Below are 144,179 nucleotides of genomic sequence, written 5' to 3'. Positions count from 1 at the left end.
ATCATAGAAGCATAATATGGCTAATAATATGAGTTAGATTGATAATAAGAAGAGTAATATGTATAGTAATTGTCGTTCTATCGATCATATCTGCATAATATGGTTAATAATATGAGTTGGATTGATAATAATAAGAGTAATTGGTATAGTAATTGTCGTTCTACCGATCATATAAGCATAATATGGCCAACAATATGAGTTAGATTGATAATAATAAGAGTAATAAGTATGGTCATTGTCGATCTATCGATCATAGAAGCATAATATGGCTAATAATATGAGTTAGATTGATAATAGTGTGAGTAATAAGTATAGTAATTGTCGTTCTATCGATCATATAAGCATAATATGGCTAATAATATGAGTTCGATTGATAATAATAAGAGAAATAAGTATAGTAATTGTCTTTCTATCGATCATATCTGCATAATATGGTTATAATATGAGTTAGATTAATAATAGTGAGTGTAATAAGTATAGTAATTGCCGTTATATCGATCATAGAAGCATAATATGGTTAATAATATGAGTTGGATTCATAATAATAAGAGTAATATGCATAGTAATTGTCGTTCTATCGATCATATCTGCATAAGATGGTTAATAATATGAGTTGGATTGATAATAATAAATGTAATAAGTCTAGTAATTGTCGTTCTATCGACCATGGACGCATAATATAGCTAATAATATAACGTAGGTTGATAATAATAATAGTAATAAGTATAGTAATTGTCGTTCTACCGATCATATAAGCATAATATGGCCAATAAAATAAGTTAGATTGATAATAATAAGAGTAATAAGTATAGTAATTGTCGTTCTATCGATCATAGATGCATAATATGGCTAATAATATGAGATAGATCGACAGTAATAAGAGTAATAGGTATAGTGATTGTCGTTCTACCGATCATATAAGCATAATATGGCCAACAATATAAGTTAGATTGATAATAATAAGAGTAATAAGTAGAGTCATTGTCGTTCTATCGATCACAGAAGCATAATATGGCTAATAATATGAGTTGGATTGAGAAATATAAGAGTAATTAGTATAGTAATTGTCGTTCTACCGATCATATAAGCATAATATGGCCAACAATATGAGTTAGATTGATAATAATAAGAGTAATAAGTATAGTAATTGTCGTTCTATCGACCATGGAAGCATAATATAGCTAATAATATAAGTTAGATTGATAATAATAAGAGTAATAAGTATAGTAATTTTAGGTCCATCTATCATATAAGTATAATATGGCAAATAATATGAGTTAGATTGATAATAATAATAGTGATAAGTATAGTAATTGTCGTTCTACCGATCATATAAGCATAATATGGCCAACAATATAAGTTGGATTGATAATAATAAGAGTCATGAGTCTAGTAATTGTCGTTCTGTCGATCATATAAGCATAATATGGCTAATAATATGAGTTAGATTAATAATAATAAGAGTAATAGGTATAGTAATTATCGTTCTACCGATCATATAAGCATAATACGGCTAATAATATGAGTTAGATTGATAATAATAAGAGTAATAAGTATAGTAATTTTCGTCCTATCGATCATATGAGCATAATATGGCTAACAATATGAGTTAGATTGATAATAGTGAGAGTAATAAGTATAGTAATTGTCGTTCTATCGGTCATATAAGCATAATATGGCTAATAATATGAGTTAGATTGATAATAATAAGAGAAATGAGTATAGTAATTGTCTTTCTATCGATCATATCTGCATAATATGGTTAATAATATGAGTTAGATTAATAATAGTGAGTGTAATAAGTATAGTGATTGCCGTTCGATCGATCATAGAAGCATAATATGGTTAATAATATGAGTTGGATTCATAATAATAAGAGTAATATGCATAGTAATTGTCGTTCTATCGATCATATCTGCATAAGATGGTTAATAATATGAGTTGGATTGATAATAATAATTGTAATAAGTCTAGTAATTGTCGTTCTATCGACCATGGACGCATAATATAGCTAATAATATAACGTAGGTTGATAATAATAATAGTAATAAGTATAGTAATTGTCGTTCTACCGATCATATAAGCATAATATGGCCAATAAAATAAGTTAGATTGATAATAATAAGAGTAATAAGTATAGTAATTGTCGTTCTATCGATCATAGATGCATAATATGGCTAATAATATGAGATAGATCGACAGTAATAAGAGTAATAGGTATAGTGATTGTCGTTCTACCGATCATATAAGCATAATATGGCCAACAATATAAGTTAGATTGATAATAATAAGAGTAATAAGTAGAGTCATTGTCGTTCTATCGATCACAGAAGCATAATATGGCTAATAATATGAGTTGGATTGAGAAAAATAAGAGTAATTAGTATAGTAATTGTCGTTCTACCGATCATATAAGCATAATATGGCCAACAATATGAGTTAGATTGATAATAATAAGAGTAATAAGTATAGTAATTGTCGTTCTATCGACCATGGAAGCATAATATAGCTAATAATATAAGTTAGATTGATAATAATAAGAGTAATAAGTATAGTAATTTTAGGGCCATCTATCATATAAGTATAATATGGCAAATAATATGAGTTAGATTGATAATAATAATAGTGATAAGTATAGTAATTGTCGTTCTACCGATCATATAAGCATAATATGGCCAACAATATAAGTTGGATTGATAATAATAAGAGTCATGAGTCTAGTAATTGTCGTTCTGTCGATCATAGATGCATAATATGGCTAATAATATGAGTTAGATCGATAGTAATAAGAGTAATAGGTATAGTGATTGTCGTTCTATCGATCATAGATGCATAATATGGCTAATAATATGAGTTAGATCGATAGTAATAAGAGTAATAGGTATAGTGATTGTCGTTCTATCGATCATAGAAGCATAATATGGCTAATAATATGAGTTCGATTGATAATAAGAAGAGTAATAAGTATAGTAATTGTCGTTCTATCGATCATATCTGCGTAATATGGTTAATAATATTAGTTGGATTGATACTAATAACAGTAATTAGTATAGTAATTGTCGTTCTACCGACCATGGAAGCATAATATGGCTGATAATATAAGTTAGATTGATAATAATAAGAGTAATAAGTGTAGTAATTTTAGGTCCATCTATCATATAAGTATTATATGACTAATAATATGAGTTAGATTGATAATAATAATAGTGATAAGTATAGTAATTGTCGTTCTACCGATCATATAAGCATAATATGGCCAACAATATAAGTTGGATTGATAATAATAAGAGTCATGAGTCTAGTAATTGTCGTTCTGTCGATCATATAAGCATAATATGGCTAATAATATGAGTTAGATTGATAATAATAAGAGTAATAGGTATAGTAATTATCGTTCTACCGATCATATAAGCATAATACGGCTAATAATATGAGTTAGATTGATAATAATAAGAGTAATAAGTATAGTAATTTTCGTCCTATCGATCATATGAGCATAATATGGCTAACAATATGAGTTAGATTGATGATAGTGAGAGTAATAAGTATAGTAATTGTCGTTCTATCGATCATATAAGCATAATATGGCTAATAATATGAGTTAGATTGATAATAATAAGAGAAATGAGTATAGTAATTGTCTTTCTATCGATCATATCTGCATAATATGGTTAATAATATGAGTTAGATTAATAATAGTGAGTGTAATAAGTATAGTAATTGCCGTTCGATCGATCATAGAAGCATAATATGGTTAATAATATGAGTTGGATTCATAATAATAAGAGTAATATGCATAGTAATTGTCGTTCTATCGATCATATCTGCATAAGAAGGTTAATAATATGAGTTGGATTGATAATAATAATTGTAATAAGTCTAGTAATTGTCGTTGTATCGACCATGGACGCATAATATAGCTAATAATATAACTTAGGTTGATAATAATAGTAGTAATAAGTATAGTAATTGTCGTTCTACCTATCATATAAGCATAATATGGCCAATAAAATAAGTTGGATTGATAATAATAGTAATAAGTATAGTCATTGTCGATCTATCGATCATAGAAGCATAATATGGCTAATAATATGAGTTAGATTGATAATAAGAAGAGTAATATGTATAGTAATTGTCGTTCTATCGATCATATCAGCATAATATGGTTAATAATATGAGTTGGATTGATAATAATAAGGACAATAAGTATAGTAATTGTCGTTCTATCGACCATGGAAGCATAATATAGCTAATAATATAACTTAGGTTGATAATAATAGTAGTAATAAGTATAGTAATTGTCGTTCTACCTATCATATAAGCATAATATGGCCAATAAAATAAGTTGGATTGATAATAATAGTAATAAGTATAGTCATTGTCGTTCTATCGATCATAGAAGCATAGTATGGTTAATAATATGAGTTGGATTGATAATAATAAAAGTATTACGTACTGTAATTGTCGTTCTATCGATCATATCTGCATAATATGGTTAATAATATGAGTTGGATTGATAATAATAATAGTAATAAGTATAGTAATTGTCGTTCTACCGATCATATAAGCATAATATGGTCAATAAAATAAGTTAGAATGATCATAATAAGAGTAATTAGTATAGTAGTTGTCGTTCTACCGATTATATAAGCATAATATGCCCAATAATATAAGTTAGATTGATAATAGTAAGAGTAATAAGTATAGTCATTGTCGATCTACCGATCATATAAGCATAATATGCCCAATAATATAAGTTAGATTGATAATAATAAGAGTAATAAGTATAGTCATTATCGTTCTATCGATCATAGAAGCATAATATGGCTAATAATATGAGTTAGATCGATAGTAATAAGAGTAATAGGTATAGTGATTGTCGTTCTATCGATCATAGAAGCATAATATGGCTAATAATATGAGTTCGATTGATAATAATAAGAGTAATAAGTATAGTAATTGTCGTTCTACCGATCATATAAGCATAATATGGTCAATAAAATAAGTTAGAATGATCATAATAAGAGTAATTAGTATAGTAGTTGTCGTTCTACCGATTATATAAGCATAATATGCCCAATAATATAAGTTAGATTGATAATAGTAAGAGTAATAAGTATAGTCATTGTCGATCTACCGATCATATAAGCATAATATGCCCAATAATATAAGTTAGATTGATAATAATAATAGTGATAAGTATAGTAATTGTCGTTCTACCGATCATATAAGCATAATATGGCCAACAATATAAGTTAGATTGGAAATAATAAGAGTAATAAGTATAGTCATTGTCGTTCTATCGACCATAGAAGCATAATATGGCTAATAATATGAGTTAGATTGATAATAATAAGAGCAATAAGTATAGTAATTGTCGTTCTATCGATCATATCTGCATAATATGGTTAATAATATGAGTTGGATTGATAATTATAAGAGTAATTGGTATAGTAATTGTCGTTCTACCGATCATATAAGCATAATATGGCCAACAATATGGGTTAGATTGATAATAATAAGAGCAATAAGTATGGTCATTGTCGATCTATCGATCATAGAAGCATAATATGGCTAATAATATGAGTTAGATTGACAATAAGAAGAGTAATTAGTATAGTAATTGTCGTTCTACAGATTATATAAGCATAATATGCCCAATAATATAAGTTAGATTGATAATAATAAGAGTAATAAGTATAGTAGTTGTCGTTCTACCGACCATGGAAGCATAATATGGCTGATAATATAAGTTAGATTGATAATAATAAGAGTAATAAGTATAGTAATTTTAGGTCCATCTATCATATAAGTATAATATGGCTAATAATATGAGTTAGATTGATAATAGTAATAGTGATAAGTATAGTAATTGTCGTTCTACCGATCATATAAGCATAATATGCCCACTAATATAAGTTAGAGTGATAATAATAAGAGTAATAAGTATAGTCATTGTCGTTCTATCGATCATAGAAGCATAGTATGGTTAATAATATGAGTTGGATTGATAATAATAAAAGTATTACGTACTGTAATTGTCGTTCTATCGATCATATCTGCATAATATGGTTAATAATATGAGTTGGATTGATAATAATAATAGTAATAAGTATAGTAATTGTCGTTCTACCGATCATATAAGCATAATATGGCCAATAAAATAAGTTAGATTGATAATAATAAGAGTAATAAGTATAGTAATTGTCGTTCTATCGATCATAGATGCATAATATGGCTAATAATATGAGTAAGATTGATAATAAGAAGAGTAATAAGTATAGTAATTGTGGTTCTATCGATCATATCTGCATAATATGGTTAATAATATGAGTTGGATTAATAATAATAAGAGTAATTAGTATAGTAATTGTCGTTCTACCGACCATGGAAGCATAATATGGCTAATAATATAAGTTAGATTGATAATAATAAGAGTAATAAGTGTAGTAATTTTAGGTCCATCTATCATATAAGTATTATATGACTAATAATATGAGTTAGATTGATAATAATAATAGCGATAAGTATAGTAATTGTCGTTCTACCGATTATATAAGCATAATATGCCCAATAATATAAGTTAGATTGATAATAATAAGAGTAATTAGTATAGTAATTGTCGTTCTACCGACCATGGAAGCATAATATGGCTGATAATATAAGTCAGATTGATAATAATAAGAGTAATAAGTGTAGTAATTTTAGGTCCATCTATCATATCAGTATTATATGACTAATAATATGAGTTAGATTGATAATAATAATAGTAATAAGTATAGTAATTGTCGTTCTACCGATCATATAAGCATAATATGGTCAATAAAATAAGTTAGAATGATCATAATAAGAGTAATTAGTATAGTAGTTGTCGTTCTACCGATTATATAAGCATAATATGCCCAATAATATAAGTTAGATTGATAATAGTAAGAGTAATAAGTATAGTCATTGTCGATCTACCGATCATATAAGCATAATATGCCCAATAATATAAGTTAGATTGATAATAATAAGAGTAATAAGTATAGTCATTATCGTTCTATCGATCATAGAAGCATAATATGGCTAATAATATGAGTTAGATCGATAGTAATAAGAGTAATAGGTATAGTGATTGTCGTTCTATCGATGAGAGAAGCATAATATGGCTAATAATATGAGTTCGATTGATAATAATAAGAGTAATAAGTATAGTAATTGTCGTTCTATCGATCATAGATGCATAATATGGCTAATAATATGAGTTAGATCGATAGTAATAAGAGTAATAGGTATAGTGATTGTCGTTCTATCGATCATAGATGCATAATATGGCTAATAATATGAGTTAGATCGATAGTAATAAGAGTAATAGGTATAGTGATTGTCGTTCTATCGATCATAGAAGCATAATATGGCTAATAATATGAGTTCGATTGATAATAAGAAGAGTAATAAGTATAGTAATTGTCGTTCTATCGATCATATCTGCGTAATATGGTTAATAATATTAGTTGGATTGATACTAATAACAGTAATTAGTATAGTAATTGTCGTTCTACCGACCATGGAAGCATAATATGGCTGATAATATAAGTTAGATTGATAATAATAAGAGTAATAAGTGTAGTAATTTTAGGTCCATCTATCATATAAGTATTATATGACTAATAATATGCGTTAGATTGATAATAATAATAGTGATAAGTATAGTAATTGTCGTTCTACCGATCATATAAGCATAATATGGCCAACAATATAAGTTAGATTGGAAATAATAAGAGTAATAAGTATAGTCATTGTCGTTCTATCGACCATAGAAGCATAATATGGCTAATAATATGAGTTCGATTGATAATAAGAAGAGTAATAAGTATAGTAATTGTCGTTCTATCGATCATATCTGCATAATATGGTTAATAATATGAGTTGGATTGATAATAATAAGAGTAATTGGTATAGTAATTGTCGTTCTACCGATCATATAAGCATAATATGGCCACCAATATGGGTTAGATTGATAATAATAAGAGCAATAAGTATGGTCATTGTCGATCTATCGATCATAGAAGCATAATATGGCTAATAATATGAGTTAGATTGACAATAAGAAGAGTAATTAGTATAGTAATTGTCGTTCTACAGATTATATAAGCATAATATGCCCAATAATATAAGTTAGATTGATAATAATAAGAGTAATAAGTATAGTAGTTGTCGTTCTACCGACCATGGAAGCATAATATGGCTGATAATATAAGTTAGATTGATAATAATAAGAGTAATAAGTATAGTAATTTTAGGTCCATCTATCATATAAGTATAATATGGCTAATAATATGAGTTAGATTGATAATAGTAATAGTGATAAGTATAGTAATTGTCATTCTACCGATCATATAAGCATAATATGCCCACTAATATAAGTTAGAGTGATAATAATAAGAGTAATAAGTATAGTCATTGTCGTTCTATCGATCATAGAAGCATAGTATGGTTAATAATATGAGTTGGATTGATAATAATAAAAGTATTACGTACTGTAATTGTCGTTCTATCGATCATATCTGCATAATATGGTTAATAATATGAGTTGGATTGATAATAATAATAGTAATAAGTATAGTAATTGTCGTTCTACCGATCATATAAGCATAATATGGCCAATAAAATAAGTTAGATTGATAATAATAAGAGTAATAAGTATAGTAATTGTCGTTCTATCGATCATAGATGCATAATATGGCTAATAATATGAGTAAGATTGATAATAAGAAGAGTAATAAGTATAGTAATTGTGGTTCTATCGATCATATCTGCATAATATGGTTAATAATATGAGTTGGATTAATAATAATAAGAGTAATTAGTATAGTAATTGTCGTTCTACCGACCATGGAAGCATAATATGGCTAATAATATAAGTTAGATTGATAATAATAAGAGTAATAAGTGTAGTAATTTTAGGTCCATCTATCATATAAGTATTATATGACTAATAATATGAGTTAGATTGATAATAATAATAGCGATAAGTATAGTAATTGTCGTTCTACCGATTATATAAGCATAATATGCCCAATAATATAAGTTAGATTGATAATAATAAGAGTAATTAGTATAGTAATTGTCGTTCTACCGACCATGGAAGCATAATATGGCTGATAATATAAGTCAGATTGATAATAATAAGAGTAATAAGTGTAGTAATTTTAGGTCCATCTATCATATCAGTATTATATGACTAATAATATGAGTTAGATTGATAATAATAATAGTAATAAGTATAGTAATTGTCGTTCTACCGATCATATAAGCATAATATGGTCAATAAAATAAGTTAGAATGATCATAATAAGAGTAATTAGTATAGTAGTTGTCGTTCTACCGATTATATAAGCATAATATGCCCAATAATATAAGTTAGATTGATAATAGTAAGAGTAATAAGTATAGTCATTGTCGATCTACCGATCATATAAGCATAATATGCCCAATAATATAAGTTAGATTGATAATAATAATAGTGATAAGTATAGTAATTGTCGTTCTACCGATCATATAAGCATAATATGGCCAACAATATAAGTTAGATTGGAAATAATAAGAGTAATAAGTATAGTCATTGTCGTTCTATCGACCATAGAAGCATAATATGGCTAATAATATGAGTTAGATTGATAATAATAAGAGCAATAAGTATAGTAATTGTCGTTCTATCGATCATATCTGCATAATATGGTTAATAATATGAGTTGGATTGATAATAATAAGAGTAATTGGTATAGTAATTGTCGTTCTACCGATCATATAAGCATAATATGGCCAACAATATGGGTTAGATTGATAATAATAAGAGCAATAAGTATGGTCATTGTCGATCTATCGATCATAGAAGCATAATATGGCTAATAATATGAGTTAGATTGACAATAAGAAGAGTAATTAGTATAGTAATTGTCGTTCTACAGATTATATAAGCATAATATGCCCAATAATATAAGTTAGATTGATAATAATAAGAGTAATAAGTATAGTAGTTGTCGTTCTACCGACCATGGAAGCATAATATGGCTGATAATATAAGTTAGATTGATAATAATAAGAGTAATAAGTATAGTAATTTTAGGTCCATCTATCATATAAGTATAATATGGCTAATAATATGAGTTAGATTGATAATAGTAATAGTGATAAGTATAGTAATTGTCGTTCTACCGATCATATAAGCATAATATGCCCACTAATATAAGTTAGAGTGATAATAATAAGAGTAATAAGTATAGTCATTGTCGTTCTATCGATCATAGAAGCATAGTATGGTTAATAATATGAGTTGGATTGATAATAATAAAAGTATTACGTACTGTAATTGTCGTTCTATCGATCATATCTGCATAATATGGTTAATAATATGAGTTGGATTGATAATAATAATAGTAATAAGTATAGTAATTGTCGTTCTACCGATCATATAAGCATAATATGGCCAATAAAATAAGTTAGATTGATAATAATAAGAGTAATAAGTATAGTAATTGTCGTTCTATCGATCATAGATGCATAATATGGCTAATAATATGAGTAAGATTGATAATAAGAAGAGTAATAAGTATAGTAATTGTGGTTCTATCGATCATATCTGCATAATATGGTTAATAATATGAGTTGGATTAATAATAATAAGAGTAATTAGTATAGTAATTGTCGTTCTACCGACCATGGAAGCATAATATGGCTAATAATATAAGTTAGATTGATAATAATAAGAGTAATAAGTGTAGTAATTTTAGGTCCATCTATCATATAAGTATTATATGACTAATAATATGAGTTAGATTGATAATAATAATAGCGATAAGTATAGTAATTGTCGTTCTACCGATTATATAAGCATAATATGCCCAATAATATAAGTTAGATTGATAATAATAAGAGTAATTAGTATAGTAATTGTCGTTCTACCGACCATGGAAGCATAATATGGCTGATAATATAAGTCAGATTGATAATAATAAGAGTAATAAGTGTAGTAATTTTAGGTCCATCTATCATATCAGTATTATATGACTAATAATATGAGTTAGATTGATAATAATAATAGTAATAAGTATAGTAATTGTCGTTCTACCGATCATATAAGCATAATATGGTCAATAAAATAAGTTAGAATGATCATAATAAGAGTAATTAGTATAGTAGTTGTCGTTCTACCGATTATATAAGCATAATATGCCCAATAATATAAGTTAGATTGATAATAGTAAGAGTAATAAGTATAGTCATTGTCGATCTACCGATCATATAAGCATAATATGCCCAATAATATAAGTTAGATTGATAATAATAATAGTGATAAGTATAGTAATTGTCGTTCTACCGATCATATAAGCATAATATGGCCAACAATATAAGTTAGATTGGAAATAATAAGAGTAATAAGTATAGTCATTGTCGTTCTATCGACCATAGAAGCATAATATGGCTAATAATATGAGTTAGATTGATAATAATAAGAGCAATAAGTATAGTAATTGTCGTTCTATCGATCATATCTGCATAATATGGTTAATAATATGAGTTGGATTGATAATAATAAGAGTAATTGGTATAGTAATTGTCGTTCTACCGATCATATAAGCATAATATGGCCAACAATATGGGTTAGATTGATAATAATAAGAGCAATAAGTATGGTCATTGTCGATCTATCGATCATAGAAGCATAATATGGCTAATAATATGAGTTAGATTGACAATAAGAAGAGTAATTAGTATAGTAATTGTCGTTCTACAGATTATATAAGCATAATATGCCCAATAATATAAGTTAGATTGATAATAATAAGAGTAATAAGTATAGTAGTTGTCGTTCTACCGACCATGGAAGCATAATATGGCTGATAATATAAGTTAGATTGATAATAATAAGAGTAATAAGTATAGTAATTTTAGGTCCATCTATCATATAAGTATAATATGGCTAATAATATGAGTTAGATTGATAATAGTAATAGTGATAAGTATAGTAATTGTCGTTCTACCGATCATATAAGCATAATATGCCCACTAATATAAGTTAGAGTGATAATAATAAGAGTAATAAGTATAGTCATTGTCGTTCTATCGATCATAGAAGCATAGTATGGTTAATAATATGAGTTGGATTGATAATAATAAAAGTATTACGTACTGTAATTGTCGTTCTATCGATCATATCTGCATAATATGGTTAATAATATGAGTTGGATTGATAATAATAATAGTAATAAGTATAGTAATTGTCGTTCTACCGATCATATAAGCATAATATGGCCAATAAAATAAGTTAGATTGATAATAATAAGAGTAATAAGTATAGTAATTGTCGTTCTATCGATCATAGATGCATAATATGGCTAATAATATGAGTAAGATTGATAATAAGAAGAGTAATAAGTATAGTAATTGTGGTTCTATCGATCATATCTGCATAATATGGTTAATAATATGAGTTGGATTAATAATAATAAGAGTAATTAGTATAGTAATTGTCGTTCTACCGACCATGGAAGCATAATATGGCTAATAATATAAGTTAGATTGATAATAATAAGAGTAATAAGTGTAGTAATTTTAGGTCCATCTATCATATAAGTATTATATGACTAATAATATGAGTTAGATTGATAATAATAATAGCGATAAGTATAGTAATTGTCGTTCTACCGATTATATAAGCATAATATGCCCAATAATATAAGTTAGATTGATAATAATAAGAGTAATTAGTATAGTAATTGTCGTTCTACCGACCATGGAAGCATAATATGGCTGATAATATAAGTCAGATTGATAATAATAAGAGTAATAAGTGTAGTAATTTTAGGTCCATCTATCATATCAGTATTATATGACTAATAATATGAGTTAGATTGATAATAATAATAGTAATAAGTATAGTAATTGTCGTTCTACCGATCATATAAGCATAATATGGTCAATAAAATAAGTTAGAATGATCATAATAAGAGTAATTAGTATAGTAGTTGTCGTTCTACCGATTATATAAGCATAATATGCCCAATAATATAAGTTAGATTGATAATAGTAAGAGTAATAAGTATAGTCATTGTCGATCTACCGATCATATAAGCATAATATGCCCAATAATATAAGTTAGATTGATAATAATAAGAGTAATAAGTATAGTCATTATCGTTCTATCGATCATAGAAGCATAATATGGCTAATAATATGAGTTAGATCGATAGTAATAAGAGTAATAGGTATAGTGATTGTCGTTCTATCGATGAGAGAAGCATAATATGGCTAATAATATGAGTTCGATTGATAATAATAAGAGTAATAAGTATAGTAATTGTCGTTCTATCGATCATAGATGCATAATATGGCTAATAATATGAGTTAGATCGATAGTAATAAGAGTAATAGGTATAGTGATTGTCGTTCTATCGTTCATAGATGCATAATATGGCTAATAATATGAGTTAGATCGATAGTAATAAGAGTAATAGGTATAGTGATTGTCGTTCTATCGATCATAGAAGCATAATATGGCTAATAATATGAGTTCGATTGATAATAAGAAGAGTAATAAGTATAGTAATTGTCGTTCTATCGATCATATCTGCGTAATATGGTTAATAATATTAGTTGGATTGATACTAATAACAGTAATTAGTATAGTAATTGTCGTTCTACCGACCATGGAAGCATAATATGGCTGATAATATAAGTTAGATTGATAATAATAAGAGTAATAAGAATGGTCATTGTCGATCTATCGATCATAGAAGCATAATATGGCTAATAATATGAGTTAGATTGACAATAAGAAGAGTAATTAGTATAGTAATTGTCGTTCTACAGATTATATAAGCATAATATGCCCAATAATATAAGTTAGATTGATAATAATAAGAGTAATAAGTATAGTAGTTGTCGTTCTACCGACCATGGAAGCATAATATGGCTGATAATATAAGTTAGATTGATAATAATAAGAGTAATAAGTATAGTAATTTTAGGTCCATCTATCATATAAGTATAATATGGCTAATAATATGAGTTAGATTGATAATAGTAATAGTGATAAGTATAGTAATTGTCGTTCTACCGATCATATAAGCATAATATGCCCACTAATATAAGTTAGAGTGATAATAATAAGAGTAATAAGTATAGTCATTGTCGTTCTATCGATCATAGAAGCATAGTATGGTTAATAATATGAGTTGGATTGATAATAATAAAAGTATTACGTACTGTAATTGTCGTTCTATCGATCATATCTGCATAATATGGTTAATAATATGAGTTGGATTGATAATAATAATAGTAATAAGTATAGTAATTGTCGTTCTACCGATCATATAAGCATAATATGGCCAATAAAATAAGTTAGATTGATAATAATAAGAGTAATAAGTATAGTAATTGTCGTTCTATCGATCATAGATGCATAATATGGCTAATAATATGAGTTAGATCGATAGTAATAAGAGCAATAGGTATAGTGATTGTCGTTCTATCGATCATATAAGCATAATATGGCTAATAATATGAGTAAGATTGATAATAAGAAGAGTAATATGTATAGTAATTGTGGTTCTATCGATCATATCTGCATAATATGGTTAATAATATGAGTTGGATTAATAATAATAAGAGTAATTAGTATAGTAATTGTCGTTCTACCGACCATGGAAGCATAATGTGGCTAATAATATAAGTTAGATTGATAATAATAAGAGTAATAAGTGTAGTAATTTTAGGTCCATCTATCATATAAGTATTATATGACTAATAATATGAGTTAGATTGATAATAATAATAGCGATAAGTATAGTAATTGTCGTTCTACCGATCATATAAGCATAATATGCCCAATAATATAAGTTAGATTGATAATAATAAGAGTAATTAGTATAGTAATTGTCGTTCTACCGACCATGGAAGCATAATATGGCTGATAATATAAGTCAGATTGATAAGAATAAGAGTAATAAGTGTAGTAATTTTAGGTCCATCTATCATATCAGTATTATATGACTAATAATATGAGTTAGATTGATAATAATAATAGTAATAAGTATAGTAATTGTCGTTCTACCGATCATATAAGCATAATATGGTCAATAAAATAAGTTAGAATGATCATAATAAGAGTAATTAGTATAGTAGTTGTCGTTCTACCGATTATATAAGCATAATATGCCCAATAATATAAGTTAGATTGATAATAGTAAGAGTAATAAGTATAGTCATTGTCGATCTACCGATCATATAAGCATAATATGCCCAATAATATAAGTTAGATTGATAATAATAAGAGTAATAAGTATAGTCATTATCGTTCTATCGATCATAGAAGCATAATATGGCTAATAATATGAGTTAGATCGATAGTAATAAGAGTAATAGGTATAGTGATTGTCGTTCTATCGATGAGAGAAGCATAATATGGCTAATAATATGAGTTCGATTGATAATAATAAGAGTAATAAGTATAGTAATTGTCGTTCTATCGATCATAGATGCATAATATGGCTAATAATATGAGTTAGATCGATAGTAATAAGAGTAATAGGTATAGTGATTGTCGTTCTATCGATCATAGATGCATAATATGGCTAATAATATGAGTTAGATCGATAGTAATAAGAGTAATAGGTATAGTGATTGTCGTTCTATCGATCATAGAAGCATAATATGGCTAATAATATGAGTTCGATTGATAATAAGAAGAGTAATAAGTATAGTAATTGTCGTTCTATCGATCATATCTGCGTAATATGGTTAATAATATTAGTTGGATTGATACTAATAACAGTAATTAGTATAGTAATTGTCGTTCTACCGACCATGGAAGCATAATATGGCTGATAATATAAGTTAGATTGATAATAATAAGAGTAATAAGTGTAGTAATTTTAGGTCCATCTATCATATAAGTATTATATGACTAATAATATGCGTTAGATTGATAATAATAATAGTGATAAGTATAGTAATTGTCGTTCTACCGATCATATAAGCATAATATGGCCAACAATATAAGTTAGATTGGAAATAATAAGAGTAATAAGTATAGTCATTGTCGTTCTATCGACCATAGAAGAATAATATGGCTAATAATATGAGTTAGATTGATAATAATAAGAGCAATAAGTATAGTAATTGTCGTTCTATCGATCATATCTGCATAATATGGTTAATAATATGAGTTGGATTGATAATAATAAGAGTAATTGGTATAGTAATTGTCGTTCTACCGATCATATAAGCATAATATGGCCAACAATATGGGTTAGATTGATAATAATAAGAGTAATAAGTATGGTCATTGTCGATCTATCGATCATAGAAGCATAATATGGCTAATAATATGAGTTAGATTGACAATAAGAAGAGTAATTAGTATAGTAATTGTCGTTCTACAGATTATATAAGCATAATATGCCCAATAATATAAGTTAGATTGATAATAATAAGAGTAATAAGTATAGTAGTTGTCGTTCTACCGACCATGGAAGCATAATATGGCTGATAATATAAGTTAGATTGATAATAATAAGAGTAATAAGTATAGTAATTTTAGGTCCATCTATCATATAAGTATAATATGGCTAATAATATGAGTTAGATTGATAATAGTAATAGTGATAAGTATAGTAATTGTCGTTCTACCGATCATATAAGCATAATATGCCCACTAATATAAGTTAGAGTGATAATAATAAGAGTAATAAGTATAGTCATTGTCGTTCTATCGATCATAGAAGCATAGTATGGTTAATAATATGAGTTGGATTGGTAATAATAAAAGTATTACGTACTGTAATTGTCGTTCTATCGATCATATCTGCATAATATGGTTAATAATATGAGTTGGATTGATAATAATAATAGTAATAAGTATAGTAATTGTCGTTCTATCGATCATAGATGCATAATATGGCTAATAATATGAGTTAGATCGATAGTAATAAGAGCAATAGGTATAGTGATTGTCGTTCTATCGATCATATAAGCATAATATGGCTAATAATATGAGTAAGATTGATAATAAGAAGAGTAATAAGTATAGTAATTGTGGTTCTATCGATCATATCTGCATAATATGGTTAATAATATGAGTTGGATTAATAATAATAAGAGTAATTAGTATAGTAATTGTCGTTCTACCGACCATGGAAGCATAATATGGCTAATAATATAAGTTAGATTGATAATAATAAGAGTAATAAGTGTAGTAATTTTAGGTCCATCTATCATATAAGTATTATATGACTAATAATATGAGTTAGATTGATAATAATAATAGCGATAAGTATAGTAATTGTCGTTCTACCGATTATATAAGCATAATATGCCCAATAATATAAGTTAGATTGATAATAATAAGAGTAATAAGTATAGTCATTATCGTTCTATCGATCATAGAAGCATAATATGGCTAATAATATGAGTTGGATTGATAATAATAATAGTAATAAGTATATCAATTGTCGTTCTACCGATCATATAAGCATAATATGGTCAATAAAATAAGTTAGAATGATCATAATAAGAGTAATTAGTATAGTAGTTGTCGTTCTACCGATTATATAAGCATAATATGCCCAATAATATAAGTTAGATTGATAATAGTAAGAGTAATAAGTATAGTCATTGTCGATCTATCGATCATAGAAGCATAATATGGCTAATAATATGAGTTAGATTGATAATAATAAGAGTAATATGTATAGTAATTGTCGTTCTATCGATCATATCTGCATAATATGGTTAATAATATGAGTTGGAATCATAATAATAAGAACAATAAGTATAGTAATTGTCGTTCTATCGACCATGGAAGCATAATATAGCTAATAATATAACTTAGGTTGATAATAATAGTAGTAATAAGTATAGTAATTGTCGTTCTACCTATCATATAAGCATAATATGGCCAATAAAATAAGTTGGATTGATAATAATAGTAATAAGTATAGTCATTGTCGTTCTATCGATCATAGAAGCATAGTATGGTTAATAATATGAGTTGGATTGATAATAATAAAAGTATTACGTACTGTAATTGTCGTTCTATCGATCATATCTGCATAATATGTTTAATAATATGAGTTGGATTGATAATAATAATAGTAATAAGTATAGTAATTGTCGTTCTACCGATCATATCAGCATAATATGGCCAATAAAATAAATTAGATTGATAATAATAAGAGTAATAAGTATAGTAATTGTCGTTCTATCGATCATAGATGCATAATATGGCTAATAATATGAGTTAGATCGATAGTAATAAGAGTAATAGGTATAGTGATTGTCGTTCTATCGATCATATAAGCATAATATGGCTAATAATATGGGTAAGATTGATAATAAGAAGAGTAATACGTATAGTAATTGTGGTTCTATCGATCATATCTGCATAATATGGTTAATAATATGAGCTGGATTGATAATAATAAGAGTAATTAGTATAGTAATTGTCGTTCTACCGACCATGGAAGCATAATATGGCTGATAATATAAGTTAGATTGATAATAATAAGAGTAATAAGTGTAGTAATTTTAGGTCCATCTATCATATAAGTATTATATGACTAATAATATGAGTTAGATTGATAATAATAATAGTGATAAGTATAGTAATTGTCGTTCTACCGATCATATAAGCATAATATGGCCAATAAAATAAGTTAGAATGATCATAATAAGAGTAATTAGTATAGTAGTTGGCGTTCTACCGATTATATAAGCATAATATGCCCAATAATATAAGTTAGATTGATAATAGTAAGAGTAATAAGTATAGTCATTGTCGATCTACCGATCATATAAGCATAATATGCCCAATAATATAAGTTAGATTGATAATAATAAGAGTAATAAGTATAGTAATTGTCGTTCTATCGATCATAGATGCATAATATGGCTAATAATATGAGATAGATCGACAGTAATAAGAGTAATAGGTATAGTGATTGTCGTTCTACCGATCATATAAGCATAATATGGCCAACAATATAAGTTAGATTGATAATAATAAGAGTAATAAGTAGAGTCATTGTCGTTCTATCGATCACAGAAGCATAATATGGCTAATAATATGAGCTGGATTGAGAAAAATAAGAGTAATTAGTATAGTAATTGTCGTTCTACCGATCATATAAGCATAATATGGCCAACAATATGAGTTAGATTGATAATAATAAGAGTAATAAGTATAGTAATTGTCGTTCTATCGACCATGGAAGCATAATATAGCTAATAATATAAGTTAGATTGATAATAATAAGAGTAATAAGTATAGTAATTTTAGGTCCATCTATCATATAAGTATAATATGGCAAATAATATGAGTTAGATTGATAATAATAATAGTGATAAGTATAGTAATTGTCGTTCTACCGATCATATAAGCATAATATGGCCAACAATATAAGTTGGATTGATAATAATAAGAGTCGTGAGTCTAGTAATTGTCGTTCTGTCGATCATATAAGCATAATATGGCTAATAATATGAGTTAGATTGATAATAATAAGAGTAATAGGTATAGTAATTATCGTTCTACCGATCATATAAGCATAATACGGCTAATAATATGAGTTAGATTGATAATAATAAGAGTAATAAGTATAGTAATTTTCGTCCTATCGATCATATGAGCATAATATGGCTAACAATATGAGTTAGATTGATAATAGTGAGAGTAATAAGTATAGTAATTGTCGTTCTATCGATCATATAAGCATAATATGGCTAATAATATGAGTTAGATTGATAATAATAAGAGAAATGAGTATAGTAATTGTCTTTCTATCGATCATATCTGCATAATATGGTTAATAATATGAGTTAGATTAATAATAGTGAGTGTAATAAGTATAGTGATTGCCGTTCGATCGATCATAGAAGCATAATATGGTTAATAATATGAGTTGGATTCATAATAATAAGAGTAATATGCATAGTAATTGTCGTTCTATCGATCATATCTGCATAAGATGGTTAATAATATGAGTTGGATTGATAATAATAATTGTAATAAGTCTAGTAATTGTCGTTCTATCGACCATGGACGCATAATATAGCTAATAATATAACGTAGGTTGATAATAATAATAGTAATAAGTATAGTAATTGTCGTTCTACCGATCATATAAGCATAATATGGCCAATAAAATAAGTTAGATTGATAATAATAAGAGTAATAAGTATAGTAATTGTCGTTCTATCGACCATGGAAGCATAATATAGCTAATAATATAAGTTAGATTGATAATAATAAGAGTAATAAGTATAGTAATTTTAGGTCCATCTATCATATAAGTATAATATGGCTAATAATATGAGTTAGATTGATAATAATAATAGTGATAAGTATAGTAATTGTCGTTCTACCGATCATATAAGCATAATATGGCCAACAATATAAGTTGGATTGATAATAATAAGAGTCATGAGTCTAGTAATTGTCGTTCTGTCGATCATATAAGCATAATATGGCTAATAATATGAGTTAGATTGATAATAATAAGAGTAATAGGTATAGTAATTATCGTTCTACCGATCATATAAGCATAATACGGCTAATAATATGAGTTAGATTGATAATAATAAGAGTAATAAGTATAGTAATTTTCGTCCTATCGATCATATGAGCATAATATGGCTAACAATATGAGTTAGATTGATAATAATAAGAGTAATGAGTCTAGTAATTGTCGTTCTGTCGATCATATAAGCATAATATGGCTAATAATATGAGTTAGATTGATAATAATAAGAGTAATGAGTATAGTAATTGTCGTTTTATCGATCACATAAGCATAATATGGCTAATAATATGAGTTAGATTGATAATAGTGAGAGTAATAAGTATAGTAATTGTCGTTCTATCGATCATATAAGCATAATATGGCTAATAATATGAGTTAGATTGATAATAATAAGAGAAATGAGTATAGTAATTGTCTTTCTATCGATCATATCTGCATAATATGGTTAATAATATGAGTTAGATTAATAATAGTGAGTGTAATAAGTATAGTAATTGCCGTTCGATCGATCATAGAAGCATAATAGGGTTAATAATATGAGTTGGATTCATAATAATAAGAGTAATATGCATAGTAATTGTCGTTCTATCGATCATATCTGCATAAGAAGGTTAATAATATGAGTTGGATTGATAATAATAATTGTAATAAGTCTAGTAATTGTCGTTCTATCGACCATGGACGCATAATATAGCTAATAATATAACATAGATTGATAATAATAATAGTGATAAGTATAGTAATTGTCGTTCTACCGATCATATAAGCATAATATGGCCAACAATATAAGTTGGATTGATAATAATAAGAGTCGTGAGTCTAGTAATTGTCGTTCTGTCGATCATATAAGCATAATATGGCTAATAATATGAGTTAGATTGATAATAATAAGAGTAATAGGTATAGTAATTATCGTTCTACCGATCATATAAGCATAATACGGCTAATAATATGAGTTAGATTGATAATAATAAGAGTAATAAGTATAGTAATTTTCGTCCTATCGATCATATGAGCATAATATGGCTAATAATATGAGCTGGATTGAGAAAAATAAGAGTAATTAGTATAGTAATTGTCGTTCTACCGATCATATAAGCATAATATGGCCAACAATATGAGTTAGATTGATAATAATAAGAGTAATAAGTATAGTAATTGTCGTTCTATCGACCATGGAAGCATAATATAGCTAATAATATAAGTTAGATTGATAATAATAAGAGTAATAAGTATAGTAATTTTAGGTCCATCTATCATATAAGTATAATATGGCAAATAATATGAGTTAGATTGATAATAATAATAGTGATAAGTATAGTAATTGTCGTTCTACCGATCATATAAGCATAATATGGCCAACAATATAAGTTGGATTGATAATAATAAGAGTCGTGAGTCTAGTAATTGTCGTTCTGTCGATCATATAAGCATAATATGGCTAATAATATGAGTTAGATTGATAATAATAAGAGTAATAGGTATAGTAATTATCGTTCTACCGATCATATAAGCATAATACGGCTAATAATATGAGTTAGATTGATAATAATAAGAGTAATAAGTATAGTAATTTTCGTCCTATCGATCATATGAGCATAATATGGCTAACAATATGAGTTAGATTGATAATAGTGAGAGTAATAAGTATAGTAATTGTCGTTCTATCGATCATATAAGCATAATATGGCTAATAATATGAGTTAGATTGATAATAATAAGAGAAATGAGTATAGTAATTGTCTTTCTATCGATCATATCTGCATAATATGGTTAGTAATATGAGTTAGATTAATAATAGTGAGTGTAATAAGTATAGTGATTGCCGTTCGATCGATCATAGAAGCATAATATGGTTAATAATATGAGTTGGATTCATAATAATAAGAGTAATATGCATAGTAATTGTCGTTCTATCGATCATATCTGCATAAGATGGTTAATAATATGAGTTGGATTGATAATAATAATTGTAATAAGTCTAGTAATTGTCGTTCTATCGACCATGGACGCATAATATAGCTAATAATATAACGTAGGTTGATAATAATAATAGTAATAAGTATAGTAATTGTCGTTCTACCGATCATATAAGCATAATATGGCCAATAAAATAAGTTAGATTGATAATAATAAGAGTAATAAGTATAGTAATTGTCGTTCTATCGACCATGGAAGCATAATATAGCTAATAATATAAGTTAGATTGATAATAATAAGAGTAATAAGTATAGTAATTTTAGGTCCATCTATCATATAAGTATAATATGGCTAATAATATGAGTTAGATTGATAATAATAATAGTGATAAGTATAGTAATTGTCGTTCTACCGATCATATAAGCATAATATGGCCAACAATATAAGTTGGATTGATAATAATAAGAGTCATGAGTCTAGTAATTGTCGTTCTGTCGATCATATAAGCATAATATGGCTAATAATATGAGTTAGATTGATAATAATAAGAGTAATAGGTATAGTAATTATCGTTCTACCGATCATATAAGCATAATACGGCTAATAATATGAGTTAGATTGATAATAATAAGAGTAATAAGTATAGTAATTTTCGTCCTATCGATCATATGAGCATAATATGGCTAACAATATGAGTTAGATTGATAATAATAAGAGTAATGAGTCTAGTAATTGTCGTTCTGTCGATCATATAAGCATAATATGGCTAATAATATGAGTTAGATTGATAATAATAAGAGTAATGAGTATAGTAATTGTCGTTTTATCGATCACATAAGCATAATATGGCTAATAATATGAGTTAGATTGATAATAGTGAGAGTAATAAGTATAGTAATTGTCGTTCTATCGATCATATAAGCATAATATGGCTAATAATATGAGTTAGATTGATAATAATAAGAGAAATGAGTATAGTAATTGTCTTTCTATCGATCATATCTGCATAATATGGTTAATAATATGAGTTAGATTAATAATAGTGAGTGTAATAAGTATAGTAATTGCCGTTCGATCGATCATAGAAGCATAATAGGGTTAATAATATGAGTTGGATTCATAATAATAAGAGTAATATGCATAGTAATTGTCGTTCTATCGATCATATCTGCATAAGAAGGTTAATAATATGAGTTGGATTGATAATAATAATTGTAATAAGTCTAGTAATTGTCGTTCTATCGACCATGGACGCATAATATAGCTAATAATATAACATAGATTGATAATAATAATAGTGATAAGTATAGTAATTGTCGTTCTACCGATCATATAAGCATAATATGGCCAACAATATAAGTTGGATTGATAATAATAAGAGTCGTGAGTCTAGTAATTGTCGTTCTGTCGATCATATAAGCATAATATGGCTAATAATATGAGTTAGATTGATAATAATAAGAGTAATAGGTATAGTAATTATCGTTCTACCGATCATATAAGCATAATACGGCTAATAATATGAGTTAGATTGATAATAATAAGAGTAATAAGTATAGTAATTTTCGTCCTATCGATCATATGAGCATAATATGGCTAACAATATGAGTTAGATTGATAATAGTGAGAGTAATAAGTATAGTAATTGTCGTTCTATCGATCATATAAGCATAATATGGCTAATAATATGAGTTAGATTGATAATAATAAGAGAAATGAGTATAGTAATTGTCTTTCTATCGATCATATCTGCATAATATGGTTAATAATATGAGTTAGATTAATAATAGTGAGTGTAATAAGTATAGTGATTGCCGTTCGATCGATCATAGAAGCATAATATGGTTAATAATATGAGGTGGATTCATAATAATAAGAGTAATATGCATAGTAATTGTCGTTCTATCGATCATATCTGCATAAGATGGTTAATAATATGAGTTGGATTGATAATAATAATTGTAATAAGTCTAGTAATTGTCGTTCTATCGACCATGGACGCATAATATAGCTAATAATATAACGTAGGTTGATAATAATAATAGTAATAAGTATAGTAATTGTCGTTCTACCGATCATATAAGCATAATATGGCCAATAAAATAAGTTAGATTGATAATAATAAGAGTAATAAGTATAGTAATTGTCGTTCTATCGACCATGGAAGCATAATATAGCTAATAATATAAGTTAGATTGATAATAATAAGAGTAATAAGTATAGTAATTTTAGGTCCATCTATCATATAAGTATAATATGGCTAATAATATGAGTTAGATTGATAATAATAATAGTGATAAGTATAGTAATTGTCGTTCTACCGATCATATAAGCATAATATGGCCAACAATATAAGTTGGATTGATAATAATAAGAGTCATGAGTCTAGTAATTGTCGTTCTGTCGATCATATAAGCATAATATGGCTAATAATATGAGTTAGATTGATAATAATAAGAGTAATAGGTATAGTAATTATCGTTCTACCGATCATATAAGCATAATACGGCTAATAATATGAGTTAGATTGATAATAATAAGAGTAATAAGTATAGTAATTTTCGTCCTATCGATCATATGAGCATAATATGGCTAACAATATGAGTTAGATTGATAATAATAAGAGTAATGAGTCTAGTAATTGTCGTTCTGTCGATCATATAAGCATAATATGGCTAATAATATGAGTTAGATTGATAATAATAAGAGTAATGAGTATAGTAATTGTCGTTTTATCGATCACATAAGCATAATATGGCTAATAATATGAGTTAGATTGATAATAGTGAGAGTAATAAGTATAGTAATTGTCGTTCTATCGATCATATAAGCATAATATGGCTAATAATATGAGTTAGATTGATAATAATAAGAGAAATGAGTATAGTAATTGTCTTTCTATCGATCATATCTGCATAATATGGTTAATAATATGAGTTAGATTAATAATAGTGAGTGTAATAAGTATAGTAATTGCCGTTCGATCGATCATAGAAGCATAATATGGTTAATAATATGAGTTGGATTCATAATAATAAGAGTAATATGCATAGTAATTGTCGTTCTATCGATCATATCTGCATAATATGGTTAATAATATGAGTTAGATTAATAATAGTGAGTGTAATAAGTATAGTAATTGCCGTTCGATCGATCATAGAAGCATAATATGGTTAATAATATGAGTTGGATTCATAATAATAAGAGTAATATGCATAGTAATTGTCGTTCTATCGATCATATCTGCATAAGAAGGTTAATAATATGAGTTGGATTGATAATAATAATTGTAATAAGTCTAGTAATTGTCGTTCTATCGACCATGGACGCATAATATAGCTAATAATATAACTTAGGTTGATAATAATAGTAGTAATAAGTATAGTAATTGTCGTTCTACCTATCATATAAGCATAATATGGCCAATAAAATAAGTTGGATTGATAATAATAGTAATAAGTATAGTCATTGTCGATCTATCGATCATAGAAGCATAATATGGCTAATAATATGAGTTAGATTGATAATAGGAAGAGTAATATGTATAGTAATTGTCGTTCTATCGATCATATCTGCATAATATGGTTAATAATATGAGTTCGATTGATAATAATAAGGACAATAAGTATAGTAATTGTCGTTCTATCGACCATGGAAGCATAATATATCTAATAATATAACTTAGGTTGATAATAATAGTAGTAATAAGTATAGTAATTGTCGTCCTACCTATCATATAAGCATAATATGGCCAATAAAATAAGTTGGATTGATAATAATAGTAATAAGTATAGTCATTGTCGTTCTATCGATCATAGAAGCATAGTATGGTTAATAATATGAGTTGGATTGATAATAATAAAAGTATTACGTACTGTAATTGTCGTTCTATCGATCATATCTGCATAATATGTTTAATAATATGAGTTGGATTGATAATAATAATAGTAATAAGTATAGTAATTGTCGTTCTACCGATCATATAAGCATAATATGGCCAATAAAATAAGTTAGATTGATAATAATAAGAGTAATAAGTATAGTAATTGTCGTTCTATCGATCATAGATGCATAATATGGCTAATAATATGAGTTAGATCGATAGTAATAAGAGTAATAGGTATAGTGATTGTCGTTCTATCGATCATATAGGCATAATATGGCTAATAATATGGGTAAGATTGATAATAAGAAGAGTAATAAGTATAGTAATTGTGGTTCTATCGATCATATCTGCATAATATGGTTAATAATATGAGTTGGATTGATAATAATAAGAGTAATTAGTATAGTAATTGTCGTTCTACCGACCATGGAAGCATAATATGGCTGATAATATAAGTCAGATTGATAATAATAAGAGTAATAAGTGTAGTAATTTTAGGTCCATCTATCATATAAGTATTATATGACTAATAATATGCGTTAGATTGATAATAATAGTAGTAATAAGTATAGTAATTGTCGTTCTACCTATCATATAAGCATAATATGGCCAATAAAATAAGTTGGATTGATAATAATAGTAGTAAGTATAGTCATTGTCGATCTATCGATCATAGATGCATAATATGGCTAATAATATGAGTTAGATCGATAGTAATAAGAGTAATAGGTATAGTGACTGTCGTTCTATCGATCATAGATGCATAATATGGCTAATAATATGAGTTAGATCGATAGTAATAAGAGTAATAGGTATAGTGATTGTCGTTCTATCGATCACATCTACATAATATGGTTAATAATATGAGTTGGATTGATAATAATAATAGTAATAAGTATAGTAATTGTCGTTCTACCGATCATATAAGCATAATATGGTCAATAAAATAAGTTAGAATGATCATAATAAGAGTAATTAGTATAGTAGTTGTCGTTCTACCGATTATATAAGCATAATATGCCCAATAATATAAGTTAGATTGATAATAGTAAGAGTAATAAGTATAGTCATTGTCGATCTACCGATCATATAAGCATAATATGCCCAATAATATAAGTTAGATTGATAATAATAAGAGTAATAAGTATAGTCATTATCGTTCTATCGATCATAGAAGCATAATATGGCTAATAATATGAGTTAGATCGATAGTAATAAGAGTAATAGGTATAGTGATTGTCGTTCTATCGATCATAGAAGCATAATATGGCTAATAATATGAGTTCGATTGATAATAATAAGAGTAATAAGTATAGTAATTGTCGTTCTATCGATCATAGATGCATAATATGGCTAATAATATGAGTTAGATCGATAGTAATAAGAGTAATAGGTATAGTGATTGTCGTTCTATCGATCATAGATGCATAATATGGGTAATAATATGAGTTAGATCGATAGTAATAAGAGTAATAGGTATAGTGATTGTCGTTCTATCGATCATAGAAGCATAATATGGCTAATAACATGAGTTCGATTGATAATAAGAAGAGTAATAAGTATAGTAATTGTCGTTCTATCGATCATATCTGCGTAATATGGTTAATAATATTAGTTGGATTGATACTAATAACAGTAATTAGTATAGTAATTGTCGTTCTACCGACCATGGAAGCATAATATGGCTGATAATATAAGTTAGATTGATAATAATAAGAGTAATAAGTGTAGTAATTTTAGGTCCATCTATCATATAAGTATTACATGACTAATAATATGCGTTAGATTGATAATAATAATAGTGATAAGTATAGTAATTGTCGTTCTACCGATCATATAAGCATAATATGGCCAACAATATAAGTTAGATTGGAAATAGTAAGAGTAATAAGTATAGTCATTGTCGTTCTATCGACCATAGAAGCATAATATGGCTAATAATATGAGTTAGATTGATAATAATAAGAGCAATAAGTATAGTAATTGTCGTTCTATCGATCATATCTGCATAATATGGTTAATAATATGAGTTGGATTGATAATAATAAGAGTAATTGGTATAGTAATTGTCGTTCTACCGATCATATAAGCATAATATGGCCAACAATATGGGTTAGATTGATAATAATAAGAGTAATAAGTATGGTCATTGTCGATCTATCGATCATAGAAGCATAATATGGCTAATAATATGAGTTAGATTGACAATAAGAAGAGTAATTAGTATAGTAATTGTCGTTCTACAGATTATATAAGCATAATATGCCCAATAATATAAGTTAGATTGATAATAATAAGAGTAATAAGTATAGTAGTTGTCGTTCTACCGACCATGGAAGCATAATATGGCTGATAATATAAGTTAGATTGATAATAATAAGAGTAATAAGTATAGTAATTTTAGGTCCATCTATCATATAAGTATAATATGGCTAATAATATGAGTTAGATTGATAATAGTAATAGTGATAAGTATAGTAATTGTCGTTCTACCGATCATATAAGCATAATATGCCCACTAATATAAGTTAGAGTGATAATAATAAGAGTAATAAGTATAGTCATTGTCGTTCTATCGATCATAGAAGCATAGTATGGTTAATAATATGAGTTGGATTGATAATAATAAAAGTATTACGTACTGTAATTGTCGTTCTATCGATCATATCTGCATAATATGTTTAATAATATGAGTTGGATTGATAATAATAATAGTAATAAGTATAGTAATTGTCGTTCTACCGATCATATAAGCATAATATGGCCAATAAAATAAGTTAGAATGATCATAATAAGAGTAATTAGTATAGTAGTTGTCGTTCTACCGATTATATAAGCATAATATGCCCAATAATATAAGTTAGATTGATAATAGTAAGAGTAATAAGTATAGTCATTGTCGATCTACCGATCATATAAGCATAATATGCCCATAAATATAAGTTAGATTGATAATAATAAGAGTAATAAGTATAGTCATTATCGTTCTATCGATCATAGAAGCATAATATGGCTAATAATATGAGTTAGATCGATAGTAATAAGAGTAATAGGTATAGTGATTGTCGTTCTATCGATCATATCTGCATAATATGGTTAATAATATGAGTTGGATTGATAATAATAAGAGTAATTAGTATAGTAGTTGTCGATCTACCGATCATATAAGCATAATATGCCCAATAATACAAGTTAGATTGATAATAATAAGAGTAATAAGTATAGTCGTTGTCGATCTATCGATCATAGAGGCATAATATGGCTAATAATATGAGTTAGATTGATAATAAGAAGAGTAATATGTATAGTAATTGTCGTTCTATCGATCATATCTGCATAATATGGTTAATAATATGAGTTGGATTGATAATAATAAGAGTAATAAGTATAGTAGTTGTCGTTCTATCGACCATGGAAGCATAATATAGCTAATAATATAACTTAGGTTGATAATAATAGTAGTAATAAGTATAGTAATTGTCGTTCTACCTATCATATAAGCATAATATGGCCAATAAAATAAGTTGGATTGATAATAATAGTAATAAGTATAGTCATTGTCGATCTATCGATCATAGAAGCATAATATGGCTAATAATATGAGTTAGATTGATAATAAGAAGAGTAATATGTAGAGTAATTGTCGTTCTATCGATCATATCTGCATAATATGGTTAATAATATTAGTTGGATTGATACTAATAAGAGTAATTAGTATAGTAATTGTCGTTCTACCGACCATGGAAGCATAATATGGCTGATAATATAAGTTAGATTGATAATAATAAGAGTAATAAGTGTAGTAACTTTAGGTCCATCTATCATATAAGTATTATATGACTAATAATATGAGTTAGATTGATAATAATAATAGTGATAAGTATAGTAATTGTCGTTCTACCGATCATATAAGCATAATATGGCCAACAATATAAGTTAGATTGGTAATAATAAGAGTAATAAGTATAGTCATTGTCGTTCTATCAACCATAGAAGCATAATATGGCTAATAATATGAGTTAGATTGATAATAATAAGAGTAATAAGTATAGTAATTGTCGTTCTATCGATCATATCTGCATAATATGGTTAATAATATGAGTTGGATTGATAATAATAAGAGTAATTGGTATAGTAGTTGTCGTTCTACCGATCATATAAGCATAATATGGCCAACAATATGAGTTAGATTGATAATAATAAGAGTAATAAGTATGGTCATTGTCGATCTATCGATCATAGAAGCATAATATGGCTAATAATATGAGTTAGATTGATAATAAGAAGAGTAATTAGTATAGTAATTGTCGTTCTACCGATTATATAAGCATAATATGCCCAATAATATAAGTTAGATTGATAATAATAAGAGTAATAAGTGTAGTAGTTGTCGTTCTACCGACCATGGAAGCATAATATGGCTGATAATATAAGTTAGATTGATAATAATAAGAGTAATAAGTATAGTAATTTTAGGTCCATCTATCATATAAGTATAATATGGCTAATAATATGAGTTAGATTGATAATAGCAATAGTGATAAGTATATTAATTGTCGTTCTACCGATCATATAAGCATAATATGCAAAATAATATAAGTTAGATTGATAATAATAAGAGTAATAAGTATAGTCATTGTCGTTCTATCGATCATAGAAGCATAATATGGCTAATAATATGAGTTGGATTGATAATAATAAGAGTAATAGGTATAAGAATTATCGTTCTATCGACCATATAAGCATAATATGGCTAGTAATATGAGTTTGATTGATAATAAGAAGAATAATATGTATAGTAATTGTCGTTCTATCGATTGTATCTGCATAATATGGCTAATAATATGTGTTGGATTGATAATAATAAGAGTAATTAGTATAGTAATTGTCGTTCTACCGATCATATAAGCATAATATCGCCAATAATATAAGTTAGATTGATAATAATAGGAGTAATAGGTATAAGAATTATCGTTCTATCGATCATAGGAGCATAATACGATTAATAATATAAATTAGATTGATAACAGTAAAAGTAGTATGTATAGTAATTATTGTTCTATCGATCGCAGAAGCATAATATGGTTAATAGTACAAGTTAGACTGATAATAATAAGGCTACTATGTATAATAATTATCGTCCTATCGATCATAGAAGCATAATATGGCCAACAATATTAGTTAGATTGATCACAATTAGAGAAATAAGTATAGTAATTATCGTTCTAACCATCAAAGGAGCATAATATGGCTAATAACGTAAGTTAGATGATCATAACAAGAATAATAAGTATAGTAGTTATAGTTCTATCCATCATAGAAGCATAATGTGGTTTATAATGTGAGTTAGATTGATAATAATAAGAGTAGTAAATCTAATAATTATCGTTCTATCGATCACGGAAGCATAATACGGCTAATAATGTGAGTTACATTGATAATAATAAGAGAAATAAGTCTAATAATTATCGTTCTATCGATCATAGATGCATTAAATGGTTAATAATATGATTTGGATTGATAATAATAAGAGTAATTACTATAGTAATTGTCGTTCTACCGATCATATAAGCATAATATGGCCAATAAAATAAGTTAGATTGATAATAATAAGAGTAATAAGTATAGTAACTGTCGTTCTATCGATCATAGATGCATAATATGGCTAATAATATGAGTTAGACCGATAGTAATAAGGGTAATAGGAATAGTGATTGTCGTTCTATCGATCATAGAAGCATAGTATGGTTAATAATATGAGTTGGATTGATAATAATAAAGTAATAAGTATAGTAATTGTCGTTCTATCGATCATATCTGCATAATATGGTTAATAATATGAGTTGGATTGATAATAATAAGAGTAATAAGTCTAGTAATTGTCGTTCTATCGACCATGGACGCATAATATAGCTAATAATATAACGTAGGTTGATAATAATAATGGTAATAAGTATAGTAATTGTCGTTCTACCGATCATATAAGCATAATATGGCCAATAAAATAAGTTATATTGATAATAATAAGAGTAATAAGCATAGCAATTGTCGTTCTATCGATCATAGATGCATAATATGGCTAATAATATGAGATAGATCGACAGTAATAAGAGTAATAGGTATAGTGATTGTCGTTCTACCGATCATATAAGCATAATATGGCCAACAACATAAGTTAGATTGATAATAATAAGAGTAATAAGTATAGTCATTGTCGTTCTATCGATCATAGAAGCATAATATGGCTAATAATATGAGTTGGATTGAGAAAAATAAGAGTAATTAGTATAGTAATTGTCGTTCTACCGATCATATAAGCATAATATGGCCAACAATATGAGTTAGATTGATAATAAGAAGAGTAATAAGTATAGTAATTGTGATTCTATCGATCATATCTGCATAATATGGTTAATAATATGAGTTGGATTGATAATAATAAGAGTAATAAGTATAGTAATTTTAGGTCCATCTATCATATAAGTATAATATGGCTAATAATATTAGTTAGATTGATAATAATAATAGTGATAAGTATAGTAATTGTCGTTCTACCGAACATATAAGCATAATATGGCCAACAATATAAGTTGGATTGATAACAATAAGAGTAATAAGTATAGTCATTGTCGTGTATCGATCATAGAAGCATAATATGGCTAATAATATGAGTTGGATTGATAATAACAAGAGTAATTAGTATAGTAATTGTCGTTCTACCGATTATATATAATCATAATATGCCCAATAATATAAGTTAGATTGATAATAATAAGAGTAATAAGTATAGTCATTGTCGATCTATCGATCATAGAAGCATAATATGGCTAATAATATGAGTTAGATTGATAATAAGAAGAGTAATATGTATAGTAATTGTCGTTCTATCGATCATATCTGCATAATATGGTTAATAATATGAGTTGAATTGATAATAATAAGAGTAATAAGTATAGTAATTGTCGTTCTATCGACCATGGAAGCATAATATAGCTAATAATATAACTTAGGTTGATAATAATAGTAGTAATACGTATAGTAATTGTCGTTCTACCTATCATATAAGCATAATATGGCCAATAAAATAAGTTGGATTGATAATAATAGTAATAAGTATAGTCATTGTCGATCTATCGATCATAGAAGCATAATATGGCTAATAATATGAGTTAGATTGATAATAAGAAGAGTAATATGTATAGTAATTGTTCTATCGATCATATCTGCATAATATGGTTAATAATATGAGTTGGATTGATAATAATAAGAGTAATAAGTATAGTAATTGTCGTTCTATCGACCATGGAAGCATAATATAGCTAATAATATAACTTAGGTTGATAATAATAGTAGTAATAAGTATAGTAATTGTCGTTCTACCTATCATATAAGCATAATATGGCCAATAAAATAAGTTGGATTGATAATAATAGTAATAAGTATAGTCATTGTCGTTCTATCGATCATAGAAGCATAGTATGGCCAATAAAATAAGTTAGAATGATCATAATAAGAGTAATTAGTATAGTAGTTGTCGTTCTACCGATTATATAAGCATAATATGCCCAATAATATAAGTTAGATTGATAATAGTAAGAGTAATAAGTATAGTCATTGTCGATCTACCGATCATATAAGCATAATATGCCCATAAATATAAGTTAGATTGATAATAATAAGAGTAATAAGTATAGTCATTATCGTTCTATCGATCATAGAAGCATAATATGGCTAATAATATGAGTTAGATCGATAGTAATAAGAGTAATAGGTATAGTGATTGTCGTTCTATCGATCATATCTGCATAATATGGTTAATAATATGAGTTGGATTGATAATAATAAGAGTAATTAGTATAGTAGTTGTCGATCTACCGATCATATAAGCATAATATGCCCAATAATACAAGTTAGATTGATAATAATAAGAGTAATAAGTATAGTCGTTGTCGATCTATCGATCATAGAGGCATAATATGGCTAATAATATGAGTTAGATTGATAATAAGAAGAGTAATATGTATAGTAATTGTCGTTCTATCGATCATATCTGCATAATATGGTTAATAATATGAGTTGGATTGATAATAATAAGAGTAATAAGTATAGTAATTGTCGTTCTATCGACCATGGAAGCATAATATAGCTAATAATATAACTTAGGTTGATAATAATAGTAGTAATAAGTATAGTAATTGTCGTTCTACCTATCATATAAGCATAATATGGCCAATAAAATAAGTTGGATTGATAATAATAGTAATAAGTATAGTCATTGTCGATCTATCGATCATAGAAGCATAATATGGCTAATAATATGAGTTAGATTGATAATAAGAAGAGTAATATGTATAGTAATTGTCGTTCTATCGATCATATCTGCATAATATGGTTAATAATATTAGTTGGATTGATACTAATAAGAGTAATTAGTATAGTAATTGTCGTTCTACCGACCATGGAAGCATAATATGGCTGATAATATAAGTTAGATTGATAATAATAAGAGTAATAAGTGTAGTAACTTTAGGTCCATCTATCATATAAGTATTATATGACTAATAATATGAGTTAGATTGATAATAATAATAGTGATAAGTATAGTAATTGTCGTTCTACCGATCATATAAGCATAATATGGCCAACAATATATGTTAGATTGGTAATAATAAGAGTAATAAGTATAGTCATTGTCGTTCTATCGACCATAGAAGCATAATATGGCTAATAATATGAGTTAGATTGATAATAATAAGAGTAATAAGTATAGTAATTGTCGTTCTATCGATCATATCTGCATAATATGGTTAATAATATGAGTTGGATTGATAATAATAAGAGTAATTGGTATAGTAATTGTCGTTCTACCGATCATATAAGCATAATATGGCCAACAATATGAGTTAGATTGATAATAATAAGAGTAATAAGTATGGTCATTGTCGATCTATCGATCATAGAAGCATAATATGGCTAATAATATGAGTTAGATTGATAATAAGAAGAGTAATTAGTATAGTAATTGTCGTTCTACCGATTATATAAGCATAATATGCCCAATAATATAAGTTAGATTGATAATAATAAGAGTAATAAGTGTAGTAGTTGTCGTTCTACCGACCATGGAAGCATAATATGGCTGATAATATAAGTTAGATTGATAATAATAAGAGTAATAAGTATAGTAATTTTAGGTCCATCTGTCATATAAGTATAATATGGCTAATAATATGAGTTAGATTGATAATAGCAATAGTGATAAGTATATTAATTGTCGTTCTACCGATCATATAAGCATAATATGCAAAATAATATAAGTTAGATTGATAATAATAAGAGTAATAAGTATAGTCATTGTCGTTCTATCGATCATAGAAGCATAATATGGCTAATAATATGAGTTGGATTGATAATAATAAGAGTAATAGGTATAAGAATTATCGTTCTATCGACCATATAAGCATAATATGGCTAGTAATATGAGTTTGATTGATAATAAGAAGAATAATATGTATAGTAATTGTCGTTCTATCGATTGTATCTGCATAATATGGCTAATAATATGTGTTGGATTGATAATAATAAGAGTAATTAGTATAGTAATTGTCGTTCTACCGATCATATAAGCATAATATCGCCAATAATATAAGTTAGATTGATAATAATAGGAGTAATAGGTATAAGAATTATCGTTCTATCGATCATAGGAGCATAATACGATTAATAATATAAATTAGATTGATAACAGTAAAAGTAGTATGTATAGTAATTATTGTTCTATCGATCGCAGAAGCATAATATGGTTAATAGTACAAGTTAGACTGATAATAATAAGGCTACTATGTATAATAATTATCGTCCTATCGATCATAGAAGCATAATATGGCGAATAATGTAAGTTAGGTTGATTACAATAAGTGTAATAAGTATAATAATTATCGTTCTATCGATCATAGGAGCATAATATGGCTAATAATAAAATTTTGATACATAATTACAAGAGTACTAAACCTAAGAATTATCGTTCTATCGATCACAGAAGCATAATATTGCTCATAATATGAGTTAGATTGATAAAAATGAGAGTAATATGTCTAATAATTATCGTTCTATCGATCGCAGAATCATAATATGGATATTAATATAAGTTAAATTGATCATAATGAGAGTAATATGTATAATAATACTCGTTCTATCGATCGTAGAAGCACAATATGGCTAATAATATAAGATAGATTGATAATAATAAGAGTAGTAAGTATAGCAACTATCGTCATATTGATCATATTAGCGTAATATGGTTTATAATATATGTTAGGTTGATAATAATAAACGTCATAAATATACTAATTATCGTTCTACCGATCATAGAAGCATAATATGGCCAACAATATTAGTTAGATTGATCACAATTAGAGAAATAAGTATAGTAATTATCGTTCTAACCACCAAGGAGCATAATATGGCTAATAACGTAAGTTAGATGATCATAACAAGAATAATAAGTATAGTAGTTATAGTTCTATCCATCATAGAAGCATAATGTGGTTTATAATGTGAGTTAGATTGATAATAATAAGAGTAGTAAATCTAATAGTTATCGTTCTATCGATCACGGAAGCATAATACGGCTAATAATGTGAGTTACATTGATAATTATAAGAGAAATAAGTCTAATAATTATCGTTCTATCGATCATAGATGCATTAAATGGTTAATAATATGATTTGGATTGATAATAATAAGAGTAATTACTATAGTAATTGTCGTTCTACCGATCATATAAGCATAATATGGCCAATAAAATAAGTTAGATTGATAATAATAAGAGTAATAAGTATAGTAACTGTCGTTCTATCGATCATAGATGCATAATATGGCTAATAATATGAGTTAGACCGATAGTAATAAGGGTAATAGGAATAGTGATTGTCGTTCTATCGATCATAGAAGCATAGTATGGTTAATAATATGAGTTGGATTGATAATAATAAAGTAATAAGTATAGTAATTGTCGTTCTATCGATCATATCTGCATAATATGGTTAATAATATGAGTTGGATTGATAATAATAAGAGTAATAAGTCTAGTAATTGTCGTTCTATCGACCATGGACGCATAATATAGCTAATAATATAACGTAGGTTGATAATAATAATGGTAATAAGTATAGTAATTGTCGTTCTACCGATCATATAAGCATAATATGGCCAATAAAATAAGTTATATTGATAATAATAAGAGTAATAAGCATAGCAATTGTCGTTCTATCGATCATAGATGCATAATATGGCTAATAATATGAGATAGATCGACAGTAATAAGAGTAATAGGTATAGTGATTGTCGTTCTACCGATCATATAAGCATAATATGGCCAACAATATGAGTTAGATTGATAATAAGAAGAGTAATAAGTATAGTAATTGTGATTCTATCGATCATATCTGCATAATATGGTTAATAATATGAGTTGGATTGATAATAATAAGAGTAATAAGTATAGTAATTTTAGGTCCATCTATCATATAAGTATAATATGGCTAATAATATGAGTTAGATTGATAATAATAATAGTGATAAGTATAGTAATTGTCGTTCTACCGAACATATAAGCATAATATGGCCAACAATATAAGTTGGATTGATAACAATAAGAGTAATAAGTATAGTCATTGTCGTGTATCGATCATAGAAGCATAATATGGCTAATAATATGAGTTGGATTGATAATAACAAGAGTAATTAGTATAGTAATTGTCGTTCTACCGATTATATATAATCATAATATGCCCAATAATATAAGTTAGATTGATAATAATAAGAGTAATAAGTATAGTCATTGTCGATCTATCGATCATAGAAGCATAATATGGCTAATAATATGAGTTAGATTGATAATAAGAAGAGTAATATGTATAGTAATTGTCGTTCTATCGATCATATCTGCATAATATGGTTAATAATATGAGTTGAATTGATAATAATAAGAGTAATAAGTATAGTAATTGTCGTTCTATCGACCATGGAAGCATAATATAGCTAATAATATAACTTAGGTTGATAATAATAGTAGTAATACGTATAGTAATTGTCGTTCTACCTATCATATAAGCATAATATGGCCAATAAAATAAGTTGGATTGATAATAATAGTAATAAGTATAGTCATTGTCGATCTATCGATCATAGAAGCATAATATGGCTAATAATATGAGTTAGATTGATAATAAGAAGAGTAATATGTATAGTAATTGTCGTTCTATCGATCATATCTGCATAATATGGTTAATAATATGAGTTGGATTGATAATAATAAGAGTAATAAGTATAGTAATTGTCGTTCTATCGACCATGGAAGCATAATATAGCTAATAATATAACTTAGGTTGATAATAATAGTAGTAATAAGTATAGTAATTGTCGTTCTACCTATCATATAAGCATAATATGGCCAATAAAATAAGTTGGATTGATAATAATAGTAATAAGTATAGTCATTGTCGTTCTATCGATCATAGAAGCATAGTATGGTTAATAATATGAGTTGGATTGATAATAATAAAAGTATTACGTACTGTAATTGTCGTTCTATCGATCATATCTGCATAATATGGTTAATAATATGAGTTGGATTGATAATAATAATAGTAATAAGTATAGTAATTGTCGTTCTACCGATCATATAAGCATAATATGGCCAACAATATAAGTCGGATTGATAACAATAAGAGTAATAAGTATAGTCATTGTCGTTCTATCGATCATAGAAGCATAATATGGCTAATAATATGAGTTGGATTGATAATAACAAGAGTAATTAGTATAGTAATTGTCGTTCTACCGATTATATAAGCATAATATGCCCAATAATATAAGTTAGATTGATAATAATAAGAGTAATAAGTATAGGCATTGTCGATCTATCGATCATAAAAGCATAATATGGCTAATAATATGAGTTAGATTGATAATAAGAAGAGTAATATGTATAGTAATTGTCGTTCTATCGATCATATCTGCATAATATGGTTAATAATATGAGTTGGATTGATAATAGTAAGAGTAATAAGTATAGTAATTGTCGTTCTATCGACCATGGAGGCATAATATAGCTAATAATACAACTTAGGTTGATAATAATAGTAGTAATAAGTATAGTAATTGTCGTTCTACCTATCATATAAGCATAATATGGCCAATAAAATAAGTTGGATTGATAATAATAGTAATAAGTATAGTCATTGTCGATCTATCGATCATAGAAGCATAATATGGCTAATAATATGAGTTAGATCGATAGTAATAAGAGTAATAGGTATAGTGATTGTCGTTCTATCGATCATATCTGCATAATATGGTTAATAATATGAGTTGGATTGATAATAATAAGAGTAATTAGTATAGTAGTTGTCGATCTACCGATCATATGAGCATAATATGCCCAATAATACAGGTTAGATTGATAATAATAAGAGTAATAAGTATAGTCGTTGTCGATCTATCGATCATAGAGGCATAATATGGCTAATAATATGAGTTAGATTGATAATAAGAAGAGTAATATGTATAGTAATTGTCGTTCTATCGATCATATCTGCATAATATGGTTAATAATATGAGTTGGATTGATAATAATAAGAGTAATAAGTATAGTAATTGTCGTTCTATCGACCATGGAAGCATAATATAGCTAATAATATAACTTAGGTTGATAATAATAGTAGTAATAAGTATAGTAATTGTCGTTCTACCTATCATATAAGCATAATATGGCCAATAAAATAAGTTGGATTGATAATAATAGTAATAAGTATAGTCATTGTCGATCTATCGATCATAGAAGCATAATATGGCTAATAATATGAGTTAGATTGATAATAAGAAGAGTAATATGTATAGTAATTGTCGTTCTATCGATCATATCTGCATAATATGGTTAATAATATTAGTTGGATTGATACTAATAAGAGTAATTAGTATAGTAATTGTCGTTCTACCGACCATGGAAGCATAATATGGCTGATAATATAAGTTAGATTGATAATAATAAGAGTAATAAGTGTAGTAACTTTAGGTCCATCTATCATATAAGTATTATATGACTAATAATATGAGTTAGATTGATAATAATAATAGTGATAAGTATAGTAATTGTCGTTCTACCGATCATATAAGCATAATATGGCCAACAATATAAGTTAGATTGGTAATAATAAGAGTAATAAGTATAGTCATTGTCGTTCTATCGACCATAGAAGCATAATATGGCTAATAATATGAGTTAGATTGATAATAATAAGAGTAATAAGTATAGTAATTGTCGTTCTATCGATCATATCTGCATAATATGGTTAATAATATGAGTTGGATTGATAATAATAAGAGTAATTGGTATAGTAATTGTCGTTCTACCGATCATATAAGCATAATATGGCCAACAATATGAGTTAGATTGATAATAATAAGAGTAATAAGTATGGTCATTGTCGATCTATCGATCATAGAAGCATAATATGGCTAATAATATGAGTTAGATTGATAATAAGAAGAGTAATTAGTATAGTAATTGTCGTTCTACCGATTATATAAGCATAATATGCCCAATAATATAAGTTAGATTGATAATAATAAGAGTAATAAGTGTAGTAGTTGTCGTTCTACCGACCATGGAAGCATAATATGGCTGATAATATAAGTTAGATTGATAATAATAAGAGTAATAAGTATAGTAATTTTAGGTCCATCTGTCATATAAGTATAATATGGCTAATAATATGAGTTAGATTGATAATAGCAATAGTGATAAGTATATTAATTGTCGTTCTACCGATCATATAAGCATAATATGCAAAATAATATAAGTTAGATTGATAATAATAAGAGTAATAAGTATAGTCATTGTCGTTCTATCGATCATAGAAGCATAATATGGCTAATAATATGAGTTGGATTGATAATAATAAGAGTAATAGGTATAAGAATTATCGTTCTATCGACCATATAAGCATAATATGGCTAGTAATATGAGTTTGATTGATAATAAGAAGAATAATATGTATAGTAATTGTCGTTCTATCGATTGTATCTGCATAATATGGCTAATAATATGTGTTGGATTGATAATAATAAGAGTAATTAGTATAGTAATTGTCGTTCTACCGATCATATAAGCATAATATCGCCAATAATATAAGTTAGATTGATAATAATAGGAGTAATAGGTATAAGAATTATCGTTCTATCGATCATAGGAGCATAATACGATTAATAATATAAATTAGATTGATAACAGTAAAAGTAGTATGTATAGTAATTATTGTTCTATCGATCGCAGAAGCATAATATGGTTAATAGTACAAGTTAGACTGATAATAATAAGGCTACTATGTATAATAATTATCGTCCTATCGATCATAGAAGCATAATATGGCGAATAATGTAAGTTAGGTTGATTACAATAAGTGTAATAAGTATAATAATTATCGTTCTATCGATCATAGGAGCATAATATGGCTAATAATAAAATTTTGATACATAATTACAAGAGTACTAAACCTAAGAATTATCGTTCTATCGATCACAGAAGCATAATATTGCTCATAATATGAGTTAGATTGATAAAAATGAGAGTAATATGTCTAATAATTATCGTTCTATCGATCGCAGAATCATAATATGGATATTAATATAAGTTAAATTGATCATAATGAGAGTAATATGTATAATAATACTCGTTCTATCGATCGTAGAAGCACAATATGGCTAATAATATAAGATAGATTGATAATAATAAGAGTAGTAAGTATAGCAACTATCGTCATATTGATCATATTAGCGTAATATGGTTTATAATATATGTTAGGTTGATAATAATAAACGTCATAAATATACTAATTATCGTTCTACCGATCATAGAAGCATAATATGGCCAACAATATTAGTTAGATTGATCACAATTAGAGAAATAAGTATAGTAATTATCGTTCTAACCACCAAGGAGCATAATATGGCTAATAACGTAAGTTAGATGATCATAACAAGAATAATAAGTATAGTAGTTATAGTTCTATCCATCATAGAAGCATAATGTGGTTTATAATGTGAGTTAGATTGATAATAATAAGAGTAGTAAATCTAATAATTATCGTTCTATCGATCACGGAAGCATAATACGGCTAATAATGTGAGTTACATTGATAATAATAAGAGAAATAAGTCTAATAATTATCGTTCTATCGATCATAGATGCATTAAATGGTTAATAATATGATTTGGATTGATAATAATAAGAGTAATTACTATAGTAATTGTCGTTCTACCGATCATATAAGCATAATATGGCCAATAAAATAAGTTAGATTGATAATAATAAGAGTAATAAGTATAGTAACTGTCGTTCTATCGATCATAGATGCATAATATGGCTAATAATATGAGTTAGACCGATAGTAATAAGGGTAACAGGAATAGTGATTGTCGTTCTATCGATCATAGAAGCATAGTATGGTTAATAATATGAGTTGGATTGATAATAATAAAGTAATAAGTATAGTAATTGTCGTTCTATCGATCATATCTGCATAATATGGTTAATAATATGAGTTGGATTGATAATAATAAGAGTAATAAGTCTAGTAATTGTCGTTCTATCGACCATGGACGCATAATATAGCTAATAATATAACGTAGGTTGATAATAATAATGGTAATAAGTATAGTAATTGTCGTTCTACCGATCATATAAGCATAATATGGCCAATAAAATAAGTTATATTGATAATAATAAGAGTAATAAGCATAGCAATTGTCGTTCTATCGATCATAGATGCATAATATGGCTAATAATATGAGATAGATCGACAGTAATAAGAGTAATAGGTATAGTGATTGTCGTTCTACCGATCATATAAGCATAATATGGCCAACAACATAAGTTAGATTGATAATAATAAGAGTAATAAGTATAGTCATTGTCGTTCTATCGATCATAGAAGCATAATATGGCTAATAATATGAGTTGGATTGAGAAAAATAAGAGTAATTAGTATAGTAATTGTCGTTCTACCGATCATATAAGCATAATATGGCCAACAATATGAGTTAGATTGATAATAAGAAGAGTAATAAGTATAGTAATTGTGATTCTATCGATCATATCTGCATAATATGGTTAATAATATGAGTTGGATTGATAATAATAAGAGTAATAAGTATAGTAATTTTAGGTCCATCTATCATATAAGTATAATATGGCTAATAATATGAGTTAGATTGATAATAATAATAGTGATAAGTATAGTAATTGTCGTTCTACCGAACATATAAGCATAATATGGCCAACAATATAAGTTGGATTGATAACAATAAGAGTAATAAGTATAGTCATTGTCGTGTATCGATCATAGAAGCATAATATGGCTAATAATATGAGTTGGATTGATAATAACAAGAGTAATTAGTATAGTAATTGTCGTTCTACCGATTATATATAATCATAATATGCCCAATAATATAAGTTAGATTGATAATAATAAGAGTAATAAGTATAGTCATTGTCGATCTATCGATCATAGAAGCATAATATGGCTAATAATATGAGTTAGATTGATAATAAGAAGAGTAATATGTATAGTAATTGTCGTTCTATCGATCATATCTGCATAATATGGTTAATAATATGAGTTGAATTGATAATAATAAGAGTAATAAGTATAGTAATTGTCGTTCTATCGACCATGGAAGCATAATATAGCTAATAATATAACTTAGGTTGATAATAATAGTAGTAATACGTATAGTAATTGTCGTTCTACCTATCATATAAGCATAATATGGCCAATAAAATAAGTTGGATTGATAATAATAGTAATAAGTATAGTCATTGTCGATCTATCGATCATAGAAGCATAATATGGCTAATAATATGAGTTAGATTGATAATAAGAAGAGTAATATGTATAGTAATTGTCGTTCTATCGATCATATCTGCATAATATGGTTAATAATATGAGTTGGATTGATAATAATAAGAGTAATAAGTATAGTAATTGTCGTTCTATCGACCATGGAAGCATAATATAGCTAATAATATAACTTAGGTTGATAATAATAGTAGTAATAAGTATAGTAATTGTCGTTCTACCTATCATATAAGCATAATATGGCCAATAAAATAAGTTGGATTGATAATAATAGTAATAAGTATAGTCATTGTCGTTCTATCGATCATAGAAGCATAGTATGGTTAATAATATGAGTTGGATTGATAATAATAAAAGTATTACGTACTGTAATTGTCGTTCTATCGATCATATCTGCATAATATGGTTAATAATATGAGTTGGATTGATAATAATAATAGTAATAAGTATAGTAATTGTCGTTCTACCGATCATATAAGCATAATATGGCCAACAATATAAGTTGGATTGATAACAATAAGAGTAATAAGTATAGTCATTGTCGTTCTATCGATCATAGAAGCATAATATGGCTAATAATATGAGTTGGATTGATAATAACAAGAGTAATTAGTATAGTAATTGTCGTTCTACCGATTATATAAGCATAATATGCCCAATAATATAAGTTAGATTGATAATAATAAGAGTAATAAGTATAGGCATTGTCGATCTATCGATCATAAAAGCATAATATGGCTAATAATATGAGTTAGATTGATAATAAGAAGAGTAATATGTATAGTAATTGTCGTTCTATCGATCATATCTGCATAATATGGTTAATAATATGAGTTGGATTGATAATAGTAAGAGTAATAAGTATAGTAATTGTCGTTCTATCGACCATGGAGGCATAATATAGCTAATAATACAACTTAGGTTGATAATAATAGTAGTAATAAGTATAGTAATTGTCGTTCTACCTATCATATAAGCATAATATGGCCAATAAAATAAGTTGGATTGATAATAATAGTAATAAGTATAGTCATTGTCGATCTATCGATCATAGAAGCATAATATGGCTAATAATATGAGTTAGATTGATAATAAGAAGAGTAATATGTATAGTAATTGTCGTTCTATCGATCATATCTGCATAATATGGTTAATAATATGAGTTGGATTGATAATAATAAGAGTAATAAGTATAGTAATTGTCGTTCTATCGACCATGGAGCATAATATAGCTAATAATATAACTTAGGTTGATAATAATAGTAGTAATAAGTATAGTAATTGTCGTTCTACCTATCATATAAGCATAATATGGCCAATAAAATAAGTTGGATTGATAATAATAGTAATAAGTATAGTCATTGTCGTTCTATCGATCATAGAAGCATAGTATGGTTAATAATATGAGTTGGATTGATAATAATAAAACTATTACGTACTGTAATTGTCGTTCTATCGATCATATCTGCATAATATGGTTAATAATATGAGTTGGATTGATAATAATAATAGTAATAAGTATAGTAATTGTCGTTCTACCGATCATATAAGCATAATATGGCCAACAATATAAGTTGGATTGATAACAATAAGAGTAATAAGTATAGTCATTGTCGTTCTATCGATCATAGAAGCATAATATGGCTAATAATATGAGTTGGATTGATAATAACAAGAGTAATTAGTATAGTAATTGTCGTTCTACCGATTATATAAGCATAATATGCCCAATAATATAAGTTAGATTGATAATGATAAGAGTAATAAGTATAGTCATTGTCGATCTATCGATCATAGAAGCATAATATGGCTAATAATATGAGTTAGATTGATAATAAGAAGAGTAATATGTATAGTAATTGTCGTTCTATCGATCATATCTGCATAATATGGTTAATAATATGAGTTGGATTGATAATAATAAGAGTAATAAGTATAGTAATTGTCGTTCTATCGACCATGGAAGCATAATATAGCTAATAATATAACATAGGTTGATAATAATAGTAGTAATAAGTATAGTAATTGTCGTTCTACCGATCATATAAGCATAATATGGCCAATAAAATAAGTTAGATTGATAATAATAAGAGTAATAAGTATAGTAATTGTCGTTCTATCGATCATAGATGCATAATATGGCTAATAATATGAGTTAGATCGATAGTAATAAGAGTAATAGGTATAGTGATTGTCGTTCTATCGATCATATAAGCATAATATGGCTAATAATATGAGTAAGATTGATAATAAGAAGAGTAATAAGTATAGTAATTGTGGTCCTATCGATCATATCTGCATAATATGGTTAATAATATGAGTTGGATTGATAATAATAAGAGTAATTAGTATAGTAAATGTCGTTCTACCGACCATGGAAGCATAATATGGCTGATAATATAAGTTAGATTGATAATAATAAGAGTAATAAGTATAGTAATTTTAGGTCCATCTATCATATAAGTATAATATGGCTAATAATATGAGTTAGATTGATAATAATAATAGTGATAAGTATAGTAATTGTCGTTCTACCGAACATATAAGCATAATATGGCCAACAATATAAGTTGGATTGATAACAATAAGAGTAATAAGTATAGTCATTGTCGATCTATCGATCATAAAAGCATAATATGGCTAATAATATGAGTTAGATTGATAATAAGAAGAGTAATATGTATAGTAATTGTCGTTCTATCGATCATATCTGCATAATATGGTTAATAATATGAGTTGGATTGATAATAGTAAGAGTAATAAGTATAGTAATTGTCGTTCTATCGACCATGGAGGCATAATATAGCTAATAATACAACTTAGGTTGATAATAATAGTAGTAATAAGTATAGTAATTGTCGTTCTACCTATCATATAAGCATAATATGACCAATAAAATAAGTTGGATTGATAATAATAGTAATAAGTATAGTCATTGTCGATCTATCGATCATAGAAGCATAATATGGCTAATAATATGAGTTAGATTGATAATAAGAAGAGTAATATGTATAGTAATTGTCGTTCTATCGATCATATCTGCATAATATGGTTAATAATATGAGTTGGATTGATAATAATAAGAGTAATAAGTATAGTAATTGTCGTTCTATCGACCATGGAAGCATAATATAGCTAATAATATAACTTAGGTTGATAATAATAGTAGTAATAAGTATAGTAATTGTCGTTCTACCGATCATATAAGCATAATATGGCCAATAAAATAAGTTAGATTGATAATAATAAGAGTAATAAGTATAGTAATTGTCGTTCTATCGATCATAGATGCATAATATGGCTAATAATATGAGTTAGATCGATAGTAATAAGAGTAATAGGTATAGTGATTGTCGTTCTATCGATCATATAAGCATAATATGGCTAATAATATGAGTAAGATTGATAATAAGAAGAGTAATAAGTATAGTAATTGTGGTCCTATCGATCATATCTGCATAATATGGTTAATAATATGAGTTGGATTGATAATAATAAGAGTAACTAGTATAGTAATTGTCGTTCTACCGACCATGGAAGCATAATATGGCTGATAATATAAGTTAGATTGATAATAATAAGAGTAATAAGTATAGTAATTTTAGGTCCATCTATCATATAAGTATAATATGGCTAATAATATGAGTTAGATTGATAATAATAATAGTGATAAGTATAGTAATTGTCGTTCTACCGAACATATAAGCATAATATGGCCAACAATATAAGTTGGATTGATAACAATAAGAGTAATAAGTATAGTCATTGTCGTGTATCGATCATAGAAGCATAATATGGCTAATAATATGAGTTAGATTGATAATAATAAGAGTAATAAGTATAGTCATTGTCGATCTATCGATCATAGAAGCATAATATGGCTAATAATATGAGTTAGATTGATAATAAGAAGAGTAATATGTATAGTAATTGTCGTTCTATCGATCATATCTGCATAATATGGTTAATAATATGAGTTGGATTGATAATAATAAGAGTAATAAGTATAGTAATTGTCGTTCTATCGACCATGGAAGCATAATATAGCTAATAATATAACTTAGGTTGATAATAATAGTAGTAATAAGTATAGTAATTGTCGTTCTACCTATCATATAAGCATAATATGGCCAATAAAATAAGTTGGATTGATAATAATAGTAATAAGTATAGTCATTGTCGATCTATCGATCATAGAAGCATAATATGGCTAATAATATGAGTTAGATTGATAATAAGAAGAGTAATATGTATAGTAATTGTCGTTCTATCGATCATATCTGCATAATATGGTTAATAATATGAGTTAGATTGATAATAATAAGAGTAATAAGTATAGTAATTGTCGTTCTATCGACCATGGAAGCATAATATAGCTAATAATATAACTTAGGTTGATAATAATAGTAGTAATAAGTATAGTAATTGTCGTTCTACCTATCATATAAGCATAATATGGCCAATAAAATAAGTTGGATTGATAATAATAGTAATAAGTATAGTCATTGTCGTTCTATCGATCATAGAAGCATAGTATGGTTAATAATATGAGTTGGATTGATAATAATAAAAGTATTACGTACTGTAATTGTCGTTCTATCGATCATATCTGCATAATATGGTTAATAATATGAGTTGGATTGATAATAATAATAGTAATAAGTATAGTAATTGTCGTTCTACCGATCATATAAGCATAATATGGCCAACAATATAAGTTGGATTGATAACAATAAGAGTAATAAGTATAGTCATTGTCGTTCTATCGATCATAGAAGCATAATATGGCTAATAATATGAGTTGGATTGATAATAACAAGAGTAATTAGTATAGTAATTGTCGTTCTACCGATTATATAAGCATAATATGCCCAATAATATAAGTTAGATTGATAATAATAAGAGTAATAAGTATAGGCATTGTCGATCTATCGATCATAAAAGCATAATATGGCTAATAATATGAGTTAGATTGATAATAAGAAGAGTAATATGTATAGTAATTGTCGTTCTATCGATCATATCTGCATAATATGGTTAATAATATGAGTTGGATTGATAATAGTAAGAGTAATAAGTATAGTAATTGTCGTTCTATCGACCATGGAGGCATAATATAGCTAATAATACAACTTAGGTTGATAATAATAGTAGTAATAAGTATAGTAATTGTCGTTCTACCTATCATATAAGCATAATATGGCCAATAAAATAAGTTGGATTGATAATAATAGTAATAAGTATAGTCATTGTCGATCTATCGATCATAGAAGCATAATATGGCTAATAATATGAGTTAGATTGATAATAAGAAGAGTAATATGTATAGTAATTGTCGTTCTATCGATCATATCTGCATAATATGGTTAATAATATGAGTTGGATTGATAATAATAAGAGTAATAAGTATAGTAATTGTCGTTCTATCGACCATGGAGCATAATATAGCTAATAATATAACTTAGGTTGATAATAATAGTAGTAATAAGTATAGTAATTGTCGTTCTACCTATCATATAAGCATAATATGGCCAATAAAATAAGTTGGATTGATAATAATAGTAATAAGTATAGTCATTGTCGTTCTATCGATCATAGAAGCATAGTATGGTTAATAATATGAGTTGGATTGATAATAATAAAACTATTACGTACTGTAATTGTCGTTCTATCGATCATATCTGCATAATATGGTTAATAATATGAGTTGGATTGATAATAATAATAGTAATAAGTATAGTAATTGTCGTTCTACCGATCATATAAGCATAATATGGCCAACAATATAAGCTGGATTGATAACAATAAGAGTAATAAGTATAGTCATTGTCGTTCTATCGATCATAGAAGCATAATATGGCTAATAATATGAGTTGGATTGATAATAACAAGAGTAATTAGTATAGTAATTGTCGTTCTACCGATTATATAAGCATAATATGCCCAATAATATAAGTTAGATTGATAATGATAAGAGTAATAAGTATAGTCATTGTCGATCTATCGATCATAGAAGCATAATATGGCTAATAATATGAGTTAGATTGATAACAAGAAGAGTAATATGTATAGTAATTGTCGTTCTATCGATCATATCTGCATAATATGGTTAATAATATGAGTTGGATTGATAATAATAAGAGTAATAAGTATAGTAATTGTCGTTCTATCGACCATGGAAGCATAATATAGCTAATAATATAACATAGGTTGATAATAATAGTAGTAATAAGTATAGTAATTGTCGTTCTACCGATCATATAAGCATAATATGGCCAATAAAATAAGTTAGATTGATAATAATAAGAGTAATAAGTATAGTAATTGTCGTTCTATCGATCATAGATGCATAATATGGCTAATAATATGAGTTAGATCGATAGTAATAAGAGTAATAGGTATAGTGATTGTCGTTCTATCGATCATATAAGCATAATATGGCTAATAATATGAGTAAGATTGATAATAAGAAGAGTAATAAGTATAGTAATTGTGGTCCTATCGATCATATCTGCATAATATGGTTAATAATATGAGTTGGATTGATAATAATAAGAGTAATTAGTATAGTAAATGTCGTTCTACCGACCATGGAAGCATAATATGGCTGATAATATAAGTTAGATTGATAATAATAAGAGTAATAAGTATAGTAATTTTAGGTCCATCTATCATATAAGTATAATATGGCTAATAATATGAGTTAGATTGATAATAATAATAGTGATAAGTATAGTAATTGTCGTTCTACCGAACATATAAGCATAATATGGCCAACAATATAAGTTGGATTGATAACAATAAGAGTAATAAGTATAGTCATTGTCGATCTATCGATCATAAAAGCATAATATGGCTAATAATATGAGTTAGATTGATAATAAGAAGAGTAATATGTATAGTAATTGTCGTTCTATCGATCATATCTGCATAATATGGTTAATAATATGAGTTGGATTGATAATAGTAAGAGTAATAAGTATAGTAATTGTCGTTCTATCGACCATGGAGGCATAATATAGCTAATAATACAACTTAGGTTGATAATAATAGTAGTAATAAGTATAGTAATTGTCGTTCTACCTATCATATAAGCATAATATGACCAATAAAATAAGTTGGATTGATAATAATAGTAATAAGTATAGTCATTGTCGATCTATCGATCATAGAAGCATAATATGGCTAATAATATGAGTTAGATTGATAATAAGAAGAGTAATATGTATAGTAATTGTCGTTCTATCGATCATATCTGCATAATATGGTTAATAATATGAGTTGGATTGATAATAATAAGAGTAATAAGTATAGTAATTGTCGTTCTATCGACCATGGAAGCATAATATAGCTAATAATATAACTTAGGTTGATAATAATAGTAGTAATAAGTATAGTAATTGTCGTTCTACCGATCATATAAGCATAATATGGCCAATAAAATAAGTTAGATTGATAATAATAAGAGTAATAAGTATAGTAATTGTCGTTCTATCGATCATAGATGCATAATATGGCTAATAATATGAGTTAGATCGATAGTAATAAGAGTAATAGGTATAGTGATTGTCGTTCTATCGATCATATAAGCATAATATGGCTAATAATATGAGTAAGATTGATAATAAGAAGAGTAATAAGTATAGTAATTGTGGTCCTATCGATCATATCTGCATAATATGGTTAATAATATGAGTTGGATTGATAATAATAAGAGTAATTAGTATAGTAATTGTCGTTCTACCGACCATGGAAGCATAATATGGCTGATAATATAAGTTAGATTGATAATAATAAGAGTAATAAGTATAGTAATTTTAGGTCCATCTATCATATAAGTATAATATGGCTAATAATATGAGTTAGATTGATAATAATAATAGTGATAAGTATAGTAATTGTCGTTCTACCGAACATATAAGCATAATATGGCCAACAATATAAGTTGGATTGATAACAATAAGAGTAATAAGTATAGTCATTGTCGTGTATCGATCATAGAAGCATAATATGGCTAATAATATGAGTTAGATTGATAATAATAAGAGTAATAAGTATAGTCATTGTCGATCTATCGATCATAGAAGCATAATATGGCTAATAATATGAGTTAGATTGATAATAAGAAGAGTAATATGTATAGTAATTGTCGTTCTATCGATCATATCTGCATAATATGGTTAATAATATGAGTTGGATTGATAATAATAAGAGTAATAAGTATAGTAATTGTCGTTCTATCGACCATGGAAGCATAATATAGCTAATAATATAACTTAGGTTGATAATAATAGTAGTAATAAGTATAGTAATTGTCGTTCTACCTATCATATAAGCATAATATGGCCAATAAAATAAGTTGGATTGATAATAATAGTAATAAGTATAGTCATTGTCGTTCTATCGATCATAGAAGCATAGTATGGTTAATAATATGAGTTGGATTGATAATAATAATAGTAATAAGTATAGTAATTGTCGTTCTACCGATCATATAAGCATAATATGGCCAACAATATAAGTTGGATTGATAACAATAAGAGTAATAAGTATAGTCATTGTCGTTCTATCGATCATAGAAGCATAATATGGCTAATAATATGAGTTGGATTGATAATAACAAGAGTAATTAGTATAGTAATTGTCGTTCTACCGATTATATAAGCATAATATGCCCAATAATATAAGTTAGATTGATAATAATAAGAGTAATAAGTATAGGCATTGTCGATCTATCGATCATAAAAGCATAATATGGCTAGTAATATGAGTTAGATTGATAATAAGAAGAGTAATATGTATAGTAATTGTCGTTCTATCGATCATATCTGCATAATATGGTTAATAATATGAGTTGGATTGATAATAATAAGAGTAATAAGTATAGTAATTGTCGTTCTATCGACCATGGAGCATAATATAGCTAATAATATAACTTAGGTTGATAATAATAGTAGTAATAAGTATAGTAATTGTCGTTCTACCTATCATATAAGCATAATATGGCCAATAAAATAAGTTGGATTGATAATAATAGTAATAAGTATAGTCATTGTCGTTCTATCGATCATAGAAGCATAGTATGGTTAATAATATGAGTTGGATTGATAATAATAAAACTATTACGTACTGTAATTGTCGTTCTATCGATCATATCTGCATAATATGGTTAATAATATGAGTTGGATTGATAATAATAATAGTAATAAGTATAGTAATTGTCGTTCTACCGATCATATAAGCATAATATGGCCAACAATATAAGTTGGATTGATAACAATAAGAGTAATAAGTATAGTCATTGTCGTTCTATCGATCATAGAAGCATAATATGGCTAATAATATGAGTTGGATTGATAATAACAAGAGTAATTAGTATAGTAATTGTCGTTCTACCGATTATATAAGCATAATATGCCCAATAATATAAGTTAGATTGATAATGATAAGAGTAATAAGTATAGTCATTGTCGATCTATCGATCATAGAAGCATAATATGGCTAATAATATGAGTTAGATTGATAATAAGAAGAGTAATATGTATAGTAATTGTCGTTCTATCGATCATATCTGCATAATATGGTTAATAATATGAGTTGGATTGATAATAATAAGAGTAATAAGTATAGTAATTGTCGTTCTATCGACCATGGAAGCATAATATAGCTAATAATATAACATAGGTTGATAATAATAGTAGTAATAAGTATAGTAATTGTCGTTCTACCGATCATATAAGCATAATATGGCCAATAAAATAAGTTAGATTGATAATAATAAGAGTAATAAGTATAGTAATTGTCGTTCTATCGATCATAGATGCATAATATGGCTAATAATATGAGTTAGATCGATAGTAATAAGAGTAATAGGTATAGTGATTGTCGTTCTATCGATCATATAAGCATAATATGGCTAATAATATGAGTAAGATTGATAATAAGAAGAGTAATAAGTATAGTAATTGTGGTCCTATCGATCATATCTGCATAATATGGTTAATAATATGAGTTGGATTGATAATAATAAGAGTAATTAGTATAGTAAATGTCGTTCTACCGACCATGGAAGCATAATATGGCTGATAATATAAGTTAGATTGATAATAATAAGAGTAATAAGTATAGTAATTTTAGGTCCATCTATCATATAAGTATAATATGGCTAATAATATGAGTTAGATTGATAATAATAATAGTGATAAGTATAGTAATTGTCGTTCTACCGAACATATAAGCATAATATGGCCAACAATATAAGTTGGATTGATAACAATAAGAGTAATAAGTATAGTCATTGTCGATCTATCGATCATAAAAGCATAATATGGCTAATAATATGAGTTAGATTGATAATAAGAAGAGTAATATGTATAGTAATTGTCGTTCTATCGATCATATCTGCATAATATGGTTAATAATATGAGTTGGATTGATAATAGTAAGAGTAATAAGTATAGTAATTGTCGTTCTATCGACCATGGAGGCATAATATAGCTAATAATACAACTTAGGTTGATAATAATAGTAGTAATAAGTATAGTAATTGTCGTTCTACCTATCATATAAGCATAATATGACCAATAAAATAAGTTGGATTGATAATAATAGTAATAAGTATAGTCATTGTCGATCTATCGATCATAGAAGCATAATATGGCTAATAATATGAGTTAGATTGATAATAAGAAGAGTAATATGTATAGTAATTGTCGTTCTATCGATCATATCTGCATAATATGGTTAATAATATGAGTTGGATTGATAATAATAAGAGTAATAAGTATAGTAATTGTCGTTCTATCGACCATGGAAGCATAATATAGCTAATAATATAACTTAGGTTGATAATAATAGTAGTAATAAGTATAGTAATTGTCGTTCTACCGATCATATAAGCATAATATGGCCAATAAAATAAGTTAGATTGATAATAATAAGAGTAATAAGTATAGTAATTGTCGTTCTATCGATCATAGATGCATAATATGGCTAATAATATGAGTTAGATCGATAGTAATAAGAGTAATAGGTATAGTGATTGTCGTTCTATCGATCATATAAGCATAATATGGCTAATAATATGAGTAAGATTGATAATAAGAAGAGTAATAAGTATAGTAATTGTGGTCCTATCGATCATATCTGCATAATATGGTTAATAATATGAGTTGGATTGATAATAATAAGAGTAATTAGTATAGTAATTGTCGTTCTACCGACCATGGAAGCATAATATGGCTGATAATATAAGTTAGATTGATAATAATAAGAGTAATAAGTATAGTAATTTTAGGTCCATCTATCATATAAGTATAATATGGCTAATAATATGAGTTAGATTGATAATAATAATAGTGATAAGTATAGTAATTGTCGTTCTACCGAACATATAAGCATAATATGGCCAACAATATAAGTTGGATTGATAACAATAAGAGTAATAAGTATAGTCATTGTCGTGTATCGATCATAGAAGCATAATATGGCTAATAATATGAGTTAGATTGATAATAATAAGAGTAATAAGTATAGTCATTGTCGATCTATCGATCATAGAAGCATAATATGGCTAATAATATGAGTTAGATTGATAATAAGAAGAGTAATATGTATAGTAATTGTCGTTCTATCGATCATATCTGCATAATATGGTTAATAATATGAGTTGGATTGATAATAATAAGAGTAATAAGTATAGTAATTGTCGTTCTATCGACCATGGAAGCATAATATAGCTAATAATATAACTTAGGTTGATAATAATAGTAGTAATAAGTATAGTAATTGTCGTTCTACCTATCATATAAGCATAATATGGCCAATAAAATAAGTTGGATTGATAATAATAGTAATAAGTATAGTCATTGTCGATCTATCGATCATAGAAGCATAATATGGCTAATAATATGAGTTAGATTGATAATAAGAAGAGTAATATGTATAGTAATTGTCGTTCTATCGATCATATCTGCATAATATGGTTAATAATATGAGTTGGATTGATAATAATAAGAGTAATAAGTATAGTAATTGTCGTTCTATCGACCATGGAAGCATAATATAGCTAATAATATAACTTAGGTTGATAATAATAGTAGTAATAAGTATAGTAATTGTCGTTCTACCTATCATATAAGCATAATATGGCCAATAAAATAAGTTGGATTGATAATAATAGTAATAAGTATAGTCATTGTCGTTCTATCGATCATAGAAGCATAGTATGGTTAATAATATGAGTTGGATTGATAATAATAATAGTAATAAGTATAGTAATTGTCGTTCTACCGATCATATAAGCATAATATGGCCAACAATATAAGTTGGATTGATAACAATAAGAGTAATAAGTATAGTCATTGTCGTTCTATCGATCATAGAAGCATAATATGGCTAATAATATGATTTGGATTGATAATAACAAGAGTAATTAGTATAGTAATTGTCGTCCTACCGATTATATAAGCATAATATGCCCAATAATATAAGTTAGATTGATAATAATAAGAGTAATAAGTATAGGCATTGTCGATCTATCGATCATAAAAGCATAATATGGCTAGTAATATGAGTTAGATTGATAATAAGAAGAGTAATATGTATAGTAATTGTCGTTCTATCGATCATATCTGCATAACATGGTTAATAATATGAGTTGGATTGATAATAGTAAGAGTAATAAGTATAGTAATTGTCGTTCTATCGATCATAGATGCATAATATGGCTAATAATATGAGTTAGATCGATAGTAATAAGAGTAATAGGTATAGTGATTGTCGTTCTACCGATCATATAAGCATAATATGGTCAATAAAATAAGTTAGAATGATCATAATAAGAGTAATTAGTATAGTAGTTGTCGTTCTACCGATTATATAAGCATAATATGCCCAATAATATAAGTTAGATTGATAATAGTAAGAGTAATAAGTATAGTCATTGTTGATCTATCGATCATAGAAGCATAATATGGCTAATAATATGAGTTCGATTGATAATAAGAAGAGTAATAAGTATAGTAATTGTCGTTCTATCGATCATATCTGCATAATATGGTTAATAATATTAGTTGGATTGATACTAATAACAGTAATTAGTATAGTAATTGTCGTTCTACCGACCATGGAAGCATAATATGGCTAATAATATGAGTTAGATTGATAATAATAAGAGCAATAAGTATAGTAATCGTCGTTCTATCGATCATATCTGCATAATATGGTTAATAATATGAGTTGGATTGATAATAATAAGAGTAATTGGTATAGTAATTGTCGTTCTACCGATCATATAAGCATAATATGGCCAACAATATGAGTTAGATTGATAATAATAAGAGTAATAAGTATGGTCATTGTCGATCTATCGATCATATCTGCATAATATGGTTAATAATATGAGTTGGATTGATAATAATAAGAGTAATTGGTATAGTAATTGTCGTTCTACCGATCATATAAGCATAATATGGCCAACAATATGAGTTAGATTGATAATAATAAGAGTAATAAGTATAGTAGTTGTCGTTCTATCGACCATGGAAGCATAATATAGCTAATAATATAACATAGGTTGATAATAATAGTAGTAATAAGTATAGTAATTGTCGTTCTACCGATCATATAAGCATAATATGGCCAATAAAATAAGTTAGATTGATAATAATAAGAGTAATAAGTATAGTAATTGTCGTTCTATCGATCATAGATGCATAATATGGCTAATAATATGAGTTAGATCGATAGTAATAAGAGTAATAGGTATAGTGATTGTCGTTCTATCGATCATATAAGCATAATATGGCTAATAATATGAGTAAGATTGATAATAAGAAGAGTAATAAGTATAGTAATTGTGGTCCTATCGATCATATCTGCATAATATGGTTAATAATATGAGTTGGATTGATAATAATAAGAGTAATTAGTATAGTAAATGTCGTTCTACCGACCATGGAAGCATAATATGGCTGATAATATAAGTTAGATTGATAATAATAAGAGTAATAAGTATAGTAATTTTAGGTCCATCTATCATATAAGTATAATATGGCTAATAATATGAGTTAGATTGATAATAATAATAGTGATAAGTATAGTAATTGTCGTTCTACCGAACATATAAGCATAATATGGCCAACAATATAAGTTGGATTGATAACAATAAGAGTAATAAGTATAGTCATTGTCGATCTATCGATCATAAAAGCATAATATGGCTAATAATATGAGTTAGATTGATAATAAGAAGAGTAATATGTATAGTAATTGTCGTTCTATCGATCATATCTGCATAATATGGTTAATAATATGAGTTGGATTGATAATAGTAAGAGTAATAAGTATAGTAATTGTCGTTCTATCGACCATGGAGGCATAATATAGCTAATAATACAACTTAGGTTGATAATAATAGTAGTAATAAGTATAGTAATTGTCGTTCTACCTATCATATAAGCATAATATGACCAATAAAATAAGTTGGATTGATAATAATAGTAATAAGTATAGTCATTGTCGATCTATCGATCATAGAAGCATAATATGGCTAATAATATGAGTTAGATTGATAATAAGAAGAGTAATATGTATAGTAATTGTCGTTCTATCGATCATATCTGCATAATATGGTTAATAATATGAGTTGGATTGATAATAATAAGAGTAATAAGTATAGTAATTGTCGTTCTATCGACCATGGAAGCATAATATAGCTAATAATATAACTTAGGTTGATAATAATAGTAGTAATAAGTATAGTAATTGTCGTTCTACCGATCATATAAGCATAATATGGCCAATAAAATAAGTTAGATTGATAATAATAAGAGTAATAAGTATAGTAATTGTCGTTCTATCGATCATAGATGCATAATATGGCTAATAATATGAGTTAGATCGATAGTAATAAGAGTAATAGGTATAGTGATTGTCGTTCTATCGATCATATAAGCATAATATGGCTAATAATATGAGTAAGATTGATAATAAGAAGAGTAATAAGTATAGTAATTGTGGTCCTATCGATCATATCTGCATAATATGGTTAATAATATGAGTTGGATTGATAATAATAAGAGTAATTAGTATAGTAATTGTCGTTCTACCGACCATGGAAGCATAATATGGCTGATAATATAAGTTAGATTGATAATAATAAGAGTAATAAGTATAGTAATTTTAGGTCCATCTATCATATAAGTATAATATGGCTAATAATATGAGTTAGATTGATAATAATAATAGTGATAAGTATAGTAATTGTCGTTCTACCGAACATATAAGCATAATATGGCCAACAATATAAGTTGGATTGATAACAATAAGAGTAATAAGTATAGTCATTGTCGTGTATCGATCATAGAAGCATAATATGGCTAATAATATGAGTTAGATTGATAATAATAAGAGTAATAAGTATAGTCATTGTCGATCTATCGATCATAGAAGCATAATATGGCTAATAATATGAGTTAGATTGATAATAAGAAGAGTAATATGTATAGTAATTGTCGTTCTATCGATCATATCTGCATAATATGGTTAATAATATGAGTTGGATTGATAATAATAAGAGTAATAAGTATAGTAATTGTCGTTCTATCGACCATGGAAGCATAATATAGCTAATAATATAACTTAGGTTGATAATAATAGTAGTAATAAGTATAGTAATTGTCGTTCTACCTATCATATAAGCATAATATGGCCAATAAAATAAGTTGGATTGATAATAATAGTAATAAGTATAGTCATTGTCGATCTATCGATCATAGAAGCATAATATGGCTAATAATATGAGTTAGATTGATAATAAGAAGAGTAATATGTATAGTAATTGTCGTTCTATCGATCATATCTGCATAATATGGTTAATAATATGAGTTGGATTGATAATAATAAGAGTAATAAGTATAGTAATTGTCGTTCTATCGACCATGGAAGCATAATATAGCTAATAATATAACTTAGGTTGATAATAATAGTAGTAATAAGTATAGTAATTGTCGTTCTACCTATCATATAAGCATAATATGGCCAATAAAATAAGTTGGATTGATAATAATAGTAATAAGTATAGTCATTGTCGTTCTATCGATCATAGAAGCATAGTATGGTTAATAATATGAGTTGGATTGATAATAATAATAGTAATAAGTATAGTAATTGTCGTTCTACCGATCATATAAGCATAATATGGCCAACAATATAAGTTGGATTGATAACAATAAGAGTAATAAGTATAGTCATTGTCGTTCTATCGATCATAGAAGCATAATATGGCTAATAATATGAGTTGGATTGATAATAACAAGAGTAATTAGTATAGTAATTGTCGTCCTACCGATTATATAAGCATAATATGCCCAATAATATAAGTTAGATTGATAATAATAAGAGTAATAAGTATAGGCATTGTCGATCTATCGATCATAAAAGCATAATATGGCTAGTAATATGAGTTAGATTGATAATAAGAAGAGTAATATGTATAGTAATTGTCGCTCTATCGATCATATCTGCATAACATGGTTAATAATATGAGTTGGATTGATAATAGTAAGAGTAATAAGTATAGTAATTGTCGTTCTATCGATCATAGATGCATAATATGGCTAATAATATGAGTTAGATCGATAGTAATAAGAGTAATAGGTATAGTGATTGTCGTTCTACCGATCATATAAGCATAATATGGTCAATAAAATAAGTTAGAATGATCATAATAAGAGTAATTAGTATAGTAGTTGTCGTTCTACCGATTATATAAGCATAATATGCCCAATAATATAAGTTAGATTGATAATAGTAAGAGTAATAAGTATAGTCATTGTTGATCTATCGATCATAGAAGCATAATATGGCTAATAATATGAGTTCGATTGATAATAAGAAGAGTAATAAGTATAGTAATTGTCGTTCTATCGATCATATCTGCATAATATGGTTAATAATATTAGTTGGATTGATACTAATAACAGTAATTAGTATAGTAATTGTCGTTCTACCGACCATGGAAGCATAATATGGCTAATAATATGAGTTAGATTGATAATAATAAGAGCAATAAGTATAGTAATCGTCGTTCTATCGATCATATCTGCATAATATGGTTAATAATATGAGTTGGATTGATAATAATAAGAGTAATTGGTATAGTAATTGTCGTTCTACCGATCATATAAGCATAATATGGCCAACAATATGAGTTAGATTGATAATAATAAGAGTAATAAGTATGGTCATTGTCGATCTATCGATCATATCTGCATAATATGGTTAATAATATGAGTTGGATTGATAATAATAAGAGTAATTGGTATAGTAATTGTCGTTCTACCGATCATATAAGCATAATATGGCCAACAATATGAGTTAGATTGATAATAATAAGAGTAATAAGTATAGTAGTTGTCGTTCTATCGACCATGGAAGCATAATATAGCTAATAATATAACATAGGTTGATAATAATAGTAGTAATAAGTATAGTAATTGTCGTTCTACCGATCATATAAGCATAATATGGCCAATAAAATAAGTTAGATTGATAATAATAAGAGTAATAAGTATAGTAATTGTCGTTCTATCGATCATAGATGCATAATATGGCTAATAATATGAGTTAGATCGATAGTAATAAGAGTAATAGGTATAGTGATTGTCGTTCTATCGATCATATAAGCATAATATGGCTAATAATATGAGTAAGATTGATAATAAGAAGAGTAATAAGTATAGTAATTGTGGTCCTATCGATCATATCTGCATAATATGGTTAATAATATGAGTTGGATTGATAATAATAAGAGTAATTAGTATAGTAAATGTCGTTCTACCGACCATGGAAGCATAATATGGCTGATAATATAAGTTAGATTGATAATAATAAGAGTAATAAGTATAGTAATTTTAGGTCCATCTATCATATAAGTATAATATGGCTAATAATATGAGTTAGATTGATAATAATAATAGTGATAAGTATAGTAATTGTCGTTCTACCGAACATATAAGCATAATATGGCCAACAATATAAGTTGGATTGATAACAATAAGAGTAATAAGTATAGTCATTGTCGATCTATCGATCATAAAAGCATAATATGGCTAATAATATGAGTTAGATTGATAATAAGAAGAGTAATATGTATAGTAATTGTCGTTCTATCGATCATATCTGCATAATATGGTTAATAATATGAGTTGGATTGATAATAGTAAGAGTAATAAGTATAGTAATTGTCGTTCTATCGACCATGGAGGCATAATATAGCTAATAATACAACTTAGGTTGATAATAATAGTAGTAATAAGTATAGTAATTGTCGTTCTACCTATCATATAAGCATAATATGACCAATAAAATAAGTTGGATTGATAATAATAGTAATAAGTATAGTCATTGTCGATCTATCGATCATAGAAGCATAATATGGCTAATAATATGAGTTAGATTGATAATAAGAAGAGTAATATGTATAGTAATTGTCGTTCTATCGATCATATCTGCATAATATGGTTAATAATATGAGTTGGATTGATAATAATAAGAGTAATAAGTATAGTAATTGTCGTTCTATCGACCATGGAAGCATAATATAGCTAATAATATAACTTAGGTTGATAATAATAGTAGTAATAAGTATAGTAATTGTCGTTCTACCGATCATATAAGCATAATATGGCCAATAAAATAAGTTAGATTGATAATAATAAGAGTAATAAGTATAGTAATTGTCGTTCTATCGATCATAGATGCATAATATGGCTAATAATATGAGTTAGATCGATAGTAATAAGAGTAATAGGTATAGTGATTGTCGTTCTATCGATCATATAAGCATAATATGGCTAATAATATGAGTAAGATTGATAATAAGAAGAGTAATAAGTATAGTAATTGTGGTCCTATCGATCATATCTGCATAATATGGTTAATAATATGAGTTGGATTGATAATAATAAGAGTAATTAGTATAGTAATTGTCGTTCTACCGACCATGGAAGCATAATATGGCTGATAATATAAGTTAGATTGATAATAATAAGAGTAATAAGTATAGTAATTTTAGGTCCATCTATCATATAAGTATAATATGGCTAATAATATGAGTTAGATTGATAATAATAATAGTGATAAGTATAGTAATTGTCGTTCTACCGAACATATAAGCATAATATGGCCAACAATATAAGTTGGATTGATAACAATAAGAGTAATAAGTATAGTCATTGTCGTGTATCGATCATAGAAGCATAATATGGCTAATAATATGAGTTAGATTGATAATAATAAGAGTAATAAGTATAGTCATTGTCGATCTATCGATCATAGAAGCATAATATGGCTAATAATATGAGTTAGATTGATAATAAGAAGAGTAATATGTATAGTAATTGTCGTTCTATCGATCATATCTGCATAATATGGTTAATAATATGAGTTGGATTGATAATAATAAGAGTAATAAGTATAGTAATTGTCGTTCTATCGACCATGGAAGCATAATATAGCTAATAATATAACTTAGGTTGATAATAATAGTAGTAATAAGTATAGTAATTGTCGTTCTACCTATCATATAAGCATAATATGGCCAATAAAATAAGTTGGATTGATAATAATAGTAATAAGTATAGTCATTGTCGATCTATCGATCATAGAAGCATAATATGGCTAATAATATGAGTTAGATTGATAATAAGAAGAGTAATATGTATAGTAATTGTCGTTCTATCGATCATATCTGCATAATATGGTTAATAATATGAGTTGGATTGATAATAATAAGAGTAATAAGTATAGTAATTGTCGTTCTATCGACCATGGAAGCATAATATAGCTAATAATATAACTTAGGTTGATAATAATAGTAGTCATAAGTATAGTAATTGTCGTTCTACCTATCATATAAGCATAATATGGCCAATAAAATAAGTTGGATTGATAATAATAGTAATAAGTATAGTCATTGTCGTTCTATCGATCATAGAAGCATAGTATGGTTAATAATATGAGTTGGATTGATAATAATAATAGTAATAAGTATAGTAATTGTCGTTCTACCGATCATATAAGCATAATATGGCCAACAATATAAGTTGGATTGATAACAATAAGAGTAATAAGTATAGTCATTGTCGTTCTATCGATCATAGAAGCATAATATGGCTAATAATATGAGTTGGATTGATAATAACAAGAGTAATTAGTATAGTAATTGTCGTCCTACCGATTATATAAGCATAATATGCCCAATAATATAAGTTAGATTGATAATAATAAGAGTAATAAGTATAGGCATTGTCGATCTATCGATCATAAAAGCATAATATGGCTAGTAATATGAGTTAGATTGATAATAAGAAGAGTAATATGTATAGTAATTGTCGTTCTATCGATCATATCTGCATAACATGGTTAATAATATGAGTTGGATTGATAATAGTAAGAGTAATAAGTATAGTAATTGTCGTTCTATCGATCATAGATGCATAATATGGCTAATAATATGAGTTAGATCGATAGTAATAAGAGTAATAGGTATAGTAATTGTCGTTCTATCGATCATATCTGCATAATATGGTTAATAATATTAGTTGGATTGATACTAATAACAGTAATTAGTATAGTAATTGTCGTTCTACCGACCATGGAAGCATAATATGGCTAATAATATGAGTTAGATTGATAATAATAAGAGCAATAAGTATAGTAATCGTCGTTCTATCGATCATATCTGCATAATATGGTTAATAATATGAGTTGGATTGATAATAATAAGAGTAATTGGTATAGTAATTGTCGTTCTACCGATCATATAAGCATAATATGGCCAACAATATGAGTTAGATTGATAATAATAAGAGTAATAAGTATGGTCATTGTCGATCTATCGATCATATCTGCATAATATGGTTAATAATATGAGTTGGATTGATAATAATAAGAGTAATTGGTATAGTAATTGTCGTTCTACCGATCATATAAGCATAATATGGCCAACAATATGAGTTAGATTGATAATAATAAGAGTAATAAGTATAGTAGTTGTCGTTCTATCGACCATGGAAGCATAATATAGCTAATAATATAACATAGGTTGATAATAATAGTAGTAATAAGTATAGTAATTGTCGTTCTACCGATCATATAAGCATAATATGGCCAATAAAATAAGTTAGATTGATAATAATAAGAGTAATAAGTATAGTAATTGTCGTTCTATCGATCATAGATGCATAATATGGCTAATAATATGAGTTAGATCGATAGTAATAAGAGTAATAGGTATAGTGATTGTCGTTCTATCGATCATATAAGCATAATATGGCTAATAATATGAGTAAGATTGATAATAAGAAGAGTAATAAGTATAGTAATTGTGGTCCTATCGATCATATCTGCATAATATGGTTAATAATATGAGTTGGATTGATAATAATAAGAGTAATTAGTATAGTAATTGTCGTTCTACCGACCATGGAAGCATAATATGGCTGATAATATAAGTTAGATTGATAATAATAAGAGTAATAAGTGTAGTAATTTTAGGTCCATCTATCATATAAGTATTATATGACTAATAATATGAGTTAGATTGATAATAATAATAGTGATAAGTATAGTAATTGTCGTTCTACCGATCATATAAGCATAATATGCCCAATAATATAAGTTAGATTGATAATAATAAGAGTAATATGTATAGTCATTATCGTTCTATCGATCATTGTTACCAACGCAATTAACGAATTAATTTCATTTTAAAAAATTAATGTTCATTTAATATTCATTTCATTAAAATCGTGTTGTTTAAAAGTTAAAATCGTTTGTTTAATAATAAAAATCTTTTCGTTTGAAATTCTTGAATCGGACGGTTGAACCGATTGGAGGGGGGAGCGTGAACGCGACGGTAAGAGTCGAGAACGGTAGTCTTGATAAGGACGCCGAGCGGTGAGGAGCAGGTATCGAAGAATGGGAAGGTCGGATACGACCGATCCGAGTCGCTCGTGTTTACCTACTTTTCTTTTCGTATCTATTTGATTTTACGTTATTGTAGACGGTCCCTGGCTGCTTGGACTCGTATGGAAAATTAATTTTTTATTTTTATTAATTTTTGGTACTCGGTTCTCGTGCACCTAACTCTGCTGCGTAACCATTGGATCCTGGCTGATTGATCTAATGGCACGCAGTTATATTTTGAGGTGAACCTCGCAACTGGTGCCCTGCGAGGTCGAGAACCTGAGTAAACTCGATGGCAAGAGTTATGGTTTTGTAGCGCGGTATCAGTTAATTTTTCGGAATAATATCCTTTTTATTTTGACATGGGTGTGAGTGCGACTCGGAACGGTTGTATTAGTGGCCCATTCATTCGAATTGGAAATCCGGTGCTGTAAACATACTTTATATAAGTTACGAATAAATTTCTTAATTACATTCAATAAAATGTGTTTTGCCATTGCCCTCCTGATCCCTGTCCCTTGCGCCCGTGGGTCGATCGTAACCAATCATAGAAGCATAATATGGCTAATAATATGAGTTGGATTGATAATAATAGGAGTAATTAGTATAGTAATTGTCGTTCTACCGATTATATAAGCATAATATGCCCAATAATATAAGTTAGATTGATAATAATAAGAGTAATAAGTATAGTCGTTGTCGATCTATCGATCATAGAGGCATAATATGGCTAATAATATGAGTTAGATTGATAATAAGAAGAGTAATATGTATAGTAATTGTCGTTCTATCGATCATATCTGCATAATATGGTTAATACTATGAGTTGGATTGATAATAATAAGAGTAATAAGTATAGTAATTGTCGTTCTATCGATCATAGATGCATAATATGGCTAATAATATGAGTTAGATCGATAGTAATAAGAGTAATAGGTATAGTGATTGTCGTTCTATCGATCATAGATGCATAATATGGCTAATAATATGAGTTAGATCGATAGTAATAAGAGTAATAGGTATAGTGATTGTCGTTCTATCGATCATAGATGCATAATATGGCTAATAATATGAGTTAGATCGATAGTAATAAGAGTAATAGGTATAGTAATTGTCGTTCTACCGATCATATAAGCATAATATGGTTAATAATATGAGTTAGATTGATAATAAGAAGAGTAATATGTATAGTAATTGTCGTTCTATCGATCATAGATGCATAGTATGGCTAATAATATGAGTTAGATCGATAGTAATAAGAGTAATAGGTATAGTGATTGTCGTTCTACCGATCATATAAGCATAATATGGTCAATAAAATAAGTTAGAATGATCATAATAAGAGTAATTAGTATAGTAGTTGTCGTTCTACCGATTATATAAGCATAATATGCCCAATAATATAAGTTAGATTGATAATAGTAAGAGTAATAAGTATAGTCATTGTCGATCTATCGATCATAGAAGCATAATTTGGCTAATAATATGAGTTCGATTGATAATAAGAAGAGTAATAAGTATAGTAATTGTCGTTCTATCGATCATATCTGCATAATATGGTTAATAATATTAGTTGGATTGATACTAATAACAGTAATTAGTATAGTAATTGTCGTTCTACCGACCATGGAAGCATAATATGGCTAATAATATGAGTTAGATTGATAATAATAAGAGCAATAAGTATAGTAATCGTCGTTCTATCGATCATATCTGCATAATATGGTTAATAATATGAGTTGGATTGATAATAATAAGAGTAATTGGTATAGTAATTGTCGTTCTACCGATCATATAAGCATAATATGGCCAACAATATGAGTTAGATTGATAATAATAAGAGTAATAAGTATGGTCATTGTCGATCTATCGATCATATCTGCATAATATGGTTAATAATATGAGTTGGATTGATAATAATAAGAGTAATAAGTATAGTAATTGTCGTTCTATCGATCATAGATGCATAATATGGCTAATAATATGAGTTAGATCGATAGTAATAAGAGTAATAGGTATAGTGATTGTCGTTCTATCGATCATAGATGCATAATATGGCTAATAATATGAGTTAGATCGATAGTAATAAGAGTAATAGGTCTAGTGATTGTCGTTCTATCGATCATATCTGCATAATATGGTTAATAATATGAGTTGGATTGATAATAATAATAGTAATAAGTATAGTAATTGTCGTTCTACCGATCATATAAGCATAATATGGTCAATAAAATATGTTAGAATGATCATAATAAGAGTAATTAGTATAGTAGTTGTCGTTCTACCGATTATATAAGCATAATATGCCCAATAATATAAGTTAGATTGATAACAGTAAGAGTAATAAGTATAGTCATTGTCGATCTATCGATCATAGAAGCATAATATGGCTAATAATATAAGTTAGATTGATAATAAGAAGAGTAATAAGTATAGTAATTGCCGTTCTATCGATCATATCTGCATAATATGGTTAATAATATTAGTTGGATTGATACTAATAAGAGTAATTAGTATAGTAATTGTCGTTCTACCGACCATGGAAGCATAATATGGCTGATAATATAAGTTAGATTGATAATAATAAGAGTAATAAGTGTAGTAATTTTAGGTCCATCTATCATATAGGTATTATATGACTAATAATATGAGTTAGATTGATAATAATAATAGTGATATGTATAGTAATTGTCGTTCCACCGATCATATAAGCATAATATGGCCAACAATATAAGTTAGATTGGTAATAATAAGAGTAATAAGTATAGTCATTGTCGTTCTATCGACCATGGAAGCATAATATAGCAAATAATATAACTTAGGTTGATAATAATAGTAGTAATAAGTATAGTAGTTGTCGTTCTACCTATCATATAAGCATAATATGGCCAATAAAATAAGTTGGATTGATAATAATAGTAATAAGTATAGTCATTGTCGATCTATCGGTCATAGAAGCATAATATGGCTAATAATATGAGTTAGATTGATAATAAGAAGAGTAATATGTATAGTAATTGTCGTTCTATCGATCATATCTGCATAATATGGTTAATAATATGAGTTGGATTGATAATAATAGGAGTAATAAGTATAGTAATTGTCGTTCTATCGACCATGGAAGCATAATATAGCTAATAATATAACTTAGGTTGATAATAATAGTAGTAATAAGTATAGTAGTTGTCGTTCTACCTATCGTATAAGCATAATATGGCCAATAAAATAAGTTGGATTGATAATAATAGTAATAAGTATAGTCATTGTCGTTCTATCGATCATAGAAGCATAGTATGGTTAATAATATGAGGTGGATTGATAATAATAAAAGTATTACGTACTGTAATTGTCGTTCTATCGATCATATCTGCATAATATGGTTAATAATATGAGTTGGAGTGATAATAATAATATTAATAAGTATAGTAATTGTCGTTCTACCGATCATATAAGCATAATATGGCCAACAATATAAGTTGGATTGATAACAATAAGAGTAATAAGTATAGTCATTGTCGATCTATCGATCATAGAAGCATAATATGGCTAATAATATGAGTTAGATTGATAATAAGAAGAGTAATATGTATAGTAATTGTCGTTCTATCGATCATATCTGCATAATATGGTTAATAATATGAGTTGGATTGATAATAATAAGAGTAATAAGTATAGTAATTGTCGTTCTATCGACCATGGAAGCATAATATAGCTAATAATATAACATAGGTTGATAATAATAGTAGTAATAAGTATAGTAATTGTCGTTCTACCGATCATATAAGCATAATATGGCCAATAAAATAAGTTAGATTGATAATAATAAGAGTAATAAGTATAGTAATTGTCGTTCTATCGATTATAGATGCATAATATGGCAAATAATATGAGTTAGATCGATAGTAATAAGAGTAATAGGTATAGTGATTGTCGTTCTATCGATCATATAAGCATAATATGGCTAATAATATGAGTAAGAGTGATAATAATAAGAGTAATAAGTATAGTCATTGTCGTTCTATCGATCATAGAAGCATAATATGGCTAATAATATGAGTTGGATTCATAATAATAAGAGTAATTAGTATAGTAATTGTCGTTCTACCGATTATATAAGCATAATATGCCCAATAATATAAGTTAGATTGATAATAATAAGAGTAATAAGTATAGTCATTGTCGATCTATCGATCATAGAAGCATAATATGGCTAATAATATGAGTTGGATTGATAATAATAAGAGTAATAGGTATAGTAATTGTCATTCTATCGACCATGGAAGCATAATATAGCTAATAATATAACTTAGGTTGATAATAATAGTAGTAATAAGTATAGTAATTGTCGTTCTACCTATCATTTAAGCATAATATGGCCAATAAAATAAGTTGGATTGATAATAATAGTAATAAGTATAGTCATTGTCGATTTATCGTTCATAGAAGCATAATACGGCTAATAATATGAGTTAGATTGATAATAAGAAGAGTAATATGTATAGTAATTGTCGTTCTATCGATCATATCTGCATAATATGGTTAATAATATGAGTTGGATTGATAATAATAAGAGTAATAAGTATAGTAATTTTAGGTCCATTTATCATATAAGTATAATATGGCTAATAATATGAGTTAGATTGATAATAGTAATAGTGATAAGTATAGTAATTGTCGTTCTACCGATCATATAAGCATAATATGCCCAATAATATAAGTTAGAGTGATAATAATAAGAGTAATAAGTATAGTCATTGTCGTTCTATCGATCATAGAAGCATAATATGGCAAATAATATGAGTTGGATTGATAATAATAAGAGTAATTAGTATAGTAATTGTCGTTCTACCGATTATATAAGCATAATATGCGCAATAATATAAGTTAGATTGATAATAATAAGAGTAATAAGTATAGTCATTGTCGATCTATCGATCATAGAAGCATAATATGGCTAATAATATGAGTTGGATTGATAATAATAAGAGTAATATGTATAGTAATTGTCGTTCTATCGATCATATCTGCATAATATGGTTAATAATATGAGTTGGATTGATAATAATAGGAGTAATAAGTATAGTAATTGTCGTTCTATCGACCATGGAAGCATAATATAGCTAATAATATAACTTAGGTTGATAATAATAGTAGTAATAAGTATAGTAATTGTCGTTCTACCTATCGTATAAGCATAATATGGCCAATAAAATAAGTTGGATTGATAATAATAGTAATAAGTATAGTCATTGTCGTTCTATCGATCATAGAAGCATAGTATGGTTAATAATATGAGGTGGATTGATAATAATAAAAGTATTACGTACTGTAATTGTCGTTCTATCGATCATATCTGCATAATATGGTTAATAATATGAGTTGGAGTGATAATAATAATATTAATAAGTATAGTAATTGTCGTTCTACCGATCATATAAGCATAATATGGCCAACAATATAAGTTGGATTGATAACAATAAGAGTAATAAGTATAGTCATTGTCGATCTATCGATCATAGAAGCATAATATGGCTAATAATATGAGTTGGATTGATAATAATAAGAGTAATAAGTATAGTAATTGTCGTTCTATCGACCATGGAAGCATAATATAGCTAATAATATAACATAGGTTGATAATAATAGTAGTAATAAGTATAGTAATTGTCGTTCTACCGATCATATAAGCATAATATGGCCAATAAAATAAGTTAGATTGATAATAATAAGAGTAATAAGTATAGTAATTGTCGTTCTATCGATCATAGATGCATAATATGGCAAATAATATGAGTTAGATCGATAGTAATAAGAGTAATAGGTATAGTGATTGTCGTTCTATCGATCATATAAGCATAATATGGCTAATAATATGAGTAAGATTGATAATAAGAAGAGTAATAAGTATAGTAATTGTGGTTCTATCGATCATATCTGCATAATATGGTTAATAATATGAGTTGGATTGATAATAATAAGAGTAATTAGTATAGTAATTGTCGTTCTACCGATTATATAAGCATAATATGCCCAATAATATAAGTTAGATTGATAATAATAAGAGTAATAAGTATAGTAGTTGTCGTTCTACCGACCATGGAAGCATAATATGGCTGATAATATAAGTTAGATTGATAATAATAAGAGTAATAAGTATAGTAATTTTAGGTCCATTTATCATATAAGTATAATATGGCTAATAATATGAGTTAGATTGATAATAGTAATAGTGATAAGTATAGTAATTGTCGTTCTACCGATCATATAAGCATAATATGCCCAATAATATAAGTTAGAGTGATAATAATAAGAGTAATAAGTATAGTCATTGTCGTTCTATCGATCATAGAAGCATAATATGGCTAATAATATGAGTTGGATTGATAATAATAAGAGTAATTAGTATAGTAATTGTCGTTCTACCGATTATATAAGCATAATATGCCCAATAATATAAGTTAGATTGATAATAATAAGAGTAATAAGTATAGTCATTGTCGATCTATCGATCATAGAAGCATAATATGGCTAATAATATGAGTTGGATTGATAATAATAAGAGTAATAGGTATAGTAATTGTCATTCTATCGACCATGGAAGCATAATATAGCTAATAATATAACTTAGGTTGATAATAATAGTAGTAATAAGTATAGTAATTGTCGTTCTACCTATCATTTAAGCATAATATGGCCAATAAAATAAGTTGGATTGATAATAATAGTAATAAGTATAGTCATTGTCGATTTATCGTTCATAGAAGCATAATACGGCTAATAATATGAGTTAGATTGATAATAAGAAGAGTAATATGTATAGTAATTGTCGTTCTATCGATCATATCTGCATAATATGGTTAATAATATGAGTTGGATTGATAATAATAAGAGTAATAAGTATAGTAATTTTAGGTCCATTTATCATATAAGTATAATATGGCTAATAATATGAGTTAGATTGATAATAGTAATAGTGATAAGTATAGTAATTGTCGTTCTACCGATCATATAAGCATAATATGCCCAATAATATAAGTTAGAGTGATAATAATAAGAGTAATAAGTATAGTCATTGTCGTTCTATCGATCATAGAAGCATAATATGGCAAATAATATGAGTTGGATTGATAATAATAAGAGTAATTAGTATAGTAATTGTCGTTCTACCGATTATATAAGCATAATATGCGCAATAATATAAGTTAGATTGATAATAATAAGAGTAATAAGTATAGTCATTGTCGATCTATCGATCATAGAAGCATAATATGGCTAATAATATGAGTTGGATTGATAATAATAAGAGTAATAGGTATAGTAATTGTCGTTCTATCGACCATGGAAGCATAATATAGCTAATAATATAACTTAGGTTGATAATAATAGTAGTAATAAGTATAGTAATTGTCGTTCTACCTATCATTTAAGCATAATATGGCCAATAAAATAAGTTGGATTGATAATAATAGTAATAAGTATAGTCATTGTCGATTTATCGACCATAGAAGCATAATATGGCTAATAATATGAGTTAGATTGATAATAAGAAGAGTAATATGTATAGTAATTGTCGTTCTATCGATCATATCTGCATAATATGGTTAATAATATGAGTTGGATTGATAATAATAAGAGTAATAAGTATAGTAATTGTCGTTCTACCTATCATATAAGCATAATATGGCCAATAAAATAAGTTGGATTGATAATAATAGTAATAAGTATAGTCATTGTCGTTCTATCGATCATAGAAGCATAGTATGGTTAATAATATGAGTTGGATTGATAATAATAAAAGTATTACGTACTGCAATTGTCGTTCTATCGATCATATCTGCATAATATGGTTAATAATATGAGTTGGATTGTTAATAATAATAGTAATAAGTATAGTAATTGTCGTTCTACCGATCATATAAGCATAATATGGCCAATAAAATAAGTTAGATTGATAATAATAAGAGTAATGAGTATAGTAATTGTCGTTCTATCGATCATAGATGCATAATATGGCTAATAATATGAGTTAGATCGATAGTAACAAGAGTAATAGGTATAGTGATTGTCGTTCTATCGATCATATAAGCATAATATGGCTAATAATATGAGTAAGATTGATAATAAGAAGAGTAATAAGTATAGTAATTGTGGTCCTATCGATCATAGAAGCATAATATGGCTAATAATATGAGTTGGATTGATAATAATAAGAGTAATAGGTATAGTAATTGTCGTTCTATCGACCATGGAAGCATAATATAGCTAATAATATAACTTAGGTTGATAATAATAGTAGTAATAAGTATAGTAATTGTCGTTCTACCTATCATTTAAGCATAATATGGCCAATAAAATAAGTTGGATTGATAATAATAGTAATAAGTATAGTCATTGTCGATTTATCGATCATAGAAGCATAATATGGCTAATAATATGAGTTAGATTGATAATAAGAACAGTAATATGTATAGTAATTGTCGTTCTATCGATCATATCTGCATAATATGGTTAATAATATGAGTTGGATTGATAATAATAAGAGTAATAAGTATAGTAATTGTCGTTCTACCTATCATATAAGCATAATATGGCCAATAAAATAAGTTGGATCGATAATAATAGTAATAAGTATAGTCATTGTCGTTCTATCGATCATAGAAGCATAGTATGGTTAATAATATGAGTTGGATTGATAATAATAAAAGTATTACGTACTGCAATTGTCGTTCTATCGATCATATCTGCATAATATGGTTAATAATATGAGTTGGATTGTTAATAATAATAGTAATAAGTATAGTAATTGTCGTTCTACCGATCATATAAGCATAATATGGCCAATAAAATAAGTTAGATTGATAACAATAAGAGTAATAAGTATAGTAGTTGTCGTTCTACCGATTATATAAGCATAATATGCCCAATAATATAAGTTAGATTGATAATAGTAAGAGTAATAAGTATAGTCATTGTCGTTCTATCGATCATAGAAGCATAATATGGCTAATAATATGAGTTGGATTGATAATAACAAGAGTAATTAGTATAGTAATTGTCGTTCTACCGATTATATAAGCATAATATGCCCAATAATATAAGTTAGATTGATAATAATAAGAGTAATAAGTATAGGCATTGTCGATCTATCGATCATAGAAGCATAATATGGCTAATAATATGAGATAGATTGATAATAAGAAAAGTAATATGTATAGTAATTGTCGTTCTATCGATCATATCTGCATAATATGGTTAATAATATGAGTTGGATTGATAATAATAAGAGTAATAAGTATAGTAATTGTCGTTCTATCGACCATGGAAGCATAATATAGCTAATAATATAACTTAGGTTGATAATAATAGTAGTAATAAGTATAGTAATTGTCGTTCTACCTATCATATAAGCATAATATGGCCAATAAAATAAGTTGGATTGATAATAATAGTAATAAGTATAGTCATTGTCGATCTATCGATCATAGAAGCATAATATGGCTAATAATATGAGTTAGATTGATAATAAGAAGAGTAATATGTATAGTAATTGTCGTTCTATCGATCATATCTGCATAATATGGTTAATAATATGAGTTGGATTGATAATAATAAGAGTAATTAGTATAGTAATTGTCGTTCTACCGATTATATAAGCATAATATGCCCAATAATATAAGTTAGATTGATAATAATAAGAGTAATAAGTATAGTAGTTGTCGTTCTACCGACCATGGAAGCATAATATGGCTGATAATATAAGTTAGATTGATAATAATAAGAGTAATAAGTATAGTAATTTTAGGTCCATCTATCATATAAGTATAATATGGCTAATAATATGAGTTAGATTGATAATAGTAATAGTGATAAGTATAGTAATTGTCGTTCTACCGATCATATAAGCATAATATGCCCAATAATATAAGTTAGAGTGATAATAATAAGAGTAATAAGTATAGTCATTGTCGTTCTATCGATCATAGAAGCATAATATGGCTAATAATATGAGTTGGATTGATAATAATAAGAGTAATTAGTATAGTAATTGTCGTTCTACCGATTATATAAGCATAATATGCCCAATAATATAAGTTAGATTGATAATAATAAGAGTAATAAGTATAGTCATTGTCGATCTATCGATCATAGAAGCATAATATGGCTAATAATATGAGTTGGATTGATAATAATAAGAGTAATAGGTATAGTAATTGTCGTTCTATCGACCATGGAAGCATAATATAGCTAATAATATAACTTAGGTTGATAATAATAGTAGTAATAAGTATAGTAATTGTCGTTCTACCTATCATTTAAGCATAATATGGCCAATAAAATAAGTTGGATTGATAATAATAGTAATAAGTATAGTCATTGTCGATTTATCGATCATAGAAGCATAATATGGCTAATAATATGAGTTAGATTGATAATAAGAAGAGTAATATGTATAGTAATTGTCGTTCTATCGATCATATCTGCATAATATGGTTAATAATATGAGTTGGATTGATAATAATAAGAGTAATAAGTATAGTAATTGTCGTTCTACCTGTCATATAAGCATAATATGGCCAATAAAATAAGTTGGATTGATAATAATAGTAATAAGTATAGTCATTGTCGTTCTATCGATCATAGAAGCATAGTATGGTTAATAATATGAGTTGGATTGATAATAATAAAAGTATTACGTACTGCAATTGTCGTTCTATCGATCATATCTGCATAATATGGTTAATAATATGAGTTGGATTGTTAATAATAATAGTAATAAGTATAGTAATTGTCGTTCTACCGATCATATAAGCATAATATGGCCAATAAAATAAGTTAGATTGATAATAATAAGAGTAATGAGTATAGTAATTGTCGTTCTATCGATCATAGATGCATAATATGGCTAATAATATGAGTTAGATCGATAGTAACAAGAGTAATAGGTATAGTGATTGTCGTTCTATCGATCATATAAGCATAATATGGCTAATAATATGAGTAAGATTGATAATAAGAAGAGTAATAAGTATAGTAATTGTGGTCCTATCGATCATATCTGCATAATATGGTTAATAATATGAGTTGGATTGATAATAATAAGAGTAATTAGTATAGTAATTGTCGTTCTACCGACCATGGAAGCATAATATGGCTAATAATATGAGTTGGATTGATAATAATAATAGTAATAAGTTAATCAATTGTCGTTCTACCGATCATATAAGCATAATATGGTCAATAAAATAAGTTAGAATGATCATAATAAGAGTAATTAGTATAGTAGTTGTCGTTCTACCGATTATATAAGCATAATATGCCCAATAATATAAGTTAGATTGATAATAGTAAGAGTAATAAGTATAGTCATTGTCGATCTATCGATCATAGAAGCATAATATGGCTAATAATATAAGTTAGATTGATAATAAGAAGAGTAATAAGTATAGTAATTGTCGTTCTATCGATCATATCTGCATAATATGGTTAATAATATTAGTTGGATTGATACTAATAAGAGTAATTAGTATAGTAATTGTCGTTCTACCGACCATGGAAGCATAATATGGCTGATAATATAAGTTAGATTGATAATAATAAGAGTAAGAAGTGTAGTAATTTTAGGTCCATCTATCATATAAGTATTATATGACTAATAATATGAGTTAGATTGATAATAATAATAGTGATAAGTATAGTAATTGTCGTTCTACCGATCATATAAGCATAATATGGCCAACAATATAAGTTAGATTGATAATAATAAGAGTAATAAGTATAGGAATTGTCGATCTATCGATCATAGAAGCATAATATGGCTAATAATATGAGATAGATTGATAATAAGAAGAGTAATATGTATAGTAATTGTCGTTCTATCGATCATATCTGCATAATATGGTTAATAATATGAGTTGGATTGATAATAATAAGAGTAATAAGTATAGTAATTGTCGTTCTATCGACCATGGAAGCATAATATAGCTAATAATATAACTTAGGTTGATAATAATAGTAGTAATAAGTATAGTAATTGTCGTTCTACCGATCATATAAGCATAATATGGCCAATAAAATAAGTTAGGTTGATAATAATAAGAGTAATAAGTATAGTAATTGTCGTTCTATCGATCATAGATGCATAATATGGCTAATAATATGAGTTAGATCGATAGTAATAAGAGTAATAGGTATAGTGATTGTCGTTCTATCGATCATATAAGCATAATATGGCTAATAATATGAGTAAGATTGATAATAAGAAGAGTAATAAGTATAGTAATTGTGGTTCTATCGACCATATCTGCATAATATGGTTAATAATATGAGTTGGATTGATAATAATAAGAGTAATTAGTATAGTAATTGTCGTTCTACCGACCATGGAAGCATAATATGGCTGATAATATAAGTTAGATTGATAATAATAAGAGTAATAAGTGTAGTAATTTTAGGTCCATCTATCATATAAGTATAATATGGCTAATAATATGAGTTAGATTGATAATAGTAATAGTGATAAGTATAGTAATTGTCGTTCTACCGATCATATAAGCATAATATGCCCAATAATATAAGTTAGATTGATAATAATAAGAGTAATAAGTATAGTCATTGTCGATCTATCGATCATAGAAGCATAATATGGCTAATAATATGAGTTAGATTGATAATAAGAAGAGTAATATGTATAGTAATTGTCGTTCTATCGATCATATCTGCATAATATGGTTAATAATATGAGTTGGATTGATAATAATAAGAGTAATAAGTATAGTAATTGTCGTTCTATCGATCATATAAGCATAATATGGCTAATAATATGAGTAAGATTGATAATAAGAAGAGTAATAAGTATAGTAATTGTGGTTCTATCGATCATATCTGCATAATATGGTTAATAATATGAGTTGGATTGATAATAATAAGAGTAATTAGTATAGTAATTGTCGTTCTACCGATTATATAAGCATAATATGCCCAATAATATAAGTTAGATTGATAATAATAAGAGTAATAAGTATAGTAGTTGTCGTTCTACCGACCATGGAAGCATAATATGGCTGATAATATAAGTTAGATTGATAATAATAAGAGTAATAAGTATAGTAATTTTAGGTCCATTTATCATATAAGTATATATATGGCTAATAATATGAGTTAGATTGATAATAGTAATAGTGATAAGTATAGTAATTGTCGTTCTACCGATCATATAAGCATAATATGCCCAATAATATAAGTTAGAGTGATAATAATAAGAGTAATAAGTATAGTCATTGTCGTTCTATCGATCATAGAAGCATAATATGGCTAATAATATGAGTTGGATTGATAATAATAAGAGTAATTAGTATAGTAATTGTCGTTCTACCGATTATATAAGCATAATATGCCCAATAATATAAGTTAGATTGATAATAATAAGAGTAATAAGTATAGTCATTGTCGATCTATCGATCATAGAAGCATAATATGGCTAATAATATGAGTTGGATTGATAATAATAAGAGTAATAGGTATAGTAATTGTCGTTCTATCGACCATGGAAGCATAATATAGCTAATAATATAACTTAGGTTGATAATAATAGTAGTAATAAGTATAGTAATTGTCGTTCTACCTATCATTTAAGCATAATATGGCCAATAAAATAAGTTGGATTGATAATAATAGTAATAAGTATAGTCATTGTCGATTTATCGATCATAGAAGCATAATATGGCTAATAATATGAGTTAGATTGATAATAAGAAGAGTAATATGTATAGTAATTGTCGTTCTATCGATCATATCTGCATAATATGGTTAATAATATGAGTTGGATTGATAATAATAAGAGTAATAAGTATAGTAATTGTCGTTCTACCTATCATATAAGCATAATATGGCCAATAAAATAAGTTGGATTGATAATAATAGTAATAAGTATAGTCATTGTCGTTCTATCGATCATAGAAGCATAGTATGGTTAATAATATGAGTTGGATTGATAATAATAAAAGTATTACGTACTGCAATTGTCGTTCTATCGATCATATCTGCATAATATGGTTAATAATATGAGTTGGATTGTTAATAATAATAGTAATAAGTATAGTAATTGTCGTTCTACCGATCATATAAGCATAATATGGCCAATAAAATAAGTTAGATTGATAATAATAAGAGTAATGAGTATAGTAATTGTCGTTCTATCGATCATAGATGCATAATATGGCTAATAATATGAGTTAGATCGATAGTAACAAGAGTAATAGGTATAGTGATTGTCGTTCTATCGATCATATAAGCATAATATGGCTAATAATATGAGTAAGATTGATAATAAGAAGAGTAATAAGTATAGTAATTGTGGTCCTATCGATCATAGAAGCATAATATGGCTAATAATATGAGTTGGATTGATAATAATAAGAGTAATAGGTATAGTAATTGTCGTTCTATCGACCATGGAAGCATAATATAGCTAATAATATAACTTAGGTTGATAATAATAGTAGTAATAAGTATAGTAATTGTCGTTCTACCTATCATTTAAGCATAATATGGCCAATAAAATAAGTTGGATTGATAATAATAGTAATAAGTATAGTCATTGTCGATTTATCGATCATAGAAGCATAATATGGCTAATAATATGAGTTAGATTGATAATAAGAAGAGTAATATGTATAGTAATTGTCGTTCTATCGATCATATCTGCATAATATGGTTAATAATATGAGTTGGATTGATAATAATAAGAGTAATAAGTATAGTAATTGTCGTTCTACCTATCATATAAGCATAATATGGCCAATAAAATAAGTTGGATCGATAATAATAGTAATAAGTATAGTCATTGTCGTTCTATCGATCATAGAAGCATAGTATGGTTAATAATATGAGTTGGATTGATAATAATAAAAGTATTACGTACTGCAATTGTCGTTCTATCGATCATATCTGCATAATATGGTTAATAATATGAGTTGGATTGTTAATAATAATAGTAATAAGTATAGTAATTGTCGTTCTACCGATCATATAAGCATAATATGGCCAATAAAATAAGTTAGATTGATAATAATAAGAGTAATAAGTATAGTAGTTGTCGTTCTACCGATTATATAAGCATAATATGCCCAATAATATAAGTTAGATTGATAATAGTAAGAGTAATAAGTATAGTCATTGTCGTTCTATCGATCATAGAAGCATAATATGGCTAATAATATGAGTTGGATTGATAATAACAAGAGTAATTAGTATAGTAATTGTCGTTCTACCGATTATATAAGCATAATATGCCCAATAATATAAGTTAGATTGATAATAATAAGAGTAATAAGTATAGTAGTTGTCGTTCTACCGACCATGGAAGCATAATATGGCTGATAATATAAGTTAGATTGATAATAATAAGAGTAATAAGTATAGTAATTTTAGGTCCATCTATCATATAAGTATAATATGGCTAATAATATGAGTTAGATTGATAATAGTAATAGTGATAAGTATAGTAATTGTCGTTCTACCGATCATATAAGCATAATATGCCCAATAATATAAGTTAGAGTGATAATAATAAGAGTAATAAGTATAGTCATTGTCGTTCTATCGATCATAGAAGCATAATATGGCTAATAATATGAGTTGGATTGATAATAATAAGAGTAATTAGTATAGTAATTGTCGTTCTACCGATTATATAAGCATAATATGCCCAATAATATAAGTTAGATTGATAATAATAAGAGTAATAAGTATAGTCATTGTCGATCTATCGATCATAGAAGCATAATATGGCTAATAATATGAGTTGGATTGATAATAATAAGAGTAATAGGTATAGTAATTGTCGTTCTATCGACCATGGAAGCATAATATAGCTAATAATATAACTTAGGTTGATAATAATAGTAGTAATAAGTATAGTAATTGTCGTTCTACCTATCATTTAAGCATAATATGGCCAATAAAATAAGTTGGATTGATAATAATAGTAATAAGTATAGTCATTGTCGATTTATCGATCATAGAAGCATAATATGGCTAATAATATGAGTTAGATTGATAATAAGAAGAGTAATATGTATAGTAATTGTCGTTCTATCGATCATATCTGCATAATATGGTTAATAATATGAGTTGGATTGATAATAATAAGAGTAATAAGTATAGTAATTGTCGTTCTACCTGTCATATAAGCATAATATGGCCAATAAAATAAGTTGGATTGATAATAATAGTAATAAGTATAGTCATTGTCGTTCTATCGATCATAGAAGCATAGTATGGTTAATAATATGAGTTGGATTGATAATAATAAAAGTATTACGTACTGCAATTGTCGTTCTATCGATCATATCTGCATAATATGGTTAATAATATGAGTTGGATTGTTAATAACAATAGTAATAAGTATAGTAATTGTCGTTCTACCGATCATATAAGCATAATATGGCCAATAAAATAAGTTAGATTGATAATAATAAGAGTAATGAGTATAGTAATTGTCGTTCTATCGATCATAGATGCATAATATGGCTAATAATATGAGTTAGATCGATAGTAACAAGAGTAATAGGTATAGTGATTGTCGTTCTATCGATCATATAAGCATAATATGGCTAATAATATGAGTAAGATTGATAATAAGAAGAGTAATAAGTATAGTAATTGTGGTCCTATCGATCATATCTGCATAATATGGTTAATAATATGAGTTGGATTGATAATAATAAGAGTAATTAGTATAGTAATTGTCGTTCTACCGACCATGGAAGCATAATATGGCTAATAATATGAGTTGGATTGATAATAATAATAGTAATAAGTTAATCAATTGTCGTTCTACCGATCATATAAGCATAATATGGTCAATAAAATAAGTTAGAATGATCATAATAAGAGTAATTAGTATAGTAGTTGTCGTTCTACCGATTATATAAGCATAATATGCCCAATAATATAAGTTAGATTGATAATAGTAAGAGTAATAAGTATAGTCATTGTCGATCTATCGATCATAGAAGCATAATATGGCTAATAATATAAGTTAGATTGATAATAAGAAGAGTAATAAGTATAGTAATTGTCGTTCTATCGATCATATCTGCATAATATGGTTAATAATATTAGTTGGATTGATACTAATAAGAGTAATTAGTATAGTAATTGTCGTTCTACCGACCATGGAAGCATAATATGGCTGATAATATAAGTTAGATTGATAATAATAAGAGTAATAAGTGTAGTAATTTTAGGTCCATCTATCATATAAGTATTATATGACTAATAATATGAGTTAGATTGATAATAATAATAGTGATAAGTATAGTAATTGTCGTTCTACCGATCATATAAGCATAATATGGCCAACAATATAAGTTAGATTGATAATAATAAGAGTAATAAGTATAGGAATTGTCGATCTATCGATCATAGAAGCATAATATGGCTAATAATATGAGATAGATTGATAATAAGAAGAGTAATATGTATAGTAATTGTCGTTCTATCGATCATATCTGCATAATATGGTTAATAATATGAGTTGGATTGATAATAATAAGAGTAATAAGTATAGTCATTGTCGATCTATCGATCATAGAAGCATAATATGGCTAATAATATGAGTTAGATTGATAATAAGAAGAGTAATATGTATAGTAATTGTCGTTCTATCGATCATATCTGCATAATATGGTTAATAATATGAGTTGGATTGATAATAATAGGAGTAATAAGTATAGTAATTGTCGTTCTATCGACCATGGAAGCATAATATAGCTAATAATATAACTTAGGTTGATAATAATAGTAGTAATAAGTATAGTAATTGTCGTTCTACCTATCGTATAAGCATAATATGGCCAATAAAATAAGTTGGATTGATAATAATAGTAATAAGTATAGTCATTGTCGTTCTATCGATCATAGAAGCATAGTATGGTTAATAATATGAGGTGGATTGATAATAATAAAAGTATTACGTACTGTAATTGTCGTTCTATCGATCATATCTGCATAATATGGTTAATAATATGAGTTGGAGTGATAATAATAATATTAATAAGTATAGTAATTGTCGTTCTACCGATCATATAAGCATAATATGGCCAACAATATAAGTTGGATTGATAACAATAAGAGTAATAAGTATAGTCATTGTCGATCTATCGATCATAGAAGCATAATATGGCTAATAATATGAGTTAGATTGATAATAAGAAGAGTAATATGTATAGTAATTGTCGTTCTATCGATCATATCTGCATAATATGGTTAATAATATGAGTTGGATTGATAATAATAAGAGTAATAAGTATAGTAATTTTAGGTCCATTTATCATATAAGTATAATACGGCTAATAATATGAGTTAGATTGATAATAGTAATAGTGATAAGTATAGTAATTGTCGTTCTACCGATCATATAAGCATAATATGCCCAATAATATAAGTTAGAGTGATAATAATAAGAGTAATAAGTATAGTCATTGTCGTTCTATCGATCATAGAAGCATAATATGGCAAATAATATGAGTTGGATTGATAATAATAAGAGTAATTAGTATAGTAATTGTCGTTCTACCGATTATATAAGCATAATATGCGCAATAATATAAGTTAGATTGATAATAATAAGAGTAATAAGTATAGTCATTGTCGATCTATCGATCATAGAAGCATAATATGGCTAATAATATGAGTTGGATTGATAATAATAAGAGTAATAGGTATAGTAATTGTCGTTCTATCGACCATGGAAGCATAATATAGCTAATAATATAACTTAGGTTGATAATAATAGTAGTAATAAGTATAGTAATTGTCGTTCTACCTATCATTTAAGCATAATATGGCCAATAAAATAAGTTGGATTGATAATAATAGTAATAAGTATAGTCATTGTCGATTTATCGATCATAGAAGCATAATATGGCTAATAATATGAGTTAGATTGATAATAAGAAGAGTAATATGTATAGTAATTGTCGTTCTATCGATCATATCTGCATAATATGGTTAATAATATGAGTTGGATTGATAATAATAAGAGTAATAAGTATAGTAATTGTCGTTCTACCTATCATATAAGCATAATATGGCCAATAAAATAAGTTGGATTGATAATAATAGTAATAAGTATAGTCATTGTCGTTCTATCGATCATAGAAGCATAGTATGGTTAATAATAGGAGTTGGATTCATAATAATAAAAGTATTACGTACTGCAATTGTCGTTCTATCGATCATATCTGCATAATATGGTTAATAATATGAGTTGGATTGTTAATAATAATAGTAATAAGTATAGTAATTGTCGTTCTACCGATCATATAAGCATAATATGGCCAATAAAATAAGTTAGATTGATAATAATAAGAGTAATGAGTATAGTAATTGTCGTTCTATCGATCATAGATGCATAATATGGCTAATAATATGAGTTAGATCGATAGTAACAAGAGTAATAGGTATAGTGATTGTCGTTCTATCGATCATATAAGCATAATATGGCTAATAATATGAGTAAGATTGATAATAAGAAGAGTAATAAGTATAGTAATTGTGGTCCTATCGATCATAGAAGCATAATATGGCTAATAATATGAGTTGGATTGATAATAATAAGAGTAATAGGTATAGTAATTGTCGTTCTATCGACCATGGAAGCATAATATAGCTAATAATATAACTTAGGTTGATAATAATAGTAGTAATAAGTATAGTAATTGTCGTTCTACCTATCATTTAAGCATAATATGGCCAATAAAATAAGTTGGATTGATAATAATAGTAATAAGTATAGTCATTGTCGATTTATCGATCATAGAAGCATAATATGGCTAATAATATGAGTTAGATTGATAATAAGAAGAGTAATATGTATAGTAATTGTCGTTCTATCGATCATATCTGCATAATATGGTTAATAATATGAGTTGGATTGATAATAATAAGAGTAATAAGTATAGTAATTGTCGTTCTACCTATCATATAAGCATAATATGGCCAATAAAATAAGTTGGATCGATAATAATAGTAATAAGTATAGTCATTGTCGTTCTATCGATCATAGAAGCATGGTATGGTTAATAATATGAGTTGGATTGATAATAATAAAAGTATTACGTACTGCAATTGTCGTTCTATCGATCATATCTGCATAATATGGTTAATAATATGAGTTGGATTGTTAATAATAATAGTAATAAGTATAGTAATTGTCGTTCTACCGATCATATAAGCATAATATGGCCAATAAAATAAGTTAGATTGATAATAATAAGAGTAATAAGTATAGTAGTTGTCGTTCTACCGATTATATAAGCATAATATGCCCAATAATATAAGTTAGATTGATAATAGTAAGAGAAATAAGTATAGTCATTGTCGTTCTATCGATCATAGAAGCATAATATGGCTAATAATATGAGTTGGATTGATAATAACAAGAGTAATTAGTATAGTAATTGTCGTTCTACCGATTATATAAGCATAATATGCCCAATAATATAAGTTAGATTGATAATAATAAGAGTAATAAGTATAGTAGTTGTCGTTCTACCGACCATGGAAGCATAATATGGCTGATAATATAAGTTAGATTGATAATAATAAGAGTAATAAGTATAGTAATTTTAGGTCCATCTATCATATAAGTATAATATGGCTAATAATATGAGTTAGATTGATAATAGTAATAGTGATAAGTATAGTAATTGTCGTTCTACCGATCATATAAGCATAATATGCCCAATAATATAAGTTAGAGTGATAATAATAAGAGTAATAAGTATAGTCATTGTCGTTCTATCGATCATAGAAGCATAATATGGCTAATAATATGAGTTGGATTGATAATAATAAGAGTAATTAGTATAGTAATTGTCGTTCTACCGATTATATAAGCATAATATGCCCAATAATATAAGTTAGATTGATAATAATAAGAGTAATAAGTATAGTCATTGTCGATCTATCGATCATAGAAGCATAATATGGCTAATAATATGAGTTGGATTGATAATAATAAGAGTAATAGGTATAGTAATTGTCGTTCTATCGACCATGGAAGCATAATATAGCTAATAATACAACTTAGGTTGATAATAATAGTAGTAATAAGTATAGTAATTGTCGTTCTACCTATCATTTAAGCATAATATGGCCAATAAAATAAGTTGGATTGATAATAATAGTAATAAGTATAGTCATTGTCGATTTATCGATCATAGAAGCATAATATGGCTAATAATATGAGTTAGATTGATAATAAGAAGAGTAATATGTATAGTAATTGTCGTTCTATCGATAATATCTGCATAATATGGTTAATAATATGAGTTGGATTGATAATAATAAGAGTAATAAGTATAGTAATTGTCGTTCTACCTGTCATATAAGCATAATATGGCCAATAAAATAAGTTGGATTCATAATAATAGTAATAAGTATAGTCATTGTCGTTCTATCGATCATAGAAGCATAGTATGGTTAATAATATGAGTTGGATTGATAATAATAAAAGTATTACGTACTGCAATTGTCGTTCTATCGATCATATCTGCATAATATGGTTAATAATATGAGTTGGATTGTTAATAACAATAGTAATAAGTATAGTAATTGTCGTTCTACCGATCATATAAGCATAATATGGCCAATAAAATAAGTTAGATTGATAATAATAAGAGTAATGAGTATAGTAATTGTCGTTCTATCGATCATAGATGCATAATATGGCTAATAATATGAGTTAGATCGATAGTAACAAGAGTAATAGGTATAGTGATTGTCGTTCTATCGATCATATAAGCATAATATGGCTAATAATATGAGTAAGATTGATAATAAGAAGAGTAATAAGTATAGTAATTGTGGTCCTATCGATCATATCTGCATAATATGGTTAATAATATGAGTTGGATTGATAATAATAAGAGTAATTAGTATAGTAATTGTCGTTCTACCGACCATGGAAGCATAATATGGCTAATAATATGAGTTGGATTGATAATAATAATAGTAATAAGTTAATCAATTGTCGTTCTACCGATCATATAAGCATAATATGGTCAATAAAATAAGTTAGAATGATCATAATAAGAGTAATTAGTATAGTAGTTGTCGTTCTACCGATTATATAAGCATAATATGCCCAATAATATAAGTTAGATTGATAATAGTAAGAGTAATAAGTATAGTCATTGTCGATCTATCGATCATAGAAGCATAATATGGCTAATAATATAAGTTAGATTGATAATAAGAAGAGTAATAAGTATAGTAATTGTCGTTCTATCGATCATATCTGCATAATATGGTTAATAATATTAGTTGGATTGATACTAATAAGAGTAATTAGTATAGTAATTGTCGTTCTACCGACCATGGAAGCATAATATGGCTGATAATATAAGTTAGATTGATAATAATAAGAGTAATAAGTGTAGTAATTTTAGGTCCATCTATCATATAAGTATTATATGACTAATAATATGAGTTAGATTGATAATAATAATAGTGATAAGTATAGTAATTGTCGTTCTACCGATCATATAAGCATAATATGGCCAACAATATAAGTTAGATTGATAATAATAAGAGTAATAAGTATAGGAATTGTCGATCTATCGATCATAGAAGCATAATATGGCTAATAATATGAGATAGATTGATAATAAGAAGAGTAATATGTATAGTAATTGTCGTTCTATCGATCATATCTGCATAATATGGTTAATAATATGAGTTGGATTGATAATAATAAGAGTAATAAGTATAGTAATTGTCGTTCTATCGACCATGGAAGCATAATATAGCTAATAATATAACTTAGGTTGATAATAATAGGTGTAATAAGTATAGTAATTGTCGTTCTACCGATCATATAAGCATAATATGGCCAATAAAATAAGTTAGATTGATAATAATAAGAGTAATAAGTATAGTAATTGTCGTTCTATCGATCATAGATGCATAATATGGCTAATAATATGAGTTAGATCGATAGTAATAAGAGTAATAGGTATAGTGATTGTCGTTCTATCGATCATATAAGCATAATATGGCTAATAATATGAGTAAGATTGATAATAAGAAGAGTAATAAGTATAGTAATTGTGGTTCTATCGACCATATCTGCATAATATGGTTAATAATATGAGTTGGATTGATAATAATAAGAGTAATTAGTATAGTAATTGTCGTTCTACCGACCATGGAAGCATAATATGGCTGATAATATAAGTTAGATTGATAATAATAAGAGTAATAAGTGTAGTAATTTTAGGTCCATCTATCATATAAGTATAATATGGCTAATAATATGAGTTAGATTGATAATAGTAATAGTGATAAGTATAGTAATTGTCGTTCTACCGATCATATAAGCATAATATGCCCAATAATATAAGTTAGAGTGATAATAATAAGAGTAATAAGTATAGTCATTGTCGTTCTATCGATCATAGAAGCATAATATGGCTAATAATATGAGTTGGATTGATAATAATAAGAGTAATTAGTATAGTAATTGTCGTTCTACCGATTATATAAGCATAATATGCCCAATAATATAAGTTAGATTGATAATAATAAGAGTAATAAGTATAGTCATTGTCGATCTATCGATCATAGAAGCATAATATGGCTAATAATATGAGTTAGATTGATAATAAGAAGAGTAATATGTATAGTAATTGTCGTTCTATCGATCATATCTGCATAATATGGTTAATAATATGAGTTGGATTGATAATAATAAGAGTAATAGGTATAGTAATTGTCGTTCTATCGACCATGGAAGCATAATATAGCTAATAATATAACATAGGTTGATAATAATAGTAGTAATAAGTATAGTAATTGTCGTTCTACCTATCATTTAAGCATAATATGGCCAATAAAATAAGTTGGATTGATAATAATAGTAATAAGTATAGTCATTGTCGATTTATCGATCATAGAAGCATAATATGGCTAATAATATGAGTTAGATTGATAATAAGAAGAGTAATATGTATAGTAATTGTCGTTCTATCGATCATATCTGCATAATATGGTTAATAATATGAGTTGGATTGATAATAATAAGAGTAATAAGTATAGTAATTGTCGTTCTACCTATCATATAAGCATAATATGGCCAATAAAATAAGTTGGATTGATAATAATAGTAATAAGTATAGTCATTGTCGTTCTATCGATCATAGAAGCATAGTATGGTTAATAATATGAGTTGGATTGATAATAATAGAAGTATTACGTACTGCAATTGTCGTTCTATCGATCATATCTGCATAATATGGTTAATAATATGAGTTGGATTGTTAATAATAATAGTAATAAGTATAGTAATTGTGGTCCTATCGATCATATCTGTATAATATGGTTAATAATATGAGTTGGATTGATAATAATAAGAGTAATTAGTATAGTAATTGTCGTTCTACCGACCATGGAAGCATAATATGGCTGATAATATAAGTTAGATTGATAATAATAAGAGTAATAAGTGTAGTAATTTTAGGTCCATCTATCATATAAGTATTATATGACTAATAATATGAGTTAGATTGATAATAATAGTAGTAATAAGTATAGTAATTGTCGTTCTACCTATCATTTAAGCATAATATGGCCAATAAAATAAGTTGGATTGATAATAATAGTAATAAGTATAGTCATTGTCGATTTATCGATCATAGAAGCATAATATGGCTAATAATATGAGTTAGATTGATAATAAGAACAGTAATATGTATAGTAATTGTCGTTCTATCGATCATATCTGCATAATATGGTTAATAATATGAGTTGGATTGATAATAATAAGAGTAATAAGTATAGTAATTGTCGTTCTACCTATCATATAAGCATAATATGGCCAATAAAATAAGTTGGATCGATAATAATAGTAATAAGTATAGTCATTGTCGTTCTATCGATCATAGAAGCATAGTATGGTTAATAATATGAGTTGGATTGATAATAATAAAAGTATTACGTACTGCAATTGTCGTTCTATCGATCATATCTGCATAATATGGTTAATAATATGAGTTGGATTGTTAATAATAATAGTAATAAGTATAGTAATTGTCGTTCTACCGATCATATAAGCATAATATGGCCAATAAAATAAGTTAGATTGATAACAATAAGAGTAATAAGTATAGTAGTTGTCGTTCTACCGATTATATAAGCATAATATGCCCAATAATATAAGTTAGATTGATAATAGTAAGAGTAATAAGTATAGTCATTGTCGTTCTATCGATCATAGAAGCATAATATGGCTAATAATATGAGTTGGATTGATAATAACAAGAGTAATTAGTATAGTAATTGTCGTTCTACCGATTATATAAGCATAATATGCCCAATAATATAAGTTAGATTGATAATAATAAGAGTAATAAGTATAGGCATTGTCGATCTATCGATCATAGAAGCATAATATGGCTAATAATATGAGATAGATTGATAATAAGAAAAGTAATATGTATAGTAATTGTCGTTCTATCGATCATATCTGCATAATATGGTTAATAATATGAGTTGGATTGATAATAATAAGAGTAATAAGTATAGTAATTGTCGTTCTATCGACCATGGAAGCATAATATAGCTAATAATATAACTTAGGTTGATAATAATAGTAGTAATAAGTATAGTAATTGTCGTTCTACCTATCATATAAGCATAATATGGCCAATAAAATAAGTTGGATTGATAATAATAGTAATAAGTATAGTCATTGTCGATCTATCGATCATAGAAGCATAATATGGCTAATAATATGAGTTAGATTGATAATAAGAAGAGTAATATGTATAGTAATTGTCGTTCTATCGATCATATCTGCATAATATGGTTAATAATATGAGTTGGATTGATAATAATAAGAGTAATTAGTATAGTAATTGTCGTTCTACCGATTATATAAGCATAATATGCCCAATAATATAAGTTAGATTGATAATAATAAGAGTAATAAGTATAGTAGTTGTCGTTCTACCGACCATGGAAGCATAATATGGCTGATAATATAAGTTAGATTGATAATAATAAGAGTAATAAGTATAGTAATTTTAGGTCCATCTATCATATAAGTATAATATGGCTAATAATATGAGTTAGATTGATAATAGTAATAGTGATAAGTATAGTAATTGTCGTTCTACCGATCATATAAGCATAATATGCCCAATAATATAAGTTAGAGTGATAATAATAAGAGTAATAAGTATAGTCATTGTCGTTCTATCGATCATAGAAGCATAATATGGCTAATAATATGAGTTGGATTGATAATAATAAGAGTAATTAGTATAGTAATTGTCGTTCTACCGATTATATAAGCATAATATGCCCAATAATATAAGTTAGATTGATAATAATAAGAGTAATAAGTATAGTCATTGTCGATCTATCGATCATAGAAGCATAATATGGCTAATAATATGAGTTGGATTGATAATAATAAGAGTAATAGGTATAGTAATTGTCGTTCTATCGACCATGGAAGCATAATATAGCTAATAATATAACTTAGGTTGATAATAATAGTAGTAATAAGTATAGTAATTGTCGTTCTACCTATCATTTAAGCATAATATGGCCAATAAAATAAGTTGGATTGATAATAATAGTAATAAGTATAGTCATTGTCGATTTATCGATCATAGAAGCATAATATGGCTAATAATATGAGTTAGATTGATAATAAGAAGAGTAATATGTATAGTAATTGTCGTTCTATCGATCATATCTGCATAATATGGTTAATAATATGAGTTGGATTGATAATAATAAGAGTAATAAGTATAGTAATTGTCGTTCTACCTGTCATATAAGCATAATATGGCCAATAAAATAAGTTGGATTGATAATAATAGTAATAAGTATAGTCATTGTCGTTCTATCGATCATAGAAGCATAGTATGGTTAATAATATGAGTTGGATTGATAATAATAAAAGTATTACGTACTGCAATTGTCGTTCTATCGATCATATCTGCATAATATGGTTAATAATATGAGTTGGATTGTTAATAATAATAGTAATAAGTATAGTAATTGTCGTTCTACCGATCATATAAGCATAATATGGCCAATAAAATAAGTTAGATTGATAATAATAAGAGTAATGAGTATAGTAATTGTCGTTCTATCGATCATAGATGCATAATATGGCTAATAATATGAGTTAGATCGATAGTAACAAGAGTAATAGGTATAGTGATTGTCGTTCTATCGATCATATAAGCATAATATGGCTAATAATATGAGTAAGATTGATAATAAGAAGAGTAATAAGTATAGTAATTGTGGTCCTATCGATCATATCTGCATAATATGGTTAATAATATGAGTTGGATTGATAATAATAAGAGTAATTAGTATAGTAATTGTCGTTCTACCGACCATGGAAGCATAATATGGCTAATAATATGAGTTGGATTGATAATAATAATAGTAATAAGTTAATCAATTGTCGTTCTACCGATCATATAAGCATAATATGGTCAATAAAATAAGTTAGAATGATCATAATAAGAGTAATTAGTATAGTAGTTGTCGTTCTACCGATTATATAAGCATAATATGCCCAATAATATAAGTTAGATTGATAATAGTAAGAGTAATAAGTATAGTCATTGTCGATCTATCGATCATAGAAGCATAATATGGCTAATAATATAAGTTAGATTGATAATAAGAAGAGTAATAAGTATAGTAATTGTCGTTCTATCGATCATATCTGCATAATATGGTTAATAATATTAGTTGGATTGATACTAATAAGAGTAATTAGTATAGTAATTGTCGTTCTACCGACCATGGAAGCATAATATGGCTGATAATATAAGTTAGATTGATAATAATAAGAGTAAGAAGTGTAGTAATTTTAGGTCCATCTATCATATAAGTATTATATGACTAATAATATGAGTTAGATTGATAATAATAATAGTGATAAGTATAGTAATTGTCGTTCTATCGATCATATCTGCATAATATGGTTAATAATATGAGTTGGATTGATAATAATAAGAGTAATAGGTATAGTGATTGTCGTTCTATCGATCATATAAGCATAATATGGCTAATAATATGAGTAAGATTGATAATAAGAAGAGTAATAAGTATAGTAATTGTGGTTCTATCGACCATATCTGCATAATATGGTTAATAATATGAGTTGGATTGATAATAATAAGAGTAATTAGTATAGTAATTGTCGTTCTACCGACCATGGAAGCATAATATGGCTGATAATATAAGTTAGATTGATAATAATAAGAGTAATAAGTGTAGTAATTTTAGGTCCATCTATCATATAAGTATAATATGGCTAATAATATGAGTTAGATTGATAATAGTAATAGTGATAAGTATAGTAATTGTCGTTCTACCGATCATATAAGCATAATATGCCCAATAATATAAGTTAGAGTGATAATAATAAGAGTAATAAGTATAGTCATTGTCGTTCTATCGATCATAGAAGCATAATATGGCTAATAATATGAGTTGGATTGATAATAATAAGAGTAATTAGTATAGTAATTGTCGTTCTACCGATTATATAAGCATAATATGCCCAATAATATAAGTTAGATTGATAATAATAAGAGTAATAAGTATAGTCATTGTCGATCTATCGATCATAGAAGCATAATATGGCTAATAATATGAGTTAGATTGATAATAAGAAGAGTAATATGTATAGTAATTGTCGTTCTATCGATCATATCTGCATAATATGGTTAATAATATGAGTTGGATTGATAATAATAGGAGTAATAAGTATAGTAATTGTCGTTCTATCGACCATGGAAGCATAATATAGCTAATAATATAACTTAGGTTGATAATAATAGTAGTAATAAGTATAGTAATTGTCGTTCTACCTATCGTATAAGCATAATATGGCCAATAAAATAAGTTGGATTGATAATAATAGTAATAAGTATAGTCATTGTCGTTCTATCGATCATAGAAGCATAGTATGGTTAATAATATGAGGTGGATTGATAATAATAAAAGTATTACGTACTGTAATTGTCGTTCTATCGATCATATCTGCATAATATGGTTAATAATATGAGTTGGAGTGATAATAATAATATTAATAAGTATAGTAATTGTCGTTCTACCGATCATATAAGCATAATATGGCCAACAATATAAGTTGGATTGATAACAATAAGAGTAATAAGTATAGTCATTGTCGATCTATCGATCATAGAAGCATAATATGGCTAATAATATGAGTTAGATTGATAATAAGAAGAGTAATATGTATAGTAATTGTCGTTCCATCGATCATATCTGCATAATATGGTTAATAATATGAGTTGGATTGATAATAATAAGAGTAATAAGTATAGTAATTGTCGTTCTATCGACCATGGAAGCATAATATAGCTAATAATATAACATAGGTTGATAATAATAATAGTAATAAGTATAGTAATTGTCGTTCTACCGATCATATAAGCATAATATGGCCAATAAAATAAGTTAGATTGATAATAATAAGAGTAATAAGTATAGTAATTGTCGTTCTATCGATCATAGATGCATAATATGGCAAATAATATGAGTTAGATCGATAGTAATAAGAGTAATAGGTATAGTGATTGTCGTTCTATCGATCATATAAGCATAATATGGCTAATAATATGAGTAAGATTGATAATAAGAAGAGTAATAAGTATAGTAATTGTGGTTCTATCGATCATATCTGCATAATATGGTTAATAATATGAGTTGGATTGATAATAATAAGAGTAATTAGTATAGTAATTGTCGTTCTACCGATTATATAAGCATAATATGCCCAATAATATAAGTTAGATTGATAATAATAAGAGTAATAAGTATAGTAGTTGTCGTTCTACCGACCATGGAAGCATAATATGGCTGATAATATAAGTTAGATTGATAATAATAAGAGTAATAAGTATAGTAATTTTAGGTCCATTTATCATATAAGTATAATATGGCTAATAATATGAGTTAGATTGATAATAGTAATAGTGATAAGTATAGTAATTGTCGTTCTACCGATCATATAAGCATAATATGCCCAATAATATAAGTTAGAGTGATAATAATAAGAGTAATAAGTATAGTCATTGTCGTTCTATCGATCATAGAAGCATAATATGGCTAATAATATGAGTTGGATTGATAATAATAAGAGTAATTAGTATAGTAATTGTCGTTCTACCGATTATATAAGCATAATATGCCCAATAATATAAGTTAGATTGATAATAATAAGAGTAATAAGTATAGTCATTGTCGATCTATCGATCATAGAAGCATAATATGGCTAATAATATGAGTTGGATTGATAATAATAAGAGTAATAGGTATAGTAATTGTCATTCTATCGACCATGGAAGCATAATATAGCTAATAATATAACTTAGGTTGATAATAATAGTAGTAATAAGTATAGTAATTGTCGTTCTACCTATCATTTAAGCATAATATGGCCAATAAAATAAGTTGGATTGATAATAATAGTAATAAGTATAGTCATTGTCGATTTATCGTTCATAGAAGCATAATACGGCTAATAATATGAGTTAGATTGATAATAAGAAGAGTAATATGTATAGTAATTGTCGTTCTATCGATCATATCTGCATAATATGGTTAATAATATGAGTTGGATTGATAATAATAAGAGTAATAAGTATAGTAATTTTAGGTCCATTTATCATATAAGTATAATACGGCTAATAATATGAGTTAGATTGATAATAGTAATAGTGATAAGTATAGTAATTGTCGTTCTACCGATCATATAAGCATAATATGCCCAATAATATAAGTTAGAGTGATAATAATAAGAGTAATAAGTATAGTCATTGTCGTTCTATCGATCATAGAAGCATAATATGGCAAATAATATGAGTTGGATTGATAATAATAAGAGTAATAGGTATAGTAATTGTCGTTCTATCGACCATGGAAGCATAATATAGCTAATAATATAACTTAGGTTGATAATAATAGTAGTAATAAGTATAGTAATTGTCGTTCTACCTATCATTTAAGCATAATATGGCCAATAAAATAAGTTGGATTGATAATAATAGTAATAAGTATAGTCATTGTCGATTTATCGATCATAGAAGCATAATATGGCTAATAATATGAGTTAGATTGATAATAAGAAGAGTAATATGTATAGTAATTGTCGTTCTATCGATCATATCTGCATAATATGGTTAATAATATGAGTTGGATTGATAATAATAAGAGTAATAAGTATAGTAATTGTCGTTCTACCTATCATATAAGCATAATATGGCCAATAAAATAAGTTGGATTGATAATAATAGTAATAAGTATAGTCATTGTCGTTCTATCGATCATAGAAGCATAGTATGGTTAATAATATGAGTTGGATTGATAATAATAAAAGTATTACGTACTGCAATTGTCGTTCTATCGATCATATCTGCATAATATGGTTAATAATATGAGTTGGATTGTTAATAATAATAGTAATAAGTATAGTAATTGTCGTTCTACCGATCATATAAGCATAATATGGCCAATAAAATAAGTTAGATTGATAATAATAAGAGTAATGAGTACAGTAATTGTCGTTCTATCGATCATAGATGCATAATATGGCTAATAATATGAGTTAGATCGATAGTAACAAGAGTAATAGGTATAGTGATTGTCGTTCTATCGATCATATAAGCATAATATGGCTAATAATATGAGTAAGATTGATAATAAGAAGAGTAATAAGTATAGTAATTGTGGTCCTATCGATCATAGAAGCATAATATGGCTAATAATATGAGTTGGATTGATAATAATAAGAGTAATAGGTATAGTAATTGTCGTTCTATCGACCATGGAAGCATAATATAGCTAATAATATAACTTAGGTTGATAATAATAGTAGTAATAAGTATAGTAATTGTCGTTCTACCTATCATTTAAGCATAATATGGCCAATAAAATAAGTTGGATTGATAATAATAGTAATAAGTATAGTCATTGTCGATTTATCGATCATAGAAGCATAATATGGCTAATAATATGAGTTAGATTGATAATAAGAAGAGTAATATGTATAGTAATTGTCGTTCTATCGATCATATCTGCATAATATGGTTAATAATATGAGTTGGATTGATAATAATAAGAGTAATAAGTATAGTAATTGTCGTTCTACCTATCATATAAGCATAATATGGCCAATAAAATAAGTTGGATCGATAATAATAGTAATAAGTATAGTCATTGTCGTTCTATCGATCATAGAAGCATAGTATGGTTAATAATATGAGTTGGATTGATAATAATAAAAGTATTACGTACTGCAATTGTCGTTCTATCGATCATATCTGCATAATATGGTTAATAATATGAGTTGGATTGTTAATAATAATAGTAATAAGTATAGTAATTGTCGTTCTACCGATCATATAAGCATAATATGGCCAATAAAATAAGTTAGATTGATAATAATAAGAGTAATAAGTATAGTAGTTGTCGTTCTACCGATTATATAAGCATAATATGCCCAATAATATAAGTTAGATTGATAATAGTAAGAGTAATAAGTATAGTCATTGTCGTTCTATCGATCATAGAAGCATAATATGGCTAATAATATGAGTTGGATTGATAATAACAAGAGTAATTAGTATAGTAATTGTCGTTCTACCGATTATATAAGCATAATATGCCCAATAATATAAGTTAGATTGATAATAATAAGAGTAATAAGTATAGTAGTTGTCGTTCCACCGACCATGGAAGCATAATATGGCTGATAATATAAGTTAGATTGATAATAATAAGAGTAATAAGTATAGTAATTTTAGGTCCATCTATCATATAAGTATAATATGGCTAATAATATGAGTTAGATTGATAATAGTAATAGTGATAAGTATAGTAATTGTCGTTCTACCGATCATATAAGCATAATATGCCCAATAATATAAGTTAGAGTGATAATAATAAGAGTAATAAGTATAGTCATTGTCGTTCTATCGATCATAGAAGCATAATATGGCTAATAATATGAGTTGGATTGATAATAATAAGAGTAATTAGTATAGTAATTGTCGTTCTACCGATTATATAAGCATAATATGCCCAATAATATAAGTTAGATTGATAATAATAAGAGTAATAAGTATAGTCATTGTCGATCTATCGATCATAGAAGCATAATATGGCTAATAATATGAGTTGGATTGATAATAATAAGAGTAATAGGTATAGTAATTGTCGTTCTATCGACCATGGAAGCATAATATAGCTAATAATATAACTTAGGTTGATAATAATAGTAGTAATAAGTATAGTAATTGTCGTTCTACCTATCATTTAAGCATAATATGGCCAATAAAATAAGTTGGATTGATAATAATAGTAATAAGTATAGTCATTGTCGATTTATCGATCATAGAAGCATAATATGGCTAATAATATGAGTTAGATTGATAATAAGAAGAGTAATATGTATAGTAATTGTCGTTCTATCGATCATATCTGCATAATATGGTTAATAATATGAGTTGGATTGATAATAATAAGAGTAATAAGTATAGTAATTGTCGTTCTACCTGTCATATAAGCATAATATGGCCAATAAAATAAGTTGGATTGATAATAATAGTAATAAGTATAGTCATTGTCGTTCTATCGATCATAGAAGCATAGTATGGTTAATAATATGAGTTGGATTGATAATAATAAAAGTATTACGTACTGCAATTGTCGTTCTATCGATCATATCTGCATAATATGGTTAATAATATGAGTTGGATTGTTAATAACAATAGTAATAAGTATAGTAATTGTCGTTCTACCGATCATATAAGCATAATATGGCCAATAAAATAAGTTAGATTGATAATAATAAGAGTAATGAGTATAGTAATTGTCGTTCTATCGATCATAGATGCATAATATGGCTAATAATATGAGTTAGATCGATAGTAACAAGAGTAATAGGTATAGTGATTGTCGTTCTATCGATCATATAAGCATAATATGGCTAATAATATGAGTAAGATTGATAATAAGAAGAGTAATAAGTATAGTAATTGTGGTCCTATCGATCATATCTGCATAATATGGTTAATAATATGAGTTGGATTGATAATAATAAGAGTAATTAGTATAGTAATTGTCGTTCTACCGACCATGGAAGCATAATATGGCTAATAATATGAGTTGGATTGATAATAATAATAGTAATAAGTTAATCAATTGTCGTTCTACCGATCATATAAGCATAATATGGTCAATAAAATAAGTTAGAATGATCATAATAAGAGTAATTAGTATAGTAGTTGTCGTTCTACCGATTATATAAGCATAATATGCCCAATAATATAAGTTAGATTGATAATAGTAAGAGTAATAAGTATAGTCATTGTCGATCTATCGATCATAGAAGCATAATATGGCTAATAATATAAGTTAGATTGATAATAAGAAGAGTAATAAGTATAGTAATTGTCGTTCTATCGATCATATCTGCATAATATGGTTAATAATATTAGTTGGATTGATACTAATAAGAGTAATTAGTATAGTAATTGTCGTTCTACCGACCATGGAAGCATAATATGGCTGATAATATAAGTTAGATTGATAATAATAAGAGTAATAAGTGTAGTAATTTTAGGTCCATCTATCATATAAGTATTATATGACTAATAATATGAGTTAGATTGATAATAATAATAGTGATAAGTATAGTAATTGTCGTTCTACCGATCATATAAGCATAATATGGCCAACAATATAAGTTAGATTGATAATAATAAGAGTAATAAGTATAGGAATTGTCGATCTATCGATCATAGAAGCATAATATGGCTAATAATATGAGATAGATTGATAATAAGAAGAGTAATATGTATAGTAATTGTCGTTCTATCGATCATATCTGCATAATATGGTTAATAATATGAGTTGGATTGATAATAATAAGAGTAATAAGTATAGTAATTGTCGTTCTATCGACCATGGAAGCATAATATAGCTAATAATATAACTTAGGTTGATAATAATAGGTGTAATAAGTATAGTAATTGTCGTTCTACCGATCATATAAGCATAATATGGCCAATAAAATAAGTTAGATTGATAATAATAAGAGTAATAAGTATAGTAATTGTCGTTCTATCGATCATAGATGCATAATATGGCTAATAATATGAGTTAGATCGATAGTAATAAGAGTAATAGGTATAGTGATTGTCGTTCTATCGATCATATAAGCATAATATGGCTAATAATATGAGTAAGATTGATAATAAGAAGAGTAATAAGTATAGTAATTGTGGTTCTATCGACCATATCTGCATAATATGGTTAATAATATGAGTTGGATTGATAATAATAAGAGTAATTAGTATAGTAATTGTCGTTCTACCGACCATGGAAGCATAATATGGCTGATAATATAAGTTAGATTGATAATAATAAGAGTAATAAGTGTAGTAATTTTAGGTCCATCTATCATATAAGTATAATATGGCTAATAATATGAGTTAGATTGATAATAGTAATAGTGATAAGTATAGTAATTGTCGTTCTACCGATCATATAAGCATAATATGCCCAATAATATAAGTTAGAGTGATAATAATAAGAGTAATAAGTATAGTCATTGTCGTTCTATCGATCATAGAAGCATAATATGGCTAATAATATGAGTTGGATTGATAATAATAAGAGTAATTAGTATAGTAATTGTCGTTCTACCGATTATATAAGCATAATATGCCCAATAATATAAGTTAGATTGATAATAATAAGAGTAATAAGTATAGTCATTGTCGATCTATCGATCATAGAAGCATAATATGGCTAATAATATGAGTTAGATTGATAATAAGAAGAGTAATATGTATAGTAATTGTCGTTCTATCGATCATATCTGCATAATATGGTTAATAATATGAGTTGGATTGATAATAATAAGAGTAATAGGTATAGTAATTGTCGTTCTATCGACCATGGAAGCATAATATAGCTAATAATATAACATAGGTTGATAATAATAGTAGTAATAAGTATAGTAATTGTCGTTCTACCTATCATTTAAGCATAATATGGCCAATAAAATAAGTTGGATTGATAATAATAGTAATAAGTATAGTCATTGTCGATTTATCGATCATAGAAGCATAATATGGCTAATAATATGAGTTAGATTGATAATAAGAAGAGTAATATGTATAGTAATTGTCGTTCTATCGATCATATCTGCATAATATGGTTAATAATATGAGTTGGATTGATAATAATAAGAGTAATAAGTATAGTAATTGTCGTTCTACCTATCATATAAGCATAATATGGCCAATAAAATAAGTTGGATTGATAATAATAGTAATAAGTATAGTCATTGTCGTTCTATCGATCATAGAAGCATAGTATGGTTAATAATATGAGTTGGATTGATAATAATAGAAGTATTACGTACTGCAATTGTCGTTCTATCGATCATATCTGCATAATATGGTTAATAATATGAGTTGGATTGTTAATAATAATAGTAATAAGTATAGTAATTGTGGTCCTATCGATCATATCTGTATAATATGGTTAATAATATGAGTTGGATTGATAATAATAAGAGTAATTAGTATAGTAATTGTCGTTCTACCGACCATGGAAGCATAATATGGCTGATAATATAAGTTAGATTGATAATAATAAGAGTAATAAGTGTAGTAATTTTAGGTCCATCTATCATATAAGTATTATATGACTAATAATATGAGTTAGATTGATAATAATAATAGTGATAAGTATAGTAATTGTCGTTCTACCGATCATATAAGCATAATATGCCCAATAATATAAGTTAGATCGATAATAATAAGAGTAATAAGTATAGTCATTATCGTTCTATCGATCATAGAAGCATAATATGGCTAATAATATGAGTTGGATTCATAATAATAATAGTAATAAGTTAATCAATTGTCGTTCTACCGATCATATAAGCATAATATGGTCAATAAAATAAGTTAGAATGATCATAATAAGAGTAATTAGTATAGTAGTTGTCGTTCTACCGATTATATAAGCATAATATGCCCAATAATATAAGTTAGATTGATAATAGTAAGAGTAATAAGTATAGTCATTGTCGATCTATCGATCATAGAAGCATAATATGGCTAATAATATAAGTTAGATTGATAATAAGAAGAGTAATAAGTATAGTAATTGTTGTTCTATCGATCATATCTGCATAATATGGTTAATAATATTAGTTGGATTGATACTAATAAGAGTAATTAGTATAGTAATTGTCGTTCTACCGACCATGGAAGCATAATATGGCTGATAATATAAGTTAGATTGATAATAATAAGAGTAATAAGTGTAGTAATTTTAGGGCCATCTATCATATAAGTATTATATGACTAATAATATGAGTTAGATTGATAATAATAATAGTGATAAGTATAGTAATTGTCGTTCTATCGATCATATAAGCATAATATGGCCAACAATATAAGTTAGATTGGTAATAATAAGAGTAATAAGTATAGTCATTGTCGTTCTATCGATCATAGAAGCATAATATGGCTAATAATATGAGTTGGATTGATAATAACAAGAGTAATTAGTATAGTAATTGTCGTTCTACCGATTATATAAGCATAATATGCCCAATAATATAAGTTAGATTGATAATAATAAGAGTAATAAGTATAGGCATTGTCGATCTATCGATCATAGAAGCATAATATGGCTAATAATATGATATAGATTGATAATAAGAAAAGTAATATGTATAGTAATTGTCGTTCTATCGATCATATCTGCATAATATGGTTAATAATATGAGTTGGATTGATAATAATAAGAGTAATAAGTATAGTAATTGTCGTTCTATCGACCATGGAAGCATAATATAGCTAATAATATAACTTAGGTTGATAATAATAGTAGTAATAAGTATAGTAATTGTCGTTCTACCAATCATATAAGCATAATATGGCCAATAAAATAAGTTGGATTGATAATAATAGTAATAAGTATAGTCATTGTCGATCTATCGATCATAGAAGCATAATATGGCTAATAATATGAGTTAGATTGATAATAAGAAGAGTAATATGTATAGTAATTGTCGTTCTATCGATCATATCTGCATAATATGGTTAATAATATGAGTTGGATTGATAATAATAAGAGTAATAAGTATAGTAATTGTCGTTCTATCGACCATGGAGGCATAATATAGCTAATAATATAACTTAGGTTGGTAATAATAGTAGTAATAAGTATAGTAATTGTCGTTCTACCGATTATATAAGCATAATATGCCCAATAATATAAGTTAGATTGATAATAATAATAGTAATAAGTATAGTCATTGTCGTTCTATCGATCATAGAAGCATAGTATGGTTAATAATATGAGGTGGATTGATAATAATAAAAGTATTACGTACTGTAATTGTCGTTCTATCGATCATATCTGCATAATATGGTTAATAATATGAGTTGGATTGATAATAATAGTAGTGATAAGTATAGTAATTGTCGTTCTACCGATCATATAAGCATAATATGCCCAATAATATAAGTTAGATTGATAATAATAAGAGTAATAAGTATAGTCATTATCGTTCTATCGATCATAGAAGCATAATATGGCTAATAATATGATTTGGATTGATAATAATAAGAGTAATTAGTATAGTAATTGTCGTTCTACCGATTATATAAGCATAATATGCCCAATAATATAAGTTAGATTGATAATAATAAGAGTAATAAGTATAGTAGTTGTCGTTCTACCGACCATGGAAGCATAATATGGCTGATAATATAAGTTAGATTGATAATAATAAGAGTAATAAGTATAGTAATTTTAGGTCCATCTATCATATAAGTATAATATGGCTAATAATATGAGTTAGATTGATAATAGTAATAGTGATAAGTATAGTAATTGTCGTTCTACCGATCATATAAGCATAATATGCCCAATAATATAAGTTAGAGTGATAATAATAAGAGTAATAAGTATAGTCATTGTCGATCTATCGATCATAGAAGCATAATATGGCTAATAATATGAGTTAGATTGATAATAAGAAGAGTAATATGTATAGTAATTGTCGTTCTATCGATCATATCTGCATAATATGGTTAATAATATGAGTTGGATTGATAATAATACGAGTAATAAGTATAGTAATTGTCGTTCTATCGACCATGGAAGCATAATATAGCTAATAATATAACTTAGGTTGATAATAATAGTAGTAATAAGTATAGTAATTGTCGTTCTACCTATCATATAAGCATAATATGGCCAATAAAATAAGTTGGATTGATAATAATAGTAATAAGTATAGTCATTGTCGTTCTATCGATCATAGAAGCATAGTATGGTTAATAATATGAGGTGGATTGATAATAATAAAAGTATTACGTACTGTAATTGTCGTTCTATCGATCATATCTGCATAATATGGTTAATAATATGAGTTGGATTGATAATAATAATAGTGATAAGTATAGTAATTGTCGTTCTACCGATCATATAAGCATAATATGTCCAATAATATAAGTTAGATTGATAATAATAAGAGTAATAAGTACAGTCATTATCGTTCTATCGATCATAGAAGCATAATATGGCTAATAATATGAGTTGGATTGATAATAATAAGAGTAATTAGTATAGTAATTGTCGTTCTACCGATTATATAAGCATAATATGCCCAATAATATAAGTTAGATTGATAATAATAAGAGTAATAAGTATAGTAGTTGTCGTTCTACCGACCATGGAAGCATAATATGGCTGATAATATAAGTTAGATTGATAATAATAAGAGTAATAAGTATAGTAATTTTAGGTCCATCTATCATATAAGTATAATATGGCTAATAATATGAGTTAGATTGATAATAGTAATAGTGATAAGTATAGTAATTGTCGTTCTACCGATCATATAAGCATAATATGCCCAATAATATAAGTTAGAGTGATAATAATAAGAGTAATAAGTATAGTCATTGTCGTTCTATCGATCGTAGAAGCATAATATGGCTAACAATATGAGTTGGATTGATAATAATAAGAGTAATTAGTATAGTAATTGTCGTTCTGCCGATTATATAAGCATAATATGCCCAATAATATAAGTTAGATTGATAATAATAAGAGTAATAAGTATAGTCATTGTCGTTCTATCGATCATAGATGCATAATATGGCTAATAATATGAGTTAGATCGATAGTAATAAGAGTAATAGGTATAGTGATTGTCGTTCTATCGATCATAGATGCATAATATGGCTAATAATATGAGTTAGATCGATAGTAATAAGAGTAATAGGTCTAGTGATTGTCGTTCTATCGATCATATCTGCATAATATGGTTAATAATATGAGTTGGATTGATAATAATAATAGTAATAAGTATAGTAATTGTCGTTCTACCGATCATATAAGCATAATATGGTCAATAAAATATGTTAGAATGATCATAATAAGAGTAATTAGTATAGTAGTTGTCGTTCTACCGATTATATAAGCATAATATGCCCAATAATATAAGTTAGATTGATAATAGTAAGAGTAATAAGTATAGTCATTGTCGATCTATCGATCATAGAAGCATAATATGGCTAATAATATGAGTTCGATTGATAATAAGAAGAGTAATAAGTATAGTAATTGTCGTTCTATCGATCATATCTGCATAATATGGTTAATAATATTAGTTGGATTGATACTAATAACAGTAATTAGTATAGTAATTGTCGTTCTACCGACCATGGAAGCATAATATGGCTGATAATATAAGTTAGATTGATAATAATAAGAGTAATAAGTGTAGTAATTTTAGGTCCATCTATCATATAGGTATTATATGACTAATAATATGAGTTAGATTGATAATAATAATAGTGATATGTATAGTAATTGTCGTTCCACCGATCATATAAGCATAATATGGCCAACAATATAAGTTAGATTGGTAATAATAAGAGTAATAAGTATAGTCATTGTCGTTCTATCGACCATGGAAGCATAATATAGCAAATAATATAACTTAGGTTGATAATAATAGTAGTAATAAGTATAGTAATTGTCGTTCTACCGATTATATAAGCATAATATGCCCAATAATATAAGTTAGATTGATAATAATAAGAGTAATAAGTATAGTCATTGTCGATCTATCGATCATAGAAGCATAATATGGCTAATAATATGAGTTAGATTGATAATAAGAAGAGTAATATGTATAGTAATTGTCGTTCTATCGATCATATCTGCATAATATGGTTAATAATATGAGTTGGATTGATAATAATAAGAGTAATTGGTATAGTAATTGTCGTTCTACCGATCATATAAGCATAATATGGCCAACAATATGAGTTAGATTGATAATAATAAGAGTAATAAGTATAGTAGTTGTCGTTCTACCGACCATGGAAGCATAATATGGCTGATAATATAAGTTAGATTGATAATAATAAGAGTAATAAGTATAGTAATTTTAGGTCCATCTATCATATAAGTATAATATGGCTAATAATATGAGTTAGATTGATAATAGTAATAGTGATAAGTATAGTAATTGTCGTTCTACCGATCATATAAGCATAATATGCCCAATAATATAAGTTAGAGTGATAATAATAAGAGTAATAAGTATAGTCATTGTCGTTCTATCGATCATAGAAGCATAGTATGGTTAATAATATGAGTTGGATTGATAATAATAAAAGTATTACGTACTGTAATTGTCGTTCTATCGATCATATCTGCATAATATGGTTAATAATATGAGTTGGATTGATAATAATAATAGTAATAAGTATAGTAATTGTCGTTCTACCGATCATATAAGCATAATATGGCCAATAAAATAAGTTAGATTGATAATAATAAGAGTAATAAGTATAGTAATTGTCGTTCTATCGATCATAGATGCATAATATGGCTAATAATATGAGTTAGATCGATAGTAATAAGAGTAATAGGTATAGTGATTGTCGTTCTATCGATCATATAAGCATAATATGGCTAATAATATGAGCTAGATTGATAATAAGAAGAGTAATAAGTATAGTAATTGTCGTTCTATCGACCATGGAAGCATAATATGGCTAATAATATGAGTTGGATTGATAATAATAAGAGTAATTAGTATAGAAATTGTCGTTCTACCGATTATATAAGCATAATATGCCCAATAATATAAGTTAGATTGATAATAATAAGAGTAATAAGTATAGTCATTGTCGATCTATCGATCATAGAAGCATAATATGGCTAATAATATGAGTTAGATTGATAATAAGAAGAGTAATATGTATAGTAATTGTCGTTCTATCGATCATATCTGCATAATATGGTTAATAATATGAGTTGGATTGATAATAATAAGAGTAATAGGTATAGTAATTGTCGTTCTATCGACCATGGAAGCATAATATAGCTAATAATATAACATAGGTTGATAATAATAGTAGTAATAAGTATAGTAATTGTCGTTCTACCTATCATTTAAGCATAATATGGCCAATAAAATAAGTTGGATTGATAATAATAGTAATAAGTATAGTCATTGTCGATTTATCGATCATAGAAGCATAATATGGCTAATAATATGAGTTAGATTGATAATAAGAAGAGTAATATGTATAGTAATTGTCGTTCTATCGATCATATCTGCATAATATGGTTAATAATATGAGTTGGATTGATAATAATAAGAGTAATAAGTATAGTAATTGTCGTTCTACCTATCATATAAGCATAATATGGCCAATAAAATAAGTTGGATTGATAATAATAGTAATGAGTATAGTCATTGTCGTTCTATCGATCATAGAAGCATAGTATGGTTAATAATATGAGTTGGATTGATAATAATAGAAGTATTACGTACTGCAATTGTCGTTCTATCGATCATATCTGCATAATATGGTTAATAATATGAGTTGGATTGTTAATAATAATAGTAATAAGTATAGTAATTGTGGTCCTATCGATCATATCTGTATAATATGGTTAATAATATGAGTTGGATTGATAATAATAAGAGTAATTAGTATAGTAATTGTGGTTCTATCGACCATATCTGCATAATATGGTTAATAATATGAGTTGGATTGATAATAATAAGAGTAATTAGTATAGTAATTGTCGTTCTACCGACCATGGAAGCATAATATGGCTGATAATATAAGTTAGATTGATAATAATAAGAGTAATAAGTGTAGTAATTTTAGGTCCATCTATCATATAAGTATAATATGGCTAATAATATGAGTTAGATTGATAATAGTAATAGTGATAAGTATAGTAATTGTCGTTCTACCGATCATATAAGCATAATATGCCCAATAATATAAGTTAGAGTGATAATAATAAGAGTAATAAGTATAGTCATTGTCGTTCTATCGATCATAGAAGCATAATATGGCTAATAATATGAGTTGGATTGATAATAATAAGAGTAATTAGTATAGTAATTGTCGTTCTACCGATTATATAAGCATAATATGCCCAATAATATAAGTTAGATTGATAATAATAAGAGTAATAAGTATAGTCATTGTCGATCTATCGATCATAGAAGCATAATATGGCTAATAATATGAGTTAGATTGATAATAAGAAGAGTAATATGTATAGTAATTGTCGTTCTATCGATCATATCTGCATAATATGGTTAATAATATGAGTTGGATTGATAATAATAAGAGTAATAGGTATAGTAATTGTCGTTCTATCGACCATGGAAGCATAATATAGCTAATAATATAACATAGGTTGATAATAATAGTAGTAATAAGTATAGTAATTGTCGTTCTACCTATCATTTAAGCATAATATGGCCAATAAAATAAGCTGGATTGATAATAATAGTAATAAGTATAGTCATTGTCGATTTATCGATCATAGAAGCATAATATGGCTAATAATATGAGTTAGATTGATAATAAGAAGAGTAATATGTATAGTAATTGTCGTTCTATCGATCATATCTGCATAATATGGTTAATAATATGAGTTGGATTGATAATAATAAGAGTAATAAGTATAGTAATTGTCGTTCTACCTATCATATAAGCATAATATGGCCAATAAAATAAGTTGGATTGATAATAATAGTAATAAGTATAGTCATTGTCGTTCTATCGATCATAGAAGCATAGTATGGTTAATAATATGAGTTGGATTGATAATAATAGAAGTATTACGTACTGCAATTGTCGTTCTATCGATCATATCTGCATAATATGGTTAATAATATGAGTTGGATTGTTAATAATAATAGTAATAAGTATAGTAATTGTGGTCCTATCGATCATATCTGTATAATATGGTTAATAATATGAGTTGGATTGATAATAATAAGAGTAATTAGTATAGTAATTGTCGTTCTACCGACCATGGAAGCATAATATGGCTGATAATATAAGTTAGATTGATAATAATAAGAGTAATAAGTGTAGTAATTTTAGGTCCATCTATCATATAAGTATTATATGACTAATAATATGAGTTAGATTGATAATAATAATAGTGATAAGTATAGTAATTGTCGTTCTACCGATCATATAAGCATAATATGCCCAATAATATAAGTTAGATCGATAATAATAAGAGTAATAAGTATAGTCATTATCGTTCTATCGATCATAGAAGCATAATATGGCTAATAATATGAGTTGGATTCATAATAATAATAGTAATAAGTTAATCAATTGTCGTTCTACCGATCATATAAGCATAATATGGTCAATAAAATAAGTTAGAATGATCATAATAAGAGTAATTAGTATAGTAGTTGTCGTTCTACCGATTATATAAGCATAATATGCCCAATAATATAAGTTAGATTGATAATAGTAAGAGTAATAAGTATAGTCATTGTCGATCTATCGATCATAGAAGCATAATATGGCTAATAATATAAGTTAGATTGATAATAAGAAGAGTAATAAGTATAGTAATTGTTGTTCTATCGATCATATCTGCATAATATGGTTAATAATATTAGTTGGATTGATACTAATAAGAGTAATTAGTATAGTAATTGTCGTTCTACCGACCATGGAAGCATAATATGGCTGATAATATAAGTTAGATTGATAATAATAAGAGTAATAAGTGTAGTAATTTTAGGGCCATCTATCATATAAGTATTATATGACTAATAATATGAGTTAGATTGATAATAATAATAGTGATAAGTATAGTAATTGTCGTTCTATCGATCATATAAGCATAATATCGCCAACAATATAAGTTAGATTGGTAATAATAAGAGTAATAAGTATAGTCATTGTCGTTCTATCGATCATAGAAGCATAATATGGCTAATAATATGAGTTGGATTGATAATAACAAGAGTAATTAGTATAGTAATTGTCGTTCTACCGATTATATAAGCATAATATGCCCAATAATATAAGTTAGATTGATAATAATAAGAGTAATAAGTATAGGCATTGTCGATCTATCGATCATAGAAGCATAATATGGCTAATAATATGATATAGATTGATAATAAGAAAAGTAATATGTATAGTAATTGTCGTTCTATCGATCATATCTGCATAATATGGTTAATAATATGAGTTGGATTGATAATAATAAGAGTAATAAGTATAGTAATTGTCGTTCTATCGACCATGGAAGCATAATATAGCTAATAATATAACTTAGGTTGATAATAATAGTAGTAATAAGTATAGTAATTGTCGTTCTACCGATTATATAAGCATAATATGCCCAATAATATAAGTTAGATTGATAATAATAATAGTAATAAGTATAGTCATTGTCGTTCTATCGATCATAGAAGCATAGTATGGTTAATAATATGAGGTGGATTGATAATAATAAAAGTATTACGTACTGTAATTGTCGTTCTATCGATCATATCTGCATAATATGGTTAATAATATGAGTTGGATTGATAATAGTAATAGTGATAAGTATAGTAATTGTCGTTCTACCGATCATATAAGCATAATATGCCCAATAATATAAGTTAGAGTGATAATAATAAGAGTAATAAGTATAGTCATTGTCGATCTATCGATCATAGAAGCATAATATGGCTAATAATATGAGTTAGATTGATAATAAGAAGAGTAATATGTATAGTAATTGTCGTTCTATCGATCATATCTGCATAATATGGTTAATAATATGAGTTGGATTGATAATAATAAGAGTAATTGGTATAGTAATTGTCGTTCTACCGATCATATAAGCATAATATGGCCAACAATATGAGTTAGATTGATAATAATAAGAGTAATAAGTATGGTCATTGTTGATCTATCGATCATATCTGCATAATATGGTTAATAATATGAGTTGGATTGATAATAATAAGAGTAATAAGTATAGTAATTGTCGTTCTATCGATCATAGATGCATAATATGGCTAATAGTATGAGTTAGATCGATAGTAATAAGAGTAATAGGTATAGTGATTGTCGTTCTATCGATCATAGATGCATAATATGGCTAATAATATGAGTTAGATCGATAGTAATAAGAGTAATAGGTCTAGTGATTGTCGTTCTATCGATCATATCTGCATAATATGGTTAATAATATGAGTTGGATTGATAATAATAATAGTAATAAGTATAGTACTTGCCGTTCTACCGATCATATAAGCATAATATGGTCAATAAAATATGTTAGAATGATCATAATAAGAGTAATTAGTATAGTAGTTGTCGTTCTACCGATTATATAAGCATAATATGCCCAATAATATAAGTTAGATTGATAATAATAAGAGTAATAAGTGTAGTAATTTTAGGTCCATCTATCATATAGGTATTATATGACTAATAATATGAGTTAGATTGATAATAATAATAGTGATATGTATAGTAATTGTCGTTCCACCGATCATATAAGCATAATATGGCCAACAATATAAGTTAGATTGGTAATAATAAGAGTAATAAGTATAGTCATTGTCGTTCTATCGACCATGGAAGCATAATATAGCAAATAATATAACTTAGGTTGATAATAATAGTAGTAATAAGTATAGTAATTGTCGTTCTACCTATCATATAAGCATAATATGGCCAATAAAATAAGTTGGATTGATAATAATAGTAATAAGTATAGTCATTGTCGATCTATCGGTCATAGAAGCATAATATGGCTAATAATATGAGTTAGATTGATAATAATAAGAGTAATAAGTATGGTCATTGTCGATCTATCGATCATATCTGCATAATATGGTTAATAATATGAGTTGGATTGATAATAATAAGAGTAATTGGTATAGTAATTGTCGTTCTACCGATCATATAAGCATAATATGGCCAACAATATGAGTTAGATTGATAATAATAAGAGTAATAAGTATAGTAGTTGTCGTTCTACCGACCATGGAAGCATAATATGGCTGATAATATAAGTTAGATTGATAATAATAAGAGTAATAAGTATAGTAATTTTAGGTCCATCTATCATATAAGTATAATATGGCTAATAATATGAGTTAGATTGATAATAGTAATAGTGATAAGTATAGTAATTGTCGTTCTACCGATCATATAAGCATAATATGCCCAATAATATAAGTTAGAGTGATAATAATAAGAGTAATAAGTATAGTCATTGTCGTTCTATCGATCATAGAAGCATAGTATGGTTAATAATATGAGTTGGATTGATAATAATAAAAGTATTACGTACTGTAATTGTCGTTCTATCGATCATATCTGCATAATATGGTTAATAATATGAGTTGGATTGATAATAATAATAGTAATAAGTATAGTAATTGTCGTTCTACCGACCATATAAGCATAATATGGCCAATAAAATAAGTTAGATTGATAATAATAAGAGTAATAAGTATAGTAATTGTCGTTCTATCCATCATAGATGCATAATATGGCTAATAATATGAGTTAGATCGATAGTAATAAGAGTAATAGGTATAGTGATTGTCGTTCTATCGATCATATAAGCATAATATGGCTAATAATATGAGCTAGATTGATAATAAGAAGAGTAATAAGTATAGTAATTGTCGTTCTATCGACCATGGAAGCATAATATGGCTAATAATATGAGTTGGATTGATAATAATAAGAGTAATTAGTATAGAAATTGTCGTTCTACCGATTATATAAGCATAATATGCCCAATAATATAAGTTAGATTGATAATAATAAGAGTAATAAGTATAGTCATTGTCGATCTATCGATCATAGAAGCATAATATGGCTAATAATATGAGTTGGATTGATAATAATAAGAGTAATAGGTATAGTAATTGTCGTTCTATCGACCATGGAAGCATAATATAGCTAATAATATAACTTAGGTTGATAATAATAGTAGTAATAAGTATAGTAATTGTCGTTCTACCTATCATTTAAGCATAATATGGCCAATAAAATAAGTTGGATTGATAATAATAGTAATAAGTATAGTCATTGTCGATTTATCGATCATAGAAGCATAATATGGCTAATAATATGAGTTGGATTGATAATAATATGAGTAATAAGTATAGTAATTGTCGTTCTACCTGTCATATAAGCATAATATGGCCAATAAAATAAGTTGGATTGATAATACTAGTAGTAAGTATAGTCATTGTCGTTCTATCGATCATAGAAGCATAGTATGGTTAATAATATGAGTTGGATTGATAATAATAAAAGTATTACGTACTGCAATTGTCGTTCTATCGATCATATCTGCATAATATGGTTAATAATATGATGTGGATTGTTAATAATAATAGTAATAAGTATAGTAATTGTCGTTCTACCGATCATATAAGCATAATATGGCCAATAAAATAAGTTAGATTGATAATAATAAGAGTAATAAGTATAGTAATTGTCGTTCTATCGATCATAGACGCATAATATGGCTAATAATATGAGTTAGATCGATAGTAACAAGAGTAATAGGTATAGTGATTGTCGTTCTATCGATCATATAAGCATAATATGGCTAATAATATGAGTAAGATTGATAATAAGAAGAGTAATAAGTATAGTAATTGTGGTCCTATCGATCATATCTGCATAATATGGTTAATAATATGAGTTGGATTGATAATAATAAGAGTAATTAGTATAGTAATTGTCGTTCTACCGACCATGGAAGCATAATATGGCTAATAATATGAGTTGGATTGATAATAATAATAGTAATAAGTTAATCAATTGTCGTTCTACCGATCATATAAGCATAATATGGTCAATACAATAAGTTAGAATGATCATAATAAGAGTAATTAGTATAGTAGTTGTCGTTCTACCGATTATATAAGTATAATATGCCCAATAATATAAGTTAGATTGATAATAGTAAGAGTAATAAGTATAGTCATTGTCGATCTATCGATCATAGAAGCATAATATGGCTAATAATATAAGTTAGATTGATAATAAGAAGAGTAATAAGTATAGTAATTGTCGTTCTATCGATCATATCTGCATAATATGGTTAATAATATTAGTTGGATTGATACTAATAAGAGTAATTAGTATAGTAATTGTCGTTCTACCGACCATGGAAGCATAATATGGCTGATAATATAAGTTAGATTGATAATAATAAGAGTAATAAGTGTAGTAATTTTAGGTCCATCTATCATATAGGTATTATATGACTAATAATATGAGTTAGATTGATAATAATAATAGTGATAAGTATAGTAGTTGTCGTTCTACCGACCATGGAAGCATAATATGGCTGATAATATAAGTTAGATTGATAATAATAAGAGTAATAAGTATAGTAATTTTAGGTCCATTTATCATATAAGTATAATATGGCTAATAATATGAGTTAGATTGATAATAGTAATAGTGATAAGTATAGTAATTGTCGTTCTACCGATCATATAAGCATAATATGCCCAATAATATAAGTTAGAGTGATAATAATAAGAGTAATAAGTATAGTCATTGTCGTTCTATCGATCATAGAAGCATAATATGGCTAATAATATGAGTTGGATTGATAATAATAAGAGTAATTAGTATAGTAATTGTCGTTCTACCGATTATATAAGCATAATATGCCCAATAATATAAGTTAGATTGATAATAATAAGAGTAATAAGTATAGTCATTGTCGATCTATCGATCATAGAAGCATAATATGGCTAATAAGATGAGTTGGATTGATAATAATAAGAGTAATAGGTATAGTAATTGTCATTCTATCGACCATGGAAGCATAATATAGCTAATAATATAACTTAGGTTGATAATAATAGTAGTAATAAGTATAGTAATTGTCGTTCTACCTATCATTTAAGCATAATATGGCCAATAAAATAAGTTGGATTGATAATAATAGTAATAAGTATAGTCATTGTCGATTTATCGTTCATAGAAGCATAATATGGCTAATAATATGAGTTAGATTGATAATAAGAAGAGTAATAGGTATAGTAATTGTCGTTCTATCGATCATATCTGCATAATATGGTTAATAATATGAGTTGGATTGATAATAATAAGAGTAATAAGTATAGTAATTTTAGGTCCATTTATCATATAAGTATAATATGGCTAATAATATGAGTTAGATTGATAATAGTAATAGTGATAAGTATAGTAATTGTCGTTCTACCGATCATATAAGCATAATATGCCCAATAATATAAGTTAGAGTGATAATAATAAGAGTAATAAGTATAGTCATTGTCGTTCTATCGATCATAGAAGCATAATATGGCAAATAATATGAGTTGGATTGATAATAATAAGAGTAATTAGTATAGTAATTGTCGTTCTACCGATTATATAAGCATAATATGCGCAATAATATAAGTTAGATTGATAATAATAAGAGTAATAAGTATAGTCATTGTCGATCTATAGATCATAGAAGCATAATATGGCTAATAATATGAGTTGGATTGATAATAATAAGAGTAATATGTATAGTAATTGTCGTTCTATCGATCATATCTGCATAATATGGTTAATAATATGAGTTGGATTGATAATAATAGGAGTAATAAGTATAGTAATTGTCGTTCTATCGACCATGGAAGCATAATATAGCTAATAATATAACTTAGGTTGATAATAATAGTAGTAATAAGTATAGTAATTGTCGTTCTACCTATCGTATAAGCATAATATGGCCAATAAAATAAGTTGGATTGATAATAATAGTAATAAGTATAGTCATTGTCGTTCTATCGATCATAGAAGCATAGTATGGTTAATAATATGAGGTGGATTGATAATAATAAAAGTATTACGTACTGTAATTGTCGTTCTATCGATCATATCTGCATAATATGGTTAATAATATGAGTTGGAGTGATAATAATAATATTAATAAGTATAGTAATTGTCGTTCTACCGATCATATAAGCATAATATGGCCAACAATATAAGTTGGATTGATAACAATAAGAGTAATAAGTATAGTCATTGTCGATCTATCGATCATAGAAGCATAATATGGCTAATAATATGAGTTAGATTCATAACAAGAAGAGTAATATGTATAGTAATTGTCGTTCTATCGATCATATCTGCATAATATGGTTAATAATATGAGTTGGATTGATAATAATAAGAGTAATAAGTATAGTAATTGTCGTTCTATCGACCATGGAAGCATAATATAGCTAATAATATAACATAGGCTGATAATAATAGTAGTAATAAGTATAGTAATTGTCGTTCTACCGATCATATAAGCATAATATGGCCAATAAAATAAGTTAGATTGATAATAATAAGAGTAATAAGTATAGTAATTGTCGTTCTATCGATCATAGATGCATAATATGGCAAATAATATGAGTTAGATCGATAGTAATAAGAGTAATAGGTATAGTGATTGTCGTTCTATCGATCATATAAGCATAATATGGCTAATAATATGAGTAAGATTGATAATAAGAAGAGTAATAAGTATAGTAATTGTGGTTCTATCGATCATATCTGCATAATATGGTTAATAATATGAGTTGGATTGATAATAATAAGAGTAATTAGTATAGTAATTGTCGTTCTACCGATTATATAAGCATAATATGCCCAATAATATAAGTTAGATTGATAATAATAAGAGTAATAAGTATAGTAGTTGTCGTTCTACCGACCATGGAAGCATAATATGGCTGATAATATAAGTTAGATTGATAATAATAAGAGTAATAAGTATAGTAATTTTAGGTCCATTTATCATATAAGTATAATATGGCTAATAATATGAGTTAGATTGATAATAGTAATAGTGATAAGTATAGTAATTGTCGTTCTACCGATCATATAAGCATAATATGCCCAATAATATAAGTTAGAGTGATAATAATAAGAGTAATAAGTATAGTCATTGTCGTTCTATCGATCATAGAAGCATAATATGGCTAATAATATGAGTTGGATTGATAATAATAAGAGTAATTAGTATAGTAATTGTCGTTCTACCGATTATATAAGCATAATATGCCCAATAATATAAGTTAGATTGATAATAATAAGAGTAATAAGTATAGTCATTGTCGATCTATCGATCATAGAAGCATAATATGGCTAATAATATGAGTTGGATTGATAATAATAAGAGTAATAGGTATAGTAATTGTCATTCTATCGACCATGGAAGCATAATATAGCTAATAATATAACTTAGGTTGATAATAATAGTAGTAATAAGTATAGTAATTGTCGTTCTACCTATCATTTAAGCATAATATGGCCAATAAAATAAGTTGGATTGATAATAATAGTAATAAGTATAGTCATTGTCGATTTATCGTTCATAGAAGCATAATACGGCTAATAATATGAGTTAGATTGATAATAAGAAGAGTAATATGTATAGTAATTGTCGTTCTATCGATCATATCTGCATAATATGGTTAATAATATGAGTTGGATTGATAATAATAAGAGTAATAAGTATAGTAATTTTATGTCCATTTATCATATAAGTATAATATGGCTAATAATATGAGTTAGATTGATAATAGTAATAGTGATAAGTATAGTAATTGTCGTTCTACCGATCATATAAGCATAATATGCCCAATAATATAAGTTAGAGTGATAATAATAAGAGTAATAAGTATAGTCATTGTCGTTCTATCGATCATAGAAGCATAATATGGCAAATAATATGAGTTGGATTGATAATAATAAGAGTAATTAGTATAGTAATTGTCGTTCTACCGATTATATAAGCATAATATGCGCAATAATATAAGTTAGATTGATAATAATAAGAGTAATAAGTATAGTCATTGTCGATCTATCGATCATAGAAGCATAATATGGCTAATAATATGAGTTGGATTGATAATAATAAGAGTAATAGGTATAGTAATTGTCGTTCTATCGACCATGGAAGCATAATATAGCTAATAATATAACTTAGGTTGATAATAATAGTAGTAATAAGTATAGTAATTGTCGTTCTACCTATCATTTAAGCATAATATGGCCAATAAAATAAGTTGGATTGATAATAATAGTAATAAGTATAGTCATTGTCGATTTATCGATCATAGAAGCATAATATGGCTAATAATATGAGTTAGATTGATAATAAGAAGAGTAATATGTATAGTAATTGTCGTTCTATCGATCATATCTGCATAATATGGTTAATAATATGAGTTGGATTGATAATAATAAGAGTAATAAGTATAGTAATTGTCGTTCTACCTATCATATAAGCATAATATGGCCAATAAAATAAGTTGGATTGATAATAATAGTAATAAGTATAGTCATTGTCGTTCTATCGATCATAGAAGCATAGTATGGTTAATAATATGAGTTGGATTGATAATAATAAAAGTATTACGTACTGCAATTGTCGTTCTATCGATCATATCTGCATAATATGGTTAATAATATGAGTTGGATTGTTAATAATAATAGTAATAAGTATAGTAATTGTCGTTCTACCGATCATATAAGCATAATATGGCCAATAAAATAAGTTAGATTGATAATAATAAGAGTAATGAGTATAGTAATTGTCGTTCTATCGATCATAGATGCATAATATGGCTAATAATATGAGTTAGATCGATAGTAACAAGAGTAATAGGTATAGTGATTGTCGTTCTATCGATCATATAAGCATAATATGGCTAATAATATGAGTAAGATTGATAATAAGAAGAGTAATAAGTATAGTAATTGTGGTCCTATCGATCATAGAAGCATAATATGGCTAATAATATGAGTTGGATTGATAATAATAAGAGTAATAGGTATAGTAATTGTCGTTCTATCGACCATGGAAGCATAATATAGCTAATAATATAACTTAGGTTGATAATAATAGTAGTAATAAGTATAGTAATTGTCGTTCTACCTATCATTTAAGCATAATATGGCCAATAAAATAAGTTGGATTGATAATAATAGTAATAAGTATAGTCATTGTCGATTTATCGATCATAGAAGCATAATATGGCTAATAATATGAGTTAGATTGATAATAAGAAGAGTAATATGTATAGTAATAGTCGTTCTATCGATCATATCTGCATAATATGGTTAATAATATGAGTTGGATTGATAATAATAAGAGTAATAAGTATAGTAATTGTCGTTCTACCTATCATATAAGCATAATATGGCCAATAAAATAAGTTGGATCGATAATAATAGTAATAAGTATAGTCATTGTCGTTCTATCGATCATAGAAGCATAGTATGGTTAATAATATGAGTTGGATTGATAATAATAAAAGTATTACGTACTGCAATTGTCGTTCTATCGATCATATCTGCATAATATGGTTAATAATATGAGTTGGATTGTTAATAATAATAGTAATAAGTATAGTAATTGTCGTTCTACCGATCATATAAGCATAATATGGCCAATAAAATAAGTTAGATTGATAATAATAAGAGTAATAAGTATAGTAGTTGTCGTTCTACCGATTATATAAGCATAATATGCCCAATAATATAAGTTAGATTGATAATAGTAAGAGTAATAAGTATAGTCATTGTCGTTCTATCGATCATAGAAGCATAATATGGCTAATAATAAGAGTTGGATTGATAATAACAAGAGTAATTAGTATAGTAATTGTCGTTCTACCGATTATATAAGCATAATATGCCCAATAATATAAGTTAGATTGATAATAATAAGAGTAATAAGTATAGGCATTGTCGATCTATCGATCATAGAAGCATAATATGGCTAATAATATGAGATAGATTGATAATAAGAAAAGTAATATGTATAGTAATTGTCGTTCTATCGATCATATCTGCATAATATGGTTAATAATATGAGTTGGATTGATAATAATAAGAGTAATAAGTATAGTAATTGTCGTTCTATCGACCATGGAAGCATAATATAGCTAATAATATAACTTAGGTTGATAATAATAGTAGTAATAAGTATAGTAATTGTCGTTCTACCTATCATATAAGCATAATATGGCCAATAAAATAAGTTGGATTGATAATAATAGTAATAAGTATAGTCATTGTCGATCTATCGATCATAGAAGCATAATATGGCTAATAATATGAGTTAGATTGATAATAAGAAGAGTAATATGTATAGTAATTGTCGTTCTATCGATCATATCTGCATAATATGGTTAATAATATGAGTTGGATTGATAATAATAAGAGTAATTAGTATAGTAATTGTCGTTCTACCGATTATATAAGCATAATATGCCCAATAATATAAGTCAGATTGATAATAATAAGAGTAATAAGTATAGTAGTTGTCGTTCTACCGACCATGGAAGCATAATATGGCTGATAATATAAGTTAGATTGATAATAATAAGAGTAATAAGTATAGTAATTTTAGGTCCATCTATCATATAAGTATAATATGGCTAATAATATGAGTTAGATTGATAATAGTAATAGTGATAAGTATAGTAATTGTCGTTCTACCGATCATATAAGCATAATATGCCCAATAATATAAGTTAGAGTGATAATAATAAGAGTAATAAGTATAGTCATTGTCGTTCTATCGATCATAGAAGCATAATATGGCTAATAATATGAGTTGGATTGATAATAATAAGAGTAATTAGTATAGTAATTGTCGTTCTACCGATTATATAAGCATAATATGCCCAATAATATAAGTTAGATTGATAATAATAAGAGTAATAAGTATAGTCATTGTCGATCTATCGATCATAGAAGCATAATATGGCTAATAATATGAGTTGGATTGATAATAATAAGAGTAATAGGTATAGTAATTGTCGTTCTATCGACCATGGAAGCATAATATAGCTAATAATATAACTTAGGTTGATAATAATAGTAGTAATAAGTATAGTAATTGTCGTTCTACCTATCATTTAAGCATAATATGGCCAATAAAATAAGTTGGATTGATAATAATAGTAATAAGTATAGTCATTGTCGATTTATCGATCATAGAAGCATAATATGGCTAATAATATGAGTTAGATTGATAATAAGAAGAGTAATATGTATAGTAATTGTCGTTCTATCGATCATATCTGCATAATATGGTTAATAATATGAGTTGGATTGATAATAATAAGAGTAATAAGTATAGTAATTGTCGTTCTACCTGTCATATAAGCATAATATGGCCAATAAAATAAGTTGGATTGATAATAATAGTAATAAGTATAGTCATTGTCGTTCTATCGATCATAGAAGCATAGTATGGTTAATAATATGAGTTGGATTGATAATAATAAAAGTATTACGTACTGCAATTGTCGTTCTATCGATCATATCTGCATAATATGGTTAATAATATGAGTTGGATTGTTAATAATAATAGTAATAAGTATAGTAATTGTCGTTCTACCGATCATATAAGCATAATATGGCCAATAAAATAAGTTAGATTGATAATAATAAGAGTAATGAGTATAGTAATTGTCGTTCTATCGATCATAGATGCATAATATGGCTAATAATATGAGTTAGATCGATAGTAAGAAGAGTAATAGGTATAGTGATTGTCGTTCTATCGATCATATAAGCATAATATGGCTAATAATATGAGTAAGATTGATAATAAGAAGAGTAATAAGTATAGTAATTGTGGTCCTATCGATCATAGAAGCATAATATGGCTAATAATATGAGTTGGATTGATAATAATAAGAGTAATAGGTATAGTAATTGTCGTTCTATCGACCATGGAAGCATAATATAGCTAATAATATAACTTAGGTTGATAATAATAGTAGTAATAAGTATAGTAATTGTCGTTCTACCTATCATTTAAGCATAATATGGCCAATAAAATAAGTTGGATTGATAATAATAGTAATAAGTATAGTCATTGTCGATTTATCGATCATAGAAGCATAATATGGCTAATAATATGAGTTAGATTGATAATAAGAAGAGTAATATGTATAGTAATAGTCGTTCTATCGATCATATCTGCATAATATGGTTAATAATATGAGTTGGATTGATAATAATAAGAGTAATAAGTATAGTAATTGTCGTTCTACCTATCATATAAGCATAATATGGCCAATAAAATAAGTTGGATCGATAATAATAGTAATAAGTATAGTCATTGTCGTTCTATCGATCATAGAAGCATAGTATGGTTAATAATATGAGTTGGATTGATAATAATAAAAGTATTACGTACTGCAATTGTCGTTCTATCGATCATATCTGCATAATATGGTTAATAATATGAGTTGGATTGTTAATAATAATAGTAATAAGTATAGTAATTGTCGTTCTACCGATCATATAAGCATAATATGGCCAATAAAATAAGTTAGATTGATAATAATAAGAGTAATAAGTATAGTAGTTGTCGTTCTACCGATTATATAAGCATAATATGCCCAATAATATAAGTTAGATTGATAATAGTAAGAGTAATAAGTATAGTCATTGTTGTTCTATCGATCATAGAAGCATAATATGGCTAATAATATGAGTTGGATTGATAATAACAAGAGTAATTAGTATAGTAATTGTCGTTCTACCGATTATATAAGCATAATATGCCCAATAATATAAGTTAGATTGATAATAATAAGAGTAATAAGTATAGGCATTGTCGATCTATCGATCATAGAAGCATAATATGGCTAATAATATGAGATAGATTGATAATAAGAAAAGTAATATGTATAGTAATTGTCGTTCTATCGATCATATCTGCATAATATGGTTAATAATATGAGTTGGATTGATAATAATAAGAGTAATAAGTATAGTAATTGTCGTTCTATCGACCATGGAAGCATAATATAGCTAATAATATAACTTAGGTTGATAATAATAGTAGTAATAAGTATAGTAATTGTCGTTCTACCGATCATATAAGCATAATATGGCCAATAAAATAAGTTAGATTGATAATAATAAGAGTAATAAGTATAGTAATTGTCGTTCTATCGATCATAGATGCATAATATGGCTAATAATATGAGTTAGATCGATAGTAATAAGAGTAATAGGTATAGTGATTGTCGTTCTATCGATCATATAAGCATAATATGGCTAATAATATGAGTAAGATTGATAATAAGAAGAGTAATAAGTATAGTAATTGTGGTTCTATCGACCATATCTGCATAATATGGTTAATAATATGAGTTGGATTGATAATAATAAGAGTAATTAGTATAGTAATTGTCGTTCTACCGACCATGGAAGCATAATATGGCTAATAATATGAGTTGGATTGATAATAATAATAGTAATAAGTTAATCAATTGTCGTTCTACCGATCATATAAGCATAATATGGTCAATAAAATAAGTTAGAATGATCATAATAAGAGTAATTAGTATAGTAGTTGTCGTTCTACCGATTATATAAGCATAATATGCCCAATAATATAAGTTAGATTGATAATAGTAAGAGTAATAAGTATAGTCATTGTCGATCTATCGATCATAGAAGCATAATATGGCTAATAATATAAGTTAGATTGATAATAAGAAGAGTAATAAGTATAGTAATTGTCGTTCTATCGATCATATCTGCATAATATGGTTAATAATATTAGTTGGATTGATACTAATAAGAGTAATTAGTATAGTAATTGTCGTTCTACCGACCATGGAAGCATAATATGGCTGATAATATAAGTTAGATTGATAATAATAAGAGTAATAAGTGTAGTAATTGTAGGTCCATCTATCATATAAGTATTATATGACTAATAATATGAGTTAGATTGATAATAATAATAGTGATAAGTATAGTAATTGTCGTTCTACCGATCATATAAGCATAATATGGCCAACAATATAAGTTAGATTGATAATAATAAGAGTAATAAGTATAGGAATTGTCGATCTATCGATCATAGAAGCATAATATGGCTAATAATATGAGATAGATTGATAATAAGAAGAGTAATATGTATAGTAATTGTCGTTCTATCGATCATATCTGCATAATATGGTTAATAATATGAGTTGGATTGATAATAATAAGAGTAATAAGTATAGTAATTGTCGTTCTACCTATCATATAAGCATAATATGGCCAATAAAATAAGTTGGATTGATAATAATAGTAATAAGTATAGTCATTGTCGTTCTATCGATCATAGAAGCATAGTATGGTTAATAATATGAGTTGGATTGATAATAATAGAAGTATTACGTACTGCAATTGTCGTTCTATCGATCATATCTGCATAATATGGTTAATAATATGAGTTGGATTGTTAATAATAATAGTAATAAGTATAGTAATTGTGGTCCTATCGATCATATCTGTATAATATGGTTAATAATATGAGTTGGATTGATAATAATAAGAGTAATTAGTATAGTAATTGTCGTTCTACCGACCATGGAAGCATAATATGGCTGATAATATAAGTTAGATTGATAATAATAAGAGTAATAAGTGTAGTAATTTTAGGTCCATCTATCATATAAGTATTATATGACTAATAATATGAGTTAGATTGATAATAATAATAGTGATAAGTATAGTAATTGTCGTTCTACCGATCATATAAGCATAATATGCCCAATAATATAAGTTAGATCGATAATAATAAGAGTAATAAGTATAGTCATTATCGTTCTATCGATCATAGAAGCATAATATGGCTAATAATATGAGTTGGATTCATAATAATAATAGTAATAAGTTAATCAATTGTCGTTCTACCGATCATATAAGCATAATATGGTCAATAAAATAAGTTAGAATGATCATAATAAGAGTAATTAGTATAGTAGTTGTCGTTCTACCGATTATATAAGCATAATATGCCCAATAATATAAGTTAGATTGATAATAGTAAGAGTAATAAGTATAGTCATTGTCGATCTATCGATCATAGAAGCATAATATGGCTAATAATATAAGTTAGATTGATAATAAGAAGAGTAATAAGTATAGTAATTGTTGTTCTATCGATCATATCTGCATAATATGGTTAATAATATTAGTTGGATTGATACTAATAAGAGTAATTAGTATAGTAATTGTCGTTCTACCGACCATGGAAGCATAATATGGCTGATAATATAAGTTAGATTGATAATAATAAGAGTAATAAGTGTAGTAATTTTAGGGCCATCTATCATATAAGTATTATATGGCTAATAATATGAGTTAGATTGATAATAATAATAGTGATAAGTATAGTAATTGTCGTTCTATCGATCATATAAGCATAATATGGCCAACAATATAAGTTAGATTGGTAATAATAAGAGTAATAAGTATAGTCATTGTCGTTCTATCGATCATAGAAGCATAATATGGCTAATAATATGAGTTGGTTGATAATAACAAGAGTAATTAGTATAGTAATTGTCGTTCTACCGATTATATAAGCATAATATGCCCAATAATATAAGTTAGATTGATAATAATAAGAGTAATAAGTATAGGCATTGTCGATCTATCGATCATAGAAGCATAATATGGCTAATAATATGATATAGATTGATAATAAGAAAAGTAATATGTATAGTAATTGTCGTTCTATCGATCATATCTGCATAATATGGTTAATAATATGAGTTGGATTGATAATAATAAGAGTAATAAGTATAGTAATTGTCGTTCTATCGACCATGGAAGCATAATATAGCTAATAATATAACTTAGGTTGATAATAATAGTAGTAATAAGTATAGTAATTGTCGTTCTACCAATCATATAAGCATAATATGGCCAATAAAATAAGTTGGATTGATAATAATAGTAATAAGTATAGTCATTGTCGATCTATCGATCATAGAAGCATAATATGGCTAATAATATGAGTTAGATTGATAATAAGAAGAGTAATATGTATAGTAATTGTCGTTCTATCGATCATGTCTGCATAATATGGTTAATAATATGAGTTGGATTGATAATAATAAGAGTAATAAGTATAGTAATTGTCGTTCTATCGACCATGGAGGCATAATATAGCTAATAATATAACTTAGGTTGATAATAATAGTAGTAATAAGTATAGTAATTGTCGTTCTACCGATTATATAAGCATAATATGCCCAATAATATAAGTTAGATTGATAATAATAATAGTAATAAGTATAGTCATTGTCGTTCTATCGATCATAGAAGCATAGTATGGTTAATAATATGAGGTGGATTGATAATAATAAAAGTATTACGTACTGTAATTGTCGTTCTATCGATCATATCTGCATAATATGGTTAATAATATGAGTTGGATTGATAATAATAATAGTGATAAGTATAGTAATTGTCGTTCTACCGATCATATAAGCATAATATGCCCAATAATATAAGTTAGATTGATAATAATAAGAGTAATAAGTATAGTCATTATCGTTCTATCGATCATAGAAGCATAATATGGCTAATAATATGATTTGGATTGATAATAATAAGAGTAATTAGTATAGTAATTGTCGTTCTACCGATTATATAAGCATAATATGCCCAATAATATAAGTTAGATTGATAATAATAAGAGTAATAAGTATAGTAGTTGTCGTTCTACCGACCATGGAAGCATAATATGGCTGATAATATAAGTTAGATTGATAATAATAAGAGTAATAAGTATAGTAATTTTAGGTCCATCTATCATATAAGTATAATATGGCTAATAATATGAGTTAGATTGATAATAGTAATAGTGATAAGTATAGTAATTGTCGTTCTACCGATCATATAAGCATAATATGCCCAATAATATAAGTTAGAGTGATAATAATAAGAGTAATAAGTATAGTCATTGTCGATCTATCGATCATAGAAGCATAATATGGCTAATAATATGAGTTAGATTGATAATAAGAAGAGTAATATGTATAGTAATTGTCGTTCTATCGATCATATCTGCATAATATGGTTAATAATATGAGTTGGATTGATAATAATACGAGTAATAAGTATAGTAATTGTCGTTCTATCGACCATGGAAGCATAATATAGCTAATAATATAACTTAGGTAGATAATAATAGTAGTAATAAGTATAGTAATTGTCGTTCTACCTATCATATAAGCATAATATTGCCAATAAAATAAGTTGGATTGATAATAATAGTAATAAGTATAGTCATTGTCGTTCTATCGATCATAGAAGCATAGTATGGTTAATAATATGAGTTGGATTGATAATAATAAAAGTATTACGTACTGTAATTGTCGTTCTATCGATCATATCTGCATAATATGGTTAATAATATGAGTTGGATTGTTAATAATAATAGGAATAAGTATAGTAATTGTCGTTCTACCGATCATATAAGCATAATATGGCCAATAAAATAAGTTAGATTGATAATAATAAGGGTAATAAGTATAGTAATTGTCGTTCTATCGATCATAGATGCATAATATGGCTAATAATATGAGTTAGATCGATAGTAACAAGAGTAATAGGTATAGTCCTTGTCGTTCTATCGATCATATCTGCATAATATGGTTAATAATATGAGTTGGATTGATAATAATACGAGTAATAAGTATAGTAATTGTCGTTCTATCGACCATGGAAGCATAATATAGCTAATAATATAACTTAGGTTGATAATAATAGTAGTAATAAGTATAGTAATTGTCGTTCTACCTATCATATAAGCATAATATGGCCAATAAAATAAGTTGGATTGATAATAATAGTAATAAGTATAGTCATTGTCGTTCTATCGATCATAGAAGCATAGTATGGTTAATAATATGAGGTGGATTGATAATAATAAAAGTATTACGTACTGTAATTGTCGTTCTATCGATCATATCTGCATAATATGGTTAATAATATGAGTTGGATTGATAATAATAATAGTGATAAGTATAGTAATTGTCGTTCTACCGATCATATAAGCATAATATGTCCAATAATATAAGTTAGATTGATAATAATAAGAGTAATAAGTACAGTCATTATCGTTCTATCGATCATAGAAGCATAATATGGCTAATAATATGAGTTGGATTGATAATAATAAGAGTAATTAGTATAGTAATTGTCGTTCTACCGATTATATAAGCATAATATGCCCAATAATATAAGTTAGATTGATAATAATAAGAGTAATAAGTATAGTAGTTGTCGTTCTACCGACCATGGAAGCATAATATGGCTGATAATATAAGTTAGATTGATAATAATAAGAGTAATAAGTATAGTAATTTTAGGTCCATCTATCATATAAGTATAATATGGCTAATAATATGAGTTAGATTGATAATAGTAATAGTGATAAGTATAGTAATTGTCGTTCTACCGATCATATAAGCATAATATGCCCAATAATATAAGTTAGAGTGATAATAATAAGAGTAATAAGTATAGTCATTGTCGTTCTATCGATCGTAGAAGCATAATATGGCTAACAATATGAGTTGGATTGATAATAATAAGAGTAATTAGTATAGTAATTGTCGTTCTACCGATTATATAAGCATAATATGCCCAATAATATAAGTTAGATTGATAATAATAAGAGTAATAAGTATAGTCATTGTCGATCTATCGATCATAGAAGCATAATATGGCTAATAATATGAGTTAGATTGATAATAAGAAGAGTAATATGTATAGTAATTGTCGTTCTATCGATCATAGATGCATAATATGGCTAATAATATGAGTTAGATCGATAGTAACAAGAGTAGTAGGTATAGTCATTGTCGTTCTATCGATCATATAAGCATAATATGGCTAATAATATGAGTAAGATTGATAATAAGAAGAGTAATAAGTATAGTAATTGTGGTCCTATCGATCATATCTGCATAATATGGTTAATAATATGAGTTGGATTGATAATAATAAGAGTAATTAGTATAGTAATTGTCGTTCTACCGACCATGGAAGCATAATATGGCTGATAATACAAGTTAGATTGATAATAATAAGAGTAATAAGTGTAGTAATTTTAGGTCCATCTATCATATAAGTATTATATGACTAATAATATGAGTTAGATTGATAATAATAATAGTGATAAGTATAGTAATTGTCGTTCTACCGATCATATAAGCATAATATGCCCAATAATATAAGTTAGATTGATAATAATAAGAGTAATAAGTATAGTCATTATCGTTCTATCGATCATAGAAGCATAATATGGCTAATAATATGAGTTGGATTGATAATAATAATAGTAATAAGTATATCAATTGTCGTTCTACCGATCATATAAGCATAATATGGTCAATAAAATAAGTTAGAAAGATCATAATAAGAGTAATTAGTATAGTAGTTGTCGTTCTACCGATTATATAAGCATAATATGCCCAATAATATAAGTTAGATTGATAATAGTAAGAGTAATAAGTATAGTCATTGTCGATCTATCGATCATAGAAGCATAATATGGCTAATAATATAAGTTAGATTGATAATAAGAAGAGTAATAAGTATAGTAATTGTCGTTCTATCGATCATATCTGCATAATATGGTTAATAATATTAGTTGGATTGATACTAATAAGAGTAATTAGTATAGTAATTGTCGTTCTACCGACCATGGAAGCATAATATGGCTGATAATATAAGTTAGATTGATAATAATAAGAGTAATAAGTGTAGTAATTTTAGGTCCATCTATCATATAAGTATTATATGACTAATAATATGAGTTAGATTGATAATAAGAAGAGTAATATGTATAGTAATTGTCGTTCTATCGATCATATCTGCATAATATGGTTAATAATATGAGTTGGATTGATAATAATAAGAGTAATAAGTATAGTAATTGTCGTTCTATCGACCATGGAAGCATAATATAGATAATAATATAACTTAGGTTGATAATAATAGTAGTAATAAGTATAGTAATTGTCGTTCTACCTATCATTTAAGCATAATATGGCCAATAAAATAAGTTGGATTGATAATAATAGTAATAAGTATAGTCATTGTCGATTTATCGATCATAGAAGCATAATATGGCTAATAATATGAGTTAGATTGATAATAAGAAGAGTAAAATGTATAGTAATTGTCGTTCTATCGATCATATTTGCATAATATGGTTAATAATATGAGTTGGATTGATAATAATAAGAGTAATAAGTGTAGTAATTGTCGTTCTATCGACCATGGAAGCATAATATAGCTAATAATATAACTTAGGTTGATAATAATAGTAGTAATAAGTATAGTAATTGTCGTTCTACCTATCATATAAGCATAATATGGCCAATAAAATAAGTTGGATTGATAATAATAGTAGTAAGTATAGTCATTGTCGTTCTATCGATCATAGAAGCATAGTATGGTTAATAATATGAGTTGGATTGATAATAATAAAAGTATTACGTACTGTAATTGTCGTTCTATCGATCATATCTGCATAATATGGTTAATAATATGAGTTGGATTGTTAATAATAATAGTAATAAGTATAGTAATTGTCGTTCTACCGATCATATAAGCATAATATGGCCAATAAAATAAGTTAGATTGATAATAATAAGAGTAATAAGTATAGTAATTATCGTTCTATCGATCGCAGAATCATAATATGGATATTAATATAAGTTAAATTGATCATAATGAGAGTAATATGTATAATAATACTCGTTCTATCGATCGTAGAAGCACAATATGGCTAATAATATAAGATAGATTGATAATAATAAGAGTAGTAAGTATAGCAACTATCGTCATATTGATCATATTAGCGTAATATGGTTTATAATATATGTTAGATTGATAATAATAAACGTCATAAATATACTAATTATCGTTCTACCGATCATAGAAGCATAATATGGCCAACAATATTAGTTAGATTGATCACAATTAGAGAAATAAGTATAGTAATTATCGTTCTAACCATCAAAGGAGCATAATATGGCTAATAACGTAAGTTAGATGATCATAACAAGAGTAATAAGTATAGTAGTTATAGTTCTATCCATCATGGAAGCATAATGTGGTTTATAATGTGAGTTAGATTGATAATAATAAGAGTAGTAAATCTAATAATTATCGTTCTATCGATCACGGAAGCATAATACGGCTAATAATGTGAGTTACATTGATAATAATAAGAGTAATAAGTCTAATAATTATCGTTCTATCGATCATAGATGCATAAAATGCCCAATAATATAAGTTAGATTGATAATAATGAGATTAATATGTATAGTCATTGACGGTCTATCGATCATAGAAGCATAATATGGTTAATAATATGAGTTGGATTCATAATAATAAGAGTAATAAGTATAGTAATTATCGTTCTATCGATCATAGAAGCATAATGTGGTTAATAATGTGAGTTAGATTGATAATAATAAGAGTAGTAAGTCAAATGATTATCGTTCAGTCGATCGCACAAGCATAATATGGCTATTAATATAAGTTAGATTGATCATAATAAGAGTAATAAGTATAGTAATTATCTTCCTATTGATCATGATTGTGACTGTATGATTGTGATTGTATGATTGTGGTCGTATGACAGTGATTATATGATTGCGATTGTATGATTGTGATTGTATGATTGTGATAGTATGTTTGTTATTGCATGATTGCGATTGCAGGATTGTGCTTGTATGATTGTAATTGTATGATTGTGATTGTATGATTGTGATTATATGACTGTGATTGTATGATAGTGATTGAATGATTGCGACTGTATGATTGCGATTGTATTATTGTGATTGTATTATTGCGCTTTTATGATTGTGATTGTATGATTGCAAATGTATGATTGTGATTGTATGATTGTGATTGTATGATTCTGATTTTATGAGTGTGATTGTATGATTGCGACAGCATGATTGTTATTGCATGATTGCGATTGCAGGATTGTGATTGTATGATGGTGATTGTATGACTGTGACTGTATTATTGTGATTGTATTATTGTGATTGTATGATGGTGATTGTACGATTATGATTGTATGATTGTGATTGTATGATTGTGATTGTATGATTGTGATTGTATGATCGTGATTGTATGATCGTGATTGTGTGATTGTGATTCTGAGATTGTGATTGTATGATTGTGATTATATGATTGTGATTATATGATTGTGATTGTATGATTGTGATTGTATAATTGTGATTGTATGATTGTGATTGTATGATTGTGATTGTATGCTTGTGATTGTATGATTGTGATTGTATGATTGTGATTGTATTATTGTGATTGTATTGTTGTGAATGTATGATTGTGATTTTATGATTGTGATTGTATGACTGCGATTGTATGATTGTGATTGTATTATTGTCTTTGGGAGATTGTATTTATATGATTGCGATTGTATGATTGTGATTGAATGATTGTGATTGTATGATTGTGACTGTATGATTGTGATGGTATGAGTGTGATTGTATGATTGTGATAGTATGATTGTTATTGCATGATTACGATTGCAGTATTGTGCTTGTATGATTATGATTGTGTGACTGTGAATGCATGATTCTGATTTTATGAGTGTGATTGTATGATTGCGATAGCATGATTGTTATTGCATGATTGCGATTGCTGGATTGTGATTGAATGATGGTGATTGTATGACTGTGACTGTATTATTGTGATTGTATGATTGTGACTGTATGATTGTGACTGTATGATTGTGATTGTATGATTGCGATTGTATGATTGTGATTGTATGATTGTGATTGTATGATGGTGATTGTATGATTATGATTGTATGATTGTGATTGTATGATTGCGATAGCATGATTGTTATTGCATGATTGAGATTGCAGGATTGTGATTGTATGATGGTGATTGTATGACTGTGACTGTATTATTGTGATTGTATGATTGTGATTGTATGATGGTGATTGTATGATTATGATCGTATGATTGTTTTTGTTTGATAGCGATTGTATGATTGTGATTGTATGATTGTGATTGCATGATTGTGACTGTAATTGTGATTGTATGATTGTAATTGTATGACTGTGGTAGTATGACTGTGATTGTATGATTGTGATTGTATGATTGCGACTGTATTATTGTGATTGTATGATTGTGATTGTATGATTGTGACTGTATTATTGTGATTGTATGATTGTGATTGTATGATTGTGATTGTATGATTGTGATTGTATGATTGTGATTGTATGATTGTGATTGTATCAATGTTTTTAGGAGATTGTATTTAAATGATTGCGATTGTATGATCGTGATTGTATGATTGTGATTGTATGATTGTGATTGTACGATTGTGATTGTATTATTGTGATTGTATGATTGCGGCTGTATGACTGCGATTGTGTGATTGTGATTGTATTGTTGTGAATGTATGATCGTGATTGTATGCTTGTGATTGTATGACTGCGATTGTATGATTGTGATTGTATTATTGTCTTTGGGAGATTGCATTTATATGATTGCGATTGTATGATTGTTATTGTATGATTGTGATTGTATGATTGTGATTGTATGATTGCGATTGTATGATTGTGATTGTATGATTGTGATTGTATGATTGTGATTGTATGTTTGTGATTGTATTATTGTGATTGTATGTTTGTGATTGTATGGTTCTGATTGTATGATTGCGATTGTGTGATCGTGATTGTATGATTGTGATTGTATGATTGTGTGTGTATGTTTGTAATTGTATGATTGTATTTGAGTGATTGTGATTGTATGATTGTGACTGTATTATTGTCATTTTATGATTGTGTATGGAAGATTGTAAAGGTATGATTGCTATTTTATGGGTGTGATTGTATTATTGTGATTGTGAGTTTGTGATTCTGAGATTGTAATTGCATGATTGCGGTTGTATGATTGTGATGGTATGATTGCGACTGCAGCATTGTGCTTGTACGATTGCAATTGTATGATTGTGGTTGTATGATTGTGAATGCATGATTGTGATTGTAATTGCGATTGTATGATTGTAATTGTATGACTGTGGTAGTATGACTCTGATTGTATGATAGTGATTGTATGATTGCGACTGTATGATTGGGACTGTATGATTGTGATTGTATTTTTGTGAATGTATGATTGCGATTGTATGACTGTGATTGTATGATTGTGATTGTATGATTGTGACTGTATTATTGTGATTTTATGATTGTGATTGTATGATTGTTTTTGGGAGATTGTATTTATATGATTGTGATTGTGTGATTGTGATTGTATGATTGTGATTGTATGATTGTGACTGTATTATTGTGATTGTATGATTGTGATTGTATGATTATGATTGTATGATTGTTTTTGTTTGAATGCGATTCTATGATTGTGATTGTATGATTGTGGGCGCATGATTGTGATTGCAGGATTATGCTTGTATGATTGTAATTGTATGATTGTGATTCTTTGATTGTGCTTGTATGATTGTGATTGTATGATTGTGATTGTATGATTGTGATTGTATGATTCTCATTTTATGAGTGTGATTGTATGATTGCGATAGCATGATTGTTATTGCATGATTGCGATTGCAGGATTGTGATTGTATGATGGCGATTGTATGACCGTGACTGTATTATTGTGATTGTATGATTGTGATTGTATGATGGTGATGGTATGATTATGATTGTACGATTGTTTTTGTTTGATTGCGATTGTATGATTGTGATTGTATGATTGTGATTGTATTATTGTGATTGTATGATTGTGATTGTATGATTGTGATTGAATGACTGCTTTTGAATGATTGTCATTGTAATATTGTGACTGTATGATTGTGATTGTATGATTGTGATTGTATGATTCTGATTGTATGATTGTGATTGTATTATTGTGATTGTATGATTGTGATTGTATGATTGTGATTGTATGATTGTGATTGTATGATTGTGATTGTATGATTGTGATTGTGTGATTGTGATTGTATGACTGCGATTGTATGATTGTGATTGTATTATTGTGATTGTATTATTGTGCTTCTATGATTGTGATTGTATTATTGTGATTGTATGAGTGCGATTGTATGATTGTGACTGTATGAGTGTGATTGTATGATTGTGACAGTATGATTGTGATTGTATGATTGTAATTGTATCAATGTTTTTAGGAGATTGTATTTATATGATTGCGATTGTATGACTGTTATTGTATGATTGTGATTGTATGTTTGTGATTGTATTATTGTGATTGTATGGTTGTGATTGTATGATTGCGATTGTATGATTGTGATTGTATTATTGTGATTGTATTATTGTGCTTCTATGATTGTGATTGTATGATTGTGATTGTATGATTGTGATTGTATGATTGTGATTGTATCAATGTTTTTGGGAGATTGTATTTATATGGTTGCGATTGTATGATTGTTGTTGGATGATTGTGATTGTATGTTTGTGATAGTATGATTGTGATTGTATGATTGTGATTGTATGATTGTGATTGTATGATTGTGATAGTATGATTGCGACTGCAGGATTGTGCTTGTACGATTGCAATTATATGATTGTGATTGTATGATTGTGATTGAATGACTGCTTTTGAATGATTGTCATTGTAATATTGTGACTGTATGATTGTGATTGTATGATTGTGATTGTATGATTGTGATTGTATGATTCTGATTGTATGATTGTGATTGTATTATTGTGATTGTATGATTGTGATTGTATGATTGTGATTGTATGATTGTGATTGTATGACTGTGATTGTATGATTGCGATTGTATGATTGCGATTCTATGATTGTGATCGTATGATTGTGACGGTATGAGTGTGATTGTATGATTGTGATAGTATGATAGTTATTGCATGATTGCGATTGCAGAATTGTGTTTGTATGATTGTTATTGTATGATTGTGGTTGTATGTTTGTGATTGTATTAATGTGATTGTATGGTTGTGATTGTATGATTGCGATTGTATGATCGTGATTGTATGATTGTGATTGTATAGTTGTGATTGTGTGATTGTGATTGTATGATTGTGATTGTATGATTGCGATTGTATGATTGTGATTGCATGGTTGTGATTGCACGATTGTGATTGCACGATTGTGATTCTATGATTGTGATTGTATGATTGTGACTGTATGAGTGTGATTGTATGATTGTGATTGTATGACTGTGATTATATGATTGTGATTGTATGATTGCGATATTATGATTGTGACTGTATGACTGTGATTGTATGATTGTGGTCGCATGACTGGGATTGTATGATTGTGATTGTATGATTGCGACTGTATGATTGGGATTGTATGATTGTGATTGTATTTTTGTGAATGTATGATTGTGATGGTATGACTGTGATTGTATGATTGTGATTGTATGATTGTGACTCTATTATTGTGATTGTATGATTGTGATTGTATTATTGTGATTGTATGGTTGTGATTGTATGGTTGTAATTGTATGATTGCGATTGTATGATCGTGATTGTATGACTGTGACTGTATGATTGTGCTTGTATGATTGTGGTTGTATGATTGTGATTGTATGATTGTGATTGTATCAGTGTTTTTGGGAGATTGTATTCATATGATTGCGATTGTGTGATTGTGATTGAATGATTGTGATTGTATGATCGTGATTATATGACTGTGATTGTATGATAGTGATTGAATGATTGCGATTGTATGATTGTGATTGAATGACTACTTTTGAATGTTTGTGATTGTATTATTGTGCTTCTATGATTGTGATTGTATGATTGTGATTGTATGAGTGCGATTGTATGATTGTGACTGTATGAGTGTGATTGTATGATTGTGACAGTATGATTGTGATTGTATGATTGTAATTGTATCAATGTTTTTAGGAGATTGTATTTATATGATTGCGATTGTATGACTGTTATTGTATGATTGTGATTGTATGTTTGTGATTGTATTATTGTGATTGTATGATTGTGATTGTATTATTGTGATTGAATTACTGTGCTTCTATGATTGTGATTGTATGATTGCGAATGTATGATTGTGATTGTATGATTGTGACTGTATTATTGTGATTTTATGATTGTGTATGGGAGATTGTAAATGTATGATTGCTATTTTATGGGTGTGATTGTTTTATTGTGATTGTGAGTTTGTGATTCTGAGATTGTAATTGTATGATTGCGATTGTATGATCGTGATGGCATGATTGTTTTTGAATGATTGTGATTGTATGATTGTAATTGTAAGATTGTGGTCGGTTGACTGTGATTGTATGATTGTGATTGTATGATTGTGGTCGTATGACTGTGATTATATGATTGTGATTGTATGATTGCGATTGCATGATTGTGATGGTATGATTGTTATTGCATGATTGCTATTGCAGGATTATGCTTGTATGATTGTAATTGTATGATTGTGATTATATGACTGTGATTGTATGATAGTGATTGAATGATTGCGGCTGTATGATTGCGATTGCATGATTGTGATTATATTGTTGTGAATATATGATTGCGATTGTATGATCGTGATGGTATGATTGTTTTTGAATTATTGTGATTGTATGACTGCAATTGTATGATTGTGGTCGTATGACTGTGTTTGTATGATTGTGATTGTATGATTGTGATTGTATGATTGTGATTGTATGATTGTGATTGTATGATTGTGACTGTATTATTGTGATTGTATGATTGTGATTGTATGTTTATGATTGTATGATTGTTTTTGTATGATTGTGATTGTATGATTGTAATTGTATCATTGTAATTTTATGATTGCGATTGTATGATTGTAATTGTATGATTGTTTTTGTATGATTGTGATTGTATGATTGCGATTATATGACTCTGATTGTATGATGGTGATTGTATGACAGCGACTGTATTATTGTGATTGTATGATTGTGATTGAATGATGGTGATTGTATGATTATGATTGTATGATTGTGATTGTATGATTGTTTTTGGGAGATTGTATTTATATGATTGCGATTGTATGATTGTTATTGAATGATTGTGATTGTATGATTGTGACTGTATGATTGTGATGGTATGAGTGTGATTGTATGATTGTGATAGTATGATTGTTATTGCATGATTACGATTGCAGGATTGTGCTTGTATGATTGTGATTGTGTGATTGTGAATGCATGATTCTGATTTTATGAGTGTGATTGTATGATTGCGATAGCATGATTGTTATTGCATGATTGAGATTGCAGGATTGTGATTGTATGATGGTGATTGTATGACTGTGACTGTATTATTGTGATTGTATGATTGTGATTGTATGATGGTGATTGTATGATTATGATCGTATGATTGTTTTTGTATGATTGTGATTGTATGATTGTGATTGTATGATTGTGATTGCATGATTGTGACTGTAATTGTGATTGTATGATTGTAATTGTATGACTGTGGTAGTATGACTGTGATTGTATGATTGTGACTGTATTATTGTGATTGTATGATTGTGATTGTATGATTGTGATTGTATGATTGTATGATTGTGATTGTATGATTGTGATTGTATCAATGTTTTTAGGAGATTGTATTTATATGATTGCGATTGTATGATCGTGATTTTATGATTGTGATTGTATGATTGTGATTGTATGATTGTGATTGTATGATTGTGATTGTATGATTGTGACTGTATGACTGCGATTGTGTGATTGTGATTGTATTGTTGTGAATGTATGATTGTGATTGTATGCTTGTGATTGTATGACTGCGATTGTATGATTGTGATTGTATTATTGTCTTTGGGAGATTGTATTTATATGATTGCGATTGTATGATTGTTATTGTATGATTGTGATTGTATGATTGTGATTGTATGATTGCGATTGTATGATTGTGATTGTATGATTGTGATTGTATGATTGTGATTGTATGATTGTGATTGTATGATTGTGAATGTATGATTGCGATTGTATGACTGTGATTGTATGATTGTGATTGTATGATTGTGACTGTATTATTGTGATTTTATGATTGTGTATGGGAGATTGTAAATGTATGATTGCTATTTTATGGGTGTGATTGTTTTATTGTGATTGTGAGTTTGTGATTCTGAGATTGTAATTGTATGATTGCGATTGTATGATCGTGATGGTATGATTGTTTTTGAATGATTGTGATTGTATGATTGTAATTGTAAGATTGTGGTCGGTTGACTGTGATTGTATGATTGTGATTGTATGATTGTGGTCGTATGACTGTCATTATATGATTGTGATTGTATGATTGCGATTGCATGATTGTGATGGTATGATTGTTATTGCATGATTGCGATTGCAGGATTATGCTTGTATGATTGTAATTGTATGATTGTGATTATATGACTGTGATTGTATGATAGTGATTGAATGATTGCGGCTGTATGATTGCGATTGCATGATTGTGATTATATTGTTGTGAATATATGATTGCGATTGTATGATCGTGATGGTATGATTGTTTTTGAATTATTGTGATTGTATGACTGTAATTGTATGATTGTGGTCGTATGACTGTGTTTGTATGATTGTGATTGTATGATTGTGATTGTGTGATTGTGATTGTATGATTGTGATTGTATGATTGTGACTGTATTATTGTGATTGTATGATTGTGATTGTATGATTATGATTGTATGATTGTTTTTGTTTGAATGCGATTCTATGATTGTGATTGTATGATTGTGGGCGCATGATTGTGATTGCAGGATTATGCTTGTATGATTGTAATTGTATGATTGTGATTCTTTGATTGTGATTGTATGATTGTGATAGTATGATTGTGATTGTCTGATTGTGATTGTATGATTGTGATTGTATGATTGTGATTGTATGATTGTGATTGTATGATTGTGAATGTATGATTGCGATTGTATGACTGTGATTGTATGATTGTGATTGTATGATTGTGACTGTATTATTGTGATTTTATGATTGTGATTGTATGATTGTTTTTGGGAGATTGTATTTATATGATTGCGATTGTATGATTGTGATTGAATGATTGTGATTGTATGATTGTGATTGTATGATTGTGATTGTATGAGTGTGATTGTATGATTGCGATACTATGATTGTTATTGCATGATTACGATTGCAGGATTGTGCTTGTATGATTGTGATTGTATGATTGTGATTGTATGATTCTCATTTTATGAGTGTGATTGTATGATTGCGATAGCATGATTGTTATTGCATGATTGCGATTGCAGGATTGTGATTGTATGATGGCGATTGTATGACTGTGACTGTATTATTGTGATTGTATGATTGTGATTGTATGATGGTGATGGTATGATTATGATTGTACGATTGTTTTTGTTTGATTGCGATTGTATGATTGTGATTGTATGATTGTGATTGTATTATTGTGATTGTATGATTGTGATTGTATGATTGTGACTGAATGACTGCTTTTGAATGATTGTCATTGTAATATTGTGACTGTATGATTGTGATTGTATGATTGTGATTGTATGATTCTGATTGTATGATTGTGATTGTATTATTGTGATTGTATGATTGTGATTGTATGATTGTGATTGTATGATTGTGATTGTATGATTGTGATTGTATGATTGTGATTGTATGATTGTGATTGTATGATTGTGATTGTATGATTGTGATTGTATGATTGTGATTGTATGACTGCGATTGTATGATTGTGATTGTATTATTGTGATTGTATTATTGTGCTTCTATGATTGTGATTGTATTATTGTGATTGTATGAGTGCGATTGTATGATTGTGACTGTATGAGTGTGATTGTATGATTGTGACAGTATGATTGTGATTGTATGATTGTAATTGTATCAATGTTTTTAGGAGATTGTATTTATATGATTGCGATTGTATGACTGTTATTGTATGATTGTGATTGTATGTTTGTGATTGTATTATTGTGATTGTATGGTTGTGATTGTATGATTGCGATTGTATGATTGTGATTGTATTATTGTGATTGTATTATTGTGCTTCTATGATTGTGATTGTATGATTGTGATTGTATGATTGTGATTGTATGATTGTGATTGTATGATTGTGATTGTATCAATGTTTTTGGGAGATTGTATTTATATGGTTGCGATTGTATGATTGTTGTTGTATGATTGTGATTGTATGTTTGTGATAGTATGATTGTGATTGTATGATTGTGATTGTATGATTGTGATTGTATGATTGTGATAGTATGATTGCGACTGCAGGATTGTGCTTGTACGATTGCAATTATATGATTGTGATTATATGATTGTGATTGTATGATTGTGATTGAATGACTGCTTTTGAATGATTGTCATTGTAATATTGTGACTGTATGATTGTGATTGTATGATTGTGATTGTATGATTGTGATTGTATTATTCTGATTGTATGATTGTGATTGTATTATTGTGATTGTATGATTGTGATTGTATGATTGTGATTGTATGATTGTGATTGTATGACTGTGATTGTATGATTGCGATTGTATGATTGCGATTCTATGATTGTGATCGTATGATTGTGACGGTATGAGTGTGATTGTATGATTGTGATAGTATGATTGTTATTGCATGATTGCGATTGCAGAATTGTGTTTGTATGATTGTTATTGTATGATTGTGGTTTTATGTTTGTGATTGTATTAATGTGATTGTATGGTTGTGATTGTATGATTGCGATTGTATGATCGTGATTGTATGATTGTGATTGTATAGTTGTGATTGTGTGATTGTGATTGTATGATTGTGATTGTATGATTGCGATTGTATGATTGTGATTGCATGGTTGTGATTGCACGATTGTGATTGCACGATTGTGATTCTATGATTGTGATTGTATGATTGTGACTGTATGAGTGTGATTGTATGATTGTGATTGTATGACTGTGATTATATGATTGTGATTGTATGATTGCGATATTATGATTGTGACTGTATGACTGTGATTGTATGATTGTGGTCGCATGACTGGGATTGTATGATTGTGATTGTATGATTGCGACTGTATGATTGGGATTGTATGATTGTGATTGTATTTTTGTGAATGTATGATTGTGATGGTATGACTGTGATTGTATGATTGTGATTGTATGATTGTGACTCTATTATTGTGATTGTATGATTGTGATTGTGTCAATGTTTTTTGGAGATTGTATTTATATGATTGCGATTGTATGATTGCTATTGTATGATTGTGATTGTATGTTTGTGATTGTATTATTGTGATTGTATGGTTGTGATTGTATGGTTGTAATTGTATGATTGCGATTGTATGATCGTGATTGTACGACTGTGACTGTATGATTGTGCTTGTATGATTGTGGTTGTATGATTGTGATTGTATGATTGTGATTGTATCAGTGTTTTTGGGAGATTGTATTCATATGATTGCGATTGTGTGATTGTGATTGAATGATTGTGATTGTATGATCGTGATTATATGACTGTGATTGTATGATAGTGATTGAATGATTGCGATTGTATGATTGTGATTGAATGACTGCTTTTGAATGTTTGTGATTGTATTATTGTGCTTCTATGATTGTGATTGTATGATTGTGATTGTATGAGTGCGATTGTATGATTGTGACTCTATGAGTGTGATTGTAT

Source organism: Megachile rotundata, unplaced genomic scaffold (assembly GCF_050947335.1).
Source record: "Megachile rotundata isolate GNS110a unplaced genomic scaffold, iyMegRotu1 scaffold0031, whole genome shotgun sequence".
Taxonomy (NCBI): Eukaryota; Metazoa; Arthropoda; class Insecta; order Hymenoptera; family Megachilidae; genus Megachile; species Megachile rotundata.
The sequence above is the reverse complement of the archived record's forward strand: the minus strand, read 5'-3'. Positions refer to the sequence as shown.